This window comes from Ictidomys tridecemlineatus, chromosome 2 (genome assembly GCF_052094955.1).
Source record: "Ictidomys tridecemlineatus isolate mIctTri1 chromosome 2, mIctTri1.hap1, whole genome shotgun sequence".
Taxonomy (NCBI): Eukaryota; Metazoa; Chordata; class Mammalia; order Rodentia; family Sciuridae; genus Ictidomys; species Ictidomys tridecemlineatus.
The window spans coordinates 216663930-216808108 of record NC_135478.1 but is presented as its reverse complement, the minus strand read 5'-3'; the positions used below and the strand labels follow the sequence as shown (position 1 = coordinate 216808108).

General features: G+C 40.4%; 3 protein-coding genes, 1 non-coding gene and 1 pseudogene across 12 annotated transcripts; 2 read left to right on the top strand and 3 right to left on the bottom strand.

The window, feature by feature from the left end:
* Nucleotides 1-3387: 3387 nt before the first annotated feature.
* Klrg2 (killer cell lectin like receptor G2) lies at nucleotides 3388-19069 on the top strand. 3 transcript variants are annotated; one of them, XR_013435446.1, is made up of 6 exons: nucleotides 3388-4451; nucleotides 10412-10513; nucleotides 10871-11016; nucleotides 16664-16767; nucleotides 17562-17745; nucleotides 18595-19069. XR_013435446.1 is itself a non-coding variant. In XM_005332423.5 (6 exons), the coding sequence occupies exons 1-5, from the start codon at nucleotides 3662-3664 to the stop codon at nucleotides 17300-17302; spliced, it is 1263 nt and encodes a 420-aa protein (XP_005332480.2). In that variant the 5' UTR covers nucleotides 3390-3661; the 3' UTR covers nucleotides 17303-17339; nucleotides 17562-19069. The 3 variants fall into 3 exon arrangements, 2 of the variants coding, with proteins under 2 accessions (XP_077896750.1, XP_005332480.2); XM_005332423.5 differs by adding an exon at nucleotides 17182-17339 and having other exon boundaries at nucleotides 3390-4451; nucleotides 17562-19069; XM_078040624.1 differs by having other exon boundaries at nucleotides 17562-19069.
* A 21311-nt stretch (nucleotides 19070-40380) lies between these two features.
* Nucleotides 40381-111703, bottom strand: Luc7l2 (LUC7 like 2, pre-mRNA splicing factor). 7 transcript variants are annotated; one of them, XM_040291360.2, is made up of 15 exons: nucleotides 111223-111359; nucleotides 108307-108390; nucleotides 105408-105507; nucleotides 102303-102427; nucleotides 100456-100532; nucleotides 97658-97728; nucleotides 95988-96082; nucleotides 70966-71064; nucleotides 67977-68087; nucleotides 63315-63458; nucleotides 55010-55186; nucleotides 53134-53225; nucleotides 50393-50422; nucleotides 45088-45279; nucleotides 40381-41399 (listed from the first exon to the last, which is right to left on the bottom strand). In XM_040291360.2, exons 6-15 carry the CDS (start codon nucleotides 97713-97715, stop codon nucleotides 41222-41224), a joined length of 1176 nt encoding a protein of 391 aa, XP_040147294.1. In that variant the 5' UTR covers nucleotides 97716-97728; nucleotides 100456-100532; nucleotides 102303-102427; nucleotides 105408-105507; nucleotides 108307-108390; nucleotides 111223-111359; the 3' UTR covers nucleotides 40381-41221. The 7 variants fall into 7 exon arrangements, with proteins under 7 accessions (XP_040147294.1, XP_013217034.1, XP_040147293.1 ...); XM_013361580.4 differs by lacking the exons at nucleotides 97658-97728; nucleotides 100456-100532; nucleotides 102303-102427; XM_040291359.2 differs by lacking the exons at nucleotides 100456-100532; nucleotides 102303-102427; nucleotides 105408-105507; nucleotides 108307-108390 and having other exon boundaries at nucleotides 111223-111703.
* A 15378-nt stretch (nucleotides 111704-127081) lies between these two features.
* Fmc1 (formation of mitochondrial complex V assembly factor 1) lies at nucleotides 127082-132471 on the bottom strand. The gene is made up of 2 exons (XM_078040623.1): nucleotides 132214-132471; nucleotides 127082-127375 (listed from the first exon to the last, which is right to left on the bottom strand). Exons 1-2 carry the CDS (start codon nucleotides 132349-132351, stop codon nucleotides 127172-127174), a joined length of 342 nt encoding a protein of 113 aa, XP_077896749.1. The 5' UTR covers nucleotides 132352-132471; the 3' UTR covers nucleotides 127082-127171.
* A 524-nt stretch (nucleotides 132472-132995) lies between these two features.
* Trnar-ccu (transfer RNA arginine (anticodon CCU)) lies at nucleotides 132996-133068 on the bottom strand. Its single transcript has one exon. It is a non-coding gene; the product is annotated as a tRNA-Arg (tRNA).
* Nucleotides 133069-139195: 6127 nt separating this feature from the next.
* LOC101977202 (thyroid receptor-interacting protein 11 pseudogene) lies at nucleotides 139196-143968 on the top strand (annotated as a pseudogene).
* The last annotated feature ends 211 nt before the right edge of the window (nucleotides 143969-144179 follow it).

The following is a 144179-nucleotide window of genomic DNA, read 5'->3' as shown; positions in this document are numbered from 1 at the left end:
ATGTAGCTCAGTGGTAGTGTTCTCCTAGCATGTGTGCATGCTTGAGGCCTCAGGTTATATGCTCAGTATTGCAAACACACACACACACACACACACACACACACACACACACACACACACCTTAAGCATGTTTAATGATGATGGGAATGAACCAGGAAAAAGGGAGAGAGAAAAGATAGATGGTGATGGTTGGGTGTGGTGAGGCAAGAGGATGTAAGTTTGAGGCCAACCTTAGCGACTCAGCAAGACCCGGTCTCAAAATAAAAAGGGCTGGTGAGGTAGCTCAGTAGCAAAGCAGTCCTGGTTCAATCCCTAGTGCTGAAAAGGAAGGAAGGAAGGAAGGAAGGAAGGAAGGAAGGAAGGAAGGAAGGAAGGAAGGAAGGAAGGAAGGAAAAGAGAAAGGAGAGGTGCTGAGGGCCATTGCCAAGTAGGAATGATGCATCAAAATTTCCTTGCCAGCGTACCCCATGTTGCTTAGAGGAAGGACTCGTGGAAATGGACTTGCCTTGGACATTCGCTGTGACATATTGCATGTATGTTTGAGAAAGGTGACCCTGCTCAAGGACCAGGGTGGATCCAGGTTTAGGGTGTATCCTGCAGGTTTTAGGAAGTATCCTGCTCCTTGGGTTTAGGGCGTTCCCAGTTTAGGACAATCTGGGTTTAGGGCAGTTCCAGGTTTAAGGTTATTCCTGCTGGGAATAGGGCGTTCCTGCTGCCTGAGTTCCCGTTGAGCTCTCCTGGGATTCAGAAAGTATTTGGGATTCAAAGCCTGGTGGAGTACATGAATTTGGTAGGCAGAACTTGGATTTCCCCAGAACGTGTTTGTAGAGGGCCGGTGTGAGTTCGGGAATAAAGAATTGCTGTTTGAATCTACAAAGCTGTGAGTGGCTCGTGATCTTGTGCCCAGCCAGACTGCGGCAGAGAGCAGAGCAGAGGAGAGAAGGAAGGGAAAGGAAAGGAAAGACATGGCACAAGCTCCCAAGAAGGTGCAATGGCTGTCTATCACATGCCAGGCACAGAATAGGTGCTCAATAAATATTTGTGAAATAGAGGCATAACTGCGGGCTGGCCGAGGAACAGGCAGAGGAACTGGCCAGAGCCTCATACTGAGTCCACTCAGTATGGCTGCCAGCTTTATGGCCACTCCCTGACCTCTCAGGACCACGACTGACACTCCACAGGCACTGCCCACAGTTCAAATTCAGGACAGAATTTAAGATGCTCCTGGGGACCTCTGAGTCAGAAGCTGAGCTCTGGTTGGCTGTGGCCAGGGGAATCAGGTCTTGGGGCATCTTCCATGGGATCATGGGAGCATGCAAGAAAGGGACACAGACTGTACTTTTCACACTGACTCACTGACTCAGAATACCTGGGAGCTAAGTCCTTGACTTTACAGATTGATACTCATCATCTCAAGAGGATATTTCAGTACAAAATCACAGTCGGGATGTTTATCTGTCAGCCCTGGAAGGCACCCAAATGAACAAGTGGTTAACTCTCAAACTTGACGGTAGTTTTTGCTAAGGTGAAATAGAAGGAAGGGTAGAGACCTTTTCTTTATGTTGCATGGACTTTATATGGTTTTTTTAAATATTTTTTTTTAGTTATAGGTGGACACAATATCTTTATTTTATTTTATTTATTTATTTTTAATTTTTAATATTTATTTTTTCAGTTTTCCGCGGACACAACATCTTTGTTATGTGGTGCTGAGGATCGAACCCCGCACACATGCCAGGCAAGCACGCTACCGCTTGAGCCACATCCCCAGCCCTCTTTATTTTATTTTTATATGGTGCTGGGGATCGAACCCAGTGCTAGCGCTCTACTCTGAGCCACAACTCCAGCCCCTTGTTTTGATTAGTTTTTGTTTTTATAATACACTTTATTTATTTTTTATAATAAACTTTATTTTTTATAATAAACCATAAATAACTTATAGTATACAATCTTCTTAAAAACTAAATTTTAACTTAAGAATATCCAAAAATATTTTCCTTTTGGAGAAAGTGGAAACATTATCAGTGAGTTTCTAGTCTCCTCCCCTACCCTCCCCAGTCCCCAAACAATCTACAATAAAATCCACTATTTATCAGTTTGGTATGAAGCATTCCACACTTTTTTAAATGCATATATGTAATATCCACATCAAATACACAGTCTAGGCATTTAAAGGACTTAAATATGTTTTCATATGGCACTTGTGCTAGACTTCTCTCCATTATTTTTCTCATGGAGCCTACATCCTTAAGAGTAGCTTTTTTTGAAATATATTTTTAGTTGTAGTTGGACACATATCTTTATTTTATTTATTTATTTTTATGTGGTGCTGAGGATCGAACCCAGGGCCCCACATGTGCTAGGCGAGCACTCTACCTCTAAATCTCAGCCCCAGTTTCCCTGAAGAGTAGTTTTAACTCCTCCCTTTTTTTTTTTTTTTGTACAGGGACTGTATCACTAAGCTACGTGCCCAGCAATTGTTTTCCAGGTACTGGCAATTTAACTGAGCCGCGTGGGGGGTGGGGGCCCTTAACCAACTGAGCCACATCCCCAGCCCTTTTTATATTTTATTTAGAGACAGGGTCTCACTAAATTGCTTAGGACCTCGCTATATTGCTGAAGCTGGCTTTGAATTCCGATCCTCCTGCCTCAGCCTCCTGAGTCACTGGGATTAAAGGCCTGAGCCAAGGGCACAGGGCACTTTAACACTACTCCCTTAAATTCTACTCCCCTTCCCTCAAAGTCTCTAGAACAGAGACTCAACACTTGGAACATATTTATACTGAAAACTACCCCTTGTTTATCTGAAATTCAAACTTAACTGAGTGGCCTGTATTTTATCTGCTAACCTTGAGACTTGGACTTTTGTTAAAAATACCAGAGGTCTCATCAGCAGGCATGATTCAGTAGGTCTGGAAGCCGCCAAGCCCAAACTCTGGTTTCTGTTTGTGGTGCTGGGAATCAAACCATGGGCCTCGCAGAGGCTAGGCAAGTGCCTCCAAGCCTGTATTTTTAAAACCTGATTCTGATCAATCTGCCCCACCAAGCTGGTGGGTGCTGTTCGTGCTTGGCCAAGCCTCTAGAGCTGCTGTGTCCCCACTGCAGCCCGAGGGAATGCACTCAAGGGTGGTGCCCTTTCCTCCCCTACATTGTGGGGACAACGAGTGGCTTTCTGCCACTCTTCCGCAGGCCGCCCATTTTCCCCTGGACTCACGGATTTTTCTGAGTTCTCAGGATCCAGATGGGCTAATCATTCCCCGCCCAAGCTGTAACTTTCAAAATCCTACGGGGGCAGAGGGCGGGAGGGGGAAATGGGTGGAGCAAGAGACAAAGAAAGGGGAGGAATCCGGCGGGGCGCAGGGTGCCTCCCAGACGCCTCAGGCTCTCTCTTCTGCTTTTCTCCAGAGAAAGACCCACTCGGCCCCGCGGCCCCGCCCGGCCGCTCCCGCCGGTGACCTAAACTGCTAAGGCGGGGCGCTGTCGTGCAGGAGCGCGGCCAACAGAACTCAATCTCAGCCAATCACAGCGAGGTCCTTAGAGAGGGGCGTGGCTCGACAACTTCAGCTCCCGACTGGGCCAATCCCGACCCCGGAGGCCAAAGCTGTTTCTACCTGGGCCCAGGTGCGGTCCGCTCTGCATCTCCCGGTGGCTCGAGTGCAGGATGGAGTGTACGCAGGAGGCCTCGGGAGGAGGCCAAGCCGAGGCTGGCTTCCCAAAGGAGCCCTTGGAAAGCCAGATCCCCGGGCCAGCCCAGCCGCACGTCCCCGCGGAGGCGCAACAGCCTGAGAGTCCCGAAAGCAGCCCGAGCCTGGCGCGGGTCGTGAAGGAGGCAGCGGGCGCGGGCCCGGACCTTCCAGATGAGAAGAAGCTGCCTCCCCCTCGCCCCGGGCTCCTGAGGGTACCGCCACTCAGCCTGGGTTACGGAGCCTTCCGCCGCCTGGGGTCAGCCAGCCGCGAGCCGCCGTCGCCTGGCCCCTCCTCTGCCGAAGAGCCCCGGGATGGCGAAGCAATTGGATGCGAGTTGGTGCCCTGGTCCACCCCTGGTGAGCAAGCGCCCGGCCCTTGGGCGCCCATGGAACTGCAGGTGGACGTGCGCGTCAAGCCCGTGGGCGCGGCCACCGGCAGTCGCGCGCCCTCGCCTGCGCCCTCCACGCGCTTCCTCACCGTGCCAGTACCCGAGTCCCCGGCCTTCTCCCGCCACTCCTGCACCCTGCAGCGAGCTCCGTCTCCGGGCGTCACGTTAGGCCGCTGCTCGCCGCTGGCTGCTACCCAGACCGAACGTGACCACCACGTGGAGCGCCAGGACAGCCAGGCCGAAGGGCGCCCGGGCTCTCCAACGTGTCGCTGCCGCTGCCGCTGCCAGGAGCAAGGACTGGGAAAGGAGGACGCGGCGCTGCTGCAGCGTGCTGGGATGGACGGTAAAAAACTACCCCGGGCGATCACACTCATAGGTAAGTGCTCACTGGCGCCAGGAGTCGGCGCTGCCGGGTCAGGGTAGGTGAGGCGCGCGCCCACGAGAACAGTGCAGTGGAGGGACTGGTGCACCCGAAGGCTGTCCTGATGCCGCGACCCCATCTGGTCCCTCTGCCTTCGAGTTAATAAATTTTGGTCTACCTAAATGTAATTCAAAGTGTTTGCGATAAAAGAATAAAACCACTACCCCTCCCCACCCACAAAGAACTTTCGCATTCCTTCTGAGTGTGCACATCATCTTCCAGGAGAGGTATAAAGAATTCCGGATGAGGGGAAGTGATGCAGGATCACGTGGCGGTGGTGGCCAGGGCAGGAGCACAGGCTCCAGCCGGGCCAGAGCCCATAACCCTGCCATAGACGGACCTTTCCAAGGCTCGGGCTCCTTCCTCTCCGTTATATTGCGGAGCGTGGGCCTCCACTTATCCATTCAGCACGTACTAAGTGGAGACCACGGGTATATGCTAGGGTATATGCCTGTGTGTTTTTGTTTATGGAGGTGTGGAGCGCTTGGCACAAAAATGGGGACAGCCCAGAAATGATGTAAACAACCCTGGATAAGGAACTGGTCGGGAGTGGTTGGTGAACTTGGCCGCGCCAAGCTTGCTTAAGTAGTTATCTTGAGGACTTGAGATGGGAAGGGCTCCTTCTAGGGCCAGATCTGCAGGAACAGAAGCCAGGAGGGGTTAGAGCCCTGCCCAGCAGGCAACCTGCCTGAAGCGCCAGAGATGTGATATGGAAAGGTAGGAGGAGGCAGGAGATGTGATATGGAAAGATAGGTGGAGTCAGGCACCAAATCCCAAGGGGTTCCCCGGTCTCAGACATGAGAAGGGTTCCAGACTTGGTTCACTCGGGAACTTTTGCAGCCTTTGGTCTGAGCACATTTTCTACATGATGGACTGTTGGTTTTCTGTTACTATTGTAACACATTTCCACACACTTAGTGACTTTAAATGATGCATACTTATCTGCATACACTTGTACCTGGGAAGTCAGGTGCAGTCAAGATGCTGGCAGTGGCGTGTTGGCCATGTTCCTTTCTGGGGGCTCCAGGGAAGATTTCCTTTCCTTGCTTTTTACAGTTTCTAGGGGCCAGCGTGTCCTTAGCTCATGGCCCTCTCGGTATTCAAATTCAGCAGTGTTAGGCCGAATCCTTCTCCGCTTGCCACCTCTCTGACTCTCACATTCCTCTGCCTCCCTCTTCATGTATAAGGACCCTGGTGATCACATTGGGCTCACCCAGATGATCCAACACAATCTCCCTTTCTCAAGGTTGGCTGATAAGCGACCTTGATTTCCCATTGTCGTGTAACCCTACGTATTCACAGGTTCAAGGGACTAGGACATGGACATCTTTGGGAAGACAGTGTTGTGTCTACAATGATATCAGTCTATACTTTCTTTCAGATTCTTAAAAAAAAAAAGCCATGACTAGGAAGGGTAGCCTGAGGGAAGAGCCAGTGAGGCAAGGTGACATGGTCTTGTTTTTTGTTCTAGAAAAAGGGCTCTGACAGGGTTAGGGATGTACAAGGCCCTGGGTTCCATACCCAGTTATCCACACCCCTCCCAACACACACACACACAGAGAGAGAGAGAGAGAGAGAGAGAGAGAGAGAAAGTGAGCTCTGATAGCATTATGGAGGAAGGCTGGGGCAGGGATGAGATTGGGTGGGGTGCTTAGAAGGCATTAGCAGTGGTTCAACTGGAGATGATGAGGCTTGATCTATGGCAGAGGCAAGAGGGAGAGCTCATGAGGCAGAATTCATGGGCTGGATCCATGATCAGATGAAGGTAAGCTTACCAGGTGAGTGGAGATGTCACCCCTGTTTCTGACTTGGGTAACTGGGTAATGGATTGTGAATCCTTCCACAGTGGAGAACACCAGAAGAGGTGTTGCTGGAGAAATAAATGAGAAAATGGCTTCGGGACCTCCCAATAGAGGTGTCATTTAAAGGAAGAGGAAAAGGAGCTAGCCACAGAGACAGGGGCATGGGGAGCTATAGAAGGGAAATCAGGAGACAGAAAAGGGGGAGTTTACGGAAAGTGTGGCCAAAGTTACCACAAACAGTGATCACTTCATGTCACCAGAGGGATACAAAGCAGAGTGGGTGGCAGGCTCAGATGCCAGGCTGAACCTATTGCCAGGTGGATGCCATCCTTGGTGCTTTGGTTTTGTTTTCTGGGAAATGGGGAGTTAAAGAACTGAGGCTTGGTGTGCAGGATTCTTCTCGGATGAGGAGCTCTGCTGAGTGGTCTCTGCCTGTGGGACCAGGCTGGTCACCTCAACAAGAAGGGAAAACGAAGATGACTTACCCAAGCCAGCATGATGATGCTCCAACCCAGCTGCTGCTCATTTCCTCGTGAACTTAGAGGAAAGAGTCACCCTTGAGAGCGTCGGGATGTCACTACTTGGTCTCATCCCTCGCTTATATGGGCAGGTGTCCCCAAAGAACTGTGCAGGTGTAAGCAGAGGCACCACACACAGAGTGTTCTGATTGGCGGCTCCCAGCCTGCAGGCATCGGGCAGGAGAGAGGAGAGTTTGCAAAGCTTAAAAGTGAAGAAAGAGGGCTGGGGCTGGGGCTCAGTGGCAGAGCGCTTGCCTAACACCTGTGAGGCACTGGGCTGGATTCTCAGCACTGCTTATAAATAAATGAATATAATAAAGGTTCATCAACATCTAAAAAAATATTTTTTAAAAAAAGTGAAAAAAGAGCTAGATTTTCAGATGAAGAATATTCTTCCTTCTTGGTTTGGAGTCACCTTCTATGATCCGGGAGGCCAGCTTAGGTGTCCCTGTCACATATTCTCATTGTCCTTGCGCTTCCCAACAGCAGCATTCTTCACTCAGCTTAAGGTTGTCTCCTTGTCAATGTCCCCGCCGCGCTGCGGGGGCAGGGAAGGTGGCAGACACCCTGGATCCCAACTCCTGGCACCGGGGTCTGCTCCGAGCCTCAGTCCATGGTGGAACTTCTTAGTCCCTAGCTCTCTGGAGAAAGAGGAGAGGGAGTTTGATCTCAGTGGTTGTCGTGGGTTGGCACACCAAGGTTTGGAGGAGGACGTAAGGGCCCCCTCTCAAGAGTCCCCGTCCAGGCAGAGGGCAAACATTCAGAGAGCAAAAGCACAAGGCAGCCTGGAGGAGCCTCGAGGGGTAGGGACTGTCAGCAGAGGCAGCAGGGATGAGGGGTCTTCTAGAGAAGAGAGCAGCACAGGAACTCAGTAGTGATGGAGGTAGGAAGCAAGAACTTGCTCCGTCTTCAGTGCCTGGAGGAAAGCGAGACAGGAGGACACTGATGTCCCCAGGTGGAGAGAGGCAGAAGTTTACCCAGTGTCCATGACACAAAAGCAGGCAGCTCACTGGCATGAGCCCCTGGGGCCCCTTAGTATTTGGAAGTTTGTATAATTTTTTAAAGATGGCCCCCAGCTGGGCCTGGTGGCTCACGCCTGTAATCCCAGTGACTTGTGAGGCTGATACAGGAAGATCGAGAGTTCGAGACCAGCCTTAGCAACTTAGCAAGACCCTGTGTCAAAATAAAAAAATAAAAAGGGCTGGAGATATGGCTCAGTGGTCAAGCACCCCTGGGTTCAATCCCCAGTACCAAAAAAAGAAGAAAAAAGCAACGAAGATGGCCCCAAACTGAATAAACTTGAAGTTCCATAAGACCCGGATCCCCCAGTCTCGGTATTTTACTAGGTGGAAGTGCTTGTTGTAGTCAAAACATAGGAGATGCAGGTAGGAACAGTGGGAAAGGATGCAGAGGTGTTAGTTAGTTCTGAATTGACAAGGAAATCAAGATCGACTGGAAACTAGAGAATGGCCTGAGGGAAGGTGTCAGAGAGCAAGAGGTACACATGGCTACAGTCATATTATTACTATCCTGTCATAGGAATGTCCCTTGGCCATCGGGAAGTGTTGGCTGGAAGCAAACAATTAGATTTAAAGCCAAGAAGTTCCAGGATTAGAGGGGAAAAAAAAAAACAGTTCAAGAGCTTTTATCTTCTGTGTTTTCAGTTTTTTTGCAAATAGGGTAATTTTTGTTCCTTTGTGATTAAGAGTTTCTTTCTGAAGAGGGCGGGACTACCCTTTGGCTCTGCAGGGGGCAGCTTGGAATGAAGTGGGTCCTCCTTCCTGGTGTGGGAGGCTGAATTTCTTTACCTCTTTGTTTCTTACAAAGGTCAGAGCTAAATGTAGTGTTCAGCCACAATAATTATTACCTAGGTGATGGGTAGATTTATTTTCCTTGTCTTCTCCAAGCTTTTTAGTTCTGCTTTTATCATTTTAAGACTCCCTTTTTGTATGTAGCTTTTATACCAAGCATTTCCAGATTCTTCCTTGTTTAGGTAAGAGCTTTATTGAGATATAATTCATATGCCATAAAATTCACCAATCTGAAGTTCAATAGTTTGTAGTATATTCTCAAAATTGTGCAACTATCACCACTGTCGATTTTAGAACATTTTCATCATCCCCCAAAAAACTGTACCCTTCAGCCATCACCCCATACACCAGCCACCAATCTTTTTATCTGTTCCTTCTGTCTGGAACATATCAATGGACTCATAGTATGTATTATTTGGTATCTGGATTATTTCCCTTAATGTTTTCAAGGTTGATCCATGTTGTAGCTAGTATCAGTTCTTCATTTCTTTTTAGGGCTGAATAATATTCTATGATATGGCATACCATGTCTTTTTTATCCATTGATATATTGATGGAAATGTGGGTTAAATCCCTTAAAGAAGCAAATTGTATGTGTAGCTTTTTGTTTTTAGTTTTAAATGTAGGACTAAAGGTGTGGCTCAGTGGTAGAGTGCATATTTAGCATGCTTAAGGCTCTGGGTTCAATTTCCAGGATAAAAAAGGGAAAAAATCCCTTGGGTGCAGTGGTGCACGCCTATAATCCCAGTGGCTGTAGAGGCTGAGGTAGGAGGATCTCAGATTCAAAGCCATCCTCAGCAATTTAATGTGACCCTGTCTCACAATAAAAGGGCTGAGGGTGTAGCTCAGTGGTTAAGCTCCCCCTGGGTTCAATCTCCAGTACAAAAAAAAAACGAGGTTGCAGGTGGATGTTAAATTTTCACATATCAACATAATACACTTCCTTTTCTGATTTTTGAAGCAGGTATTTTTCCCAAAGCCAATGAAACCAGGGATTTCAAAGTGCTTCTGTCTGTAAAGATGAATAATGATTTATTAAATATCTTGGAAACGTGTCCATCTCTGTGTAGGTATGTGTACATGTGGGTATGAAACTTGCTAATACACATGTGGTGTTGTTCTGATGCAGTTGGTCTTTTCACAATGGTAAAATACCACTGCAGAATCACCTCCGCTCTTTCCAGGCTTTGGGAAGTGTGATGGTTTGAGTGACTCCTGGGGCCCTTGCAGCAGAGGCTCTGGGAGGAGAGACTGCTCTTCTTGCTTGACGTCAAGCTGTGTCCTCAGAGAGATCAAATTCAGGAATGCTCAGTTGGGGTGTGAACCTCCAGATCCGGGGCTGTGATGAAGTGTTTGCAATCATGCCTCTTTTCTTGTACTCTGCAAATTCCCTGCGCTGGCTTCCCCAGTTACTCCTTTAACTGGGCGAGGCCTGGCACTGGGAAGCATGCCGTTCCTCTGCTGCTCCGTGCCCTTGCCTGCTCTCCCCACCTGGTGTGCCCTCCATTCCTGCAGCCCTGCCCCACACTCTGATCCGCTTGTCCTGGAGCCGCAGGCCTATGTGCTGAGACCATAGGATTTGGGTGAACTCTCAGCGGGCAGTGTCCCCTGGGTGCCTGTTAGGCCCACTAGGTGTAGGGCTTTGCATCTTTCTCCCAAGTGACCTAGCTTGAATTTGGGCCCAGGAGGCCATGACACTGGTGTAAGGAGTTGGCAGGGTTCTGGGTGGGCCTTGGCTGGGTGGTCTCTTGTCACATCTCCCTTCTGCCTGTCCCCACCCCCAGGGCTGCCCATGTACATGAAGTCTCTGCGCTGGGCCCTGGCAGTCATGGCTGTGCTCCTGGCAGTCTCCACGGTGACCATTGTGGCCTTGGCCTCTAGAGCAGGTATGGTGTCCCTGTTCCTCTCTGCTCCGCCACCAGGGCCGCCTCCAGCCCTTATAAATAGGATGAGATGTCCCACGGGGCGGGGGGTGTAGCATGAAGACATGGGCTTGTTGAGCAGAGATAAGAAAAATATTCTGTCTTCTCACTGTACCCTGCTTGAGTCCTTGTACCTTGCTGAGTCCTGGGGAGACTGTGTGCCTTCTTGGTCCTGGCTCACCTCCCCTTGCCATCGCAGGGTTTACCAGCTCCAGCCCCTAGACTCTCCCCTCTGTCAAGGTCATGGCCAGGTCTTCTCAGTGTACACATTTTAATCCTTTATAGTTACCCCAGGACTCACCAGGGTCTCTGTGCTTGCAGGAGCCAGGTGCCGGCCATGCCCTCAGGACTGGATATGGTCCAGGGAGCACTGTTACTACCTCTCTTCAGAAGCACAGGACTGGGAGGCCAGCCAGGCGTTCTGCTTGGCCCACCATGCTACCCTGCCCCTGCTGAGCCACACCCAGGTGAGACAGGTGACCAGAAGAGGAATGTGCATGTCATCCAAGATCCCAGAATCCTAGCACTGGGAAGAATCTCTAGATGGGGTCCTTCTACATCCTAGAAGTCACCAAGAGCCACAGGAATAGGGTGACATGCAGGGGGACCAAACATCAGGTCTCCAAGGGCTTCATCTAGGAGCTGGGATATCCCCAACCACCCTGCCTGTCGGTCCCAAAGTTACCAGTGTGCTCGGGAGCCAGGCCTGGTGGTAGAGACGCACCTGTCCTCTCTGGGAGGTGGTATGGAAAATAAAGTGCAATTTAACAGGTGTACCAGTCAGGTATTGCTAGAATAGGGCTCAGTAACAAATCACCCCCAAACTCTTCAATTTCAACAACTTCTAACAACAAGCATTTATTTCTTTTTTAAATATTTTTTTTTTAGTTGTCGATGGATCTTTTTTATTTATTTATATGCAATGCTGAGAATCGAACCCAGTGCCTCACACATGCTAGGCAAGCGCTCTACCACTGAGCTACCACCCCAGCCCAGCATTTATTTCTGGATGGCTGGTCAGTGGATGGTCCTTCAAATGTTCCTGTTTTTATGGTGTTCTCTTCCTGTTTCATGGATGCAATATCTTGTCTTCTTGTGGATCTTTTTTTTTTTTTTTTTTTTTTTTTTTTGGTGCCAGGGCGCTTAACCACCGAGTCACATCCTCAGCGCTTTTTTATATTTTATTCAGAGACAGGGTCTTGCTGAGTTGTTTATGTCCTCGATTAGTTGCTGAGGCTGGGTTTGAACTCTGCCTCAGCCTCCCAAGTTGCCGGGATTACAGGCATGTACCACCGTGCCTGGTGTATTGTGGAACTTAATTGTAGTGTTTTTGAAATTTTTCTCTGCTCTCTGCATGGTCTGAATATGATAAATATGATATACACAGGAAAAAACTGAAAGGCAGATTGAAAAACATACTAATATTTTAATAGTGGTTACCAATGGGAGGCAAGATTATGACTGAATTTATTTTCTTCTTTAAAGCTTTGTTTTCTAACCAGGTGTGGTGGCACACTCTTGTTAATCCCAGTGACTGAAGAGGCTGAGGCAAGAGGATTGCAAGTTCTAGGTCAGCCTCAGCAATTTGGTGAGGCACTAAGCAACTTAGTGAAATGGGTCTCAAAGTAAAAAATAAAAGGGCTAGGGATGTGCTCAGTGGTAAAGTGTCCCCGGGTTCAATACCCAGTACACAAACAAAACAAAACCAAAAAACCCTATTTTCTAAGAATTCTGCAAATAAATCATGCTGGGATTGGAAGAAGATGCTAGAGGAATAGAAACCTACCAGGCCAAAGGGGCTCAGCATAGCAGTTTCTGCCCAGGACCTGGGCCAGGCCAACAGTTAGAGTTTAGGTAAAAACAGGCTGTGTAGAGAGACTGTCCCAGGCTTCTGCACCACATGCCCAGCACTGAGTGCTGCAGGTGCCACCAGGAAGCCAGTAAAGCAGCGCTCCTTCCCCACAGCCTCTCCCATCAGGGGGTTCTACCCAGAATGACCCTAGACCTTGGCTGAGCCTGTCCGCTCCCTGTTGCTGGTGCATCTGCAATGGGGGACATCCAAACAGAGCCTGAGATTAAAGTATACAGGATCAATCATTTGAAACACAAGTAAATATGCAGAAAACAGATAAACTCCTTCCCTGCAAAAAGACTGAAGCAAGATTCACGATCCAGGCAGTTAACAATCCATAACCTCCAGAGGTGTGTGGCAGGAACACAGCATAAGTGGGTACACAAACCAGGGACACAACAGGCTCTCAGGGGTCCCCACAGCTGCAGGCTAAACGGCTCATCTTCCCTAAGAACTGATTGTGCCCAGAGTTAGAAAAAAGGAGAAAATTCAGTGCTGCCTGGGCCATCATTCAGCCCACTCCCCTGTGGCTTGGCGGCAGGTGTTCTGCAGGGTGCAGGGAGGGAGGAGCAACGTTAACAGTGACACTGAATGGAAGCCACGTCTCGATTTTCAGAAAGATTAAACCGTGCATAGATACTCATCTTAGAATTAAGGAAATTCATCCAGGCGCGATGGTGCACACCAGTAATCCCCACAGCTTAGGACGCTGAGGCAGGAGGATCGAGAGTTCAAAGCCAGCCGCAGCACCAGCGAGGCACTAAGCAACTCAGTGAGACCCTGTCTCTAAATAAAAATATAAAATAGGGCTGGGGTGTGGCTCAGTGGTTGAGGGACCCTGAGTTCAATCCCTGGTACAAAAAAAAATTAAGAGAATTCAGTAGTCTGGAATATTTGAATCTTCTCTGTGCACACTATGTAGTGAGCTATAAAGACAGAATGTGAAGGGTGGCTGCCAGGAGCAGGGGAGAAAGCAGACAGAAACTCAGTGTTTCATGGGTACAGAGTTTCGCTTTAGGAAGGTAAGAAAGTTCTGGAGGTGAACAGTGGGGATGGCTGCACAGTCATGTGATTGCACTTAATGCCACTAGACTGTACATTTAAACAGGATTAAAATGGAGGCCAGGAGAGGGCCCCAGTGGTAGACTGTGTAGCATGCACATGCCCCTGAGTACAATCTCCAGCACCACACACACACACACACACACACACACAGGGTTAAAATGGTAACTTTCAAGCTGGCACGGTGGCACATGCCTGTAATCCCAGCATTTGGGAGGCCAAGACAGGAGGATCACGAGTTCAAAGCCAGTGAACTAAGCAACTCAGTGAGACCCTGTCTTTTAAATAAAATACAAAATAGGGCTGGCAGGTGGCTCAGTGTTAGAGTACCCCTGAATTAAATCCCGGGTACAAAAAAAAAATGGTAGCTTTCTTATTATGTGGCATATTTCATTACAAAAATTTAAAAAAGAAATATAAGAAAGCATTCCAAATGATTCATCTTCATTTTAGGATGTAAATCATCAGATTTCAAGTCCATTCTGCCCTTTACCACTTTACCCCTCTGTCCACATTCGTGGTAAAAATTGGAGAAGCTGCAGCCTAAGGCCTCGGAGGCCCAGGATCTGCCCGACCTTCGTGAGAGTGCACTTCTTTAAGCCATCAATCACTCACTGGTTCCTGGAATTTATTTTTAACTCCGGACAATTCCTTTCCTGCACCGTAATCTCTGCTAACAATGAAAACTGGACTCCCAACTGCAAGGAATAGAGTTGGAGTGGAGTGGGCGGGGACAGCTCCTGTCAACGGGAGGCAAAATGAGGAGGAGCAGGAGAACCAGATGGCTCTGGACTTGGACAAAAAAACAAGCCCGTATCCCACATGGGTGACCCTAAACTTCAAACCAGGTCACATTTGTTGGCAGTGAGGACAAGGTTTTACCCATCACCCCACAGGGACAGATTTCATGGCTGCAAGGGCATTTAATGAGTATGTACTATGTGCCATTAGATTTACATGTTCAGCCTCATAATGCGGCCTCCCCGGGTTCACAGAGGACCTTGCTGCTCCGAAAAGCTGAATGCCTTGACACATGACTTACAAGTCACGGGACTGCATTTGAGGTTGGGGTGTCCTGGCACCAGAGTTCTCCGCACAGTGATGGCCCCAGTCTGAGCGTGGGACAGGCATCAGACAAGCCCTGATGTGCCTTCCCAAAGGGACACTGTGGGTGGCTGAAGCTGGCGGATGTGTGACCAGACAGGGAGAAGCTTTGGGACTGCTTAGCCCCAGCTCACACCACAGTACCGTGGGGGCCCTTCTTACCCTCCCCAGGGTTCCCTCCCACAGCCAGCAGAGGAGCAGCCTGCCGCAGAGGAGTCCAGCAGAGGAGCAGCCTGCCGCTGGGTTTCACCTGGTCTGACCACTCGCTGCTCCTCGTGGTCACACGTGGTCTTTGGGGTTGAAGGTCAAGGTTAGAGCCTGGAAGCTGCTGTTGGCTCCTCTCCTGGCTGATAACCCGCTGGTGCTGGCCCTAGGGGGCAGAAGATGGCTCTGCACTGACCCCTGCGGGGCCCATAGTGGTCCAGCCTGAACCTGTGGCCTCTACTGATCGTTGGCAGTTTTGCTGAGCTGGCCTCCTGTGTGCTGGGTCTCAGGGTACGACAAGTCCCCCGCTCTCACCAAGCTCAAGTGAGCAAGCCCTTAGAAAGCAGCCTGGCAGCTCTGTGCTGTGAAGGTTATAGGAGGCCGTGGGAGGGAGGATCACCCAGTCACCTTGGAGGGATCAGCCTGGTGGCCCTGTAGGAAGTCATCTTGACCCTGAGACCTGAAGGGTAGGTGAGGCGCATCCAGAGTACAACTGTGGACAACTCGGGTGCTTAAATTAAGTTACACTAGGCCACTTCTAGTCTCTGTCAATGTGAATTTATGCCTCTTGACTTTGCCATCAGCGATATGTATTTGTTGGTACGATCTGATTTGTTTATTCATTCATTCATTGACTTACTTTGGGCACTGGGGATTGAACCCAGGAACATTTTACCACTGAGCAGCATCCTCAGCCCTTATTATTATTATTTTTTTTTATTTTGAGGCAGGGTCTTGCTAAGTTGCTGAGGCTGGCTTTGAACTTGCAATTCTACCTCAGCTTCCCGACTCACTGAGATGACAGATGGTGCGACGGCACCTGGCTACTTACTGTTTTTTTGCTTTGTTTTTTTAACAGTGCTAGAGATGGAAACCAGGGCCTCCCCACATGCTAGGGAAGTGCTCTGTGACTGAGCCACACCCTTGGTCCCTGCTTTCCACCCCCCCAACTAAGCATGATCTCATGTTATCAGTTTAGCATTGTAATTTTCCATCATGTTGATATCTCCTAATCTGCCTAGTTGTTTCCTGATTTCTGGGCACTTGAGTCGTTCTTTTTTTTCTTTTTGGTCTAAACAGCACTGTGTTGTCTTTGAATAAGATCTCTGTCTCCCTTTTTACTCTAACACACTGATTTTGTTTTTTGTCATTCTTTGGGTGACTATGTCATGCACACATTTTTTTATTGTTATAGTCATGCCACAGTTTTGATCCTTTTTTTTTTTTTTTTTTTTGCTTTCTGAAAATCTATTGCTGGGGATAGAACCCAGGGTGCCCTACCACTGAATTATATCCCCAGCCCTTTTTATTGTTTATTATGATCTTGCTAAATTGCTGAGGCTGGCCTCTAATTTGCAATCCTCCTGCTTCAGCCTCCCAAAGACCCTGGAATTACAGGCCTGAGCCACTGTGTCCAGCTGACTCAGCTTTTTCATTTCATGAGCTATACTGCTTTTCCCACGTGACTCCTTGGCCTTTGTACGCACCTTTGTGTTAAGTGACCACTACTGCCTTGAACCCGTGCAAGGTACTTGTAGCAATCTGCTCCCCGGCCTCCCCTCCTGCTTAGTCAATCGCCAGCCCGAGCCTCAGCCACGCCAGGCTTTTGCGGTTACCTGGACATGCTTCAGGGCCTCCCATCCTGAGCAGGTCCTCTCTGAGCAGTTTTGTGCCCATGCTCGTTGCCGAGTGGCGGCTGTGGTTCTCACCCCTTCGAGGGCTGTGACGGGATGGCCCTCATATCCAGCAACCCCAGGCATCCGGTTCCGCTCTGATCATTACCATAATCTCTGCAAGGGATTGACCTGGCTCTCCTGCAGAAGCCTCGGGGAAGCACCCTGGTAGGCCACGCCCACGTCCAAAGAAGAATGACAGTGTGCTTTCCTCCCCAGGACTTCCTGAGCCGATACCAAATCACCAAACGTTCCTGGGTGGGGGCCCGGCGAGGCCCCCAGGGCTGGCACTGGACTGATGGGGCCCCCTTGCCAACCCAGCTGTGAGTGACCGTGGGCTTCCTCCCCCTCTGCCGTTCGGGATCTTCCCATGCCCCAGCCTGCAGTGCCACTAGGGAGACCCCCCCTCATGCCCAGGACCCTGGCATCAGTTTCTTCCCCTTTTCTCCACCCCCCCTGTGGGTCCCCCAGCACATTCACCCAAGCAGGACCGTCGCTGCCATCTCACAGATAGGAGGTCTAGAGCCAGAGCCATTCAGTGTTCACCAGTGCCACACAGCTGACCAACAGGGGACATCCTTGTGTCCTTTCCAGACAGCCCCCTGCCTCTGTGCAGTGACCTGCACAGTATCTGGGTCCATGGAGGGACTGGGCACGCAGCTGGGTGGGCCCATGCCAGCCAGGAGGCCTGATGTCCTGAGCGTCCGTCTCCCGCTTTCTCCTCTCGCCCTTCCCAGACTTCCAGAGGAGGGTGAGGACAACCCAGATCTCAGTTGCGGGGTCCTGGAGGAAGGCCGGCTCCTGGCTTTAGACTGCAGCTCTCCCAGACCCTGGATCTGTGCCAAGGAGACCAAGTGATTTGGGTTTCACCTTGCCCAGCCTGTTGGGGGCCAAGGTGAGATGGGGGCAGCCTCTTCACCAGCCCCAGGGACTGGGACTTCCAGTGCACAGTGGCCCCATCTGAAGGGAAGATTTGCTTGGGCCTCAGGTCAAGTGCCAATTTTGGTCTCCGGCTTCTGGTGCTGATATGTTCCATCACCTGGGGACGGTTTCTAGCATGTCTGGGCCTCAGTTTACCCTTCATTAACATGGATTTTTCCCTTCTCTCCCTGACCAGTTTCATCATACCACCCACCCACTCTTCCAGACCCAGAGGAAGGAGCCAATCAACAACCACAGATGATTCCAGCCTGGGTTCCCTCTTGACCCCACTGACATGAGTCTTGCAAGTGTTGTGGCAAAGGGACTTTGGCATCATTGCTCAGGTTCCATTTCCAGGCAGCTGATGTACATTGACACAGGTGACCAGCCTGTGACAGTGCCATAGGAACACAAGTGGGCGGGCCTGGAGGAGGGCAGGGGAGCTTTCCTTCCCCACCCTGCAAGCTGGAGAGGCTGGTGGACAGTAAGCATCTGCTTGGAGGTCTAGCACGTGGGGCTGGCAGGGGCCCCCAGCTAGCCAGTGCCCCAGGTTGGGAGGAAGCTATGGGCCTCCTGGGTAAGTAAGGCCAAGAGAGCTCCCCAGCTTGGTAGGCGGATGTTGCTCCAGTGAGGAAAGAACACAGAGAAATGTGGGCCGGTTGGGGACAGCTCTTCCAAGCTGTAGGAGACAACCACCTTGAAGACATGTTAGGGTTCAGTGAAGGCCTTTGGGCCAGTGGGAGAGCGAGAGGCTGGGCTGGAAGAGTGTGTAGTCTTGCAAGTCTGTCTACACCTCCCCAAACCACTGGAGTCTTAGTGCCACGATGTGTGTGACATGATCATGCTGTGCAAACCAGCAGTTTCTGCTTGAAGTCAGACCACGCAGGCAGAAAAGCCTTTCTTGAGCATTTGAACCAGTAACTGCTATGGGCTGTCTGGGAGAAAGAGATGGACAGTCTTGAATGGGTGGAACCTCCCACCACTCTAGGGCAGTAACAACAAAAAGTGAGGTGGAAATTTCCCATTTGCTTGGGAAATTCTGGCAGCTCACTCAGTCAGAAAGAGGAAAGTTTAAAATAAAACTCAGTTCTGTGGACTCCAAAGGCCACACTCCTGCTTCTCCAACACACTATGGAGAAAACCAGGATGTCAGTGGCCACCAAGGGGAGGAGATCCTGAGCTATCTAACACTCAGGATCACCCACTGCTTCTGTTATTTTTTGCTATAGGTGGCATTGGCTCAAGCCCCTGGATGGCTAAAAGTTCCAAAGTAACCACTCACTTGGCTTAAAGCATTACGCTGCCTCCTAGCGGGAGTCTTGGCACTTCTGCATATGTACCTCCTCCACGCAGCTGCTTGGGCTTCCTCATGCAATGGCAGCTCTAAGAAGACCTGTTCCCCAAGATGAGACAGAATGAGCTAGATCTCCTGAGGGCAGCAGTGGAAGTTTCTCAGGGTCCCATGTGCCATATTTTATTGGCCTAAATAAGAAACAAGGCCAGCCAACTTCAAGCAGTAGAGAAATGGACTCCAACTCTTGAAGAACTTTTGGCCTTACCTACCATCCTCTGGTATAAAAACAGAGCCTTGACTTGCTTTTTATCAGAAAGAATTTCCTCGCCCAAGTGTGTGGTATTTTTTCAACCTGGGTCTGTCATGGTTTGTTCTGTGTCTTGCTCTAAAATAAAAACTGTTCTGTGGCACTTTTGAGTCCAACCAGATAATTATTAATGTGCAGCTTTGCTTACAGAAAAGAAAAACCCTTTAAATATAAATGTACACACATGACACACACATTACAAACCCAAGGCAAGCTTCATGCTTTACTGGAAAACAGAATTATTTCCATTAGAAAAAGTAAAGACATTGACCATGGTCACTACTGTTTAATATTGTCCCAAGGATAAAAGTCAAGGCAGTTAGAAGGTAGAATGAAATTTGAGCACCAATTGGAAAGCGTAAAGTGACCATTATTTGCAGATGGCATGATTATCTGGAAAACTCAACACTATCAGAAAATAAGGACCAACAAGAGAAATTAGGTAGTTGGGTCCAAAACTAATGCAAAGAAGTCTTGGTAGTTCGCCTCACCTGCTTTTTCTTGTATGAAGAGTATGTTACAAATATCCCTAATATATGGTGATAAAGCAAATCACAAGTTTCCCTGGTGAGGACTTTTCCAGGGGTGCATGAGAAGGGTCCAGGAACCTTGATTAGTAGTGATTACATGAGTACATACAGTTATCAAAACTCGTCAGACAATGAACTGGGGTTGCGGCTCAGTGGTAGATGCTTGCCTAGCATGTGTGAGGCACTAGGTTCAATTCTTAGCACCGCATATAAATAAATAAGGTCTATTGACAACTAAAAAATATTTTTAAAACAATCAGACTAAACTCAAAATGCATGTATTTTATATGTAATTTGTACTTAAAATAGGTTAAGTTTAAAGATATTGGTAATAGAACTTCACTATAATTGTTTTTTCATACTTTTATGTTTATTTTATACTTTAAAAAGTATAATTCTGAAAAAAAATTTTAAAAATATAATTCTGGCTGGATGCAGTGGTGCACACTTGTGATCCCAGCAGCTTGGGAGGCTGAGGTAGGAGGATAGTGGGTTCAAAGCCATCCTCAGCAACAGCAGGGTGGTAAGGAACTCAGTGAGACCCTGTCTCTAAATAAAATGCAAAATAGGGCTGAGGATGTGGCTCAGTGGTTGAGTGTCCCTGAGTTCAATCCCCAGCAGGCCTCCCCCAAACTATATATATATAAAATTCTGCACCAAGCATGGTATTGCTTACCTGTAATCCCAGCAACTCCAGAGGCTGAGGCAGGAGGATTACAAGTTTGAGGCCAGCCTCAAACTTGAGACCCTGTCTCAAAACTCAAAATTTTTAAAATGGAATACAGATGTAGTTCAGTGGTAAAGCACCCCTAGATTCAATCCTCAGGACCACTAAGTGAATGAATAAGTAAATAATTCTAAAAAGGAATCTATGGTGCTGAAAAGGTCAAAAAATCTATGGCAGTTGTGATGGATCTTTTTTTCTATGCATGTCTTCTATGTCTCCTACCTTTTCATTTCTTATACATTCTGAGTATTTTCCTCAGATTTATTTATATGTGGTGCTGAGAATCAAACCCAGTGCCTCACACATGCTAGGCAAGAGCTCTACCACTGAGCTACAACCCCAGCCCTAATTTTTTATTTTTAATTTTGAGACAGGGTCTCACTAAGTTGCTCAAGTCAGCCTTGAACTTGTGATCCTCCTGCTTCAGCCTCCCAAGTAGTTGGAATTACAGGCGTGCGCCACCACACTTGGCTGTGAGCTCAACTTTAGAGTGTTCTTACCATTCCATATGGATTTCTAGCCCAGTGGGTTATGAGAACACCCCTTCGGTGCAGGTTTGCATTGATTTATACTAAGGACTCCATGGATGTCAGCAAGTCCAGGGCAATTTTGATGTTAATTTCTCAGGTTGGAAGTTTTGGGACCATGAAGTTCATCCAAGTTCCAATCCCCTGCCAAAGGAGACCCCGCCCTGGGGCGTCATATCAGTGGAAACTCTTCTATCCAAGCAGGGGTCAAGAAGCTTCCTCGTGGGGGCTGGGGATGTGGCTCAAGCGGTAGCGTGCTCGCCTGGCATGCGTGTGGCCTGGGTTCGATCCTCAGCACCACATACCAACAAAGATGTTGTGCCTGCCGAAAACTAAAAAAAAAAAAAAAAAAATAAGCTTCCTCATCATCATCCTCGTGGCTGCCATTTTCTAGTCCCAACTTTCCCTGAGGAACACCCCTCAAAGTTCTGGGTTTAAATGGACTAATCTTGCATTGGCCTAAGACTACAGCTCCCCTAATTCACTAAAGCTAATGTTTCACCTGGTGAGGGTACAAAAGAAGAAAAAAAGAAACTATTTCCTGTGCTTCCTTTATCAGATATCTTTTCAGCATCTCTGAAAGTGATCGCGTCCTTTTTCTTTTTTGATCTTTTAATACAATGGATTATAATGAAAGAGTTCCTAAAATTAAATCTTCCTTTAATTTCTGGAATAAATCTCGCTTGATGATGCTATTTAATCTGCCAAAATTTCATGGTAAAGTTTTGCTGAAATATTTTAAATGTATTTGATCTTAAGTTTTCTCTTTCTAATGTTCCTCTGTTAAAGTTTGATTGTAATGTTATGCCAAATTCACTTGATAGAATCTAGGACTTCTTTTTTTTTTTCCTGAGATCTGGAGTGGTTTAAATGCCACTAGAGTTTGGCAGGTCAAGCAGGGAAACGTGTGTCCCCAGGGTTATGGCAAAGAACTGAGGACCAACTTGAAGAGCCTTGTGCTGACTGTAGACTATTCCTTTTTGAATTTTGCTGGTTGTCTCTCCCGGTGGAGATGACCCACATTCTCCCTTGAATGTATTATCTACTGTCTAAATAAACCTCTGTCTATGCCTTTAAAAAACGATTAATTAACTTTTGCTTTAAAAGAAAAAATCCTTTTCTCCTATCCTGGTCTGTTGTGATTTAGAGAGATGGATTCTCCAGGTGGACTCAATTGGATCATGATAAAGGGAAGCAGGTGGGTCAGAGATAAGAGGAGGACAATTGCTAGCACAAGCACAGAATGAAGGATACCTGAAGGTGTCATGCTTGTGACTTTGACAACAAAAGAAAGGGCCACCGCTAAGGAATACAGCTTCTAGAGGCTGGAGAGGATGAAAAACAGGTTCTTTGCTGCAGCCTTCACACAGTGCAGCCAAACCTTGATCATAACTTGGGAAAACTGACTTTGGACTTTCTGGTGTCCCCAACAGTAAATTGTGTGTGTGTGTGTGTGTGTGTGTGTGTGTGTGTGTTTTAAAGAGAGAGTGAGAGAGGGAGAGAGAGAGAATTTTTTAGTTTTAGGTGGACACAACATCTTTGTTTGTATGTGGTGCTGAGGATCGAACCCGGGCTGCACGCATGCCAAGCGAGCACGCTACCGCTTGAGCCACATCCCCAGCCCCGTGTATGTGTGTGTGTTTAAGCCACTACATTTACACTCTTTTGTTACAGCAGCAACAGGACACCGTTCAACTGAATCACAATTTTTAGAAGAATTTTTATAACTAGTTATCAACACAACTGGCTTCCTTTTTAATCCTACGTGATTTGCTTTATGCATTTTGAAGTATTGTTTTAAGAGGGAATCTACAGACTTCACCAGACGACTGCCAAATGGATTGGTGAACTAAAAAAAATATTTAGAACCTTTTTTTAATCTACATTTGTCCTCTTATGATTTGTTTTGCCCCATGGAACCCAAAGCTATAGTTACTGCATAGATGGGAGAGTTCCCACAAGGGACTGCCCCAAACTGCCCCCAGATGGGGCCTGCTGCGGTTCCAAAGCAGGAAGCCCTGCAGGCCAGGGCAGCTGGAGGGAGTATGTGTTGGGGGAGGTCAGCATGAGAAGGGCGTCCTACCTACATATGCATTTCCCCTGGGGTAGGGGAGGGAGGGAGTTCCAGGAGGCCGTAAGACACTGGGCTCAGGGTCAGTTGGGTTTTTTTGGTGTTTAGACAACAACCTGAAGTCCCGTTACCAGTGCCTGGGAAATCCAAGGCCCAGGCTAGGGCTCAGGCCTGCAGGAGAGATGCAGCCAACCAGGTCACAGAGCTGTCAAGGCGCTCCACGTGTTTTGGGTTAGGACACAGAAAATGAGGACAGGGGAACTGGAGGAAGGCCCACAGTCCACCCCTCTGACTGGCTCTTATGACCTCATACTCCCACTGAGGTGGCCATACCAGGGCTTAGGCGGCCAGGCCAAGATGGCGAGTGAGGAGGTCAGGGGCAGGGCCAGAACAGAGGAGCATGCAGAGGGTCTTCTGATGACATCCACTTCCTGCTTGACATTTCTGTACTCGCGCTCCTAAGTGGGGAATCCAGTAGAAAAACTAAACCAGACACATGGACACAGGGGGCACCCGTCAATAACAGTGAGGAGAACGTGGACAGGGGCGGAGACAGGAAAGGAGGAAATTCCAGCGATCATGAAAAGAACAGGCCCAAACTCCCCCACGGATTCCCGGCTCTGGGGCCTCTCCTCTTCAGAGAAGCCTATCTCTGTACCTCTAACTCTTCAATAAATCTACTTCTTGCTTGCTATATCTGTGTCCTGTTCAATTTTTATTTTATCTGTGGTGCTGGGGGTTGAACCCATGGCTGTGCGCCTGCGAGGCAAGCACTCCACCAACTGAGCTATATCCCCAGCCTCTCCTTTCTTCAATTCTTTGCTGATCAGAGACCAGGAACCCGGCACCCCTAGACAGTAACATCACCCCAGCCACGATGTTTCCTCAACCTCTGGAAAGGGCGGACTTGCAGCGGTCTGAAACCCTAACTTGATGGAACCCTGCAAGGAAAGCCACTGCCCTGTGAGCATGTGCACGTGATAAGACCCCAAAGGACGCTGGGGTGCGTAGCTCAGAGGAGGAGTGCAGCGCTCGAGGCACTGGGTTGTTTCCAGCGCCAAAAACCCAAACAAATTAATTAAAATAAAAACAGAGCCGCAATTCCTACAAGGCCTACTAGTAGAACTTTCCACCAAGGACCCCTCCCCAACCATGATTTTACTGTAGGCCACAGGCGTCGTGGCCCATGTGATCGGTGAGATGTAAATGCTCCTACAAATGAAGGAGGGGTTGACTGACTGTCGCTTCTTTGGGATACACCCACCTTGCAGGCCTCAGAGGGTGTCTCGGTGTCTCTTGCTCGGCTGTCACCTCTGCCCAGCTCCTTCGTGGTGGCTTTTCCTGTGTTCAAGGCTCCAAACTGCACTCCACTGGGTCAAAGGTGCAGAGGCGAATATTCGAGAGGCTTCTGCCTTCTATGTGATGTCAATAGAGCCTTCTGGACGCCCAAGGACTCGGTGAGTGACCCCTCTAAGACAGCCCTACTCCCTCACACCCCTTGATGGCTCACTGAGGGCCACAGGGGTGGCTCCGAGATCCTGTGGTGCCCCTTGGGGAAGCACCATCCAAGCCACCCAAGGGGAAGCCAGGCCCAAGTAGCCCACACAGTCAGTGGGTTACAGTTGGGACAACCTAACACATCCCTGGCCTGCAAGCCCAGTGTGACAAACCCATAATGTGCCCTGGTCTTGGCCTTGGGCAGCTGGAAGGGTGCCTAGGTCTCTTGGTGTCTCTTTAGTGTGGATATGTTATTCCCAACGCCTCTGCAGGCAGGAGAGAGTGGACCACTCCAAGTCATTCCACTTGCTAGTATGACCCCCCATTGGCCTAATGTGACATTCTTTATTTTTAGGTAGTAATGGGAGTTAAACCTAGGGTACTTCTCCACTGAGCTACACCCCAGTCTTTTTCTTTTTTTTTCTTTTTCGAGACAGGAACCTGCTAAATTACTGAGGCTGGTCTCAAACTCCCGATCTGCCTGCATCAGCCTCTCAAGTCACTAGGATCACAGGTGTGCACCACCATGTTCAGTGGATATGATACGCTTCAGAAATGTTCTGGCTTTGTGGCTATCTCCCGGAAGGACATTTTTTTTTTTTTTGTACCTAGGATTAAACCCAGGGGCACTTAACCACTGAGTCACATCCCCAGCCTTTGTTTGTATTTTATTTACAGACAAGGTCTCTCTGAGTTGCTTAGGGCATTGCAAAGTTGCTGAGGCTGGCTTTGAATTCATGATCTTCCTGCCTCAGCCTCCCGAGCTCCACAGCTGTGCACACCGTGCCTGGCCTTGCAGGACATGATCAGGGAAAACAGCATCGCATCCACAGCTGCTCAGTGTCACATCCCAATCACGCAGATTTGTGTGTGTGAGGTCACAGGTGTCTGAGGTGCCTGCTCCCATGGGCTGTTCCCTTTCCCAGGTTTGCACAAGATCCAGTTGTTGCCGTGGAGTCCCTCTTTGGCTGCTGAAGGGCATAAGAGCACTCCACTCACTCACCAGTGAGTAGCCCAGCCTACGGGTTTGTGTGCTGGGCCCAGGCCAGGTGGACATTCTCCAGGGACAGCCACGCACTCCCAGGATGACACAGCCAGCCCAGAAGGAGGCAGCCCAAGCTCACAGTGGAGAGACAAAGTGAAACACATTGGGAGGGCGGGGGTGTGGCTCGGCAGGCACTTGCTTGGCAGGAACAAGGTCCCAGTTTAACCCCAAACTTTGCACAAATGAATGAAGAAAAAAGAAAGAAAAGAAACACATTGGGGCTAATATACACGCTCTATGGTGTTACCCGATCCTAGCCCCCAGCACTTCTGTATGACCTCAGCGGTCCTGGGAATCTTCCAGGGAGGCTACACAGGCCTTTCCCCACAGTGTGGGAGGGGTTGTAGATGCCACCATTGGTAGTGCTGGTGAGATCTACCCTTCTAGTGCCATGGCAGTGCCCAATAGTCTGGGGGCACTGCCTGCTCCAGGTCCTTCCTTGGAAAAAAGAGTGGCGGCCAGGTGCAGAGCCCTGGTGGTCCCCAATCTGAGGGGAGGGAGGATGCCAACCCAGCCCAACAGAATCCCTTTCAGCGTGCCTGTCCAAACACCGTGGGACAAAGGGAACACCAAATCAGGGTGCTCTCTATGGAACTGAGTCCAGGCTTAAGGCCATGTCTGATGGTTTGCACAGTCACATGGCCTGCAAGGCTCTTTTTGCCTCTACCAGATGGTCATAGGCTGACTTTGCTCCCATAAAGAGGATCCTCATTCAAGGATCTGCGGCATCCATTAAAACCACAGCCCAGGCTAGGGGCAGAGCTCAGTAGTAGAGCATGTACTTGGCCTACCTGGGGCTCTGGGTTGGATCCTCAGCAAGAAAAACAAAACAAAACAAAACACAACTCAATTTCAAAGTGAGGGGAGTCCTGTCAAAATTTAACTTGGCTGGGTGCAGTGGTGCACGCCTGTAATCCCAGGGGCTCAGGAGGCTGAGGCAGGAGGATCGCGAGCTCAAAGCTAGCCTTAGCAATTTTGCAAGGCCTTAAGCAACTTAGCGAGACTCTCTCAAAAAATAAAAGAGGCTGGGGATGTAGCTCAGTGATAAAGTACCCCTGGATTCAATCCTTAGTGCAATATATATATATATATATATATATATATATATATATATATATATATATATATATTAATTTGTTCCTTAAGAGGCCATGTTTCAAGAAGTCCTTCTCCACGTGGGTTGTAGGGCAAATGACATTGCCATGAATTCCCTCTTTTTCTGCCTGGTCTTGGATTAGGGAGGCCGTGCGACATGGTCCTTGATCCCTGGGACTGGCTCTGGATGGTCAAGCCCTGGCTTTCAGACAGCAGAAGCTTGCCCGAGTCCCCCAGTGTCTGTGCCCGTGAGTGCATATCCTCAGCCCCCCCCACCCCTCCTCGTTGCAATAAAAACACTTCACCATGGGTCAATAGCCCGCCTCTCTGTCTCCAGTGTTTTCAGCAATTGTTGAGGCTAAGCCTGGCAACAGATAGGGCAATGTTGTGTTGCCCTGTTATTTCTTGTTTTGATACTGTAAGCTACATCCCAGAAATTGCTGAGGGTCTCACTGATTTGCTAAAGTCAGCCTTGAACTTGGAATCTTCCTGCCCCAGCCTCCTGAGTCACTGGGATGACAGGCACGTGCCACTGTGCCAGGCTGGATCTGATCTCTTCTATACAATTTATATTGTTTTTGCTTTATGAGTTTATCTTAAAGACTTAATACTGGAATTTAATCCATTTTTACTTAAGGATAAGAGGAAATGTCTGGTTATAGCTCTGACTACACATTTTATATTCTAAATACTCTGCTAGTTGGTCTATGTTTGCCTTGAGGGCATGTCTTCTAGTTTGGGAGCTTATGTCACTGTAGTAGAGATCCCTTTTATATTGTAGTAGAATCTGCTCACGCTGCTCTAACAAAATGCCACAGATGGGGTGGCTGAAACAACAAAAATGTACTTTCTCACAATTCCAGAGGCTGGGAGTTCAAGATAAGGATGCCATTATGATCGGTTCCTGGTGAGGGCTCTCTTTTGAGATTACTGTCCTCTTGCTCTGTCCTCACATGGAGAAAGCAAGCTTCACGGTACCTCTCCTTATTAGGGCACCAATCCCACCATGAGAGCCCACCATCATGACCTAAATACCTGCAGGGGTACCATCTTCAAAAACCATCCCCTGGGTGGGTGGGTAGGAATTCAACAGATGACTTTTGGGGAGAACCCAATTCCGTCCATAGCACACTTATTTACATGCTACAGAGAGAACATTCTGAATTTTCTTTTTGTAGTTGTACATAGACAGGATGCCTTTCTTTCTTTTATTTTTATGTGATAACTGAGGATCGAACCCAGTGCCTCACATGTGCTCTGCCACTGAGCTACAGCCCCAGGCCTGAATTTTCTATACTAAGCAGTATCTTTTAGCTCCTTCTCATGAACTACCGTAGTCGGCTTCCGGAGAGCTGCCTGCCTGGAGGTTCCTGGAGGGTGACTTGTTCCTGGGGACCCGGTGCCCTGCACTTCTTTCCCCTTATGTCCTTTGAAATAAACTGGGAAATGTTCAGTGTTCTGGGAGCCGCTGGCCAATTCATGAAACCCGAGGAGGGGGTGTGGGAACCCCGCTTTGCAGCCAGTTGCAAGCGGGGGTGAAGCTACCTGGGGCTTGCCCCTGGCACCCAAGGTGGACAGCCTGTGGGACTGAGGCCTCAAGCTGGGGCTGTGACACTTCCTCCAGGCAGAGGGTGTCAGGGCTGAACTGGATTCGCGTCCACTGCAGGACTGCTTGCTTCTTGTGGGGAGAGGACCCCACACCTTTTGGTGACACAAGTCGCCTGTATAGATGGTGGTGTGGGAGCAGAGGGGGAGGGCTGTTCTTACCCCCCACAGCGCCTCTTCAGGATGTTGATCCTGGTCATTTTAGAAATTTCTCTTGGCTGCTTCTTTTTTTCCAATATTATCCCCATTACTTCAGGTTTTCCCTCCAGGATTAGTAATTACATGGGCGCAGCACTTATGGAATACTTCTTGTCACTTGTGTCTATTTGTTTTAAACTTTTCCTTGCAATTACCATATCTGTCACTTTCCTCCACCTTGACGGTTTTGCTTTTCTCTTGCCTTCTTTTTTTGATTTTAGAATTACTTGTTTTCAGTTGAGCTGCATCTAGAGGACTTGCATGTCTGTGATGGTTTTTTTCCATCTCTCATTTCTCTCCTTAGCTCTGCAATCTCACGCCCTTCCTTCCTTCCTTCTCCCCGCCCCCCTTTCTTCCCCTAGTGCTGGGGACAGAACCAAGTGTCTCATCCATTCTGGGCAAGTGCTCTACACCCCAATCCTTACCCCAATCGTTTCACATCTGATAGGCACTTAATATATTTTCTTTTAAAGTTAACTTACTTTTTTATTGATGTATAGTTTCCATACCATTTATACATGTTATAAATACACAGCTCAATGAATTTTCATCAACATAAGCAGCCACCAAATCAAGAAATACAACTAACTCATGCCCTGGAAGCTTCCTCTCCTGCAGGCTCTGGCTCATGGCTTACCTCGAGGATAACTGCTGTTCTGGATTCCAGCGCTGCACACTAGTTCCGCCCACGCTTTGTGTGTGTGTTGCTGGGGTTTGAAGTCAGGTCCTTACACATGTGCGGCAAGCAGCCTCCCACTGAGCGGCATCCCCAGCCCTTTTTGTTTTATTTACCTGTTGTAGTGTTGGTGGACATTGGGTGTGTTTCTAGTTATGTAATGAGCATGTCTTTTGGTGGACACATCTATGCACTTGAATTGGTATATAGGAGTGGCCCACGGGATACATGTGGATTAGGCTCTCCTCCCCTCTCTGATCTGGACGCCTAGGAGCAGGACATGAACGTTCCAGCTTCCCCCCATCCCATCCTTACTCACTCACAGTATTTTTTCCTTTTAGCCTTTCTTGTGGGTGTGGTGTGATTTGCATTTTCCTAATGATGGGTGAGACTGCTTTTTACACCCTTTTCCATAAGGGTTGATTGTTCAGTAAGTGCTGTGCCCCCACAGCCATGTTGGTAAAACCTCCCATCTCTTTCTCAACCTTTTACTAAAGGCATATACTTTATCAATCTGCTTTTTCCATTTTCTTTCACCTTTTAATTGCAGTTGCATACATTCTGTCTCTTTTCCAATTATTTCTGTTATTATTCCATTTATTTTGCAGTGGTGGGCTGCTCTACCAATGAGCTGTGCCCCAGCACTCCACTTGTGATCTTTGAATGAAGCAATTCTAGAACCACCTGTGTGCGAGACGTTGATGGTTACAAAGGGTCTGGGCTGCGTTGCAGGCAGCAGATATTGCTAAGACACCAAGATTGGTGGAAGCAAAGTCCTCTGGTTTCACTTCTGCACTGTCAATTGAGATCATGAGGAGCAGGCTTGTGGTGCACAGTGGCCCTCCACCCCGGCCAACCTCACCAACAGACTGCTTCCTGCACAGAGGGCTTGCCCGAGACCTCCCCCTTTCAGCCTCAGGCCTTTGCTCATCCAACTGCCCACCGGAGACTCCTCTGAGATCTGCAGCCATCTTTCCATGCCCCTATTTAATATGCACATCTTTCCGCACCCTCTCCTCATGCTTCCGTGGTTAGGAGTTGCAGATGTCTCCTAGTTTCATCGGTGCTACAGTCTGAGTTTCTGTTTTCCCTGCTGCTTGTGGGTAGATCTGGAGAGCAGCGGCAGAGGAGGCTGCATTTTCCATTTTTCTGGCATTTCAAAACCGGAAGTCACCTACTGTGTGCTTCAACCAGTCCACAGGCATTAGCTTAGGGAGCAGCAAGCCAGGGACAGCTCTGATCAACATAAAAATACAGAGATGTCAATATCCTTAGAAACAATCTGCACAGCATGGTTTACAGATAGCTAGATGAGAGAGTCCTTTTTTTTCTTTTTTTAAACCACTGCGTTTTTTTTTTTAAAAATCTTTATAATAATTTTTATGTGCTGTAGAGGATCGAACCCAGCGCCCCACGCATGCCAGGCGAGCGCGCTACCACTTGAGCCACGTCCTCAGCCCCAAAGAGAGTCCTTAATAAAGACAGCATTTATGACAGAGCCTGCTCTTGTGTGTTGAACTGGATCCCCTCTCAAAATGTTGAAGTCCCAACTCCAGTGCCTGTCATATGCCCTCATTTGGAAATAAGGTATTTGCAGATGATCAAATTAAAATGAGGTCATTTGCGTGGGTCTTGATCCAATACGACTAATGTTCTTATAAAAAGAAATTTGGAATATCAGCCCCAATATCCTGAAGATGGATGAATAAGCTGGTTCTGAACAATGGTCTCTTTTCTCTCAGATATCCTTTCTTACTTCGAAGGGTTTTAAGGAGTACTTGAGCCCTGTCAAGTCAAGCTTGACCAGCAGTGGGCAATTTCTGCTTTGGAGAGAGGCTGGCTCTGACCCCTGGGGTATTTCCCCACTCAATACAATTGAAGCCGTGGGACTCCAAGGACACCTAGAAATAGATGGGCATCCAGTAGCAATGCTTGGCCTTTCCAGCTGAGAAGATCATCCATACAGGAACATCAAAGCTACACTTCTGGCAGCTTGGGTGTGTTCCATGTAAGGTGTTTAAACATTAGCATACTCAATCCCCACAATGACCTATTAATGGTCAGTTTGGACTCCTTGAGTTTTGAGTTCAAATCCAAGGAGCCTAAGCAGAAAGGAGAAGTGACTATAGTGATGATTTCTCTTCTTGTGTGTCATTCTTTTTCTTTTTTAAAAAATTGTATTGAGAAATGAACGCAGGGGTGCTTCACCACTGAGCCACATACCCAGCCCATTTTATTTTTTGACAGGGCCTTGCTGAGTTACTGAGGGACTTACTTGCTAAATTGCTGAGACTTGAATTTGAAATCCTCATGAGTCGCTGGGATTACAGGTGTGTGCCACCATGCCCAGCAGTTCTTTCGACTGGTGGCCCACTTTATCTGCACCTCAGTAATGTGGTGGTCACCTGTCCATCAAGAAGCTCCTAACTTACTGGTCCTCAACTCAAAGAGAACAGCTAATCTGAGCTGGAAACTTCTAGTCACAAGCTGGGATTCAGATCAACTTAAGTAGTCTAGGATACCAATTCTGGACCACGGAACTGAGTGACCAAAAGTGAAATCACACTGTTATTAAAAGGAAAGCTTGCACATTGCACTATAATATGACTGCAGGGGTCAGTTTCCTGAAAAGGACAGTAGGTAAAAGGAAGAGAAAGCAATGGCATCTTCCATGCTTGTGTTCCTACCTGTAGACCTCAGGTGAGATTCAAGGAAGAGAAACAGTATGCAGGGTACAACAGGGGTTAAAAGTGCAGACGCTGGAAGATAGTGGATGGACACTGCACAGAAAACACACATACACACACACACACACACACACAAATTATGAATGGATAACCCTGTGGTACGACCCTTGGAATGGATTCCACTTGGATATAAAAAGCAGTGAGAATTGTGCAACCTTAGATTAGGTAGAGAGACGTGATGGGAGGAGAGGGGAGGGGGCGGGGGGGTAGAAAGGATAGTACAATGAAACAGACATTATTATTACTGTGTGTATATATGTGACTGCATGACCAATGTGATTCTGCAACCTGTACACTCAGAAAAATGAGAAATTATATCCCATCTGATTCAAATGTATGGTATGTCAAGGTCATTGTACTGTCATGTGTAACTAATTAAAACAAATAAACAAAAAATAAATGTAAAAAAAAACAATTAACTACTGATACGCAACATAGATTAATTTCATAAACATCACATTGGAGGAAGAAAGCCAGATGTAAGAGTGCAGTTTTGTTTGTTTGTATGCTTGTTTTGGTACCAGGGATTGAACCCAGGGGCCCTTAAACCCTGGGCCACATCCCCATTCCTTCTTTGTATTTTATTTAGAGACAGGATCTCACTTGAGTTGCTTAGGGCCTTGCTAAGTTGCTGAGGCTGGCTTTGAACTCGTGATTCTCCTGCCTCCCAAGCCACTGGGGTTACGGATGTACGACCCGGCGATCTAGGAGTACATTTATTCAGGGGAAAGGAAGGGATTACTAGGGATTGAACTCAGGGACACTCGACCACTGAGCCACATCCCCAGCCCTATTTTGTGTTTTATTTAGAGACAGGATTCCACCGAGTTGCTTAGTGCCTCACCACTGCTGAAGCTGGCTTTGAAGCCACCATCCTGTCTCAGCCTCCAGAGCCACTGGGGTTCAAGTCTTGTGCCACCACGCCTGGCTCAGGAGTGTGTTTTGATAATTCCATTTATATAATGTTCTAGAGAAGATAGAACCAGAGCACATGGGCAGATGCATGTTACTAGGAGTCAGAGGTCTGAGGAGAGGGTTGTGGGGAGAACTTTTGGGGAGATGGGACTAATCTTTATCACAATTACAGTGGGGTCACACAATGGGATACATTTGTCAAAACACTGGGCATCGCAGAATTGGTAAATTTTATTGTATGCCAACTCCATCTCAAAAAAGCAGTTGCTTTTTACTTTTGAAAGAAACAGGCATTTTTAGGCATCTATATTACGTTTTACTTTGAATAAACTCAGTAAAAACAGAATTGCTGGCACTAGTTCATCAGAACCAGATTAAAATCCCCCAGCGCAATCAAGATTCCCTGAGTGGCTTTTTGACGTCTTTAAACTTCAACAACCTTACCTGTGAACCTGGGGATGTTAGCACATCCAGCTCCTGCTTGTCCTTGTGATGGGTGGAGATGAGGGGACCAGTTCCTCAATGTGGAGTCTGTGATTGGTCTGGCTTTAGTCTTAACACTGCCCACATCACACAGCTAATAAGTGGCAGATTTGGTGCTCAAATTGAGTCTGTCAGCCCTCAAATGCTAGCTCCTGGTCACTGATATTCTGCTTTTATAAAGCAGATTTATATTTGCTTTTATTTAAAAAAATAAAAAAAGCAGAAGCAGGCTGCCAAGTCTCTTTCTCTTTTAATATCAGGGATTAAACCCTGGGCACTCTATCCCTGAGCCACATTCCGAACCTTTTCTATTTTTTATTTTGAGATGGGGTCTTACTACTTGCTAGGGCCTCACTAACTTGCTGAGGCTGGCCTTAAACTTGTGATCCTTCTTCCTCAGCCTCCTGAGCCACAGCAGTCCGTTTTAAAAGAAAAACATAAGCAACAAGAACAGCCCAGAAGCCCACATGAAATCCAAGGGGCTCTGAGATGAAGGGCAAGCACACTCTAAGGTAAATTCTCAAATTTCTCAAAATTCTGCAAAACAGAAGTTGGCTTGTTTCACTTAACACAATGTTCTCAAGTTCCATCCATTTTCCTGCAAATGACATAATTTTATTATTCTTTATGGCTGAATAACACTCTCTTGTGTACATATAGCACATTTCCTTTATCAATTCAATGATGGACACCGAGGCTGGTTCCATGGTTTGGTTACTGTGAATGGTGCTGCTATCAACATGGGTATGCATTCATCACTACAGTATGACTTCATCGTTTGGGATAAATGCTAAGTGGTATAGCTGGGTGGGAGAAGTTACACAGCAGGTTGGCCTACATGGAGTTTCTCCAAGTAGCTTTTCTGGTCTCTTCCCATAGGCACTTCCCACATCTAATGTTGCCATCGCCCGGGCTTTCTTAACAGAGGTTTTTTTAAAAAAATATTTTAGTTGTACACAGTATCTTTGTTTTTTTTTACTTATTTATTTTTATGTGGTGCTGAGGATCAAACCTCATACATGCTAGGTGAGCACTCTTCCGCTGAGCCACAACCCCAGCCCCAGAGCTTTTTTTTTAAATCAATGGACATCATTTATTTACTCATTCATTTATGTATTTATTTGCAGTGCTGCAGTTCGAACCCAGGGCCTCATACATGCTAGGCTACCACTCAGCCACAACCCCAGCTCTTCATAGAGCTCTGGAGGCCAGCCTGACTCAAACTGGCTCAGCAGCTCACAAAGAAACCCAGATAGTAACTCTGGACATGTGCCTTGAAGAAGTCACCTGGGTTGAGCTCATGTAGTTCACTGTCCCCTAAACCCTATGTTCTGACTCAACAGATCAGGGTGACAAAGGAGACTGAAAATCGGGTTTTTACCATCTCCAAGCCTGATGATCTTTTTCTTTTGGGGAGGCAGTACCTGGGATGGAATCTAGGGCCTCATAGGGAAGAAGCAAGTGCTCTATCACTACACACCCCAGTCCCAGAAACCACACTTTGAGAAATGATCTAAAAGGTCCCATATTGTCAGCCAGTGTATGTGTGCACACCTATATATGTATTAAATCAACTTTATTGAGGCATAATTTGCACATTTCAGTAACGTCTTTTGACACCATATAACCTTTGCCAATCAAGAGGGTTTTTTTGTACTGGAGATTGAACCTAGAGGCTTTTTACCACTGAACTACATCATCACCAACCCTTTTTTGAGACAGGGTCTTATTAATTGCCAATGCTAACCGTGAACTGATAATACAGAGTTGCTGGTACTTCAGGTGTGTGCCACTGCGCCCAGCAAGATATGGAAGATCTCTAATGCCCTAAGAAGTTTTCTAAGTCCTATAGCAGTTAATTCTTCGGCCTCACTGACCTTCAGCCCCAGGCAAATCGACTTTCTGTCTCTATAAACTAGCTTTGCCTGTCTAGAATTTCACATGAATAGAATCATACAATAAGCAGTCTTTGGTGTTTGGCTCCGTCAGTTCAGCATGTTTTAAAGATCTACTCATGTTGCTGTGGAATCAATGCCTTCCCCTTCAAAAGGATACAATTTGTTTATCTACTATAATTGTTGGATGTTTTGGTTATTTCCTGTTTGGGGCGAATACAGTTACTTTGAACAAATATAAGCCTTTGTGTGAACAGAGGTTTTCATGTTCCTTGGGCACCTAGGAATAGGATTTCTGGGCAGTATGTAGTATACTTAATTTACCAGAAACTGCTTTCTGAAGTAGCTGAATCATTTCTCAATCCCCTCAGCAAAATAGGAGTCCGGTTGCTCCACATCTTCATCAACACTCAATGCTGTCAATCTACTTTGGGCCATTCCAGTGGATGTGCAGTGGTATCTCACTGTAGGTTTTTTTGTGTGGTGCGGGACTGAACCCAGGGCCTTTCACATCCACTACTAGGGAAGCACTCTACCACTGAGCCACGTCCCCAGCCCTTCTCATTGTAGTCTTAATTTACATTTTCATGATGACTTATGTTGAACATTTTGTTTTTTTAATGTGCTCCCTGGTTGTTCATACATTTTCTTTTTGTGATTCTGATACAGAATGTTCAGAAACCATGTTCTGAGAAAACTTGCCTAAAACATCCACATCTATTCCTGCCAGGACAAAGCACTTTACAGGATGATTTAAATGGAAAATCTTAAAGAGTTCCTCTCAATTTTGTAAAAAACTTCAAAATACAGAAAAGTTTGGGGAAAAAACAAATTCCCACAGGCTCTCTACCCAGATCTAAATATTGTTAATGTTCTGCTGCTTGCTCTTTGTGTGACTGTGAATATAAAATTGAACCATTTGAAAATAAGTTGCAGACATCAAGACATGTCATCCCTATTTTAGCAAGCCTCCCCTAACACTTCTTTGATGTAACTGCAATTCTACCATAATACTTAATAAAAATTAATAAGCTCATATTCTGTCTATAACCTGAGTCCTGCAGTTTTTCCACGACCTTTTAAAACAGACCCAATCAGATTTCAAGAACTGTTACTGGTTATCTCTCCCAGAATTTTGACTTTTTGAAGAGACCAGGCTGATTGTCTTCACAGAATGACACATTCTGGATTTATTTCATTCATTTGTAAATTGAAGTTTAGATTCAATATAAACATTTTTTTGATAGGAATACTTTCTGGGGAAATAATTCTTTTTTAGCAAGCTAAAAATTATTAACTCAAACATACCTACCAATTTGGATAACTATGGGCTTTTCATTTCTCATTCTCAGCTTGAGAGAGAATGTAAAAGTCAAGTCAAACTCTAACAAAGGGTTTTGGACATGGGATAGTACATTCTGCTTCATTCATATTGGCCCTTTTCCCCCATCTGGACATTTCTGATGCTCCCTTCTGGCCTCTCCCAGCTGGCCTGTCATTATCCTATACCTGGGGCTCAGAATCAAAAAGATACTAATTATCATGACTTCTCATTAGCTCAGCTTTGTCCTTAGTAAAACCATCATACCTGTAAACAACAGACTACTGCTTCCTCTACTAACCAAAAGTTGTGCCAATCAAATGAAATCAACTAGATGAGGACACATTTGAAATGATGAAGCATTTCATCCACTCATTCCACATCTATTGAGCGTCCACTGTTGTGTGGGTGTCCTGCCAGGCAGAGATGTAGAAAAAGGCTGCCTGAGGTTTCTAGGAAAGAAATCTTGCTGTGGATGGAGGTGGCATATGCAGCTTGATCACATTAGCCAACAGAAGTCCCTTGATTATTTTAAGCCTATATGGGTTAGATTTTCTGTTAGATAGCCAGGAGTGCACTGTATTTGGGACCCAGTCTCCTCAAGAGAGTTAGAGCAAATTCTGGTGCTGGCGCCACCTCCTGGAGCTCTGTTAGTTCTGGTGCCTCAATGTGTTGTTTATAATCTAAATCCTATTGTGCTGGTAATTAGCTTGACTGATCCCCAAACATGCTTGCAATCCCCAAACCTCTAACAGATATTTCTCTCTAACTGGTGAAAACATAAGTGCACCTCAGAGATCAGAAACATCTCCTGGAAATCTCAGTTTTCCCAAGACCCTGCCACCTATGATTCCTCTGGTAGACCACTATCCTTCCCCATTCCCTGTGTTGGCCTCTGCCCACAAAACCCTGTTCTGTGGGGCATCTCCACTTTCCTAATTCCCAAAGCAGGAATTAATTCTGAAATACGAACAGGCAAAGAAAATGAAAAATTTTGAAAAAGTGCTATTTTATATTGCCTTATCTATACCTAAGAAAACTTTACTGATCAAAAGTTAAAGTATAGGAGCTAGGACTGAAAGCTTGCCTGTAGAGCACTTGCCTAGCACTTGTGAGGCACTGGGTTCGATTCTCAGCACTGCATATAAATAAATGAATAAAATAAAGGCCCATCTGTCTAAAGCTTAGTGGTACAGTGCTCGCCTAGCATGTGTGAGGCACTGGGTTTGATCCTTAGCATCACATAAAAATACGAATAAAGGCATTTTGTCCATCTACAATTACAAAAAAAAAAAAAAAAAAAGTTGAGGTATAATAAAATCATGATGCACACTGCTTTTGCTTTTTCAGACCAAAATAAATATCTATCTTGGGGCTGGGGCTATAGCTCAATGGTAGAGTGCTTGCCTTGCATGCATGTGGCACTGGGTTCGATCCTCAGCACACATAAAAATAAATAAATAAAATATTGTGTCCATCTACAACTAAAAAAAATTTTTTAAAATATACATGTTTTTCAAAACATTTAAGTCAGGACAGCATGACTTAAATGGAGGAGGCTCCAGGCTGTGACAGTCATTACCCTTGAGATGGGAGAATGGCCTAGGGTCAGGGGAGGCACTCAAGAAACTCAGGGAAACAGGAGACTACCAGATGAAGAGACCTGTTTCAATGGTTTACAACTAGTACAGTCATAACTCAATGGAATGTCCAGTTGAGAGAATGTGTATTTTTTTTAAACTGTGCTATATTTTCTTAGGCTTTCGATTAAAAAAAAAAAAAAACCCTTTAAACATTTCTTATTCTAGTAGTAATTATATTTAGTACTAATTTGAAAAAAAATTACATGTTATAGATGACCCATTACCTAAAAACTACTTTGAAAGGAGAACTTACTGCAAGGCAAAAGTTATTTGTCTAATGCATGCTTGGCTTTGTGTAGCTCAATAGGCCAACCTTGAAAACTATTATTATTTTAAATACTCAACTTGGAGAGAGAAAGGAACTTGAAAAAGATGTTACCTTTGGTTAAAGGCTTGAGAAAGGTAAAACAAACACCTCAGAAAAAAGCAAATCCACTTAACAATGGAGGCCTTTTGATTTTATTTCAGTTGATGCTGTCGGCACAGATCAAAAGAGCTCTGTGGGAATATAACACAGCAGTGAAATGAAGGGACCCGCTGAAGGTAAAAACACTTGGCATGTTTTTACTCCTATAGGATCAAAGGTTTTTGTCAAATAGGACTTCATTTAACTTTTCTGTTTCAGCCACCAGCTACCACAGAAGTAGCAAATAGTGTGTGTAGGTGGGAAGAGATACTGAGTTTAGGGTTCTTCTAATTCAGAGTGACTGACCTGTCTCAAGGATGTTTACTTAAAATGTATACTGGTCATCTAAAAGCCGAAAAGGATTTTTTAAACTGGATCATCTGTATGAAGAACCGTGCAGTTGAAGTGATCCACGGTGGAGGCGTAACACTGGCGATCAATAGCTGTTTGTTGTAGGGCCTGTACTACCCCCCTCTCCCCAAATCACAAATATAGTAACAGCTGCTAATAGAGACATGTGTTACTTCTCCAACTATTTGATTCCTTCTGTACAATTAGGATGCAAAACATTTTTAAAAGTATGATTTCAGAGTTCAATACCTAACCCCAGATACATCATCAACTCTAACAGGTCAGGTCCCAGACATTTCCTTGCACTACCAGTTAATCCCTCTGATCTTACATTCATACCCAAGACACTAAATTCAAAGACATCGTAAGGATTTAGGAGAATACCACAAGCCACTGGGAACAAAGCAGACACAAACCAGTTATTTGTCTAATGCATGCTTGGCTTTAGACAAGCAACCTAAAGTAGAAAGCGGGAAAATGAGCCATGGACATACATAGGTTTATACAGGCTAAACTCTGTATAACCAAACGTGTAAAACTAAACAAAGAAACCTCAAGCATCACTAGGTAAACTGGAAACATTGATGTCTCCCCTTTTTTTTTCCTTATTTTTTTTTAAGATGTTGATAGACCTTTATTTTATCCATTTATTTATATAATAATATAAATAAGCAGTGCTGAGAATCAAACCCAGTGCCTCACACATGCTAGGCAAGTGCTCTACCACTGAGCCAACCACAGGCCCATTGACGTCCCTTTTTGACATAAAAATATTATTACTTAGAATGGCATTAGTTTCCTGTTCTCTCGTATTCACAGAGGCCCATATTCCTGTCATGTCAAATGTAACGAGCTTTACACAGAAACAGCTCTTGAAAGGTTATCTTAATTATATTCACAGACACTAATTTTGGTTAATGTATTTTTTTCCTTATACTTTGTCTTAAAAGTTATTTCTTGCCTTTTTTTTTAAACTTATTTTTTATGTGGTGCTGAGGATCAAACCCAGCGTTCATCATGCAATCATTCCAAGTTGAGGCAGCAAGCAATTTTAGTGAGACCTTGTCTCAAAATATGTATAATATGTTTAAGAGGTAGGGATGTACTCGTTGGAAGTGCTGTGCCGGTACACTGTCCATTGGCAGTGCTGGAGACCGAACCCAGGGCCTCACACAAGGCAAGCACTCTCCCACCGAGCTACATCCCTACCTCTTTAAAATATATACATTATTTTGAGACAAGGTCTAACTAAATTGCCTATGCTGCCTCAAACTTGGAATGGTCCTGCCTCAGTCTCTTGAGTAGCTGGGTTTAAGGCATGCACCACCACACCTGGCGGTATATAGCTCTTTAATGCAGAAACTGATGGTTTCATTATGTTGGTTACATACTGGTTTTATTCAGGTTTGTTGAATAAGAAAAACAAACAAACAAACAAACAAAAAAAAAACCAAGAAATTCCCCCATTATTTCTGCAGGTTCAGTCCTTCTCTACAGCAGCTGTTACAAACAGCCCTGAAGTAGTAGAGTACAGTCAACAAGGGTGTAGGCAGAACTGTTCACAGTTCCTCTGTAATCTTTGCAAATTCATATTCACTTCCTTTGGTGCCTTGCACAGTAAGGCCCTGTTAACCATGTGACAGAATAGAGGAAATACCCACAGGAAATAGTTCTAGTAACAATTTACTAGACAAGTTACAGTTTAATGATGGTGGTGGTGATTGTTTCTTTCATTTTATTATTAATATTTTTTACAATAAGGGTGTAGCCTTTATACTCCACACACACAAAATAAAACAAGTGCTTATTACGAAAGAGTCCCTGCCCCCACCCCCCCAGAACATCCTGAACATAGCAATTTGATGGAACAGAAAAATCAAGACAAGTCTGATTTCAAAACTTCAATAAAAAAGCAAAAGTATATAATGCAACAGCTGTTCAACTTCCAACTCTAAATAGGCACCATCCAACAAACCCCAGTATTTTAATTTCTCCAGCACACATTCCAGTATAAATGCTCTGAACTGTAATTAGCTAGTAATTAATGGGAGTAGAACCTTAGAACAGAAGTTATATTGCTTCCCTGACCCTTTCTCTTATAGTTGGAGGGTACAGGTATTAAGGGATACAAAAGTCAGAGACAGAAGAATTAAAAAGAAAAATTCCCAAAGCTGCTGCTTGGAGTAGAAAGGAAGACAGCGGCTTACAAATGTTCAAAAAATCCCAAGGCAAGTAACACAATTCATTCACTATCACTCCTACTTGAAAGAATAAAGAGATCAATGTCGGATTATAAAAAACTGCACTCTCAGAACTGTATTACAGGTTCACCAGAAACTATGGATGTAGTTTTAGGCTTTCTCAAGGAAAACAGGTTCAGTTCAGATCAAGTTAGATACTGTACATCTAGCCTGGCTGGATCAGTGTCTGGAACTGCTCACTGTCACCCTGAACAGCTGTAAACTAAACAATAGTGTGTAACTCCGTAGGAAGCTTAAGGATTGAAGATATATACACAGCTAATTAGATCTCCCCTGCTTCGCGCTCTTCAGAGCTCCTCCTGTCTTCTGATCTGCCATTAGCACTCTCATAGGACCGCTTCTTATCTTTTCGATCTCGGTCACGAGGTGATCTGTCTCTTGAACTCCTGTCTCTGTCACGTGATGCTAAGTCTTGGTCTCTGAATCTTTCTTTTGAGGATCTGAAAAATATTAATTTGAGGAGCAAAATATGTTGGGAAACCCAAAATCCAAATTAAAGAATAGGATAAATAGAAAGCTGAAGAAATATATTAGAATATATCCAAGACAGAGGAGTCAGTTTACTGACAGAAAAGAGCACTATTAGGGTCATAGATAAGGGCTCTAAAACAAGACAGGTAGCAACAAAAGCTAGGGTCAAAAAAGCATAAGCTAAAATGTCAAGATATTCTCAGTATCTTGGAGACAACCATAAAACATCTCCAATTCATAAAAAGTATTTAATATAAAAATAATACATTGATAATAGCTTTAAAAAGTAAAAGGTATTACCAAATTTTTAAAAAATATATAAGAACATGATTCCAAACTGGATGGAAATCAGTAACTTGGTATGGGGTCAGCAAATCTTTTGTTTGTTTGCTTATCTGGCCAGACAGTAAGTATCTGAGGTGTTGCAGGTGACACACAGTATTTATGGTGGTAGAATTCTTTTCTTTACATCTACCTTTCAAGAATGTAAAACCATCCATAGCTTGCTGGCTATACAAAAACAGGATATAGGCCTTGTGTGGCCTGTAGGGAACAGTCTGCCAACACCAACAAGACTCAACACTCAATAATATGGCTTGTAAATAACCATTTTGTTAACTTAAAAATTTGCTTTGTTCCTCCTGAGTTAGATCATTAAAACTAGACTGGAAGACAAAAAAAAGATGATCGCACTATAATAAAGTTTCTTATTACCTTCTGCTTTCCCATCCCCATCCTCAGTAAGAAAGATATGTCACAAATAAGTTCATATCAGAGATTTAGAAGGAAAACGAAAAAAATATTATGGGATTAGAATAGTCTTCTATATTCTCAACATCTAAATGAATCAGTAACAAATATCACTTATTTGGTTCTTTACAGGTGATGCAGAACTTTTACATAATTACCTCACCTAATCCGTGTTCAAAATTAGGTTCTGGAGGCACCGGCAAGACCTGGATAATACTTTTCTCGTGTGCTGGCATTTGAATCCAGGCCCTTGAGTATACTTAGCATGTGTCTGCCAAGCTAAACCCCCAGCCCTGAGTAAGGAGACTTTCAGAAAGACATAAGGCAGGGAAAAAAAAATACTATTATACTCCATTTTATACATACAATTAAGAAGGGTTAAACTAAAAGGTTCAAATATTCTATCATATCAACATTGAACATTCTACTTAAGGTTTTAGTAAGCTTAATTTCAAAATGATATGTTAAAAAAGAATTAGAGTGCAAGACTAGTGACTGCAAATTTAAACTAGTCTTATCCATAGCCTTTATGGGAATGAAATATGAGGAGATATGATTGAAATGATACATAAGAATAAAGACATTACCTACTGGTAAATCCCAGAGGTCAGTGATAATAACTGAAGGTGAGCATCAACTAACACTTTCTGAGAGATCACAATGTTCCACACAGGAGCAATTTCCATACACTACTTTATTCATACTACCAATAATCCTAACAAAGCAAATAAATATGTACTATCTCTACTTAAGAAATGGGGAAAGACAGAAGGGATAATGAAGATATTGGGCAAAGCCCCAGACCCGAGTCTGTCTCTGAAGTCTGCACTATTCATTTCTACAAAGAGCAAGAGCAGAAAGCTACAAACAGTCCTCACTGACCCACGGGAAATGTTGCCAGGGAAAGATCACAAAGACAATCTACATATATCAGAGACCAGTGCTTCACAGCTTCACAGCAGGGCAAGGAAACAGCACAACGTCAAAGACTTTGAAAGGGAACTTTTACCTTCAAAAATTAAATCCACACTGGTAGCAATAACTTGATCTTGTGTGTAATAACAAATAAGTTTTAAGGGCAATTATCTGCTAATTTTTGGTTTAAAACAATAACTTTTAAAGAGTAACTTGAATTCAAAGATGAGAAGTTCTCTTGAGAAAAGCAAAACTTTTAATAGTTTTACAAAAATAAGCCTCTTTATGAACATGCTGAAAATCTTAGATGTGAAGGGGTATCATGTAGTATGGGGGAAATTTCCTATACAACTTCACAAATGCAGGAAGCATCAGGGACTAAGATGACACAATCTCAGAGAAGGAGACTTCACACCCAGCCCTCCCATCTCCACCACCAATAAGGACATTTAAGAGTTCACAAACACCAGAAACAATGACAGTTGAGCAGGTCAACACAAGAAATTATCTAGATCTTCAACTGCTTAGCTGCATAATTCTCAAAATTTCTGTGTGCAGGTTAAGACTCATGGAGAATTTTTTTAAAAGGCCTATTTCTAGACACTCCACTGACGGTGGCCTCCAAGATATCCAGTTTCAAAAGTGTATGAGAAGTGGCCTTATTATAAGTAACTTTCCTACCTGATTAAATTACATCTACTTTATTCAAGTTTGATTACCTGAAGCTGTTTTTTTTTTTTTTATTACTTTGGCATTTTCCTCATCTAAACTTAGATGACTCACCCTATAATATCAAGGTTATTAGCACTATCTGTTGTCAAGGATGGCAGTCCTGTGTTGTCATACAGAGAACTTCTTAGAGCAACTTAAACATGGTTGCTCAACTATGTTATATTATTTTTTTTACTAAGCATAATATAGTAGAAAGTATATAATAATTCTTAATAAAGTCACCTTAAGGATTACTTAGAACAAGGTCAGAAATATCATAAAAATATTGACTGAGAGCCTATTAATCACTCAAGCTTGTAAATGATCTCAAGGAATTAGGGTAGCTGAGACTCAAAATAAAGAAAATATTTTTAACAGCTTTCCATGGATTTAATGAAAAGGATTCCATAGAAAATGTGAGATTAGTAAGTATACTAGAAACACAAAAAAATATTTATCCTGTATATACTTAAGAATGGTTTTTAAGGAAGGAGAAAAGTTAAAAAAAAAAAAAAAAAGAGCAATTTTCAGTATGGTTTACATTCCATACAAATTATCTGGGTTGAGGGCTACCATGTGACCTGAGGTTTTGAGAGTTTAGTCTATATAGATTGTGAATGCTAAACTCCTCTACCACATTCTAAGCCACTGTTCTCACTAAATATTCAGGTCCTTAAACATACCTTAAATATGCCTGCCCTCCTTGCACCTTTTTAAGTAGTTTTTGTTATACCAAGAAGTTGTGTAGCTTCCTTAAAATTCTGAATTTGCCCTGCACCAAGCAACAGTGTATACAACAATGCATTACCTGTACTTCAGATTAAACAAGAATATACTAGAATGTGTCTGCTCTGAAAAAGCGCACCAGCTCAAATAAGTTTGGAAAATAGTAAGTCAAACAAAGCTAAACAACTCTTTTAATGAAAGGACTTCTCAGAGTCCCTAATTTGTTAATACATACTGAAAAAACTGAAGAGTATTAGTATCTAAAAATTATTTGCCTGTAAAATACGTTTTTTTCAAGACATACTAAGCAGAGAAAAGCAGTAACCTCTGCACATATCAGTTTCAATTTCTTCCTCTGGCTCATATGTAATTTATTCTTTCTGAACTACCCATATAATCAGGAAAAAAAATGTATACACCCACACACAAATGTGTACATATCACCAGGTGCAAGTTTTCAAACCAATAATCTAAACTCTAAACATAAGTAACATAAGTAAACAAAAGGCTAAACCATCAAGGTAGCTCCATATCCTCTGATTGGCACATCAGTACCTCCTCTTGGATCGCTCTCTGCTCCTATCTCTAGAACTGTGACGACTTCTCTGGTGACTACGGCTCCGGCTGCGGCTGCTGGAGCGGGATCTGTGGCGATGGCGTTTCTCCCGAGACTTGGATCGAGTCCTCCTCTTGCGTTCTCGAGACATAGAGCGAGACCGGTGTCTGCGATGCTCTCTGGACCTGGATCTACAAAAAGATTTTATTTCATTTTATTATAATTTTGTAAGCAATACATTTATTATTTACTAATGCCTGTTCTTTAAAGAGAAATTATTCCTTAGTAGCCTGTCTTACTGCCAATTTTATTCCAAATCAACTCAATTTATACTAAAATAAATTGCTATATGTTAACACCTGCAAACAAGAAAATACCAATTCTGAGAGGTCAATCAGTATTGTGTAAATTTACTTCAGGAATATAACAAATGAGAGCAACAATCTTCACAACTACTACATGCTAGGAATTATAATGTCTAAATGCTTTAGGAACTTAATTGCATTTAGACTAAGAATTTTTGAAATATATTAGAAATTAAATATGTACCTGATGGACATGGACAGAAGGAAGGAAGGAGAAGCATGAGAAAGAATACTATTTGGGATAAATTATCCTCTCTGAATTGAAAAGGCTATATGACCACAGATGTAAGTTTTAAATACCCACAGTATAATAGATCTCAGTGTAATTAAAACAGTGAGGTAGTTCTCTACTCAAGTAGCACATAACTGGAGAGGGGGAAAAAAATTATGCAAAAAAATCACTTTTGAGAACTTTACCTAAGCTGGGGTGGGGGGTTACTAATAAGTATATAAGAGTAGAGACGGAAAAACACTTCTGTACTCTCAACCAGATCACTTGCGTGGAAGGGTAGAGGTGACATGCAGAGAACAGAAATATTTGAGGGAAACAAAGAGGAGAGAAAGGTGTACTGTTTGATTTAAAAAGTTGCTTTCAGGGGGCTGGGATTGTGGCTCAGTGGTAGAGCGCTTGCCTAGCACGTGCAAGACCCTGGGTTCGATCCTCAGCACCACATAAAAATAAATAAGTAGGGGCTGGGGATGTGGCTCAAGCGGTAGCTCGCTGGCCTGGCATGCGTGCGGCCCGGGTTTGATCCTCAGCACCACATACAAACAAAGATGTTGTGTCTGCCAAATACTAAAAAAATAAATATTAAAATTCTCTCTCTCCCTCTCTCTTTAAATAAATAAGTAAGTAAGTAAGTAAGTAAACATTGTGTCCAGTTACAACTAAAAAATAAATATTAAAAGAAAAACTTTAAAAAAAATTGCTTTCAGATGGCGCGGTGGCGCATGCCTATAATCCCAGTGGCTTTGAAGGCTGAGACAGGAGGATACAGAAATCAAAGCCAGCCTCAGCAATGGCAAGGTGCTAAGCAACTTAGTGTTACCCTGTCTCTAAATAAAATACAAAATAGGGATAGGGATGTTGCTCAGGGGTTGAGTGCACAAATTAAAAAAAAAAAATGCTTTCAGAGTGATGAAGTTGTTCTAAACTAGTATGTGGTGATAGTTGCATAGCTTTAAATTTATTAAAAATCACTGACATGCAAATTTAAACTAGGTAAATCTTATGGTATAGAATGTAAATGATAAAGTGGTTTAAATTTTTAAAGTGCGTTGAGAATGTGATATTTTCTCATAACTTGATATAGTACATTCAAAAACAAATTATTCAGATATAGTTTACACTAAGTTCATTTTCAAATGATTATTTTATATAAGAAATGAAGTTGAAAAGCTTTCAATTTCTGTCAGCGTTATAATCAAAGAAAGGTAAGTAATGTGGACCTAACATCACAGCCAAACAGAGTATTTCCACAACTGAAGAGTGCATTCCAAAAAGGAGCAGAGGAAAAGAAATGTAAAATTCACTAAATAAAAATTTTATCAAGTAACATTTTGTTTAACTACTCATTTGGATCTATTATGAATCCTTTCTTCCAATGCACATTTTTATTCAATTTTAAAATAAGTACAAGCCAGGAATGGCAACACACACCTATAATCATAGCTATTAAGAAGGCCGAGACAGGTGAATTCCAAGTTTGAGGACAGCCTGGCAATTTTTTTTTTTTTTTAAATGAGAGAGGAGAGAGGAGAGGAGAGAGGAGAGAGGAGAGAGGAGAGAGGAGAGAGGGGGGGGAGAGAGAGAGAGAGAGAGAGAGAGAGAGAGAGAGAGAGAGAGAATTTTTAATATATTTTTTTTTTTTTTTAGTTTTCGGCGGACACAACATCTTTGTTGGTATGTGGTGCTGAGGATCGAACCCGGGCCGCACGCATGCCAGGCGAGCGTGCTACCGCTTGAGCCACATGCCCAGCCCCAGCCTGGCAATTTAAGTAGACCCTGTCTCAAAAAAAAAAAAAAAAAAAAAAAAAAGTAAAAAGAGGAGCTGGGCGTGGTGGCATATGTCTGTAAATCAAGCAACTTGGGAGACTGAGGCAGGAGGCCCACAACTTTAATATCAGTCTCTGCATCTTGGGCATTCAGCGATTTTAATAAAACCCTGTCTCAAAAAATAACGAGTTTGGGAATGTAGCTCAATGGTAAAGCACTCCTGGGATCAACCCCCAGAACTCCCCCCCCCCCCAAAAAAAAAGGAAGGAAAGAAGGGAGGGAGGTTAGGAGAGACGGATAGATGGGGGGGGGAGAAGGAGCGAGGGAGAGAAGAAGGGTCAAAAAGGTCTGAGGACAAGGCTCAGCAGTAGAGCATCCTGGGGTTCAACAGGTATTGCAAAACAAACACACACACCACAAAAAAAAAAAAAAAAAAAGAAAGAAAGAAAACAAAAACCATGTCCTTGGCCCCTTGGCCTCTAAAAGCTAATACTCTTTTAGTTCTATACAGATCTCTGTCTAGTATAAACAGAGTAGGGTAAAGGTGGGTAGAGAAATGGGGAAGTAATATTTTATAAAGAATATGCAGATGGACCTGGCCTCGGTGGGGCATGCCTGTAATCCCAGAGGCTCTGGAGGCTGAGACAGGAGGATCTTGAGTTCAAAGTCAGCCTTGGCAAAAGTGAGGTGCTAAGCAACTAAGTGAGACCCTATCTCTAAATAAAATACAAAATAGGTCTAAGGATGTGGCTCAGCGGTCAAGTGCCCCTGAGTTTAATTCTGGGTACCAACCCCCCCCCCAAAAAAAAAACCAAAAGGAAAAAAAAGAATATGCAGATGGGCTGGGGTATTCTCACTGGCCTGGAATGTGAGAATCCCTGGTTTAGATCTCCAGTACCATTAAAAAAAAAAAAAAAAAAAAAGAATAGGGAGAGGCTTTTCTGATAGGATAGCATTTTAAGGAAGACTAAAAGAAGAGAATAAGTACATTAGTCATTTCAGAGAAGAGCATACAGATGCAACGGTCCTGAGGTGGCAGAAGGCTTGGCATACTGAAGGAACCAGAGGAACATATTTTGCTGGAATTAAGTAAGGTAGGGGTAACCTCAAGGTCTTACAAGCAGGATGACTTTACCATTAAAACCAGGACACTATGAATGGTCAATTATATAGAATAAAGTGGGGGTTATTAATAAAATATCCAACGGAACTATCAGAGGGTAGACTGGCATTTATGGTCGCCCTACTTAACGACTGTAATAAAGACTTTGACTTCTATGAAAGAGATGGAAAACCTTTAGATGATCTAATGCCATCTATCTATTCACTTACCTACCTACCCGGCTACCAACCAACCAACCAACCAAACAACCAAGCCCTCTACAGAGGGCTTCCTTCCCAGCCCTCAATTTGGCAGATTTCTATTTTTTATTTATTTTGGGGGGTATCAGGGAGCCACATCCCCAGCCCTATTTTCTATTTTATTTAGAGACAAGGTCTCACTGAGTTGTTTAGTGCCTCGCTTTTGCTGAGGCTGGCTTTGAACTTGCAATACCTCTGCCTCAAACTCCCAAGCCGCTGGGACTATAGGCATGGGTCACCACGCCCAGCAAATGGTTCCTTTATTAATGTCTGAGTTTTTGTATAATTTTTGGTTTGTCTGTTTTGGGTTTCTCCCTCAACCCCAATATATACTACGCCTAGTAATTTACCACACTGACTACTCAGTTACATCCTTGGCCCCAACCTGTCCCTTTTTGAGACAAAAAGGCCCAGGCCCAGCTGACCTTGAATTTGTGATCCTTACACCTCAGCCTACCAAGTAGCTGAGATTATAGAGGTATGGACAACTGTGCCTGGATTGTTTTTAGGGTTTTAAGCAAAAATATCACTGAAAGATTCTAAAATATACTAAGGGGTAACTAATAGAAACATAAGATTTTTATTTCATAACAACAAATGTTCTACTTTTTAGGACTAAGTTCTTAGAAATAAGTTACTCTCTGGAGTTTAAGACTTTGCAGGTTTCAAAAAGGTGATGTAATATGAATATAACCAGTGTAACTCAACATCATGTACAACCACAAGAATGGGAAGTTATACTCCATGTATATATGATATGTCAAAATACACTCTATGGTCATATACAACTAAAAAGAATAAACAAAAATTGTTTTAAAAGGTGATGTAATCACAAGAGAAATGGTAGAATCTGGAAAAGAATGAAAAAGGACATTCTAGGTGGGAATGGACTTATAAAGAAAGGCTCAAAACAAAATGAGCACAGCAAGAAAAGAACCAAGAAAGAAGAAGTAAAACACATTTCTCTACCTTTCTCAGAAAATTGTTCGATTAATTAGAAAAAGACTTTTAAAAATACCCCAAATATTACCACTAAAAATCAAAGGAAGTATTATCTGTCCCTTCCCCTCCTTATATCTGTTAGTGTGCCTCTGAAATTTTTTTGTACTCACAATACAAAGGGAAAAACAGTAGACTCACAAAAGGCAAAAGTGAGGCAGACTAAATAGCTTAGTTTTCCTTACCTACTGAGGATCTCATTCAAAAATTTATCTAACTAATCAACGTATTTCTATTTTCCACAGGTACAACAACCTCTTAGAATGCTGTTCCTTAAATGTACCACACAAACTGACTTTTAAAAAGTTACCATATTTACTTAGCATGAAAAAGATTTTAAAGAATTATTTTGACATCTTTCCCTTGTAATTCCAGAGTACTGTATATAATTTTACTCTGATAAACTTTGTGATTCAAGAATATCTTTTGATCAGTTTCTCCTAAAATGACAATGTTCAAAACTGAACCAAAACAAAGAAACAGTAATAATTTATTAATTCTCATTAACTTTTATAAGACAGTTAATTTATTTTCACTTGTTGAAAAACACAACTTCACTACCTATCTTATATAAATACCTACCTTTTAGGATTCTTGCTATGTGATCGGGACCTAAAAAGAGAATATCTATTTTTAGAAAAGTGACTATAAATTAAAAACATCAAAGTGTATATTTAGCACACATTCCCCCCCCCCCAAAATGTACCACCAATTACAGACTTCCCCATCTTGCCATATGAGATCCCTTAACTGGATACCTGCTCTTAAATAAAAAATAATATGTTCCTGGAAACTAACACAATAGTATATCACACTCTTACTGCTTCAGAAACCATTTGCTAGCCTAGAAAAAATATGTTATTTATACTTCTGTCACTTGTTTTTCCCTTCTGGGAAAAGAATAAAATTTCTATGATTTGGAATGCATATATTTGGGGGCTACAAACTCATACTATAATCCCTATAATACCCAGCTCAACTTTACATATCTTCACATGACCCAGCATACTGTTAACACACAATGAGTAATCAACCACGTGTGTGTGTGTGTGTGTGCGCGTTTTGTGGTATTAAGGATTGAATCCTTGGCCTCACACATGCTAGGAAGGCACTCAACCAATTTGCAACATCCCCAACTTATTAACTTTTTTAATTTTTGAGATATGATCTCAGTAAGTTGCCCAGGCTGGCATCAAACTTGCAATCCTTCTGCCTTAGCCTCCCAAAAGTTACTGGAATTACATGTGTGTACCACTGTCCAGCAGACATGAGTTTTAATTCTGGCTCTACCACTCATCATCTGTGAGTGGGTCACATATATCCTCCCTTAGCTTATTAGTCTGACAGTGACAAAGAAGGATACAAAAAAAAAATTTTTTTTCATTGGGGTATGTGTATATGAGGATTAGGCAAACTAATTAAGGCAAATTTCTTGGTAAGTCAATTTCTGCAAGCCTCCCTTTTAATTTTTTGCAGTGCTGAGAATCAGACCCAGGACCCTGGGCATTGCTACACAGGCGCTCTACCTCTGAGCCATAGCCCTGGCCCCAGTATAGTGAATTTCTTAGTACAATGCCTGGCATACAGTAAGGACCCAGTAAGTGATTAAGGATTGTTTTTCAGTTGTCCTTTTTAGCACCATAGTCAGAATCCCTTCTCATATAATCTTTTTAAAAATATTTTTTTTAGTTGTAGTTGGGACAATACCTTTATTTTATTTATTTATTTTTATGTGGTGCTGAGATTGAATCCAGCACCTTGCATGTGGTAGACGAGTGCTCTACCACTGAGCCACAACCCCAGCCCCTCCTATAATTTTTATACTAGCATTTAATTACACCACTTCTCTCAAGGTCATAGAGGAAAAATTTGCACATTTCTGAAAGAGGTGTACTTTTTATTTGCACTGGGAATTGAACCCAGGGGTACCTTACCATTGAGCTACATACCCAACCCTTTTTATTTTTTATTTTGAGACAGGGTCTTGCTAAGTTGCTTAGGGTCTCACTAAGTTGATGAGGCTAGCCTCAAACTTGCAATCTTCCTGAGTCACTGGGATCACAGGTGTCACCGCACCCAGCTAAAAGAGGAACACAGTTGGTGATTTTCTTTCTCATTATCTACAAATGTGAAAGCATATTCTTGCAAAAAATGTTTGTTCTCATTTGATTATCATCTCAGTTGAATCTTAAATTCAGAATTCCAATGTTAAATAAAATGCTATTTATTCTATCCTAAATATTACAATACTTAGTAATATCCCTGTAAGAACTTAATGTACACCAAAGAACAAACAGATAAAGGTCTGAGGTAAAATTTATGGTAAATGAAAAAAATATATATATTCATAGCTAGCTCTGTGTATACAGAGAGAAATGGGAAAAACTGACAGCATTTCCCCTAAAGAAACAATATCCACACAGCTTTGTTCCATTTTGTTCTTAAAGTGCAAAAGGATTACCAGTTAAAAGTCAACACAAATAAAGTTTAAAATTTCTTTAATAGGCTCAAAGCTTAGAAGTAGTTAGCATGATCTACTCACATATTGTAAAGGGTTTTAATGAAGTTAGGCACATCTACTAACTCTGAGAGGTGTTAAAATTTTAGAGATACCATACACATTATGATTAAGGAAACATCACCTATTAGAACCGTAAGTTAATCACTTATAGCATGCCTGTCCATCATAAATTCATCTTAAAAAACTATGAACACAACTCACAAAGAACGTTGCCACAATGATGCTATGCAGTTTTAGTTGCCAATGGGTAAAAGTGACTCATATAATTCTATGCCAACCTAGTACAAATCTAGTGCAATATGAAAAACCAAAAAGCTAGAATACGGTTTTGTTATAAATCTTATAAGACCTAAAGACAAAAAAGCATTTTCTATTCACTCTTCTACACATTCTATAAATTGCATTTAGTTTAATGGCTAAGGCTTAATACAGATTGAGCATCCCTAATCTGAAATTCACAACTTTTTCAGCACAGATATGATGCTCACCAAGTTTAAAATTTGGGAGCATTTCAGGTCCAGAATTAGGGATGTTCAACTAGTAAGGTTTTTGCAGACACTTCAAAATCAAATAAAACCTCCCAAATCTGACACACTTCCTCCCAAGCACTTTGGAGAAAGGATACTCAGCCTGTATGTCTGTATAAAAACTGCCTTTCATGGTAATATTTTTAAAAAGTAAAAGCAATTTTCCAATGCTCCAGAAGAGACTTAATGTCATCTAAAATCATGTATCAGTCACATTTCTTTTTAGAACCAGGAAACTTAACTTCAAATATTTGGGACTATTTATCATGCCATACCTTCTCAGCTTCTCCCTTTCTTCCCTCTCCCTTTCTTCTCTTCGTTTCAGGCGCTCCTGGTTTCTTTTCTCCTGCTTCTCAGCTACAACTCTCTTAAAAACAATAAATAAGAAGTTTATTTACTAGGTCAATTATTAATTATCTTTACCTTAAACTTTACCATTTCTGGTTCCCAACATAGTATTATTAACTTCAAGATCTGTTGGGGAAAAAAAAATTCAATCTGACCCTGTCGGATGTAACTATTAAGCTCACACCCTACTTTCTATAAACTTCCTCCCTTTTATGGAAAATGTGCAATATCTCAAACTTTTCCATGATTTTTACATGATATTTCAAAATTACTTCAATAAGACTTTTCTGAATGTTTCCCAGCATTATTTTTTATATATACTTATCATGAACATCAACCATCACAAATATCCATTCCTTATCATTTCCAATGAGGCAATGGTACCATTTCAATGCTGCTGCCTTTAAAGATATGAGTAAAGTGATACAGGATTCTGTTGCTAAGTCTGTTTCTGCAAAGAATCCCAAGTATGCAGTGTTATAAACAGAGCCCATCAACTCTCTGTTAAAATAAAACCCATTTTGACAGTTTTTAGAAATTGTGAGATTTATTCCAGCTACTCAAAAAAATGAAGAGGGGATAAATACATACTGAAAATATGGTTATGTCCTTATTTTTTTTCCCCTTCTCTCTGGTACTGGGGATTGAACACAGAGGTGCTTTACCACTGAGCTACATCCCCAGCCAATTTTATTTATTTTGAGACAGAATTTTGCTAAATTGCTGAGGGTCTAAGTTGTGAAGGTTGGCCTTGAACTTGCAATCTTCCTGCCTCAGCCTTTCCAGTCACTAGGTTTATAGATGTGCACTACCACACCTGATTTCCCTGGGTGTTTTCTGACTCCTCATTATTGTAAAAGTCAAGCCATGAATCTTGGGATCAATTCCAGTGATATAATTACATGGAAAGTGACTCTCCATTGTTGTCAATATTTGGGCCAGTCTTCAACTTGTGACAAAAGGCTACAATACCCTATTCTTTAAAAATAAGCCACATCAGATAGCTGAAAGGCAACTCTGAAAAGTAACTCTGCCTCTCTGCCTTTTACCACTTCAAAATACCTCACTTTTTTTGTGTATATATATTTGCTTATTCCCTCAAAAGCACTAGGGAGATAAGAATTATGCTGCCTTTTTACAATAACACATATTAATTAATAGTGAGTGTCCTCCTTTCATAGGCTGTTCTAATTCCTTCCTGAAACGGAGGAAGGTAGACAAAACTAGAGGTTCTATTTTTTTTAAAAAAACATTTTTTTTTTTTTTTTTTTTTTAGTTTTAGGTGGACACAATACCTTTACTTTGTTTTTATGTGGTGCTGAGAATCGAACCTAATGCCTCACACATGCTAGGCGAGCGCGCTACCACTGGAGCCACATCCCCAGCCCCAAACTAGAGGTTCTATAGGCTTATATTTAGTAAAGAACTCCAAAATATTTCAACACATACTGGGCTCATTTTCTCCATTCTCCTATAACTATTATTGATTTTACTGAAAAGGATAACACCTTACATTTTAGGGTAAGGTGTTATTTTGTAGAAAAGGGTCAGTTTAGAAACCAATTTAAATGACTAATTCAACACAAAATGATACCTCCCAGAATAACAGAATAATACTGAAAAGCCTTTTTCTCAGATATCATCCATTAAACCTGCCTGAATCTCCATTTATAATTCTACACTATTCAGTGTGAACTGTTGACATAAATCACAACTGAGAATACTATTCCAAAGACAACTAATAGTAGATCAAAAAATAAATAGCAAAATAGGACAGTCAGTGATATTAATTTACCAAAGTACCTTTAATTCTTCAAGCTTCTCTCTTATTTCAATAAATCCCAGGTGGAGTTTACCCCCAAAATGATCGGCCAGTCGTCTGTCATTATCATGAAGACCTAAGTAGGCAGAGCAGACTTCACAGACCCGAAGTTTCTGCTGTTGGAAACTGGAAGCTGGCATAGAATTCCGATAAACTTCCTAAACAAAAGTGAGGGATAAAACAAAAATAAAAACATAAATTTCATTAAAAGTCAAACAAAAGGCCATAGAACATTCTGGGGTCTCCAATGCCTTGCCAGATGTATCTTCACCAACAGCTGCCTACCACCCTCTCCTCATACCTCAGGGAGGGGCCTGAAGACCAAGAAAGGATTTTCAGAGCAAAGCAACCAGCTGAAATTGAATCAGTCTACACTGGCTCCATGAGAGTAAGACTCTACCTACACTGCATAGGAGAGGGAAGCCTTGGAGAGCACAGCTGCTGGATAATTGCCCTTGCTCTGAATCCCCCCACCACTTTTTTTTTTAATCTGCCTTTTAAAAAATCTTAGGACATCAGTATTATTACACAATGTGTGAGAAACAGAAATTTATTAAGAACCATCTCTACTCTCCTAGAAGTATGAAGAAAGGACAGAGAACAGCAGGGCAGGAGAAAGTGTCCCAGGGAAAAGAGCCTCTGATGTCTCTTGCAGGTGGAGACAGGAGACTCCTGGTAGAATCAAGCTCCTGGCCAGAATCCGTGCAGAAAGCCCGAGCCAGACTGCATGCATACCACATGCACGTCACAGTGATGCCCACACCAGGATCCACAGATCTCAGGGTCTTCTCACTGTCCACTGATTTGTCTGTCTCTGTATTTTCATTGGAGTCACACTGCTTCTAAATCTAGCACGTTTCTGCCCTTTTTCTCTGAATGCCAGCTCACAAAACCAAGGCATGCAACAACATAGTTGTTGAACGTAAATGGCTATCCTCCTAGTAACCCCCTTCTAGCCCTTGCTATTGTCATGGACTGCCCTATAGAGATACCTTGGGAGGATGTGCTGTTGTCTGCCATGGCCCAACTACTGTGGATAGGAGATTATGCTGGGAGTGGAGGTCCTCAGGAAACAGACAGATAGAAGGCACACTGGCACATCCACTACCTTTCTGCCCTGACTTATTGCTTGGCCATCTCAGGTAGCTGATGCTCAAAGGGATAGAGGGAGGGTAGAAAGGGCAGGCTCACTGGCACTCCTTTAAGTGAACACTGAAAGGATATATAGGACCTGGCAAGGCCTAACTCCCCAACACATAGGCTTCACCTGGAATGTGTAAGCATGCCCGTGGATTATCTAGTGCTGGGGTACCAGGTATGTAGCCACTGCCTCATTGTATTTAGATTTGCCAGGGACAACCAGGTATTACAGGGCTCAAAACCCTCGTTAAGCATGATTGCCATAATTGTTGGGTCCAGGCTTAACAGAATAGCTGAGTAAATATTCCTCACCCTGGCTCTATCATGGGTGGCTCATTATTTGCTCTACTGTGGGCCTCTGCGTGGGGTCCACCATCAGTATTTGACTGGTCAGCATTCCATGCTTCCTTGGAAATGTGCAGGGGATTGTCATATCTTGCCTGCATGAACTTCTTCAGTTGCTTAGTGGTGTTTGCCATAAATCAGTGACACCCAGGCTCTAGACATCCACCATGGGGCCCTCATATTCTTTCCACTGGATGACTTCAGGGGTAAGGTAGAGGAGAGTGCCCTCAAACTCATTCAGCTTCTGCCCAGCCATTAATCCAGTGCTCTGGCTGAAGTGGACGAGTTTGAAATTGCCTCCAGCAATCTCTAGGATGTTCTCTATCTTAAGGTGTAGGTGCACAATGCCCTTCTTGTGGCAATAGCTCAGGACATATATGATCTGCCTGCATAGTCTTCAGGTCTCTTCCTCCAACATACCACCAGATCCAAAAGGCAGTGCCATAGCTGTTCCCCCATGTGCATGCTCCATGATAATGTAAGCTACCCTGCCTAATGCCCCTTAGGATCTGATTATGTCCATGAAGTTGGTCTTGTAGCACCTGGGCCCTTGAAGCACTACACTGTTCTGAATACTTTTCCTACCTATCACTGGAATACCAAATAAGGACACCAGATTAAAAGCAAACAAACAAAAAAACAAAATAAACCCAAGTTTAAAATACATATCGAAACACCACAACCATCAACCACACTATCTAGAAGTCCCACAGCTCACCACCACCAAAAGTTTTCTGTACTTAGAGACAAAAACAGCCAGTCTTATCCAGCCAGTGTTTGAAATTTCCTCACAATGGCTCCTTACGAGGTGACAGCAGGAAACGGCTCAGTTACTCCAGTGCCCATCTCAGTTTTTGGCCTCTAGGATCTTTCTGACTTTCATGATAAGAATAAAAAAGGACCAGGCTGATATGGTGACCCATGCCTGTAATCCCAGCAATCCCAGGAGGGTGAGGCAGGAGGGTCACAAAAGTTCAAAACCAGGCTCAGCAATTTAGTGAGGCCCTAAGCAACTCAGTGAGACCTGGTCTCCAAATAAAAAATAAAAAGGGCTGTGGACGTGGCTCAGTGGTTAAGCACCCTTGGGTTTAAACACTGGTATAACAAAACAAAATAATAAGAAATTGACTTAAGAAGCCTTTTGCTTCTGTGGGTTATGGAGACTGATATTTACTTGCTTAGAAATTAAAATTTGTAGAATTAAAAAAAAAAAGGTCAAACAAGGGGGCTAGGAATGTGGTTCAGTAGTAGAATGTTTGTGTACATGCACAAATCTCTGAGACTGACCCCTTGCCAAAAAAAAAGGCATGGAAGAAAATATAAAAAAGCATGGCTATTTTGTTATGAAAAGTATACATTCTCCTTTGTCCTCCTGTCCACTACATCCTATCCTAGACTACTTCCCTAGAGGTCAAAAGTCACAGGTCCACACACCTTTTGCCAAGAAACTACCTTAATAGTTCTACTATGATACAGAATACAACAGTCTGAAAAGGGTTTATCAATGTTCTTTTCTATAGTTTTTGTTAAAAACATGATGTGGTCAGTCTCTAAACTGCATACCAATGAAGGGTCAAGCAAACAGAAGCCAAGTATAATTGTAAAGGAGTACATGTTTTCCACATTGTTAGACTTCCTTCTCAAAGATTGTTTTCCCCTCCTCGGAAATGTGGATATGCATACACATGGTAAGTCTCCCCACTAAAAGGAATACAGTTCTACTAAGATAAGAGATAAAATGTGTCCCGAGATTAACTCACACATTTTCATTTGTATGAATTAATTCATTAAACAGTAAAAAATGGTGAGTTTCCCTATATATTGTCCTCTTTTTTCTTTACTAACAGGACTCTGACTTTTATTTGAGGTAGCAACAGACCCAGCTAAAAATATGACATTTTCCAAGCTTCCACAGAACTTTGGCTAAGATACTAGTGGAAACTGTCAGGCAGAATATATAGGAAAGTTCTTCAAAAGAGGATAAATAAATTCAGATAAAAACCCACCACTGACTGATGTAACCCTGCAGATAAAAATGAATGAGAAAGTGTATTTATACAGCCTTAAAAGTGTCAATACCAAGGTATTTACTGAAACGCAGTAACTTCCCAGAAAAAAAAATATGTACCATCACCAAAAATGGGGAAAACCACTAACAAATGTTTCAAAAGTATACATCCCTATAGTGATATTCCTATAAAAATCTAATCATGAGAGGCTCGACATGTAGTTCAATGGTAGAGCACTTGCTCAGTATGTGCAAGACCCTCTTTTCAATCCTTAGTATATGAAGGGAAAAAAAAGAAAGGAAGGAGAAAGAACAAAACAAGAAAAGCAAGAAAGGGAAGAAAAGAGAAAAAGAAATCTAACTATGAGTAAATGTTAAGACAAACTCTAACTAAAGGACATTTTACAAAATAACTGATGAATACTTATCAAAACTATGAAGATTGTATTCTTCAAAGACAGACTAGAACAGTTCCAGATTAAAGGAGACTAAAGAGGCCTAACTAAATGACACATACAATCTTGGACTGGATCTTGGAGAGGAAAAATTTTCTTTCTTTAAGAATAAAGAATGTGGGCTGGGGTTGTGGCTAGGCGGTAGAGCGCTCACCTCGAGTGTGCGAGACCCTGGGTTCGATCCTCAGCACCACATAAAAAATAAATAAGTGAAATAAAGGTATTGTGTCCAACTACAACTAAAAAATAAATATTAAAAAAGAATAAAAAATATTATTGGGACAATTGATGATATGTGAACAAAGTCTTTAACAGCCTTGTATAAATACTAATTCTTGATTTTCATAATTGTGCTGTGCTTATATAATAAAACATCCTTATTTTAAACACAAAGTATTTGGGTTAAAGAAGCATCTGTTTTCAGAGTCTCTTTATCATTAGGCAATATTTGCAGCCCTTCTTTTAAAAAATGATTTTATTATGAGACAGGGTCTCACCAAGATGTCCAAACTAGCCTTGAACTTGTAATCCTCCTGCCTCAGCCTACAGAGAGCTGAGATTATAGGTGTTAGCCATTGACCTGACAAGAGGCATCTTAACTGTAACAAATAGACATAGTTTAGCCACATACAGGGAAAAAAATAATATAGTAAATGTTACTTTAAATGGGGTAAAGGATAGAGGAGAAAGTCTTTGTACTATTTTTTACTTTTGTGAAAATAAATCAAAATAAAAATTTTTAAATTAAAACATACATGTACAGATACATGAAGGCATGTCAACTCCATTTTAATGCTTTGATTTTTTTACTTCCTTCACTTAAGGCTGTAGTTTAGACCAATACTGCCACAAATTGATAAGCATCCAGATGAGTCCACACAGAAAGGATGGCTAAACATAGAACTAGAAATAGTCTGTATGTTGGATGGCATTATGGAGTCAAATTATGTTTCCCTAATCCTAAAATATTAGCTGAGAAAATTTGTAGCTTTTAAGCCACAAATTAGTTTTTTTATTATATAGAGCTGAGCACAATCTATAATAGAAAAGTAAAATTTTTAAAGTGTTATTCTTAGTAAAAAAAACTGATAATAATATATGCCTAAGAGGCTAAGCTACTATGTAATATTAGTAAACCTCTGAGTACACATATATTAAGATTCATAGAGCCAGGTGCAGTGGTGCACGCCTGTAATTCTAGTGGCTTGGGAGGCTGAGGCAGGAGGATTGTAAATTCAAAGGCAACCTCAGCAACAGCGAGGTGCTTAGCAGCTCAGTGAGACCTTGTTTTTAAATAAAATACAAAATAGGGCTGGGGATGTGGCTCAGTGGCTGAGTGCCCCGGAGTTCAATTCTCAGTACCAAAGAGGGGAAAAAAAATTCATGAAACTGGCAATTATATTGAAGGAAAAGAAATAATGCTCACTAGCTTGATTATCTTACGAGTCATCATGGAAATTAACTATAATTTAGCTATAGCCATAAAGTACTTTTCATTTAAAAATTACTGTTTATTTTCTGGATTGACAAAATTGCACTTACAGAAACCCTAAATATTTAGACACTGAAATTATCAAGAATGGCTACATGGTATATCTTTTTCTATCTTTCTATTATTATTGGCCATTTAAATTTAACGTAATTGTTGGTATACTGGGTTTAAATTTACCATCTTGCAATTTATTTTCTACTTGTCCTTTACATTATTTATTCCTTTGCTCCTGCTTCTTTTAGAGTATTTTTTTAGAATTCCATTTTATTACTACTATTATCTATAGCTCTTTTTTCTACCTCTAATATTGTCTGTAGGGCTTATGGTATACAATTAACAGAAACTTAATTTACAAGAAAGCCTAGGTAGTTATATAAATATTAGATAAAATAGAACTGAAATCAAGGGACATTCCCAAGGATAAGGGGGGATATTTGGAAATAATTAATGGGTCCATTCATCAAAAAGGCATAATCCTAATAAAAGAGCTTCAAAACAGATGATGAAAGCAAATGACAAAAGGGAAAAACACAGATATACATCCACAATTACTATAGCTTGAAATTTATCCACTCCCCTCTCAATAAACAGCAAAATAGAAAATCAATAGGAAAAGCTGGGCACATAGTGGCACGCACCTATAATCCCAGCTATGCGGGAGGATATCAAGTTTGAGGCCAGCCTGGGTTACTTGGTGAGATCTCTCCTCAGAATAAAAAATAAAAAGGGCTGGGGATGTAGCCCTGTAGTGTTCTACCCAGTGCTCTCCCACTGGGCTAAATCCCATAACCACCACCCCCGTCCCCACCCAAAAAAAACCTTTCACAAATAAAACTCCAGTCCTAGATGGTTTATGGTAAATTCTACCCCAAGAAATAATACCAATTCTAGAAAAAAACATTTTCAGAAAGAGAAAACACTTTCCAACTCGTTTTATAAATTGATATTACCCTGATACCAAACCAAAGACAAAGTTTTTACATCAATAAGTGATTAAGAATTAAGACTGATTAGAGGGGCCAGGGATGTGGCTCAGTATTAGAGAGCTTGCATAAGGCCCTAGGTTTAATCCCCAGTACAACACAAAACAAAACAAAAACAAAAAAAGACTTAAGACTGGTTGGGAAATAAGATACTGGGCATAAGTCTTTCTTCAACTCTCTCCTTTCTGTGGAAAACATCTAACATGTATTAGTTTCTTCCCTTCCTTTAAGTAATATTTTTATTATAATCACATAATATCATAAGGAATATTGAACAATATTTTCTTGATGTTCAGGATCATCATTGTAACGATAGCATTATAGGAGAACTATGAGGAGCAGTCACCATAGTTTTTCCTTTTCTCCTCCCTCCCTCAATTCTTGCCTTTCTGCTCTGCTGACCAGCAATATTAAGGGAGGTTAAGGAAAGATGATAAAGGAGATAAAGATGATAAAGCTGTGATAAGAACTTCTCAGTGTTAGAACTGAGATAATGATCCATCAGACCACAACTTGACCAAGTCCGCTTAACAATGCATAACTTCTTCCCCAATGCCCCATTCTCCTTCTATTTAAACCTTCAGGTCATGTCAGCATCTGGAAAACATGCCTAAAAACATGTCTTCCCAGTGTGGCTACACTAAAAGTTATTTTCCTGCTTTTTTGCAATTACCCTTTGGGTTTGATATTTGGGCTGAGTGGCCAGCCCTGGATTTTGTACCTGACCTGGGACTCCTATAATACTTTTAGTTCATATTTTGTGGGAAATCAAAAAAATCACTGTGAAATTTAAAAAGAAAAAAAAAAGAAGAAAGAAAACTTCCCAAGAGCTAGGGATATGGCTCAGTGGTTGTCTGCCTAGCATGTGTGAGGCCTGGGTTCCATCCCAGCACCACAAAAATTTTTTAAATTAATAAATAAAATGGCTTACCTATATTCTGCCTTTCCTCTCCAGTCTGAAGATCATCAATGATACCAGAAAAGAAGGAAAGAAGGAAAAAGAACAGGCACCCTAAAGCAGTTTGAGTGATAGGGCTTTCCTTTTCATTTTTGATCTGGTCACAAAAGACCCTGTCCTCTTTAACAATTAAACCTCACTGGTGAGAAGTTTAAGGAAAAAAAAAAAAAAAAGATTAGGGTTGGGGAAAGATGCATGGGGTTGAGAAAAAAAACACTGAAAGTAGGTAATCATAAGTCAGACTACCTATAGAAGCCATTCAGATTACTGTAAAGCAAACCAGATGTGATCAGTTAGGAACAGTGGACACAGGTAAAAGAGTACAGTATAATCCCTACCAAAGACATTTGATTTCCTAAAATCTATCAGATGTTCCAATCAAAACAGAACTTTACAGGATATCAGATTTAGACCTGTGCTGAGAAAGAAGAATGCGGTTGGGGATGCAGCTCAATACCAAGACACCTGCCTTATGAAGCCTGGAGGTTCCATCCCAATCCCAAACACCAACAAGAACTTAAGAAAAAAGAATGAGAGAAGGCCCCAAGGCATTAGCACATTAGACTAAGGTGGGAAGAGAATCAAGAATACTATAGCATGGGAGTGAATGAGGGATAGGTTGTCACAGTAACCAAGAATCTGCAGAGTATGCATGTGTCTGTGTCTATAACTGTTGAGTATATGTGACTAGATAGTTTAATACACCTACAAGTTACAAATTTCAATAGATCCATGGCTCCAACTTCCCTAAAACTACTAATTTTGACATAAAACCCAACAGCATAGCACAGACCACTTAAATATTTTCAAATTGGCTTAAATTCCCTTTTAAAACTTTGTAAAAATTTCTAGTCAAATATACCACATGAACAGACACTAAGGTTATACTACTATTAAGAACTTACCTCTGCTTCTCTTTTCTTTGCCCGTGCTTTCTCTACTTCATCCATTACTTTCTGGGATTCTTCCACATTCCCTTCAGCTCCTAGTTGTTCCACCTTGGCTAATAATTTACCAATTTCTTCATTTAATTCATGAACACGTTCTGCCTAGAAACAAACAGAAAAGAAAATCATGAAAAAATAACAGAATATTAAACTTCAAAGTATTTCAGAAATGCTCAGAAAATATTTGTTATCTAAGAAAATATGATCACATCCACTGGGACACTAGGATATTCTGAGGCTGCCTGCCTACACCTCAGTGAAGGTCAAAGATACTAGCAAGCAACAGAACTGCTACTTTGTAGCCTGTGCTTAGGTATACTCAAGTGTAAAACACCTTTCCTCCCATGATCATGCTGCACTTCTCTATGTTCCCAAATCATCTCTTGCTATTTCCTCTCCTCATAATATAAACTATATTATCTTTAGTTTTCCAGACTTACCCTGTTTCTGCTTGTTTTTGCACAGACTGTTCCTCTTCCTGGTATGTCCCCTTACCTGTCTAATGAATATCTACTCATTCAACAAGATCTGATTCCAAGAGTGTTTTCTGTGAAGCATTTCTGAAAAATCATCACATGCCAGCCCCACTGAAACATGTAAGCACAAATGACCATATTCTCCTTTGTGTCATTTTTCACAATTACTTTTATACATAGCATATAACTTAAAGATAGCTGTCTGAATTTCCCATCTTTGTATCTCTAATGTCCAAGAAATATAAGTTCAAATATGAATTAAAGAAATGAACTAGTGGATGCTCTGTAAAGCTAGAGGTGAACATACTTTAAAAGTCCCATATCTGAATTGCTGCTAAACCAATTACTGAATGTGAAATTGTAACCAGTTAGATACACCTGAATCCATTTCCTCATCTGAGAGGAATAATACCTGTCCCATGAAGTTGTGAAAAACTAAAAAAATGCTTTGTATATATACTGCACAGCAGTATTATTTTCGTAACACTTGCATGTCACCCTCCCTCCATGAGTCCATGTTTTCCATTGTTATTCATTTTTGACTTAGGTTTGATATATTCTTCTCATCATCATCCTGGGAAACTAGTTCCCTCATATTGTTTTAATGGCACATGATAGTCTTTACTTTGAATCAAAATAAGTATTCAGTCTCTATGTGGCCAACCATATTAGCAAATAAGGTTTTTATGTGATATGAACATCCAGTCTCAACAAACTAGATGGTCAATAATCTTTACATCTCAAAGTTCCTTCAACCCAAGATGTTCCTTCTCTCAAAGACATTCCCAACTCTGTTATCACTATTTTTCCTCTTTATCAAAGTAGTACTTTCCTTTAAAAATCTTTCACTGTTTAACTGCATTAATGCCCAGAGCTTCACCCTCTCCAGTACCCCTGCCTTCTGCCACGTTAACTAAGTACCATTGTCTTCTGACTCAACTTGGCCATGCAATTGCTTCAGTTAAAGGAAGGACAGTTAATATGACCCAAGGAAGTCCTGAAAAACACTTCTATGACTAGGTGTAATGTTTCTGCACATCTTTCACCATTATGAAAATATGGCCAGGCTAGCCTTCTGAGGATGGCTCAGTAGTCTCCAGCTGACTATAAAACATGTGACAGGAAAAATAGTCAAGTTTAATCTACATAATTGACAACACACTAATGAACTAAATAAATACTGACTTGTCTAAGTCATTGAATTTTGAGGTGGTTTTGTTTTAGAGCACTTTTGTAGTATACAATGCTGTGTAACTAATACACCTTAGGCTCTACATAGCACTTGTCAAACTCTTTTAACCATGAAATACTATATCCCTTATAATTCAGAATGACTTTTTTTTTGGGGGGGGGGGTACTAGGGATTGAACTCAGGGACACTGGACCACTGAGCCACATCCCCAGCCCTGTTTTGTATTTTATTTAAAGACAGGGTCTCACTGAGTTGCTTAGCACCTTGCAGTTGCTGGGGCTGGCTTTGAACTCACTATTCTCCTGTCTCAACTTCCAGAGCTGCTGGGATTACAAGTACATGCAACACTCCTGGTTCACAATGGCCACCTTAATAGTTCCTTATCTTTAGAGAACTCTGCTTAAAAGGCCAGTTGAAAGTAAACCTTTTTTCAAACAAGGGAATCTATTTCCCTTTGCACATACTATCCAAACACCATATATGAATCCTGTCATATGAACTTTACCTTAGGAACACTCTTGAACTGCATTTTGGCAAAAGGCAATGGATTATACAGAATGGTACAAAATTTATGTTGTAAAATATTAAGTTATCAAATCAACCAAATGCAATAAATAGGACCTTGTTTGGATTCTGATTATTACAAACTGACTCACAGGAAAAAAGAAGCATATTTGGATATCAGATAGGATTAAAGGCTTAATGAATGTGATGTTGTAGTTGTTTTATAAACAGACAAAATGATACGACACCTAGAATTTACAACAATGAAACAATAACAGAAAACCAATCGCTTTGAAACTCAGTGATGGATTCACTGGGTATCATTATCCTTTCTACCTACTTGTTGTGTTTTTTTTTTTTTTTTTTTAATATTTATGTTTTATTTCTCGACGGACACAACACCTTTGTTTGTATGAACATCTTTGTTTGTATGTGGTGCTGAGGATCGAACCCCGGGCCGCACACATGCCAGGCGAGCATGCTACAGCTTGAGCCACGTCCCCAGCCCTTGTTGTGTGTTTTTAAAGTAATGATTCAATACTGTCATGTATAACTAAAAAGAACAATAATAAAAAGTAACAAGTTAGGCAAAACATGAAGAACACTCAAAACACAACATTAAAAAAACTAGCAATTGGGCTGGGGTTGTTGCTCAATGGAAGAGCACATGTAAGACACTGGGTTTGATTCTCAACACCACATATAAATAGATAAAATAAAAAATAAAGGTTCATCGACAACTAAGGGGAAAAAAAACCCCTAGCAATCCTATTAGAAAATGGGCAAAAGAATAAAACAACACATTTACTGAATGAAGAGTGCATGCAGATGGCAAGCATACACCTGAAAAAAAAAAAAAAAAAACTCATCATTAGTCATTAGGTAAATGCAAATTGAAACCACAAAAAACCACTACATTACTCTCATAACAGATAAAATGAAATATGATGACATCATCAAATGCTGGAATAGATGTAAAGAAACTACAGCATTCACACTTGGTGGCAGAAAAGTAAAATTGTACACTCACTCTAAAACAAATTTGGCAGTTTTTTTCAAAAACTAAACATGGGCCAGGCACTGTGGTACATGCCAATAATCCCAGCAGCTCAGAAGGCTGAGGCAGGAGGATTTTGAGTTCAAAGCCAGCCTCAGCAAAAGTGAGGTGCTGAGCAACTCAGTGAGATACTTACTATCTCTAAATAACATACAAAAATAAGACTGAGAGGTCAAGTGCCCCTGAGTTTAATCCCCCCCTGTAAACAAAACAAAAAACTAAACATGGACTTACATTATGACCCAGTAATTGCATTCTTAGGTAATTTATTCCAAGTAAATGAAAACTTGTGTCTACACAAATATCTATATGCAGATGGGTACTTCAGATCTGCTAGTATTAGCCAGTAAGTGAAAACAACCTTAACGTTCCTCAATGTGTGAATGACTCAACCGTGGAATTCTTTTTTTCAAAAATAAAAAGAAATGAACTACTGATGTACAAAATGTGCATGAACTGCAAGGAAGTTGTGGTTAGTGAAAAAAACCAATCTCAAAAAAGATACCTACTGCACAATTTCATTCATTTAATATTCATGAAATAACTAATTATAGAGATGAAGAATAGTTTAGTGATTGCTAAGTGTTATGGATTGGAGGGATATGGGTGTGTTATACAGAGAATTATAAAGAAATGTTTGGAGTTTTTTGGGGGTAGGGAGGTAATGGGGAAACAAACCCATGGGCACTTAACCATTGAAACACATACCCAGCCTTTTTTAATGTTTTATTTTGAAACAAAGTCTCACTAAGTTGCTTAGGGCCTAGCTAAGTTGTTGAGACTGGCTTTGAACTTATGATCTTCCTGCCTTGGCCTCAAGAGTTGCTAGGATGGGGCTGGGGATGTGGCTCAAGCGGTAGCGTGCTCGCCTGGCATATGCGCGGCCAGGGTTCGATCCTCAGCATCACATACAAAGATGTTTTCCGTCAAAAACTAAAAAATAAATATTAAAAAATTCTCTCTCACTCTCACTCTTTAAGAAAAAAAAAAAAAAAGAGTTGCTAGGATTACATGGGAGCACCACCGTGCCCAATTATAAGGAAGTCTTATAGTGATGTTAATATAGTTAAGTATCTTAGTTGTGATAATGGATGCACAAGTTTATATATCATAAAACTGCAAAGCTATATATACACACATGCATACAGGAAAACATGTGAAAGTGGTTAAATATGATTGAAATGTAAGAATTGAACCAAGGTCCATTTCTTTGATATACTATAATTGTGTAAGATGTTCAGACTGGGGGAGGCAAGAGAAAAAATACATTGAATTCCTTGTGTATGTCTTTGCAATCTCGACAAATTTAATTATTTTAAAATACAAAGGTAAAACAAATGAGTAGTGGGTTGAAACTACACTTTGTACTAATGAAAGGATTGAAATCTTACCTTTGCTGCCACTTCAGCACTAATCTCTTCTTGAGTTTCTGCTAATCTTTTTTTAGCCACTTCTGTTCTTCTATCGCAATCTGCAATGAATGACTGCAGGTGATCCATGGCCTAAAATGTTTAATTAAAAAATAATTACTATCAGAAAGTTAATTTTATTCAGAAATACCTTTATTTAAAAACTATACTTTGTTTTTAAAATGTTAATAAGTGGAAACTACGGAAGTCTTAAAAAATAATAAAAGCAGTTTCAATTGTAAATCCCAAATATTATTTGTCTTCCACCAAACTGGCAAAGAATAAACATAAATAATTCCAGAAAGATGGGGCTGGGGTTGAAGTTCAGTATCACAGCGCTCGCATTGCTTGTGTGAGGCACTGGGTTCGATCCTCAGCACCACACAAAAAATAAATAAATAAAATAAAGGTATTGAGTCCATCTACAATTAGAAATATTTAAATAATAATAATTATTATTGCAGGAAAGATAATGCTATTAAAAAAACCTCCACTTTCATACTCTATTGAAGAAAGCACAAACCAATGCAGCCTTTATAAAAAGGCACTGTGATTTTTTTTACTGAAAACCCTTTAAGGGGCTGGGGCTTTGGCTCAATGGAAGCATACTTGCCCAGCATGTGTGAGGGACTGGGTTCGATTCTCAGCACCAGAATTGAACAAGAAGTTGTGGTTAGTAAAACTTCCACATTTTTAAAATAAAAATAAATAAAATAAAGGTTTGTCAACAACTGTGTGTGTGTGTATGTATGTATATATGTATGTATGTATGTATGTGTGTGTATATATATCTTTAAAGAAAGAAAACCCTTTAAGGGTCCAGGGGAAAGATGAAGGGAAGAAAGGGGGAAATACTGGGGACTGACATTGGCCAAATTATATGGTTATATTCTGTGCATGTGCAAATATGGTAACAAAGAATCCCATTGGAATGTACAGCTATAATGCACCAATAAAAAAAAAATAGGGGAAAAAAAACTTTAAAATATCCCCTTAGTAGTTTTACTTCCAAAATTTTAATCTAAGAAATTAACAAAAATATGTAGAGATAAATATTCAAACACATTCTTTACATTGTTAGAGCATTAAAAAGCTATAAATATTCTAAATTTGATCTTCCTTCATTAAAAAAGTTTTTATAGGATACTTAAAGACATACAACACTTCAAGATTTACTTACAAATAAAAGGCAAGTTACTAACATAATATGCAATAAGATCCCACATTTATGAAACAAAGCAGCATAGAAAAAATTGAAAGATAACCACATATAAAATGAGTTGTAACATTGTTAAAATGTTAACAATAATAATTTCTCAATATTTCATGATTTTTGCTTGTTTTCTGTTTTTTTTTTTTTTTTAACTCCCACAATGAAAATGTTACAATCAGGAAAAAAAAAAAAAAAAACCTTTTCAAAAAATGAACCATTGGAAAATTTTAAAATGTCATTCTGCACATACTGGAATCCCCAAAATAGTCTGAGAACCCAAGAATTTCTTCAAAGTGAACAGGGACAAAAATGAAATTCTTCTTCAAAGAAATAAGGATGATTTCAAAAGTTTCTTCTAACTGGGATGATACAGAGATAGCTATTTAATTCTTTTAATGTCAACTTTATCTTTTAAATGGTAATGAAAATCTATGTGAATTTTCTTATGACAAGATAAAAGTAATTCGGGCACTGTGACACACGCCTGTAATCCCAGTGAGTCAGAAGGCTTAGGCAGGAGCATCCCAAGTTCAAAGCCAGCCTCAGCAAAAAGGTGCTGAACAACTCAGTGAGACTCTGTCTCTAAAAGAGCTGGGGATGTAACTCAGTGGTCGAGTGCTCCTGAATTCAATCCCTGGTACCCAGTGCCCAATTAGAAAAAAAAAAAAAAAAAAAAAAGAGGGTAGATCCCAAAGCAGAAAAGAAAGAAAGACCAACCAACAAATAAGTGTTGGGTCAATTAAACAGTTACTAGGAGCTAAACATACTAAGTAGAATAAATTCAAGATGGAGCAAGGGTTTAAGTGTATAAAATGAAGTAAAAGAGTACTAGGAAAAAAAGGGCTCTTTTCACCTCAGAATAGGTAAGGCCTTTCAAATTCATCTAATAGTATTTTTGAAAACTGATAAATTAGACAACTAAAAAATATGCAGAACCAAAAACCACCAAAGAAATGTAAAATAGAAAAAAATACTTGGAATACGTATGTGAGAAAAAAGACTAATTTTCATAAAATGCAAACATAACAAATCAATGAGAAATGGCCAACATTCAAGATTAGCTAATTAAAAAAAAAAAAAAGTTGTATACTGTTAGTTCACTAAAAAAGGAAATACAAAGCAGGGCGTAGTCCCAGTAACTAGGTAGGCTAAAAGCAGAGGATTCACAAGTTAGAGGTCAGCCTCTACAACTTAGCAAGATCCTGTCTCAAAATAAAAAATGGCCTGGGGATGTAGGTCAGAGGTAAAGTACACTGGGTTCCAGCCCCAGTAAAAAAAGGAACCATAAAATGAGCTCATCAATATGCTTTATTTAATGCTAAGTGATATGTCTCACAAAAATGCAAAAAAAAAATTTTTAGTTTCCCTATTTTTAGACAAGTAATTCTCATATAAAAGTAACATTACAGGCTAAGAAGATAGCTCAGTGTAGAGCAAGTGCCTAGCATACAGTGACTCCCTGAGTTGGAGCCCCTGCTCTGCATATTAAATACATAAATAAATAGATAAAGCGAGAAACAATACGCAAGTTACATCTGGAACCCATTCACATACCTATTTCTTCTATTAGTTTTACACTAAAATACTGTCTTTATAACATCATATATATGTGTGTATATGTGTATATGTGTGTATAAAATGCAAAATGGATATGATATAAAAATAATTAGCTGAGTTTATCTTATTAACAATAATGATTCATATTCAAGATATTTTGCTGCAAAAGACAATATAATCCATTAAAGCAAAATCACATACATCAAGTTCAAAGAAAAAGTCCTGTTCTTTGGATGCAATTTCATAATCTGCTCTTAAAGCCAGGTCATGGACTTTCAGACATTCTCCAAGATCCATTCTCTAGGGGAGAGAAAAAAAGAGAATATTGAAATAGAAAACATTTTTTCACAAATTCACTACAATTCTCTTCTGAATATATATTAAGCCATACATATGCTTCGTTACTTATGGACCTTCAAATTACAACATTTCACAGACAAGTATAAAACTTGGTATTACAAAGAAACTGCAATGGGCTGTGGTTGTGGCTCAGTGGTAGAGCACATGTAAGGCCCTGGGTTCGATCCTCAGCACCATGTAAATTTAAATAAATAAAATCAAGGCATTCTGTCCAACTAAAAATAAGAAAACATTTTGGAAGGAAGGAAAGAACGAACGAACGAACGAACTGCACCAATTCTGGCTACAAATGAAAGAGTGAACGTTTTTAAACTTATGAACATATCTGTAAGAAAAAGCTTTTCAGAATCTTAAAGTTTCAAGCTCCTATATTATAGCATATTTCATTTATTCCCATAACAGAAAGATATTCAAAGTTAATTTAAAACAAAACTGAAAGATTATGTAAACCAAACTGCTGAATTAGGGTCAATTTTTTTTTTTTTTAAATGTGGTGCTGAGGATCGAACCCAGTGCCTTACATGTGCTAGGCAAGTGCTTTACAACTGAGCCACAGTCCCAGCCTGGGGGGGTCAATGTTCTTTGAAGAGCATTCTGTTTGTCAAATAAAAATTCCTTAAAAAAAAAAAAAAAAAGAGACTGACCCTAGGTTCAATCTTCAGTACAGCCCCTCCCCCCGCCCCCAATACACACACAGAGACTGTTAACCTTCTTACAGATACCAGACAAAACTCCATGTAAACTCATGAAGACATAATTCATTAGTAAGACCCAGTGTAAGTGCACAAGTATCTATCAGGGAAATAAAATAGTCTTATTGACCTAGAATCCTCCTGTGTAAATTTCCAATTTTCATTATTTAAAACCAGAGGCTTTTCTCTTACCAGAGACAAAATCAATAAAAATCTATCCATTCTTACATGTATGTAGACAGCTGATAAGAACTTTGATAAAATCCTTTTGGGGGAAAAAATGGGTAAAATGCAAAGATAAATACATCTGTGATTAATGGGTGATCAAAGCAAAGCAAGTGCCAGGTGCAGTGGTGCACGCCTATAATCCCGGCCGCTTGGGAGGTTGAGACAGGAGGATCCCAAATTCAAAGACAGTTTTAGCAACTTAGCAAGAGCCTGTGTCCAAATAAAAAAAAATTTTAAAAAGGACTGGGATGTGACATAGTGGTTAAGCACTCCTAGGTTCAATCCCCAGTGTGTATACACACACACATAAAAGCAAGAGATTTTTTTCCAATTGGAGGTATGTAACCCCCACCTTCAGAAATGTCTCAGTCTCTGGACTGTTAATTAAAAAAAACTTCAAGGAGCCAGCTCGGTGGTGCATGCCTGTAATCCCAGCGGCTCAGGAGTCTGAAGCAGGAGGATCAAGAGTTCAAAGCCAGCCTCAGAAAAAGCAGGACCCTAAGCAACTCAGCGAGACCATCTCTAAATAAAGATACAAAATAGGGCTGAGATGTGCCCCGAGTTCAATCCCTGGTACCCATCCCACCAAAAACAAACAAACAAACAAACAAAGAATTACACTGTGAATAGACACATAGGTTTTAAAACAGTAATATTCACACCTTTTGATAAGTTTTATAGAAATATAACATGTATAGAAAAGTATACAAATCACTGAGGCAAAAGGATCACAATTTCAAGGCCAGCCTCATTGACACTAGTAAGATCCTGTCTCAAAAAAAAAAAAAAAGAAGAAGAAAGGGCTGGGTAGAGTAACCCTGACCTCAGTCCCCAGTATTGCAAAAAATTAATACATTATTGAAATACTCAAGATTTTATTATAAAACAGGCTCTGTGTTATATGATTTTTTTGCCCAACTCGAGGCAGATATTAAGTATTCTAAGCATGTTTAAGTGGGCTTGGCTAAGCAGAAAAGTTCCGTGGTTTAGGTGTGCTAAGTGCATTTTTAACTTCTGATTACTTTTTTCTTCTTGGGAGGGTGTGGGGAGTGTGGGAGGTGTCGGGGTTACCGGTGATTGAACTGGGACACTCAACCACTGATTCAGATCCCCAAACCTGTTTTGAATTTTTATTTAGAGACAAGGTCTCACTGAGTTGCCTTTTTTAAAAGTTGTTGATGGACCTTTATATATACTTGTATTTATATGTGGTACTGAGAATCAAACCCAGTGCCTCATACATGCTAGGCAAGTGCTCTACCACTGAGCCACAACCCCAGCCCATGAATAATAAATTATTTTTAAGCAATACCAACACAATTTTTAAAAAAGAAACTTCATAATGATTTTACCCCACTTTTTTTGCAAAAATAAATGGCCCCAAATCTGTGATAATTGTGCAATAAATGAAATTTAGTAAAGAGTGAAAGCAAATTGACTTAGAAAACCAAAAAGAATTTCAAATTTTACAAAATATTTAGAAGGCAAATAAATCTTTTTAATTATTCTTTTTGTACATGACAGAATAATGTATTTTGACATATTCTATGTACATGGAGTATAACTTGCCATTCTTGTGGTTGAACATGATATGGAGTTATACTGGTTGTGTATTCATATATAAACATAGGAAAGTATGTCTGATACATCTACTATGTTTCCCATTCCCCAGCCTCCTGGACCCTTCCCTTCATTCCAATTTGTGTGCCCCTTTATTGTGTGTTAGCATCCACATATCAGAGAAAACATTCATAGAAGGCAAATAAACCTTTTAAATCTTTTTAAAAGAAATATGGGTAATATCAATCATCGGAAGTTTCTGGTAACAGGTATCTATAGCATACAGGCTTGAGCCTTAGCTTTACAAATGGTATCTAGAAATGACACTGCCTACTTAACATTTTTGCCAAAAATCTGGACATGTGTAAAACAGAGGACGTGATCAATTTTGTGCAATATTCCAACTAAAAAAGACAGTGAATTCACTGGATCAAAATTCAAAATAGGCCAATTAAATTTAAATTAAATAAGTTAAATTCATATATTTCTATGACAAAGAGAAAAATTCACAAGTAACTAGATATGAATAGAGTATTAGACAAAAATAACTAGTTAAAAAGTATGGCATGACTGAAATAAACCAATGTGAACTAAAACTAATTTTGAAAGGATATAGTGTGAGTCAAATGAGAAATCTCTACTGAAGGCTCGTTTTAAAAAAAAAAACCCTGCCAGGCATGTTGATGCACACCTGTAATCTCAGCAGCTCAGGAGCTGAGGCAGGAGAATGTCAAGTTCAAAGCCAGCCTCAGCAAAAGTGAAGTGCTAAGCAACTCAGGGAAACCCCGTCTCTAAATAAAATACAAAATAGGGACGGGGATGTGGCTCAGTGATGGAGTGCCCCCAAGTTCAATTCCAGTACTCCCCCTCATCCCCACACCCCCACAAAAACCAAACAAAACAAGGCTGGGTGCTGAGAGCCATAGCCAAGTAGGAATGAAGCATGGCATTTTTGGTTGAAAGGTGACGCCAGCAGAACATTGAGATGATAATGATTATATTAAGATGTGCATTCAATTGTAGATTAGACCCCTGCGGTCCACCTTGGCCTGCTAATCTTTGAGGTCCTGTCTCAGGATCCCATCTATCAGCTGCGGGGGTTGGGGGCCCCATAGGATATGCTGTCTCTATAGGTGGAGCAGTTGGTTGGACACTTACGCCCTCTGGTGATAGAAAGGTGTTAGTAGCAGCCTCCTGTTGTAGCTTTTTCCCTAACAGCTCCTTTTCCTTTAAATTTTCTTCCTCTGTCTGACTAGACCTTCTCTTTTGCTTGATCTAATAAAATGTCTTTCTCCATGGTCTGAACCTCTAACAATTTACTTAACACTCTTTTGGTTTGTTTTTTACTAATTTGTAATCTACTATAAAGATAACGCAACCCAACAAGATAACACAAAAGAAAACCGAAACAGAATGAAACAAAAACGGAACAAAAAATCATTGTATCAATTTTCCTATTTTCTTGAAATGTATTTTCATGGCCTATCTCTATCGCTTTCTCAGGGCCGAACAACTTCAAACCTTGAGCCAACCATTTTTCCCATTTTGCCTGAGAAAGTTCTAGGGATAGGCAGCTTGAAACAAAAACAAAATAAATCAAAACAAGAACACATTGTTTTTTGAAATGGTCACCCATTCTCTCGCTCTCAGGGGAGAGCAATTTCACTTACCCCCAAGATTCAGGCGTTCCCTGTACGGGCCACCAAATGCCACAGTCTGGCTGGGCACAAAATCACGAGCCACTCAAGCAGGAACAAACTTTATTTCCAAAACTCCTGCGAACACCAAGCACACACCAAGCACACACCGCACCAGAAATTCCTCCTAGCACACTTCCCCAACCAACGGGAACTCTCCAGGAGTCCCATGAGAGCTCCAAAGTAGCAGGCCCCAGGGGTCTTATTATCTCCAATTGAATGCACATCTTAACATAATCATTATCATCTCAACGGCTTGCTGGTGTCACCTTTCAACCAAAAATGCCATGCGTCATTCCTACTTGGTATGGCTCTCAGCAGCTGGGAATGTGGCTCAGTGGTTGAGTACCCCCAAGTTCATTTCCAGGTACCCACACACAAAGAAGCAAACTCTTACCTTCCAAAAATTATTATGTACACTAATGTACTTCAAAAGGGATATGAATAGATTGACCAAATGTCTCAAAACCAAGCCATGCAGAAAAGCCAGGAAAAAGAAGCAATTAGAGAAGAGAAAAATCAAAATGTGAAGGTAATCATCAATCAATGGAAGAATTTCTGATTAAGAAGCAAAAATGTTTTATTATGGTCCAAAGGGACTATAGAGAGGTTTTTTTAAAAAAAACTCTTGGTGTTAAAGACGGAACAAGCCTGCAGTTTTGAAATAATTTTTCTAGTACAATTGAGGAAAAAACTCAACCAGGTAGCATTTAATCTTTCCCCCAACTCTAGAATTTTATTTTATTTTATTTTATTTTTTTAAAGAGAGAGTGAGACAGGAGAGAGAATTTTTCAATATTTATTTTTTAGTTCTCGGCGGACACAACATCTTTGTTGGTATGTGGTGCTGAGGATCGAACCCGGGCCACACGCATGCCAGGCGAGCGCGCTACTGCTTGAGCCACATCCCGAGCCCCTAGAATTTTATGACTACTTTTAAAAAACTGTTTTTATGTAAAACCTTATTACACTCCTCAATTCTTTTTTTTTTCAATATTTTTTTAGTTGGAGATGGACACAATACCTTTATTTTATTTTTTTATGTGGCGCTAAAGATCAAACCCAGTGTCTTCCACATGCAAGGCTAGCACTCTACCACTAAGCTACAACCCTAGCCTTACACTCAGTTCTTAATTACATAAGAATTATAAAGATGGTGAAGCACGCCTGTAATCCCAACAGCTCAGGAGGCTGAGGCAGGAGGATCACAAGTTCAAAGCCAGCCTTAGCAATGGCAAGACACTAAGCAACTCAACAAGACCCTGTCTCTAAATAAAATACAAAATAGGGCTGGTGATGTGGCTCAGTGCCCTTGAATTCAATCACTGGTACCTAAGGAGGGGTGACTGGGACAAGAAGTAATAAAGACTTCTCATGACAATTACAAAAGCCTTCATCATAAAATGCTATACTGAACATGCAGAAAATTTTCCAGGCCCCAATGTCTACAATTTAACATACTGAGGACTTTCCCAGTGACAATAAGCAGCAACTGAAGTGGCCAGTGGATATGTAGAAATTAAAATTAACAATATTACTAAGAAAAAGTTATTTAAAAAAAAAAAAAAAAACCTCCCAGGGCCTGGGGTGTAGCTCAGTGGTAGAGCGCCGGCTTAGCATGTGTAAGGCATTGGTTTGATCCTCAGTACCACATAAAAATAAACTAAAGGTATTATGTCCATCTACTAAAAATAAATAAATAAACAAGATCTCAGAAAACAAAATAGAAATTAAAGATCTAATGGCAAAAGAAAGTTGTCAACGTTTGTTATATAAGTCAGCAGTTTAAATTAATTTCTCCAACAATGCCCTTTACATGTTACATATTTTCACAAGCTATAGTTATTCACAGGATACTGTATCACATTTCATAAAACAAAAAAGATGTCACAGTCAGATGTGGTTCTCAACCTGTACCTGGAAAGCATTCACCTCACATTGATGGTTTTTAGAAACAGCCCAAGCCCTATCACTTAAAGACTGAATTGCAAAACCCAACCAGGTGTTTATAGTGTGTGGTGCTGACAACCATTCACTGATCTACTTTCATTCCCATCCCCTGCACAGGAAAAACGACCTGCCTGAGGGTAATATCAGTACACCCGGTTAGACCAATTCTTCATCTAACATTTCTTCCACTTTGCCAAGCAGGCTCCAATATTTTAGTACTAAATTGTTTTAAGTATTTTTCAATAATATTCATCTCCCATGCCATAAGAAAAAGATCTGCACAACAGACATCCAAAGCTCCCTTTTACCAATTATCTTTATCCCCTGACTCTATTTCTCAATTTGTTCTCAAGAAAAAAACGTAATAACAACTTTTGCCTGTGTTTAAAACACCTCTGTTTTTAATGTTAGATTCTACAACACACAACCAACCAAAAGAACAAAAGCAATTATGTCATTCAAAAACAAAACAAATTAAAAAAACATAATTATTTCCACTGTAGTAGGCTAAAATTTTGATGAAAGTAGAGGGGAGGGGTCTGCCTTAGAGAAAGGTATAGGCATGGAAAAAATTATTATTAACTCACTGGAATGTGAGCTCCACAAAAAGGATTCTTATCTGCCTTATCTACTATGTACCTTTAACCAGGCACAGAAATCCTATAAAAATATCTGCTGGGGCTGGGGATATAGCTCAGTTGGTAAAGTGCTTGTCTGACACGCACGAGGCCCTGGGTTCAATCCCCAACACCACAAAAAAAAAAAAAAAACCCTGCTGAATGAATCAGCCTAGTAAGAGGACAGAGAATCTGACAGAGGGCCACAGGCTTACTAACAAGTGAAGATGGTGAAGAAACATCCTAGGACAAAACTGGCCTGAGCTTCAGGTGGGAAAGGAGGGTATCTTAGCCTCCTTGGACTCCTTTCCTTAAGTGTTTAGAACTAGTCCTCTCTGTTTTCTCTGCATTCCTCTCTTCTAAGAGGTGGATTATTTGGGCTTATTACTAACTTTAGCCAACTGATCTTGCAACTTTTTAGTCTAGTCTGGCTATCCACAGTAGCTTGGGGGCCTAAACTCTAGGAACAACAATCTACTAAAGAAGACTTTTTGGTCTGGAATATCTTCTGTGCTTAACTCATCTCTTCAGAGGAGTTTAAAATTCTAAAAACAAAGAAGCCCCAAGAACCCTCTACAACTATCTGCCACTATAAAAGTGAGTACAAGGAAAAGTATGCTTTGAACATTCTTCATGATCCCAGTCATCTAATTAAAATAGTCACCACAGAGGGAACCTTGATAGAACCCCTCCAAGATCAACTACACCAATCCTTCAGAGCCTCTGCTTCTCTGTCAGATCAATCCTGACTGCATCAGTAACAATGCAACATGCTTCCAAAACCAAGGTCTCAGACATTTGCTGCTTCTACTGCATCTGATTCTCTTTTCTTAAATACTGAAAAACAAGTTTAACAAGTTTTGTGGATTTTAAATATCTATGACAAAAACCGTAAGATTTTTAATTTTAAAAATTTGAACAATTCACTTTTTAAAATATTTTTAGTTGCAGTTGGAAACAATTCCTTTATTATATTTACTCATTTTTATGTGGTGCTGAGGATTGAACTCAGGGCCTTGCATGCTATGCTAGCGTTCTATTGCTAAGCCGCAATCCCAGCCGAGACACTTTTAATTAGATTATTTCCAAAAGTTTATTCTTGGTATGTATGTTATGTATGCATTCATTTATTTTGGTAGTGTCCGGGACTGAATCCAGGGGCACTCCCACCACTAAGCTACAAGCCCAGCCCTGTTTTTACTGTGTGACATGATCTTACCAAATTGCCGAGGCTGGCCTCCAACTTGCAATCCTCCTGCCTCAGCACCCCCAGACCCTAGTCACTAGAATAATAGGTGTGTACCACTGCACCTGGCTCTATTCTTAGTATTTTAATCAACAGACTTTGTGTTAAATTGTAAATGGTAAAAATTATGCTTATTTTTAACTGAATTCAGTTCTTTATTTGGCCTTCTCCATTTCAAATCCATTCCTCCGGCTGGGGATGTGGCTCAAGCGGTAGCTCGCTCGCCTGGCATGCGTGCAACCCGGGTTCGATCCTCAGCACCACATACCAACAAAGATGTTGTGTCCACCAAAAAACTAAAAAAAAATAAATATTAAAATTCTCGGGGCTGGGGATGTGGCTCAAGCGGTAGCACGCTCGCCTGGTATGCGTGCGGCCCGGGTTCGATCCTCAGCACCACATACCAACAAAAATGTTGTGTCCGCCGAGAACTAAAAAATAAATATTAAAAATTCTCTCTCTCTCTTTATAAAAAAAAAAAACTCTCTCTCTCTTCTCTCTCACTCTCTCTTTAAAAAGAAAAAAAAAGAAGCTTGTCTGTGAATAGCAGGGAGAGAAATGGCTAAAGGGTGAAGAGAACGTTTTAAAAAAAAATAAAATAAAAAAAAAAATAAAATCCATTCCTCCTTTCTCAGCAAACAATCAAGAGCATGAAGAAGAGGTTTTGGACAAATAACTCTACTTCATCCTAGTAACTTCTCTTAAAACCCCTGCATTCTATCCTGCTTTCTGTTTAAAATTAAGTTGATTATTTTAAGTGTTATTTTTATCTTTTTTGGGGGGGGATGAGGTACTGAGGATTGAACTCAGGGGCACTCAGCCACTGAGCCACATTCCCAGCCCTATCTTGTATTTTGTTTAGAGACAGGGTCTCACGGAGTTCAGCTTTTGCTGAGGCTGGCTTTGAACTCGTGATCCTCCTGCCTCAGCCTACCGAGCCGCTGGGGTTACAGGCATGCACCACCATTATCTTTTTAATTTCTGAAAGTGAGTTTTATCTCTTCAAATGTACTCTAAGTTTCATGGGGGGAAAAATGGTCTTTTTTTCTTTTTTCTTTTCTATTTATCTCTACTGCATAGCAGACCAGGTTTTGCACAGCCCATGTTGCCTACACCATGACTATTAAATGAACTTGACTGGACTACAGAATTTTAAGAATTTAAGGAAACAATGAAAGAGTACACAAAGGCAAACAGACAACAAAGTTTAACAATTTTTTTTTTTTAGTTGTTGATAGACCTTTATTTATTTATACACAGTGCTGAGAATCAAACCCAGTGCCTCACACATGCCAGGCAAGTGCACTACCTCTGAGCCATAGCCTCAACCCCAACAATGTTGTTTTTGATTTACAAAAGAGAAACATTATGAGCCTCTCAAATTTGAGTTTGACTTCATGGAATACAATGATACATTATGTGACATTAGAAAAAAGATATTCCAGCAGATAATGTAAGCTACTATGGAGACTGAGTCAGGAAGAATCACAAGTTTGAGACCAGCCATAGCTACTTAACAAGACCCTGTCTCAAAATAAAAAATTAAAAGGGCTGGAATATAGCTCAGTGATAAAGTGCCCCTAGTTTAATCCTCAACACCAAAAAGAGAGAGCTATATTCTTGTTAAGGTGGCAAAGACATATAATAAAATGGCATTTTTGTGATTCCGAAATACACACTGCCCCAAGGTTGGTTTGTTTGAACTTTTGGGTACTGGTTGAATTATATGCAATGACGGATGATATATCAATCTTAAAATGGATTGGGGGGGGCAGGGATCAATGAAACTTTTTAATTTTAGAGGAAAACAATTTAATTGAAATAGAAGCATGTGAAAATTACACACAAAAACCAATAAATAAAAATGATATTAGAGCAGAGCAAATCAAAACACTGGTTTATACATTTGAGAGGACTACCAAGTGTAAATTAATGGCAGTAGTCCGTTAATGAACAGATCAGTGATATAAACTAGATAGGTAGCAGTTGCAAGTAATTGTAAAAACATTTGCTTTCTCATCAAGAGCATGAAGGAGAGAGACTACAGAATGGGAGAAAATTTGCCACCAGCACCTCAGATAAGGCATTGACTTTCAGGATAAACAAAGAACTCAAAAAGCTTAACACCAAAACCAAACAAAAATCAACAAAAATAACCCAATCAAAAAAACAGGCAAAGGAACTAAAAAAGACAATTCTCAAAAGAAATAGAGTCGGAGCTGGGGATTGAACTCAGGGGGCAAGACATTAAAACACTAGCTATAAAGTACTCTGTTGGTGGAGTGCTTGCCTCACTTTGCCTTGCTTGCACAAGGCCCTGGGTTCAATTTCCAGCCCAACCAAAAAAAAGAAAGAAATCATATACAAATATATGAAAAAAAATATTCAATATCTCTAGTAATTAGAAAAATGCAAATTAAAACTGACATTTCACTTCAATCTGACCAGAATGGCAATTCTCAAGAATAAAAATGACAATAAATGTTAGCAAGGATATGGGGGAAAAGGTATACTCATACACTGTTGGTGAGACTGCAAATTAATGCAATCTTCCAGGAAAGCAGTGTAGATATTCCTCAAAAAACTAAGAATGGAACCACCATTTGACCCAGTTATCCCATTCCTCCATATATACCCAAAGGAATTAAAATCAGCATATTATAGTGACACAGCCACATCAATGTTTATAGCAGCACGATTTGCAATAGCTAAGCTATGGAGCCAACCTAGATGCCCACCAACAGACAAATGGATAAAGAAACTGTGGTACATATACACAATGGAATATTACTCAACCACAAATAAGAATTACTTCACGATATTCACCAGCAAATAAAATGGATCTGGAGACTATCATGCTAAGTGAAATGGGCCAATCCCAAAACCCCAAAGTTCATGTTTTCTCTGATATGTAGATGTTAACCCACAATAAAGGGTGGGTAAGAGGGTGAACAAAAGTTCACTGGTTTAGACAAAGGGGAATGAAGGGAAGGGAGGGGAGAAAGGAACAGGAAAGAATGGAATGAATCTGACATAACTTTCCTGTGTACATATATAAATGCACCACAGTGAATTTCACCATTGTGTCCATGCACAAGACAGATCCTAATTAAAATAAGATATATTCCATGCTTGTATAAATATATCAAAATAGATTCTACTGACATGTATAACTAAAGAGAAAAAAATTGCTTTGCTATATTACATATGCTCATTTGTATGAGATAGATCCTGAGCAGAGTTAAAAAACAATAGGAACATAAAAATGTTGCTACCAAGGAATTTACATTCTCAATGAAGAAAGAAGAAGACATTAAGGCACTAGCTATAAATGTACACAAAGAAGTACAAAAGGATTTTACTGCCATATTGTATACAAAAAAACAGAAATAAAATTTATTAATGTATTAATAGTCACTGGTTAAAATAATATGCAGAGGCCTGGAGCTCAGCGGTAGCACACTTGTCTGGCATGTGTAAGGCACTGGGTTCAATTCTCAGCACCATACATAAATAAATAAAAGTCTATCAACAACTAAAAATAATTTAAAAATAATAATTATAATATGCAGGAAGACCATATTATAAAATATCAGGTAGGCATTTTTTTAAATGTTGGCAACTGACATGGAAATCTCTAAATGACATTACAAGTGAAAAAAAATGCCATTTGTTAAAACACACTTGTGAATGCACAGAAGGGAATGCAAAATAGGTACACTAAATTGTTTGTAAGTCTAGGACTGGGAACAGGAATGAGGTACAACAGGAAACATTCATATTTTATACTTTATCCTCTTGTACTTGAGAACCTCTTGTACTTGAGTACCATATGGTAAGGAATGAAATACAGAAGGGGCACTGGATCAAGTCAGAAAACCAGCTTTTACCTCTTTCACACCCTGATAGGTAATACTATACTTACTCACCCACTCATTCTGAACTTCTTTTCTCAAGTACTTCAAGATTGCTGTATGGATACAATGTTTATGCACTTTGTCAAATACTTACTTTTGCTGATTGACTATGCTGAGAGAGAAGCTTGATGAGGAAAGTCAGTCTTTCTTGATCACTGTTACATCCCCAAGACCCATAAAAGAGCTAACCCACCACACAAGGCACTCCATATTTTGCTATATAATATCATAGATGCACTATGTTAAGAACATATTTTATATATGTGTATAAAGAATTGTAATGCAAAAAGTACTTGTATATGGCATAATTTGGCATGAACATGCTTTATATACAGAGTTACAAAAACTTGTGCTGTAAATGGGTGATAATGAGTGTAATGCATTCCATATTGTCATGTATGCAAAAAACAAATAAATGATTTTTTAAAAAAGTGCATATTTTCTTGGCTCATAACTTTACATACTTCCTAATACTTCCATTGTAAAGGAATTTATAACAGGGGGCTACTAATTTTTTTTTTTTTTAAAGAGAGAGTGAGAGAGGAGAGAGAGAGAGAATTTTTAATATTTATTTTTTAGTTCTCGGCGGACACAACATCCTTGTTGGTATGTGGTGCTGAGGATCGAACCCGGGCCACACACATGCCAGGCAAGCACGCTACCGCTTGAGCCACATCCCCAGCCCCAAGGGGGGGGGGCTACTAATTTTGCATCCATGTATATGGAAGTTTTCTAGGAAAAGTAAAGATGATTTACATAGAAAAAGACAGGAAATAACCCTGAGCAAATGTTTTAAGGAAAATATTATTTTTCCTATCTGGAGGATGAACAGCAGTAATTTATATGAAACCAGATGGTTACTAATAGAGATAAGGGATAATAATGTCAAAAAACAAGATATAGGATTATTCTGGCTTATAGGCCATCTGTTTGCAACCTCTGACGATATTAGTAAAGAATCAGAAAATGAGCCAATGATAAAATTTACTCTGTAAGCAAATAAGTAAAAATGCTTAACTATTGGAAAAAATATGACGTAATAAAATCTGTTTTAGAAGCATTCACACTACTAGATGGGTTGACGAGAACAAAGAGACCAAGGGCAAGAACGCATATTACCATCACCCAGGAATAATGCCACTGGATCAAATTAGAAGAGGAAAAAGAAAAAGAGGTGATGGAGCTAAACTATAGTGCCAAAGAAAAACAAAAGAATTTTAAAGATGAGAGAGATCTCTGAAATCATCAGTTCCAATGCTACCTTCCTAGAGATATTGAAAATGAAGGCTCAGAGAGGTCATGTAACTATTGATAACAAATTATAAATATGATCAGATTCTTAGTGTAACTCAACATTCTCTCAATAATAGTGACAATCAACGATTTTTAACTAAGAAGAAATGAAGTATGGAGAGGAAAGGGGGATGTTTTTTTCAAGGTTTCAAGTATGAAAACAATGTTGCCACTAAAGAGAACTAACTGAAGCAAATGGGAGGATTAATTTGTGAAGGAAAATGTCTTGTTTTGGACATGCTGACTTTGACAAAATTGCAAGAAATCAAAGTAGCAGTGTCTGGTATAAGTACAGATATGTCCACATTCACTATAGGCAATCTTTATCCAAATGTTTTCCAAGCAGAAAGTTTTATATTTTTCTCCTTGAGTTATAGCATGCATTTGTCTAAGATACTCTCATTTAAAAAATTACATAAAATGGGCTGGGGATGTGGCTTAAGTGGTAGCGCGCTCGCCTAGCATGCATGAGGCACTGGGTTCGATTCTCAGCACCACATAAAAATAAAGATCTGTGTCCACCTAAAAAAACTAAAAAATAAATATTTTTTTAAAAATTACATAAAAACATGGAACCTGGGCTGGGGATGAGGCTCAGTGGTACAGTGTTTGCCTAGCAAGCATAAGCTTTGATCCACAGCACCATAAAATAAAACATGGAGTCTGATATCCATAGGTCAATTCATCAACAGCTGAAATACTGAAAGTACCTGGAAGGCACAGCAGTACCCACAAGGTCAAAGTAGATTATACTAGAAGGCAAGGAAGAATGCTTATGAATATTGGCATAAACTCCTATAACATGTAACTTAAGCTGGGCAGTGGCATACCGGTCGTTCCTATTAGTCAGGAGGCTAAGGCTGGAGGAACACAAATTCCAAGTCAGCCTAGGCTTAGTTTTTTTTTTTTTGCAGGGTAGGGTTCTGGGGATTGAACTCAGGGGCACTTGGCCACTGAGCCACATCCCCAGCCCTATTTTATATTTTATTTAGAGACAGGGTCTCACTGAGTTGCTTAGCACCTTGCTTTTGCTGAGGCTGGCTTTGAACTCTTGATCCTCTTGCCTAAGCCTCCCTAGTAGCTGGGATTACAGGCATGCACCACTGTGCCCAGACCAACTTAGTTTATCTTAACATGTGAATCCATCCATCTACTACTTGCTGTCTATGTATCCATCTTTTTTTCTTGGTACTGGGGTTGAACCCAGGGGCATTCTGCCACTGAGCTATATCCCCCACCCTTTTTACTTTTTCTTTTGAGACAGGATCTCATTAAGTTGCCCGGATTGGCCATGAACTTGCAATCTTTCTCACTCAATCTCCCCAGAAGCAGAAGGATTACAAATTTGAGGATAGCCTTGGCAACTTAGTGAGACACTATCTCAAAATAAAAAATAAAAAGAGCTGGAGATGTGGGCTGGGGCTGTAGCTCAGTGGTAGAGCACTATATTTTCAAGAATATAGCTGGAAAGACTTTGAAATCCATTTCTGACCCGGGACTAGAATAAAATAACTAGAAAAAAATACATAAGAGGAATCGCCCCACAAAGATTATATTATCACCAGGAAGAGTAACATACATCTCTAATCCCAGCCACTCAGGAGGCTGAAGCAGAAGGACCACACTTTGAGGCCAGCATGGGCAACTCAGAAAGAACCTAACACACAATGAAAATGGCTGGGGCCATGCTCGGTGGCACACGCCATCAAACCCACGATCTCACCTATGCTAGGCAAGTGCTCTACCACTGAACCACAACCCCAGCCCCACATTATTTCTTACACTGGGTGGTGTGGCTCCTCCATTTGAATTTACATTCCCACCTCTGAAGCAGAAACCATGTCTACTTTAATATCCCTACACCTAGCATAACCCATGGCACATAGTAAGTACTCAGTAAGTACTTGTTAATGAATGAATGCTGATCTTAGCAATCAATACAACTCTCAGATGAAAAAAACAAATCACTTCTTTAAGGAAAACTTTTAAGTTTTACATTTAATATTACTAATTTTTTAAAGTCATTCTTTGTGTGTGTGACCAGGCACAAGCAAGGCACTCTACTACTGAGCCATATTCCCTGATCTTTTTATATTTTTGCTGGTCTCAAACTGCCTTAGCCTACAGTGTAGCTGGGAATACAAGTGTGCTCCATGGCACCCTGCTCACATTGAGGATTTTTATTTTGGGGTATTTTTTGGTATCTGGAATTGAACTCAGGGGAGCTTAACCATTGAGCCATATCCCCTTCCCTTTTTGTACTTAAAAACAGGGTCTCACTAACTCGAGAGGGGCCTAAGTTGTTGAGGCTGTCTTTGAATTTGCGATACTCCTATCTCAGTCTCCCAAGCCACTGATGACAGGTGTGTACCACCACAACTGGCTCACATTGGTTTTTATTTGCTGATGATTTAAAAAATAACATTTCTGAGCAAGATTCAGGGAGCAGGGTTTGGTGGCCATGTGTGTATCCCCAGCTACCTGGCAGGCAAAGGCAAGAAAATCACAAGTTTGAGGTCAGCCTCAGCAACTTAATGAGATCCTGTCTCAAAATTAAATATAAAAAGGACTGAGGACATACCTCAGTGGTAAAACACTCAGGAGTTCACAACCTAATACTGCAAAAGTATTTTTTTCTAAAAACAGTAGTGAATTCTCCTTAACTTTCTCCATTCAGCATTCATTGATCTGATACTTCTCACCCCTTTCTATTTCTTCCTCTGCTTAACTCCAATAAATTTCATCATTCCAATACCATTACAGTAAGAGGGAAAAATTTAACACATCTAAGAAATTTTACAGATTATATTATTTGAATATATACCTTTATTTTTTATTCTATGAAAGAAAAAAGCTTAAAGGATAACACATTTCCAAAATGTTTTAATTCTGTATGTCAGAGCAAAACACTAAATCCTTTTAAAAGGTTCCTTAATGAGTAAGGATCGTCAAACTAAAAAGGATTTTACTAAGTCATCTGGTTTTGCTTCCTGCACTCATTACATTTCACAAAATATTCCTAAAGATGGAGAATTTGTAAATGTGCTTGGTGTTTGTGGTTAACTACCTGTAAACAACTTTTTTTTTGTCCCAAGATCTTGTTTATTACCATGTGTTTGCTCTGTGTTCAGGATCCTATATCTTCCAAATGACACATTTATAACTCCATCCTCCCTTTTTAATAAATTACCTCAGAGAACACATTAGTTTCCACAGACTTGTTAAAGGGCAATTTATAAAACTGGAAAAATCTCTTAAAAAAGATCTAGAGAGCACAAGCCCTCTAATCCCATCTACTCAGGAGCCTAAGGCAGGAGGATGACTAGCTCAAAGCCAGCCTGGTCAATTTAGTGAGACTGACTCAAAAATAAAACAAAACTAGGGGTTCAGGGAAAACTGAAGAATAGTTCCTATTTTTAGTTAATAAGCATTTATTGAGAATCGCTGTTTAGAATAAACATGATCATGAAATAGATTAAATAAATACAAGACTATGAATATCAATGTGCTTCAACAAGTCTTCAACAAGACTTCCAGACCTCCTGCTTTGTTCGGAGTAATTGGTCACTGCTACCACGTATCAACAACCAATCTAAATAATAGGTCAAAGATTTCAGATTTTCAAAAGAAAGAGAACAAAAGTGATTATAAATTAAATATGGTTGGGGCTGGGGTTGTGGCTCAGCAGTAGAGCACTCGCCTAGCACATGCAAGGCCCTGGGTTCAATCCTCAGCACTACATAAAAATAAATAAATAAAAGTATTGTGTCCAACTACAACTAAAAAATCAATATTTCAAAAAAAATTAAATAAGGTAGACCATAAGTAAAGTGTTTAATGAAGATGTATAATGAATACATGGAAGTTCATTATACAACTGTCTACTTTTATGTTTGAAAAAATAAACATTTTTCTGAGATTGGGGATTAAACTCTGAAGTGCTTTACCACCGAGACACATTCCCAGTCCTCTTTACTTAACTTTTTTCATTTTAAGACAAATTCTCACTAAACTGCTAAGGAGGGTTTCAAACTTAAAATCCTCCTCAGCTTCCCGAGTAGCTGGGATTTTTTTATAGGTATGTGCCACCATGTCCAGGTAAAAATTTTTATTAAATGAGTTAAAAATGATTCCTCTCTGATTGAGTTCATAATATAGAATAAGAATTTTAAAATAGCTAATTGTGATTCAATTTGGGAGAAAAGACATTAACACTACCATTAATTCACTTAACAGACAGACCTGCTGACCAAACTCAACCACAAAGACTAAATCAAAACAAAATTATGTGCCTGTGGGTCACTTCCGTAAGCCTGAAGTATATTATTTTAACTATATAAAATGAATGATATAAGATTATTCAGAATGACAGAAAAGGGTTAGTTGGGAGGGCATAGAAATAGCCGCATTCGGGGCTGGGATTGTGGCTCAGCGGTAGAGCACGGGTGGGACCTGGGTTCGATCTTCAGCACCACATAAAAATAAAAAGGCACTGTGTTGTGTCCATCTACACCTAAAAAATTTAAAAAAAAAAGAAATAGCTGGATGCAGTGGCACATATCTATAATCCCAAGGACTCAAGAGGCTGAAGCAGGAGGATTACAAATTTGAGGATAGCCTTGATTACTTAATGAGACACTGTCTCAAAATAAAAAATAAAAAGAGCTGAGGATGTGGGCTGGGGCTGCAGCTGCAGCTCAGTGGTAGAGCACTTGCTAGCACATACGAGGCACTGGTTTGATCCTCAGCACCATATAAAAAAATAAATAAAGGTACTGTGTCCATTACAACTAAAAATTTAAATTAAAAAAAAAAAACAAGAGCTGGGGATGAAACTCAGTGGTAAAAGTGTGCAAGTTCAATCTCTAGTATCCAAAAAAAAAAAAAACAACCACACAAAACAATAAAGGATATACTACTTCAGGTTGAATAGTTCATAGTATTCATGTGCCTATTTGCTAAAAGCACTCTAAATTACTCAGGACTTGGTTTTAAAAGTTTAATAGTAAAGCCTGAATTATTCATTGGGAAGCTTTTAATGTACTTCTAACTTCCTAGACACCAAAAGCATTTTTGGTTGGGCAGTCTCTAAAACTACTTGTTGAAGGGGCAGGGTGCAGTGTTGCATGCCTATAATCCCAGAGGCTTGGGAGGCTAAGATAGGAGGATCCGGAGTTCAAAGCCAGCCTCAGAAAAAGTCAAGTGCTAAATAACTCAGTGAGACTCTGTCTCTAAATAAAATACAAAATAGGGCTGGGATTGTGGCTCAGTGGCCGAGTGCTCCTGGGTTCAATCCCTGGTACCCCAAAAATGAATAAATAAAAAATAAGGACAGTTGTTAAAGAAGGCATATTTTTGTAACAGATTAGAAAAAAAATTAAACACAACAAATCTGCTTAAGAGGACACAATATACTTCAAAGTCAAATGTGGCAAGACCTGGGTTGTTACCTATAAGTAATTTCTAAAAAAATGGTTATAATACAAATTAAAAAAAAAAATCAAGCCAAAAATCTTGGTTAATGCCAAGAAATCTGTTAAGTAATATCAAGGTATCCCGAAACAATTATTTTGGGGGAAGAATTATTTAAGTCTAGAGAATCTATAAGTTAATTTCTCATATTTGCACTATTGGACTGGCTCTAGCTCAGAGGTTCCTTCGACACAGAACTTACAACCACATTTGCATGTATAATCACTACTGTTATATTTTTTAAATACATTTTTAGATGGTGAAAGACCTTTATTTTATTCATTTATTTATATGTGGTGCTGAGAACTGAACCCAATGCCTCACAAGCACTCTACCACTGAGCCATAACCCCAGCCTTACAATCCCTGCTCTTTTAAGACAGTTCTCTCTAAATTGCTGAGGCTGGCTTCAAACTTGCAACCCTTCTACTTCAGCCTCACCTTCCAGAGCTGCTGGAACTATAGGCGTGTGCCACCAAACCCAACAGATCTACTTCTTAATATTTGCTCTCCATCTGTATATTTTCACAGCTCTTTTACATACTTATTACCCAACAGACAGCAGTTTTAAAATTCAGAGTTGTATGTACCAAACAACTTGTAGACCATGCATTACAGGAAAGTTACAGGAACAATAAAAGGAGTTTCAATTAATACAAGCCACACTCTGGATAAAACCCAGAACCTACTGAGGCACCATAAAACCAATTCAGAACTTTGATAACAATTACTCACAAATTTAATCACCTGAAAAATACAGATAAAATTTTAATGATGACATTGAAATGTCAAAGTCCCTAATGCTGTGCCTAAGTATTTTCTAATCAGTTCTTTTAAAACTCCCCTATTGTTGAGCAGCAGAATCTCTAAAACAAAACTACATGGAAACACCTATATTTAAAATATGTGAAATTCTAGTTAAATAGGAGAAACTGGCCTAATCTCCAACTTCTCAGTTGCATGAAAAAAAAAATTTAAGTATGTAGATTTAAGTAAATCTAAAATACCTTTGGGTATAAAATACTGTGATTTTTCTGACTATGACATTTGACCTCAACAGCTCAGGAAGACTGAGGCAGGAAGATCATAAGTTCAAAGCCAGCCTCAGCAAAAAGTAAAGGGCTAAGCAACTCAGTGAGACCCTGTCTCTAAATAAAAATACAAAATAAGGCTGGTGATATGACTCAGTGGTCAAGTGCCCCTGAGTTCAATCCTTGGTATCAAAAAGAGAGGGGGGGAAGGGAGGGGGGAGGGAGGGGGAGGGAGGAAGGGAGGGAGAGGGAGGGGGAGGGGGAGGGAGGAAGGGGGGGAGGGGGAGGGAGGAAGGGAGGGAGAGGGAGGGAGATATTTGACAATTCAATTTATTTGAGCCTTAATTTCTGCTGATTCTGAACCAGATACTGCTGGAAGTGGAAGATCCAAGAAATAAAGTTAAGAAAGCTAACAAATATCCTTTTGTTATAAAAACAAAGAAAAGGGTCAAGTGCAGTGGCTCACTCCTATAATCCCAGTGACTTGGAGGCTAAAGCAGGAGGACCACAAATTTGAGGATAACCTTACCAACCTTAGTAAGACTCAGTCTCAAAAAGAAGACTGGGGATGTAGCACAATGGTGAAACACCAGCCAGGCGTGGTGGCGCATACCTAAGATAGGAGGATCTCAAGTTCAAAGCCAGCCTCAGCAAAAAGCAAGGTACAACTCAACTCAGTGAGACCCTGTCTCTAAATAAAATAGGCCTGGGGATGTTGCTCAGTGGTCGAGTGCCCCTGAGTTCAATCCAACCCTTGATACCACATAAAAAAGGTAAAACATCACTTTACAATGGTAACATGGTTAAAAATAAACAAAACAAAAAAAGAGAGAGAAGAAAAAGCATTATATAATCAACAATTAGAATTCTTTTCAATTAAATTTCTTTCATTCTTCATCTAACATGTGAAAAGAAAATAAATAAGGCTTCGGATGTAGCTGAGTGGTAGAACACCTGCCTAGCGCATACAAGGACTTGGTTTGATTCCCAGCACTGAAGGAAAAAAAAAAAAAAAAAGGAAAGTGGTATCTTCAAAGAATTGTGAACTACTAGACTGTGTCACCAAAAAGCATTTTCCTATAGGATTTCGGTGCTAAAGAAAGAATAGCTCCGCAATTATAAGCCATTAATACAGAAGATGAAAAGTTAATAACAGCCCCTTTTAGTAATAAGGTCACAAAGAATCACACCATCAGTGATTTTCAAATTCTTACGGACACCACGCTAAAACTCCGAAGTCTCATAAAAATTCTTTAGCTCATCCTCAAAACTCTCTTCCTGAGAAAGTCACACCTACTTAATTCCAACCTTATATAAGACAATCTCTTTCTATCAGGCTAGCAAGAGTTTTCCTTCACAGTTTACTATGCAGGTGCCTTTAAAGTGCTTTTCTTCTTCTTTTTGGCAGTGCTGGGCTTGAACCCAGGGCCTCATGAATGGTAGGCAAGTGCCTTACAATTCGGCTGCACCCTACCTATAAAAGCTTTTCTTAACTGCTTATCATATAATACAAAGCACTTCAGTTTTAAGCCTCATCTCCATGTTCTATGCCATAGAAAAATGTTTCCAATTAAGACGGTGGTTTCTTTTTTTTTTTTCTTTTTTTTTAAATCATGGAGTTTAAGATCCATGTTTCAGAGACAGTAAAAATCTTTTTAAAAAATTGTATACTTTATAATTCATCAGTAATTTTTTTTATACTAGGGATTAAACCCAGGAGCACTTAAAACCACTAAGCTACATCCCCAGTCCTTTTTGTATTTTATTTAGAAACAGGATCTCACTGAGTTGCTTAGGACCTCGATAAATTGCTGAGACTGGCTTTGAAGTCGTGATCCTCCTGCCTCAGCCTTCCAAACCAAGGGATACAGGCATGTACCACCATGCCCGGCCATCAGTAAGTTTTATAAAAAGGAAAGTCCGAGAATAAGCATTTATTATCTTTATTTACATGATGAATGATTAATGATTAAGAATTCCCAACAAAACAGAAAACATTCGGGAGGAAACTCAGATCAGAAAACTTAAGTTTGAAGAAAAGGGACAAATGCCACCAGTTATTAAAGCTGAGTGGTAAGTATTAGGTCCATGGGTGCTCATTATACTATTCTATCTGCCTTATGTTTGAAATATCTCAATAATAAAAACACTGCAAATGTTAAAAAAATAAAAAAATTAGGGTTTGATTCCAGTTCCACTTTACATCAACAGACTTGAGTGATTTTAAGTTATTTAATTACCATTAAGGCTAATTTCTCATCTGTAAACTGCAGATAATATATGTCACAGAAATCATTGCAGCTTAATAGTAGTATCTTACCTATCATGCAGGACTCCCTGGGTTCACACACAAAAGAGGCACATAACTGCATTATGTACATTTTGAGATGTAAAGCATAACAAAAAAATTTTTTTTATCATTACTATAAGTCCAAATCTTGCTATGGTTGACTTTATTTTTTTTTTTTTTTTATTTTTTTAAGAGAGAGAGAGACAGAATTTTTAATATTTATTTTTTAGTTTTCGGCGGACACAACATCTTTATTTGTATGTGGTGCTGAGGATCGAACCAGGGCCGCACGCATGCCAGGCGAGCGCGCTACTGCCTGAGCCACATCCCCAGCCCCTATAGTTGACTTTAGAATATTAGGGAAAAGGGAAAAAACCTAAATTCTGACATTTTGTTAATCTCATTCTTTAAATTATCTGAAGAGATAATTTAGCCATTAAATAAAATTACTTTAATTGTTAAATTTTATAAAACAATAAGTATGAAGAATCTCAGAATATACAGATAATTATAATTATAGATTTCAAATGTATTACAACATAGTAGAAAATACTTTAATTTTGGAAACTTGAGTAGATAGAAACTTTTCTGCCATTATTATCTGCCATAGTTCTTATACACATGCTCAGAAATCAGATTTCTTCTCTGTAGTATTCTACTTAAAAACATTTTAGGCTCATAGTTTCAACTGTCTTCCCAATTAGGAAATGACAGAAGTGTTTCTTTTGCATATGTCTTTATCTTTTCTGTTTGAAGAATGTCCTTAATTTAAATCTTCCTCTGAAAGAAGAAACCACTCATTTAGACATCTTTAGCTAGGGGAATTCACTGCTTCTGAAAAGGTAAGCTGGAAATCTTTTCTTCATTTGACTCATTTCTGGCAAATGAGAAATAAAGCCAGTTTGAGCTCCCCACTACCACTGAGTGCATCTGTAAAAGGAAGCAACTCAATATCATTTCAACCAAATCCAAAAGTTAGGCAATCAATTCCTGTTCCATTTTAAAAGATCCATCATTATGTGTTTTATCTTCTGAATTTAAATGATGATACTCTTTGCTGGGCAAGAAGGTGCAGACCTATAATCCCAGTGGCTCGAGAGGCTGAAGCAAGAGGATTGCAAGTTCAAACCCAGCCTCAGCAACTTAAGCAAGGCCCTAAACAACTCAGCAAGACTGAGTCAAAATACACACACACACAAAAAAAGGAAGGGATGGAGCTGGGGTTGTGGCTCAAGTGGTAAAGTACTTGCTTAGCACCTGTGAGGCACTGGGTTCAATCCTCAACACCACATAAAAATAAAATAAAGATATACTTAAAAAATAAATATTAAAAAAAAAAAAAAAAAGGAAGGGATGGGGATGTGACCCAGAATAAGTGCCCCTGGGTTCAATCCCTGGTACCAAAAAAAAAAAGATGAAAATCTTTAAGACCAATCATTGAATCTAAACTGAGCTTTCTATTAGGAGTCAGCAATACAGATGAATTTTAAGTGACAACGCTACTCTCAAGTTAACTGTATGAAATGTAAGTATTTACTAATGTTTTTCTTACTGACTCCACAATATACATGGGCACAAATATTATTTTTCATTACTATTGATCGAACCTATACATACACAAACCAAGCACTCTACTGAGCTGCATCCCCAGTCATTTCTTAATTTCGTTTTCAGACATGGTCTTCCTAAGTTGCCTAGGATGGCCTTGAACTTGGGATCCTCCCGCTTTAACTTTCCAAGTAGCTGAGATTACAGGCATTCACCATAACACTCAGCTATAAATCTACACAAATCTTAACAAAAAATGTATACCACTCTGGGTAAAAATCTATTCTGTTTGCCAGGCATGACAGCGCATGCTTATATGACTCAAGAGGCTGAGGCAGGAAGATTCTAAGTTAAGAGACCAGCCTCAGCAACTTAGCAAGGCCCTAAGTAACTTAGCAAAACCCTGTCTCAAAAAAAAAAAAAAAAAAGGCTGGAGTTGTGGTTCAGTGATTAAGTGTTCCCTGCCTCACCTGAAAAAATCTATAGGGCTGGAGCTGTTGCTCCGTGGTGCAGCACTCTCCTGGCACGTGTGAGGCACTGGGTTTGATCCTCACACCACATAAAAATAAAACAAAGGTATTGTGTCCACCTACAACTAAAAACAAAAATTAAAAAAAAAAAAATCATCTATAGTGCTGGATACAGTGGTGCACACCTGTAATCCCCACAACTCAGGAGGCTGAGACAGGAGAAATGAAGTTCAAAGCCACCCTCAGCAAAGGCAATGTGCTAAGCAATTCAGTGAGATCCTTTCTCTAAATAAAAATACAAAATAGGGTTGGGGATGTGGTTCAGTAGCCAAGTGCACCTGAGTTCAATCCCTGGCACCAAAAAAAAAAAAAAAAAAAAAATCATCTATAGTATTTCTGAACTAAAAGTACAAATGCTGTATTATGCAAACTACCTCTACTTTCTAATTAAGTGCTTTTAAAGAACTGTTCTGAAGAATGAAAAAACTTGTAAATATCAACCTCTGTGAGCAAAACTATTATTAAAGATATAAATTATCAATCCGAGGGGCTAGGGTTGTGGCTCAGTGGTAGAGTGCTCGCCTAGCATGTGTGAGGCCCTGGGTTTGACCCTCAGCCCATATAAATAAATAAAATAAAGATATTGTGTCCAACTACAACTAAAAAATAAACATTTAAAAAATATATATATTAAATTATCAATCCGAATAGACAATATAAGGAATGTAAATTCCTCTAATGACACTGTGAAACAATTATTGCCTAATAATCTGACAAAAAAAAAAATGAGGGCTTTATCAAGTAGTCTGTTTTTGTAGCACACCAATTATCAAATGATAGATTTAATACGTACAGTTCCAGAAAGGACATCATGGGGGCAACAGTTGAGAAGATGACTCTTGCATACTCTGTCATCACTGAATTTGATTCGTTGACGAGTAGTATCTCCTGTAATATAGAAAAGTTAATAACATTCAAGGTTAGACAACTAGAAAGTATTTATTTTCTCAGAGCCCTGGTATCACTAACTTTGTATGTGTGGCTCTATTCACACACATTTATAAATCAGCTCAAGAGGGATTAGTTTTTTTTTTACATAACATCCTACAGAAAAACTATTTTAGACAACATGCAGTTGCGATATGTGTACTGCACATGTAATTCAAATAGTCAAAGTGGGAAAGCAATGCATTCTGTTAAACAGAGGACTTCAGAAAAGCATAGGATTTTAGAGCAGGAATGGACCTTAAAGATTATCAAGTCCAACTCCTTCATATTGCAGGTGAGGAAACTGAGGCTCCAAGAGGTTAAGCAACTTGCAACAGACCCACTAAGAGATTTTCTACTGGTATACAATGTTCCCTTCTTGACAGTAAGCACTGATTTATTTTGTAATTATTTATATTAATTGAAAAACATAAAAAGTAATCTTGCAAACATTGCATACACACTGCGAATCCCCACTGAACCCCAGACGCCATTTCTTCCACTATTTTGTTCCAGTTGAAGTGTCTCCCTTTTGCTGCCGGGAGGAGTTAGAGAGGGTAGAATAACGCGTTTAAGAGCGTACAAACCTGGAAGAAGGACTTACACACCAGTCAAACAAAGGCACATTGCCTAACTGAAATGTTAACTTTAATGCCTCCAAAGGTTCCATACCTCCAAGTTTTATGTAGTCTGTGCTATATATTGCCAAACTGGGTACATTTAAATTCATTCTGTCTTCATATAAAACAATACACCTCCTAATCAACAGAAGCATCCAACCTGCTTATGGCTATCAACTCAAAACTTTATAGAATCTAAAAAAAGAAAAGTAACTAGCTCTAATAACAAAATACAGATGTTACTTTTTTTTGGCTTAGAATCTCTTTGGAAAAATAAAAGAAAAATTCATAAGATGTTTCCTCTTTCTATGTAGAATGATAAGCCCTAAGAAATGTAGGTGTTTTATTTTAGCCTTAAATTGATATCATCATTGATAAATGAAAACCTACTGGTGAATTACTGAAGCAAAAATTGTTAGTACTAAAAGAGACTGTAAATACCTAGGTAGTTCACATGATGCCTGGAGTACTTCATACACTTTCATCTAGGAAGTGATTCAATCATTTAAATTAATTTCTGTATTTTCACATGTGAAGTAACAGGGTTCAAACTTTATCCCTTCAAATGGTCTTATATTGAAGAGCATAACTTAAATTCAATACTATGGGGTAAGATTTTGTTTAAATTGTTTTAATGTGGTTAAAAAGATTTAAAGATCATTCTAATTTGCAACCAGGGTATATACATTTTTAATAATAATTTATAGTTAAAATAGTAGCTTCAGAGCAGTTCAACAGTAGGTTTTCTAAAGGCTAATTTCTAGTAGGTTATTTCTGACACAATTTGGAATAATCCATTTAGTGTTCACGCCTGCTACTATAATAAAGGTTATTTTGATGGTCCGTTTTTCCTTTTAAACACAACTGCTTTTGTTCCACATTCATTAACACATCTGAAAAGTTAGTGATAACTCACGGCTCGGCGATTGCGGGGCCTTTCTGACACTCCCTTGCAGATTGAAGTAGGCAGGCATAGATACATTGAACCTTTACAAATGAAACAAGGGGCCAGATTGTTCAGTTTGTATAGAATAGACTCTGCCAGCAATTTCAATACAGCATCTAGAAGTACATGTTGACTGTAGAGATTCTTGTATATGAAAACAAAAGTGAACAAAATCAGGGTGTTTTATACTTTTGTGTTTTTTTGTTTGTTTGATTTTTAATAATAATACTGACTTCACAAGTGTGGAAGAATATAACTGGCTGTAAGTAAAAGTCCAAGGCTGCACATTGGAAGTGGCCTTTGGGCCAACTGGGTTTTTTTTTTTTTTTTTTTTTTAAATGTGTCTCTAAAAAGTATATTTTATCAAGATTGGCGAGTGTCTGCTTAAAGCTCATGTTGGAAGGACACAAAGATAAACTCACACTAGAATGTAAATCTGTAAATAGAGGCTTTTTCCTCCCTGGCTTTTAAGAAAAACAAACTGTTTTAAATCTATACCCTAATTACGTTAATGATTTTAAAGTTGATGAATTTTTTTAAAGGAGGGGAACCCCAACCCTTACATATCTAGGGGTCTCCCTGCTACAAGTATCTAAGCTTTTTGGCAATACAACAGCAATGTCATTTCAGTACTATGTTCAATTTTATGGCTCAAGGGTATAAGCTAGGCCTAGAATAAAATTAACATTCACCAAAGTATTACTAATCAAACATTTCTTCTAGCACAGTGACTGTTTTTGCATAAGAAATCACATTAAATCTAATAATAAGATATATGTTCCCTAAAGATACTCTAGCAGATAAAATATCAACAATTCCAAATACGAATATAGCAAGTGGTAGCCCTGATGAGCTTAAAAAAAAAAAATCAATCTTTTTAAATGCCAAAAAGCATTTTAAAATAAATCCTCACTGCAAATGAATGGGTGCTCCACAATCATTTGATAGCAAATGATGTGTTGTAGCAAACACAACAGATACAGTTATCAAATATTAGTCATTATAGAAATCTCTAAAATAAAAAAATCATAAAACTCCTAATAAATCGAAATACAGAAATACCAAAAACAACTAGCAAGTAAGAATCTGTTTACTGATATTTTAAAAGTTCTGTTTAAAGGACTTTTAAGGCTAAGATTTTTTAAACAATTTGGCTACATAACCATGCTGCATTTAACAATTTATTTGGGCTTATGCAATGGAAGCATAATTTAACGAAATCAACAAAGAATTTTTAAAATAAAAATACTGGTAATTTTGATTTCTGTCATAGTATCTGGCCCAAACCATGTTTTTCAAAAAGAAAACTAGGTAAAAACAGCGCCCATTAAAAAATAATAATAATAATTTAAAAAAGGACAAACATGAACCAAATCTCCTTATAACATAAGAAAATAATTTTATAAGTTTGATGTACTTCATCTTTCAGTTTTCTGGGCATATAGTCATATGAAAATAATCTAAATTGTGTAAGCCAATTTTCCCAATAATTTTCCTCTCATAGATTAAAAAATAATACATAAATGGGAATAAAGTGCCTTGGCACACTGATATTAGATCCAAATCACAGAATCAATCTAAGTGACTCTAGGCCTCCATGCTAGACAAGAGCTTAAGACAAACAGCTAAGACAAGCACCCTACCCATCATTTTGCTAGAGAATAGGACATATAAGTAACAATAACACAGGTAGCTTGGTTCAAGTGCCAAATGGGTGTTTCCAAAAGGTGAGATACCTTTAAAAAATTTTAAGACTAGAATGAGCAGCAAAGACATAATAAGGTTGAAAAGGCTTCATGCATTAAGTAGAAGCCAATATTTGAAAGATGAACAGGACTTAGAGCAAAAGAAAGAAGAAAGAGCATTCCACACTGGACTAATATTTTTGACAAAGCTTACAGAGGCATGAAGGTTTGGTGAATAGCAAGTAAACAAAATTGGTGTTGGCAAAGAGCTTCATGTAGGGAAATAGCAAAGTCAGGGCCAGAACAACATTTTGGGGGTAAAATTTGATGCCCTCTAATTTTTTTTTAATAATGGAGCAAAAATTAGGTCAAGTTATTTGAGTCAACAAGACTGTCTATAAGCACATGGAGGTCTTTTCTGCCCTATAACCACCACAATAATTCAGTAGGCTTTGTATATAACTACAATGCCAAGTTTTTCAAATTATAAATTTGATTTAGAACTTTGGCACGTGAACAGTTTTCCATTCGAAACACCGAAAGTCCTATTAATACTTCCTACCACGAAACTATCTTCAAAATTACAATTCACTTATTTCCCTTTTACTAACCCCTTCATGGGTGTCATAAACTATAATCCTGATTTGAGATCACCCAAGTCATAGGTAACTAGAATGCATATTGGTCGTCTCCAGGTCCTTCACTAATGTAACAGAGACCAAGGTGGACTGAAGCAGTTGATTTCACTCAGGGAATACAGACTGGCCACTCTAGATAGAGAGCACCTGTCCAAACTATACTCAAAATCCTCTATCTGGAGGTCAAAATAACCACATTATAATTCCCAACACTGCCTTTTATGGTCCTGCCTTTTCTGAAAATGACTTATATTTAAGTTTTAGTAGGAATACCTACTTAAACCTCAGCCTATGTGATGTCTCACATTGTACACGGTGCATGCTATTATCCCAATACCCACCCCTTCCCCACCAGTCCCACCCACCTTTTCCCTCCCAAACAATAAACCAAATCAACTTTCATAGATTTATGTGCTATTTTAAAAACATCAAAATTTTACTTTACCCATTCTGTCCGATGCTCCCTGTATTTTTTTAAGCTGTGAGTGGATGACCATGCTATGTGATCAACAACTGTGAAGGCTAAGCAAAAGTGAACTGAGTTTAGTATAATTTCAAAAGAACCTTAAAGTTTGTAATATTTGACATATTTAATGGTATGCAGACTCCTATCTTACTGCATATTATCAGGCATTAATGGCAAGCAATTTATAAAAGCAATCCTTTTTTTTTTGGTACAGAATTTAGCTTAGAGCTCAGCTTAGGGAAAAAAAAGAGGGAAGAGAAAAGGCAACAGCACACAAAGTAACAGATGCATCCCCGCGTCTATAAATGGGGGCAGGAAGGGAGAAGCCCTCCCACATTTTCTAGTGTGGCAACCAAAGCCCTCCCACAGATAGACTTGTCATATGTCACCACTGGCTTGGGACAGGCCAGGTCCCTTCTCTCTGACATAAGATCCATAACCCTCAGTGACAGGAAAGCTAGAGCTAGAAAGAGAAGTGATAAAATTGAAAATTTAAAGCTACTTTGTTTCCCCAACTCTTTGAATCCCCAAATCTCTTCTCTCTCACTACCATTTCATTTCATCCAATATAATCTGCAGAGTCCACATGATCATATGGAAACTACATAGAGACCAATGGCCAGTTTCTAGTCTACTCCAGGGCAGAAGTGACCCTAAGAAGTACACAAGTAAACTCTGTGTCTTCTTGTGGAGCCAAGGTAAATGCAGGCGACTACTGCTGCATGGTGACTACTATACTAAGGAACCAATTTCATTACTTTTGCACTCTCCTCATACTTTCTCACCAACTCTAACTTTTCCCACCTACCTTTGTTGTTCCTTTAGAATTCACTTACACAAATCCTTTTATTAAAATTAACTTTGTTTCCTTGTTAAAAAATATACTCAGTTACACCCACTGCATATTTAAGCAGTTCTAAGTATAGGACTCAATATATATAAAAGAACTCGTTGCTGTATCTTAACATAATATAATCACAGATGCTTTGAAAACATTTAACATGGCTTGATATGTTATACTTTTCAGACATATATTCATTATATAAGAAAAGAAAAAAGTTTTAACAGTCTGCCTTCCAACTATAATATCATTTCTTTTTGAACTTATAAAGTTGTACTGAGTAGCAGTAGCAGCTTTCCTTTCCTCCAGAAAATTTCAAACCCAAGGGGTACTACTATAAGCTTAGAAAGACAATCCCTCTTAATCCTTTGATTCACGATTTGTAATTACAAATAGGTACTAACATTATCCCACCTTAATCCCCATGATAAGTTCAAAAAATTTTAATGTCCACTTAAAAAAAAAAATTCCAAAACAAGTTCATTCTTGATGGATACGGTTAAAGACTAACATTTTGAAATCTAGCCCACCCATCTATGAAAATTTAATTCATGTAACAACATTTATAAAAGAATGAGACTGGGAAACAGTCTTGGTAGGAGAAAAAGGATCTTTAAGAACTAACAGAATGGTAATGACAGAAACGTGAGAATAGAAATATTAATATAGCTATATTCCAAGATATAATTTCATCCCAGCCCCAAATCTGTCTTCTGTCATTATACAAGGAAAATCTTGGCAGCTAGCAGAGATCAATGTCTTCATACTGGAGGTGGAGAAAGAGTTAAGAGCAAGAGTTGCTTTAGGAAGGCTAACAGCATATTTCTATTCTTAGATATGAGAGACACTATAAAAACCTAAAAAGTTGCTTTTCAGCAACTTTAGGAATTAAGTTATAATTAAGTTATAAAAGTAGATTATACAAAATTTTAAATATATGTAATAAAAAGTTGCAGCCTGCTAAGTTTTATATTTTGATACTTACTTACAGAGCTGCAATTCTGATACAGTAACACTCGCACTCTGGATATCGGGTGCCTTCTATCATCCAGAATTTTCTATACACAAAATTAGAAGTAATGAAAGCTATCTTTGGCTACGAAGAAACAGCTGAAAAGAATCAAAGAAAAAGTGATTGGCTGGCTTATCTATTAAAAAAAGACAAGTCCTCATTGGTTGGTTACAGCTATAAAAACCAACAGAAGCATCCCCAAATCTAAAACCAACAAAGAAATAAGAGAAAAGAAATGTAAATATCAAAAAGACATAGATAACAGACAACCTAATGATAAAGGAAGTCAAAATGAAAAACAGATGGCCATGAAGGAGACGTGAACCTTAAAACTAGAAAAACAACACAGCAGAAATACTGTGTCGCACTGGATACACACCAATTTCACAACAAGTATTTCCTCTGGAAAGGAATGAGACCATAAAGGGGAACATAAGGGACTTCATTTGTAATGCTTTATTCACTTTTTAAAATCTAACAGAAATAGTCAAAGCAAAATCTGTTTATTCATGTAGGTATTTGTCATTTACACTTTGTAAAGTACTTTTTTCAAAATCAGATACCTATAACCAATATCACAGAATGTGTCATCTGAAAATAATCATAACTGTTTATGTGTAAATCTCCTCATTAGATTTTTGTGCCCTCTAGGATTATTTTATTACAAACCAAAAAGGAAATAGAAGCAAATACATCCATAATTCCTAAAGAAAAGGAAAGAGATGACTAAAATAACTCAGCAACTTGGGTATACTAAGGGAAGTGTCCACTGCTATTAATAATTACTCTAATCCTAAGTACTACAATCAATATATAAAATACCACCATGGAAAAGTACTCACTCTAATACCATGAGGAAAATTAAAGTATAACACAGAAATTTCTCACAATACTAATTAATACATGATTTGTAGACTCTGAGATGAATCAACTATTTTGTCCTGCACTGTTCCCCATGTCCTTAATGCAGTTCCTACTCTAGGGTTCTTTTCATACTCCCATGTGGAACTGTCTGGTAAAATCCTCCAGACCTGGTGACAGAATGAGTGACTCCCATGGACCAAAACACTAAAAGAGAGGTGAGAAATTAAGCTAAATGAGGTAATTTCACCCTGGAGGTCAAGAAGGACCTCTGGGACTGGGGATATAGCTCAGTTGATAGAGCACTTGCCTCACATGCACAAGGCCCTGGGCCCAATCCCCAACACCACAAAAGAAAAAAGAAGGACCTCTTCTCTAGAGTCTCCTAGATCTCTCTTTATCTCATAGGTTTGTATTTCCAGCCAATCATTTCTATTTATGGGATCAACAGCTCAACAGTTTCCTCTCTCACAAATAACTAGAAAGATTATTTTGTGTTTTATGAACAAGTTCATCCACATTATAAATATCATGATTAAGTCTGGAAACACGTTTCTATTTGGCAACAGTATTTAATAAACCTCATAAATTATTTTTTTCTTCCTTTTTCTTTTTTGCAATACTGAGTACTTTGCCACCAAGCTATACCCGTAATTATTTATTTATTCAAGTGGGGGTGGGCACTGAGGATTGAACTCAGGGGCACTCAACCACTGAGCCACATCCCCAGCCCCTTTTCGTATTTTATTTAGAGACAGGATCTCCCTGAGTTGCTCAGCACCTTGCTGTTGCTGAGGCTAACTTTGATCTTGGGATCCTCCTGCCTCAGCCTCCTCCTCCTAAATCACTGGGATTATAGGTGTGCACCACCTCTCCCACCAATTATCCCTTCTGGAGACAGGGTCTTGCTAAATTGCAGAGACTTGCATCTCCTGCCTTAGCTTCCTGAGTCTGTGGGATTACAGGCATGTACCACCCTGTCCAGCAAAAAATTCTAATTTTTAGCCCAGGAAACACTTAAATGATAATAGAGTCTACCTATATGTCTATAACATACCATTTGTTTTCACTGTAAATTGTTTTTAGGGTAGTTTTTAAACTTCATTATAAATTAACTTGAAATTTTAGAGAGTGAGTTGCAAAGAAAGAACATTAAATAAATAGAAAACAATACAAAATAGTAAGAGTGATGCATAACCAACATTTGGGAAATATTTACCTAGAACAGGGCTTCTCAAACTTTTAATATGCATTAGAACCACTTAGGCTTCTCTCTTTCTCTTTCCCTCCCTCCCTCCCTCCCTCCCTCTCTCTCTTTCCTGGATACTGGGGATTGAGCTGGGAGCATTCTACCACTGAACTACATCCCCAATCCTTTTTAATTTTTTGAAACAGGGTCTTGTTAAATTGTTGAGTCTCAAACTTGTGATCTTCTTGCCTCCGTATCCAGAATTTCTGAGTCAGTGTGTAGGCCCCCAAATTTGAATTTCGAATAACTTCATAAGTTATGTTAAGGGATCTAGTCTGGGGACTACAGTAACCAAAAACAGTGACTAAAAAGTTTTATTATAGCTTTAACCATTATAGCAGTGGTACACTCCTATAATCCCAGCTGCTCAGGAGGCTGAGGCAGGAAGATGTCAAATTCAAGGTCAACCTCAGCCATTTAGTGAGGCCCTAAACTTCCTTAAGGAAGCCCTGCCTCAAAATAAAAAATAGTCTTAAAAAAAAGAGCTGGGAATATGGCCCAGTGGTTACATGCCCTGGGTTCAATTCCTGGTACCACCCAAAAAAAAAAAAAAAAAAAAAAAAAAAAAAAGCTTTATTATAAAAGACCAGATAGTAAATATTCTAGGCTTGCCTGCCATATGACTACTGCCAATTATTCAACTGGATTGCTGTAAAGCAAAGCTGTCATAGGTTATATGTATATGAATGGGCATGAACTGTGTTGCAATAAAACTTTATTTACAAACAGCAGGGAGTCATAGAATCAGCCCCTTATCTAAAACATACTCTCAAGCACTGAAAAGGGTATATAGTGTAAACTATCCTTAGGGTAGAATACATATAGAACTAGGTATGCAATATAAACTATCCAATAAATATCTGACTTCTTCTAATGGAAAGCAAAGCCTTGCAAAATTTAACTCTAAAAGAGAAAATAAGTGTGCAGAAATCTGAGGTCTCAAGAAAATAAAAAGCAAAACGATTTACCATATTCAGAAGGCATGACAAAAGATTCAGCAAGGGCAGCTGGTTAATTCTTTTCACGTTGAATCAAATAGGTCAAACATCAGTTGTACATGGTTCACAACTAAATTAGAACATATGGATCAATATTGAGTGAGTGTTTTTTAGAAAAGTTTTAAAAATTCCTTTCTCTGACCAATGTTAAATAGCATACTATAACATTTATTCAGATGACTAAACTACATATTCCTTTCTGATGTCTTTGACCTTTCAAAGTCATATTCAGTTAAAACATTCTGTAGACCATTTCAGAGTTCTTATAAACTACTTTTCTCTATATCCTCAATCTTTTAAAATTCATCTATTTGGCCATGCCTTCTAATTTCTGCCCTAACAGCTTCTAATACATGAGAATTTAAACCAAAATCAATTTTCTGCAGGTGCTGAAGCTACAAGATTTCTGTAAGTTTATTCTTTTTTATTCCCTAATTCCATTACCAACAAGATGTTTCAACTTCCTTCATCTTCTCAGTCTACAATTTCTTAGTAAACTGATTTAAGTTGGATAGAACTATTTATATTTCTTCAAGAAATATTAATATAGCATTCGGCTTTAAGGATTCAGTCCATTCCAAGCACCCTTCTGGAATCCCATTCTTGAGAAGCATCTGGCTCACTATCTAGTCTTGCTCAGACTTACTGTTCCTCACTTTCAAGATACCTATCTTTTCAATCCCTCTGCTTGACTGAACCTTTTGCAACTTGAAGCTTCACTGACTAAACGCTGACTCAATAAACCTGACCTTGACCCATGTCACCTACTTGCCTTTGAATTCCCTGTCTTGAACTTGCAGTTCACTGCTCTTTTCTTCACGACATCACATCTAAACTAGATCAAAGCATTTACTTCCTGCTTATAGCTTACACAAAGATAAATATTTTGTTTCAATTTATTTTTTTACCTGAAATAATGACTCAAAATATAGGCTTACTAGAGAACTAAACAACTGTAGAAAATCCAAGGATAACACAGGGTTCTATGAGGTAATATTTCTACTGTTTTCTGGGCTGCTCTATAGATAAAAATATTAGAGTTCAAAATTCAAAGTGAGGGGAAAAATTTAACTGACTCACTATACAGGTGCTAAAAGAGCTTTAATGTTATGGATATACCTGGAACCATGAAGTCAAAGTTATAGAAATTCAGAGACACTACTATTTAGCCTTAGGTTTGCTAAACATTTGTTTTCTGAGGGGATACATGGGTTGAACTCAGAGCCACTCGACCACTGAGCCACATCCCCAGCCCTATTTTATTTAAAGACAGGGTCTCTCTGAGTTGCTTAGTGCCTCACTTTTGCTGGGGCTGGCTTTGAACTCCTGATCCTTCTGCCTCAGCCCCCTGAGCTGCTAGGATTACAGGCATGCGCCACTGGGCTCCACTGCCAAAGGTTTTATGTTAAATAATTTACAAGATCTAGGATAACATGTACCCATTATGTAAAAAATATGTGCTTGTACATTAAAGGCTACGCCTCCTTCACTTAAAATGAATGATCCAAGTGGAATAAAAGAATGACTTATAGCTGACCAAGAAATAAATATGGCTCATTACATTAATGAAGGAAAATTAAGAGAAAAATGTATTCAATGTTCATGACAAGTCAAGAAACACAGGTTAAAGATGATTTTATAAAGAAGAAAATCCACTGGAAAAAACACTACTTCAATCTCTGATTTACTGATTTTGCAGAAAGGCAGTCATGTTATATTGTCCTACAGATGATAAAGTTAGATATAACTAAACATGTTAGAAGTAGGTAAATTACTTCCTGAATTCTATCTTCCTGGGTATCCCCTAAGATGAGTATCTTATCAATTTCATATTGTATAAACTATAACATAAATATAACTAGTGAAGACTATCACAATTAATATCCTCTATTAACCAAGGAAAGTATCATACAGTTTAGTAAGATTAACACCAAAAATAGCTAAAATTATCTGAAAGCTTTAACTTGCCAAATGCAATCAATCCCTAGTCATGGACAACACATGATGCCAAAGAAGTCTATTAAAGTCTACGTACTCAATCTACAGGTTATTTTGAGGGCATACTTTCACTCCTGGTCTGTTTGAAGAGATGAACTCTGCTCCCATTTAATGCAACTAAGAGATCTGGAACCCTCAGAACAAATTATCCTCTGTAACCTATCTAATTTCTAAATTTAGGATGTAATCTAAATTTACACTCTCACACCCTGTTTAATTCCTATTACCTGCATCTTCTCAGATCTTTCAGTGATCAGAACCAGAAATGTATTATAATCAAACTATATGTTAGCAAAAGGGCTGTTGCTAAGGGATCCCTTACAAGTGATTCAATCCAGTAAAAATTACCATGGTAAAAATTCTGTACGAGGGCACAGGGTTTCTCCAACTGTTACGCAGACAATTCTCAAACTGTTTCTTGGGTTTTCCTATGTGGCTCCTCCCTGCTACCAAATGGAATATCTGTCTCCTTCCTATTAATGCTAATAACTAAAACAGAAAGGTATTCACAAAATATATTGACTCTTAAACCTGGGATGAAAAAATATACTAATAATTAATATCTACTTATGGTCCTCCCTTCTTAAAAACTTTAATAAATGTATTTACTTTTCTGAGGTTAACAGGAAAATATTTGGTTTCCCATAGAGCAAATTACAGATTTAACTTGAGGCAAAAAAGGTTTAAGTGACTTACCCAAGGTTACAATTAGAGACCAGGTCTCCTGAGTCTCAGCTCAGTGCTCTTTTTCTTAGCCCATGATGCCTTATCAGAAAAATCCAAATACAGTCAGACCCCCAGTTACATGGGTATGAGTTACACTGATTCACATATACAAACTTTATATAGTGTGACCAATGTTTCAACTCACGCGGTACCCTGCTTCCATTTATGCAGTATGCCAGGCATCGGCACGATTTTCAGTGGCACACAGGCGGTTGCCACCACCAGGGCCCTAGGCAAAATTGCAAAGAAGGCAAAGTTTGTCTTTGGCCCTCCCACCTCCATTATGCATTCCTCTCCCACCTCCTGGTCATCCCCCTGCCCAGCCTCCCAGCACCATCATGCTGCCCACTAATTGTTCAAAGCCCCCCACTTCCACACTCACCCAGGACTGTCCTTTCTTGAAGTGCCCAGTGATCCAAAAATTACCTCTCCATTTCCCTGACACCAAAATTCCTATTCCTGAGGATTCCAGTGAAGTTTAGGTAATCTAAATGATTAATTCATTTAAGTAATTCAAGATAAGGTACATTTATAAGGTACAGACTTAAATCTCCAAGGAATTTTAAAAGGGATTAAAAACTCTGTTGGGAAGGGGAGAGGGAAGAAATATTTTGGAAGGGAAACTAACATTTTTCCAGAGCTCCAGGACTCCTGTGCCACTTCAGCTGTTTTCATGGATGGGACACTGAAGATTGAGGGGGATCATGGCTACCTGAGCCTCACTAACCAAAAAAGAAAATGGCTGCTTCATAGTCAGTCTCTGGGGTTTAAAAAAAAAAATAGGACCAAGCTGCCTTAAATGCCCTCCTACCTATCTTTTCCATCTCTTTCCCACCTCCTGGATCCCCATTTCCACTTCCAAATATACCCAACATAATTCCCCAGAAACAGTTTGTGTGTCTAATACACGACTTCTCATTATATGGTTTCAAATTACATGATGTTATTCAGTGATGTCTCCATGTTCCCCTATCCCTGGATAACTTGCAGTTGACTGCTAAAAAAAATAATCTAATTATTTAAATATCCTGAATTATATCAAATGTGTAAAATTCACTAAATATCTAGTTAGAAGGAAAATAATTTCTGATTATATCAAATACATAAAAGAATTTGGATATATTAAAAAAATTATTTTCCTTGAAAGTGGTATATTTCTTACTTCTGACCCAATATAGCAGTGAAAGTCCTGTTATTTCAGTTAAATATTATTGTGGACTCGTAGACATAAATTCATTCATAAATCCTCTAAGTCTGGAGGCAAAAACAAAACAAAAAAAGTCCAGTGACAGACACATAATATAAATTTATTTGTATACAAAGCAGAATGGATTTTAAGAAATCCAGTTTTCTGCTGGGATTACACATCCAATAACATGCACATATGTATGTGTTACTCTAACTCTGCAATACTAGATGAGCTGCCTAGTTCAGAAATTTCTCAGGTGATGGTTACCTTGATCCAACTATTATCTTGCCAGTAATATCAGAAAATCTAATCTATGCAGAAAATACCAAAATGGTATCTGTCAGGGATTAAAAGGATCACATAAAGTAAGTCTTGTGACTTTATTAAAAAGATTGTGTTAGTTAAGATCCTAGATGAAGCCCCTTCCCAATACCCTCTCTCATGCTAGAAAAAGAGAAATGTTAAAGACATGCTGCAGTTATAACCATTCTTATCTACGCATGGAAAATGATAACAGTTAAGTTTCTCCAATGGCATTTTTATTTAACATTAATTTTCAAGAGTTTACTACACAAATAAACCTATTTTCTTCCCAATCTTTCCCTTCTCTCTATACAACCACAGTTTGTCATCTATACCTGTTTATCCTAATGTTCTATGAAGAAAAGTTCCCAGTGTGGGTTTTTATTAACGCTGAAAAGCCATTCTAAATATGCATTGCTAAAAATATTTTAATGCAATGAAAATTTTTTTTCCTACTCACATATTTTGCTGCAAATCACTCAAGTAAATCATAAGAGCAACTATCATAAACTAAATTCAAGGGCCTTTTCTCCTAAGTCAAGCAACGTGAATAACTTCTCAAGAAAAAAGCATTTAAATGGCTAAGAAACTATTTGCCAAAACAATCAACATATAAAAACAAGGATTTTCGGTTTTTAAGAAAGTACTCAACTAGACTTTTCCTCCACGTTGTCGTGAATTTAAGCTGAATTTGAAAGAGTATATTACTAATTATTATCAACAAAAAAGCAACAGATTTCTTCGTTTTACTTAGAAATTCGCTATGACAAAAGATAATTCAGCACGTAGTTGCTCTCTGTACGGATTCTAACCTAAGTGCCTAAAAATCTCTTTGTTTCCCTCGATTCTGCTTCCCTGGGCATCAAATTTCCAAAATGGTCCTATTTGGGGCGCATGCAAGATTTGTCAATATTTACTGAACAAAGCCTCTATTAAATTGTCTAACAAAATGGAGGTCTCTCGGAAAAACAGGCCATAACATTTTTTCTTTTCACAAAATGGGGCCAAACACACCCACTTCAAGAAACCATGGTTTGGGTCAGATTTTCCATAAAAATGGTTGGTTCTGTGGGGATGGATGGTGCATCTCTGGGTCGGGGTAAGGTTTTCCTTCGCCCGGGGCGGGGGGAGGGGGCGGGTTGATTCTCTCTAGACTCTGGAGGACGGCGACAAGGGACGACCCAAGGCTCTGGGTTAAGGAACTAGATCGGGAGCGGGGGCTTTAGCCCGCAGGTACCTAATCAGCAACAAAACGGGCCGCCCGACTACGCAAGAGAGACGTGGGCTCTCCCATCCCAGCCAAGTCAACATTAAAAGCACAAACTCTCCTTTCTGCCCCCAGGCCCCGCCTAGTCCCATTGGCAGCAATTCCCGCCAATCCGCATGGTCACCGCCCCCCAAGCCCGCCTGCCAAGCCCTGATTGGATGGGAAGGGAGCCGGGGACCTCGTGTTACCAATCTGGGAGCCCCTTACTCAGCCACACGCGCGCGCCCAGGTGCGCCCTCGGACCCCTTCCCGTCGTCGGCCCCATCCCCTCCCCCACCCCCAGGGCTCTGGCAGACACTTACCGTCCCTGGAGGTGCCCATCAACTGGTCCAGCATCGCGCGCATCTGGGCCTGCGCCGACATGGCGGCGGCGTAGCGGACGGACGGGCGGGGGTGGGGCGCAGACAGGCCCTTTCGGGCGGGGGATGAGGGGAAGGGGTGGGGGAGGTGCGATGCTGTCTTGGTGGCCGCCGCAGCCGCCGCCTCGAGGCGTGCGGAAGGAAAGCCGGAGGGGTCGCGGGAGAGTCCGGGCTGCGCTCCTCACGACGACGTGTACGTGGAAGACAGCAGCTCCCGAAAGAGACCCTCGTGCCCTCACTCTCCGTCCGGTTCCAGGAACAGACGCGACACGGGCTAAGCAAGCTCTCGCCTCCAACACCGCCACCCGCCAGAAGCCGTCAAACCCCCCCTCCAAGCTGTGACGCCGCTCGCCGCCACCGTCGTCGCAACGGGAGCGCGCACGTTCCTCGCGCTGAGTCGTTTCCCGCGGGGCTCCACCAACTGGCGTCCAACTGTCTTCGCTCCGCCCGCCCGGCCCGGGGCGAGGGTTCCACCCTAACGGCTCGCGGGCGCGTGCACGAGCACTGCCCCCTCCCCTCCCTCTAGATCTCGCGAGACTCTGGTACTTTAACCGACTCTCCAGCCGGATCTGCCCCGAGGCGCCAAACCCGGACCTCTCAGCTGCAGTGAGACTAGGGCCGTGCTGGCGGGCCAGACCCCAATTAGCAAAATGTGCCAGAGGTTAGCCCGACGAAGTAAGTAGAGACCGTGCCCACCAGTTTGACAGAGACTCCCTGTCCTAACAGCTAGCGTGGGCGTGTTCCTGATGAATAATCCCAGTTCCAGGGCCCAGCCCGAACCGAGTGGACGCGGCCTTTCTTCCACGGGACTGCAGACACTGGGTCACTGTCCCACATCTGTGCCCCCCAGCTGGGACATGTCAGGTTCAGGAAAGTACCCTGAAGTCAGTACCCCGGGAAACCGGCTCTCCTACCCAGTCGGATCAAGCGGGCAACTCTTAGGCTATATTTGAAGCTATAAAAATTAACCTGTGTCCTGAGAATTTATGAGGAGGCGATCTTACAGAACCGGCGAGTCAGCGACTGTGACCACGGGAAAACCGGGGCTCCACGGTTTCCTGTTGCCCTGCTCTGACCTTTTACTTTTTTTTCCTTGTACCTGCGATTGACCCCAAGGGTGTTTAAGCAGTGAGCCACATCCCTAGCCCATTTTTATTTTAAGACAGGCTCTCGCTAGGTTGCTTACATTCTCGCTAAATTGGTGAGGCTGGCTTCCAACCTGCGATCCTCCTGCCTCAGCCTCCCGAACCGCTGGGAATACAGGCATCACCACCACGCCCGGCTCAGCAAATGATTTCTTAATCTTGCATGTCGAATGGATATAACTACACAACTCTTGCGATATTGTTCTGAGAACAAAATGAGCCAACGGGAAATACCTAAACTAGACCTTTTGCCTGGTGTTTTTAAAACCTTTGGTAAAATTCTTTGAGACATTAATATCGTTTCCCTATAATTGTACATGCATCGCCTTGGGACGTATAATTTCTGGTTAATGCATTATCAATTAAAAAATAACATGAAATAGCAAGCACAGTCCCAAGATCCCTTTAATTGTATAATGGGCCAATAAAAGTTTTAGAGTTATCTTTAGTAATTGACAAAAAATTTCTCTCTGGTTAGAAAACTTCAAATTCTAAACCAATCCAAATACTAGAACTGTCATCCTTTGAAAAGTGATTTACAACAGTAGAAAAATGTACAAATTAATGTCCTAGAGGGATGCACTATTAAACATTACCGTGAGAAACACTAGTATTGAGAAAGTGCACCAAAATGTTGAGCCGCCCATGATGGTACATGCTTGTAATACCAGTGACTGAAGAGGCTGTGGCAAGAGGTTGGCAAGTTTGTGGGCAGCCTCGGCAATTTAGCAAGACCTTGTCTCACTAGCTCAGTGGTAAAGTGCCTCTGCATTCAATTCCCAGTACCAAAAATAAAAAGAATAATTTATTTTATTTTGCCATACTAGGGATTGAACCCAAGGGCACTTATCCACTGAGCCACATCCCCAGCCCTTTTTCTTTCTTTTGAATCGGTCTCAGTGAGTTGCGGAGGGCCTTGCTAAGACAGTGATGCTTGCCTCGAATTTCTGATCTTCTTGCTTCCGCCACTCTAGCTTTCAGGGGGAGTAGAGACATTGTATTATGGCATCCAGCTCTTTTTACTTTATTTTTTTTTTGCGGGGAGACACAGGGTCTCCCTGATTTGCCTAGGCTAGCCTTGAACTTGTAATCTTCCTGCCTTACCCTCCAGTGTAGCTGGGATTAAAGCCTTGGGCCACCATGCCCATCTTGAAAAATTATGTTTCAGTGAATAAATTTTATTTATCTACTTTCTATCTTTTTGATTACATTTTACATTAACCTTCTTGGCTTACATTTTAGATGTATTTAGTATAAACAGCATAGTTGGGTTTTTAAAATACTTTGGCATTTACTGTCTTTATTTTTGTTAGGAATAGAATCCAGGGCATTGTGCATGCTACCAAGCACTACAACTGAGTTCCATCCCCAGCTCACACACTTTTAATTGAAGCAAACTGAAGCATTTAATCATTTATATTCACGTTTTACTCATATTTTGCTGGACACAGTGGCAAATGCAACTCTGGAGGCTGAGACAGGAGAATTGCAAGTTCCACACCAGCCTCAGCAAATTAGTGAGGCCCTATCAGAAAAGGCTAGGGATGTATCAGGTGTGGTGGGGCATGACTGTAATCCCAATGTCTCAGGAGACTGAGGCAGGAAAATCAAGAGTTCAGACCCATCCTCAACAACTTTTTGAGGCCCTGAGCAACTGAGACCCTGTCTCTAATAAAATATACAAAGGGCTGGGATGTAGCTCAGTGGATAAGTGCGCCTAGTAAAATCCCCAGTTACCATCTTCCCATATGGTAGCTAGTGGCCAAGTGTAATAGTGGAAACCTAAAATCTCAGCAATTTGGGAGGCTGAGGCAGAGGATTACTAAAACCAGCCTCAGCAACTTAGTGAGATCCTATGCCACTTAGTGAGAACCTGTCTCACAAAATAAGAAGTAGGGATGTGGCTTAGTGACAAAACATCCACTGAACATATTCATTCAGTTTATTTGTGATAAGGAACTACAGAAGTTGGTAGTAGCTGAAAAAACAGTTAAAATAAGCCAAACTCAGTGTCACCCCTATAATCCCAGCTATGTCAGAGGTTGAAACACAACGATTCCCAGTTCCAGGCAAGCCTAGGCAACTCGTGTCTCAAACATAAAAACCAGGCATGGTGGCATATGCTCAGGGAGCCTGAGGCAGGAGGATCGTAAGTTCAAAGCCAGCCTCAGCAAAAACGAGGCACTAAGCAACTCAGGGAGACCTTGTCTCTAAATAAAATACAAAATAGGGCTGGGGATGTGACTCAGTTGTCCAGTGCCCCTGAGTTCAATCCCTATACCAAAATAAATAAATATACAAGTGAACGTAAAAAAAATAAAAGACTGGGGATGTAGCTCAGTGGTAAAGCCCTACTGGTTCAATCCCCTATGCCACCAAGATACATTTTTAAAATTTTAATTAAAAAACCATTTGAGACAAAGACAGAATCGTTATCTTTTAAAGGAAGAGCCTTGAGCATGTGAAAATCCAGCAAGGGAGATGTTGATGTTGGCGGGGGGGGGGGGGGGGGGTGTAAAAGAAACAGCAATGTAAAGGAATATGATAAAGCCTGTTTCATATCCAAAACCAGAGGAAGGCATTGTCCTGCCAAAACCTCAGCCTTCCCTAGTCCCAGGACCCAGACAGTATAGAAAGTTCACTGCTAATACAGTCTGTGTTCCAAAATCAATTCTTTCTAACACTTAGTTGAGCTATTCTCCGCCTGCCCCATACTAGGGATTTAACCCAGGGGTACTTTCTCATTAGGTATCCCCAGTCTTTTTTTATTTTTTATTTTGAGATAGGGTCTCACAAATTTGCTCAAGCTGGCATCAAATATATGATCCTCTAACCTCAGCCTCCTTTGTTGCTAGGATTATAGGCATGCCCTGGGTTCAATCTTCACACACCAAAAAGAGTGGGGGAAAGAAAAGCTGTTTGTTTTTTTTTTTTTAATTTTACTCTTTTTTTTTTTTAATATTTCTTAGGTGTAGATGGACACAACACAATGCCTTTATTTTCATTGGGTGCTGAGAATCGAACCCGGGTCCTGCCCATGCTAGCCACCTCCCAGCCCTTTAAAAAAGCTGTTTTATTATACTGTGTTTGGACAGAAATGGCCTGAGCAAATTATTTAATCCATAACATTTGATATGTCTGTGCCGAAAACTTTCAGTCCTCCTGCTAAAACCCCCCAAGTAGCTGGTGTTACTGGCACATGCCACCATGTCCAGTTCAAACCCCCTTATATATATTTCTTTTAAAATTTTTTTGTTTTAGTTATACATGACAGTAGAATGCAGTTATGCACTTTGATATGTCATAGTTAGATAGGATATAATTTCTCCTTTTTCTGAGTGTACATTATTGCAGAATCATATTGGCCATGCAGTCACATATATACATATAGTAATAATGTCTGTTTCATCCTACTATCTTTCCTGTCCCCACATCTCCTCCCCTCATCTCCCATCACTTCCCTCCACCAAATCTAAGGTAACACTATTCTTCCCTAGTGCCCCCACCATCTAATAGCATCCACATATTAGAGAAAACATTTGGCCTTTGGTTTTGTGGATTAACTTATTTCACTTAGCATGATATTCTCCAACTCCAACCATTTACTTGCATATGCCAAAATTTTACTCTTCTTTAAAGCTGAGTAATATTCCATTGAGTATATATACCACATTTTCTTTATCCATTCATCCATTGAGGGACACCTACGTTGGTCCCACAATCTAGCTATTGTGAATTGTGCTGCTATAAACATTAGTGTGGCTGTATCATTATAGTATGCTGATTTTAAGTCCTTTGGGTAAAAACCAAGGAGTGGGATAGCTGGGTCAAATGGTGGTTCCATTCCCAGTTTTCTGAGAAATCTCCATACTGCTTTCCATAGTGGTTGCACCAGTTTGTAGCCACCAGCAATGTATGAGTGGACCTTTTTCACCACATCCTCACCAACATTGATTGTTAACCTGTATTCTTGATCATTTCCATTCTAACAGGAGTGAGATGAAAAATCTTTGTGTAGTTTTGATTTTCATTTCTCTAATTGATAGAGATGTTCAACACTTTTTCATTTTTTGTTGATCAGTTGTATTTTTCTGTGAAGTGTCTGTTCAGTTCCTTAGCCCATTTATTGATCGGGTTATTTATTTATTTATTTATTTATTTATTTATTTATTTATTTGGTGTTAAGTTTTTTCAGTTCTTTACATATCCTAGAGATTAATGCTTTAGCAGAGGTGCATGTGGTAAAGATTTTCTTCCAATCTGTAAGCTCTCTCCTCACGTTATTTTTTTCTTTGCTGAGAAGAAGCTTTTTAATTTGAATTCATCCCATTTATTGATTCTTGGTTTTACTTCTTGCACTTTAGGAGTCTTGTTAAGGAAGTCAGATCCTAGGCCAACGTGGTGAAGATTTGGGCCTATTTTTTTCTTCTGTTAGGCACAGAATCTGTTCTAGTGCCTAAGTCTTTGATCCACTTTGAGTTGATTTTTGTGCAGGATGAGAGATAGTTTTAATTTCATTTTGCTACACATGGATTTCCAGTTTTGCCAGCACCATTTGTTGAATAGGCTATCTTTTCTCTAGTGAATGTTTTTGGCACCCTTGTCTAATATGAGAAAACTGTATTTATATATGGGTTTGTCTCTGTGTCCTCTATTCTGTACCATTGGTCTACAAGTCTACTTGGTGCCAATACCCTGCTGTTTTTGTTACTATAGCTCTGTAGTATAGTTTAAAATCTGGTATTGTGATGCCTCCTGCTTCACTTTTCTTACTAAGGATTGCTTTAGCTATTCTGGATCTCTTATTTTTCCAAAGAAATTTCATGATTGCTTTTTCTATTTCTATGAAGAATATTCGTCATTGGGATTTTAATAGGAATTGCACTAAATCTGTATATAACACTATTGTTACCATGGCCATTTGGATAATATTAATTATACCTATCCAGGAACATGGGAGATCTTTCCATGTTCTGAGGTTTTCTTCAATTTATTTCTTTAGTGTTCTGTAGTTTTCATTGTAGAGGTATTTCACCTCTTTTGTTAGATTGATTCCCAGGTATTTTATTTGTTTGTTTGTTTTTAGGCCATTGGGAATGGAGTAGTTTTCCTAATTTATCTTTCAGTGGATTCATCACTGATGTATTGGAATGCATTTGATTTATGGGTGTTGATTTTATATCCTGCTACTTTGCTGAATTCATTTATTAGTCCTAGAAGTTTTATGGTGGACTTGTTTGGCTTCTAGGTATAGAATTATGTGATCAACAAACAGTAGTAGTTTTGAGTTCTTCTTTACCTATTGGTATCCCTTTAATTTATTTCTGTTGTCTAATTGCTCTAGTTAGAATTTCAAGGATGATGTTGAAGTGGTGAAAGAGAACATCCTTGCTTTTTCCAGTTTTTAGCAGGAATGCTTTCAATTTTCCTCCATTTAGAATGATGCTGGCCTTGGGTTTAGCATATATAGCTTTTCCAATGTTGAGGTGTTCCTACTATCCATAGTTTTTCTAGTGTTTTCAACATGAAAGGTGTGCTGTATTTTGTCAAATGTTTCTATATCTATTGAGATGATCATATGATTTTTGTTTTTAAGTCTATTAATATGATGAATAATGTTTATTGATTTCCGTATGTTGAACCAACCCTGTATCCCTGGGATGAATCCCACTAGATCATGGTGCACTATCTTTTTAATATGTTTTTGAATGTGATTTGCCAGAATTTTATTGAGAATTTTTGCATCTGTGTTCATCATGGATATTGGTCTAAAGTTTTCTTTCCTTTGTCTGGTTTTGGTATCAGGGTGATATTAGCCTCAGAGAATGAGTTTGAAAGGGTTTCCTCCTTTTCTATTTGATGGAATACTTTGAGGAGTATTGGTGTTAATTTCTTTTTGAAAGTCTTGTAGAACTTGTCTAAGAATCCATCTGGTCCCGGGCTTTTCTTCACTGGTAGGCTTTTTTTTTTTTTTAAGTTGTATACAATACCTTTATTTTATTTTCTCTTTTATGTGGTGCTGAGGATCAAACCCAGGGCCTTGCACATACTAGGCAAGCGCTCTATTGCTGAGCCTCAACCCCAGCCCAGTTGGTAGGCTTTTGATGGCATTTCCTATTTTATCACTTGAAATTGATCTGTTTAAACTATGTATGACCTCCTCATTCAGTTTGGGTAGGTCATATGTCTCTAGATATTTGTCAATGTCCCTGATATTTTCTATTTTATTAGAGTACACATTTTTTATTATCTCTGTATTTCATATGTGTCCGTTGTGATAGTTCCTCCTTCATTTTGTATTTTAGTAATTTGAGTTTTTTTCTTTTTCTCTTCATTAGCATAGTCAGGAGTTTTATCTATTTTATTTACTTTTTCAGAACCAACTTTTTGTTTTGTCAATTTTTCAATTGTTTCTTTTGTTTCAATTTCATTAATTTTAGCACTGATTTTAATTATTACCTGTCTTCTACTGCTATTGGTGTTGATTTATTCTTTTTTTCCCCTCCCTAGGGCTTTGAGATGTAGTGTTAGGTCATTTATTTGTTGACTTTTTATTCTTTTAATGAATGCACTCAATGCAATAAACTTTCCTCTTAGTACTGCCTTTATAGTGTTGTATCAGTGTTCACATTTACCTCTCAGAATTTTTTAATTTCATCCTTGATTTCTTCTTCTACTATCCATTCATCATTCAATTGTGTATTATTTAGTCTCCATTTGTTACAGTAGCTTCTATTTTTTTATTTTATCATTGATTTCTAATTTCATTTCATTGTGGTCTGACAGAATGCAGGGTATTATCTCTGTTTCTTTGTATTTACAAAGAGTGCTTTGTGCCGGGGATGTGGCTCAGTGGTAGAGCACTTGCCTAGCATGGGTGAGGCACTGTGTTTGATCCTCAGCACCCTATAAAAATTAAAAAATAAAATAAAGATATTGTCCCTTTATAACTAAATAATAAAAATAAATAAGACAAATAGTTTTTTAAAAAGATACTGGGCTGGGGTTGTGGCTCAGGGGTAGAGTGCTTGTCTAGCATGAGTGAGGCCCTGGGTTTGATCCTCAGCACCGCATAAAAAAATAAATAAATAAAATAAAGGTATTGTGTCCAACTACAACTAAAAATTGAATATTTTTTAAAAAGTTAAAAAAAGATATGGTCTATTTTAGAGAAAAGCCATGTGCTACTGAGAAGGAAGTATATTTGCTTATTGATGGATGAAATATTCTATATATGTTGTTAAGCCTAAATTATTGTTTTATTTAGTTCTGTAGTTTCCTTATTTAGTTTTTGTTTGGAAGATCTTTTCAGTAGTCAGAGAGATGTGTTAAAGTCACCCAGTATTATTGTATTGTGGTCTATTTGACTCTTGAAATTGAGAAGGGTTTGTTTGATGTACACAAACGTGCCATTGTTTGGGGCATAAATATTTATAATTGTTATGTCCTAATTATATATACTTCCCTTAAGAAGCATGAAATGTCTTTCTTTGTCTCTTCTGATTAACTTTGGTTTGAAGTATACTTTATCTGAAATGGGAATGGAAACTCCTACTTGTTTACGCAATCCATATGAGTGATAAGTTCTTTCCCATCCTTTCCCCTTCAGCTGTGAATATCTTTGCCCATGAGGTGAGTCTCTTGAAGACAGCATATTGTTGGGTCTTGCTTTCTAATCCAGTCTGCAAGTTTGTATCTTTTTTTTTTTTTAAGAGTGAGAGAATTTTTTTAATATTTATTCTTTAGTTTTCAGCGGACACAACATCTTAGTTTGTATGTGGTGCTGAGGATCGAACCTGGGCCGCACGCATGCCAGCCGAGCGCACTACCACTTGAGCCACATCCCCAGCCCCAGTCTGTATCTTTTGATTAATGAGTTTAGGCCATTCACATTCAAGATTATTATTGAGATATGATTTGTATTCCCTGTCATTTTTATTTATTTCTGGTTTTTGATTTGTCTCAATTTCTCATTTGGTGGAATGTCCCTTTAATGTACATCTCCTGTTGCTGATTTTCACTTTCTTTTTTCACTTCATCCTCATGAAATATTTTTGTTGAGAATGCTCTATAGTGTAGGCTTTCTAGTTGTTAATCCTTTTAATTTTTATCATGGAATGTTTTAATTTCACCTTCAAATCTGAAATAATTTTGCTGGATATAAAATTTTTGGTTGGAGACTGGGGTTGTGGCGTAATGGTACAGCACTTGCTCAGCACATGCGAGGCCCTGGGTTCGATCCTCAGCACTGTATGTAAATAAATAAATAAAGATATTGTGTCCAACTACAAATAAAAAATAAATATTAAAAAAATTATTGGTTGGCATCCATTTTCTTTCAGAGCTTGAAATATATTATTCCAGGACCTCCTATCTTTGAGGGTCTAAGTTGAGAAATCATTTGAAATCCAAATTGGTTTCCCCCTATATGTAATTTGATTTTTTTCTCTCACATTCTTTAAGAATTTATCTTTATTCTGTGTGTTATTCATTATCATTATAATGTGTCTTGGTGTGAGTCTGCTGTATTTTTGTACATTTGAGGTCCTATAAGCCTCTTGTATTTAATTTTGCATTCCATTCTTTAGGTTTGGGAAATTTTCTGCTATTATATCATTGAAAAGATTATGCATTTTTTGGTTTGTATCTCTGCTCCTTCATCTATTCTGATAACTCTTAAATTTGGTCTTTTCATGTTATCCCATAATTCTTAGATATTCTGTTTATGATTTCTTAACAGCTTCTCTGCATGTTCAACTCTACTTTCAAGATTATATATTTTGTCTTCATTGTATGAGATTCTGTCTTCCAAGTGATCTAGTCTGTTGGTAATGCTTTCTATTAAATTTATAGTTTGATTTACTGATTACTTCATTTAGATGATTTCTGCTTGGTTTTTCCACAATCTCTTTATTGAAGTGGTCTTTCACTTCCTGTATTTTTTCTTTGATTCCACTCCTTATACTATACTTCACATATCAATTTAACTGTATACAATCTGAACTCCTTCTTGGACATTTCTTCTGCTGTGTTATCAGTGACTTCTGTTGAAATATCTTGGTTGGTTGGAGTGCTTCATTCCCTTGTTTTTTCATGTTATTAGTGTGTTTTCCCATCTAAAATTTTGGATCTAAGGCAGGATAAATTCTGCCCTGTTTACCTATAGTGTCCTTGAAGGTTTTCAGCGCTTCACCTTTACTGGTGAGAACAATATCAACAGCACCCACTGTACACAATACACAGCCTAAAGCCTAATAGCTCCCACTAAGTCTACTGCTTTTTCGAATTAATGCTTTCTCACATTAAACCAAAATTATGAGTTCCATAACTATCTATAGTATAAAAAGAATATTTATTAAAATGATTTACAATTTCAAATGTGGATGAGAGAACAGAGGTAGTGTAGTATGCAATATTTGCGAGAGAGAGGAAGAGAGAAGCTAGAAGTAAAAATTCACAGTAAGAGTGGAAGAGAAGTCGACAGAGATTGGTTGTTGGTTGGAGAAAAGTTGGAAAGAAAATAGACGAGTGTGGAAGAATACGAACAAAGAAAAAAATTAAAGACATAAGAATACAACAAAAATGCAAAACACCATTCATATATTATGATTCTGTATACAGTGATGCATAAAAACATCCTGTTCCAGGACTGGGGTTATGGCTCAGTGGCAGAGTGCCTGCTTCACACATGTGAGGTACCAGATTAAAAGAAAATAATCAAGGGTTGGGGTTGTGGCTCAGTGGTAGAGTGTTTGCCTAGCATATATGAGGCACTGGGTTTGATTCTCAGTATCACATATAAATAAAATAAAGATCCATTGACAACTAAAAAATATTTTTCAAAATTCTGTTCCAAATATGGTAGGGAGATAAGTGAATCAAAAAATAAAATAAATCTTGCTGGAAAGTCAAAATGTCTCTGACAGCATTCAAAAGTTTCTCAGTCTTGTCTCTGACGTCTCTCGGAATCACCAAACCCGATCAGTCCTCGCAAACCCAGTCTCTATCCCATTGATCTGAGCTTCAGATACCTCAGGCTCAGCCATGCTGCAGTCCCAAGATCTCAATGCTGCTCTTACTTGTAGAGAGACCACCAGGGTATATACTCATGCAAAGCAGCAACCCCAAGATGCAGCAGCATAAGTGCCACCAGCACTCTCAGTAGGAAGACCCCAGGTTCCTCCAGACCCACGGGTACCCCTACACTGGACCTGTAGGTTCTAGCTGGAGTCCCCAGACAGAGGCTCATGTGCTGGTAAACTTGCTGGCAGCCAGGGCCCAGGCCCTGGCTGGTGTCCCAAAATAGGTGCAGCTAAGTACAACCAAACCTGGAGTCTCCCCCAAAGCAGTCCTCTAGGCTATGGTAGCAGCTGTAGTGGTGGTGGTTGTTGGCAGCAGGCAGCAGGTCAGTAGTAGTGGCTGCAGTGGCAGCTACAACTGCAGCTGTGGGGGAGTGTCACCAGGCAGTGTCTGGGGGTCATCAGCAGTGTCAGCTTCAGTTGCATTCAGGGCAGCGGTTTCTTCTGTGGCAGCAGTACCCAGAAGACCTCCAGGTGACCTTAGGCTGGCAATAGCAGAATCAGAGGCAGCAGCAATGGCAGTAGTGGTGCAGGCAATGGTTGATTGACAGGAGATTTCTGGTTCAGTGGCAGCAACCACGGAGATAGGGTCGGAATTCACATCCAAGGTAACCAAGACTGTGCTCAGAGAAGAGACCTCCAGGAACCTTAGTGGCATCTGAGTCAGTGGCATCTCCCCATTATATATTTTTCTTACCATTAGGCAATTATGCCTCAAATCTTTTTTTTAAATGTAATTTATTGTATGTACAGTATTATAACATAGGAAATCAAACATCATCTTATCCTAATCCTTTTTTAAAAAATTTTTAAGTTTATGGACCTTTATTTATTATTTATAAGTATTTTTTTAGTTTTCGGTGGACACAACATTTTTTTTCTGTGGCAGCAGTACCCAGAAAGAAGACCTCCAGGTGACCTTAGGTGACTCTTTATTTTTTATTTTTATGTGGTGCTGAGGATCAAACCCAGCACCCCGCACATGCCAGGTGAGCATGTTACCGATTGAGCCACATCCCCAGCCCTGAACCTTAATTTATTTATATGCGGTGCTGAGAATGGAACCCAGTGCCTCACACGTGCTAGGCAAGCGTTGTACCCCTGGGCTACAACCCCAACCCTCCTAATCCTTTTGTTCTCTTCAATCTTAATCCAAATAAAATACCTTCAGATAATATTAATAACAAACCTATTTCTTTGATCCAGCCAATTGAAGGAATGTGTGACCTCTTGGTACTATTATTTTAATGTTAATCTCTTAATTTCTTCAAAAAAAAGGAGGGTTTTTGTTATTGTTTTTGTGTGTTACCAAGGATTAAACCCAGGGGTGCTAAACCACTGAGCCACATCCCATCCCTTTTTATTTTTTGAGAAAGGATCTCAGTAAATTGCTTAGGATCTCAGTTGCTGAGGCTGGCTTTGAACCCAGATTCCTCTTGCCTCTCAGCCCACTTTGTTTTTCTCACATGCCCAGTAGATAGAGTATTTTGAAACACTTTGATCAATTCTGTTGTTTAAATTGTACTCCTCTTATTGAGTGGAGCTAAGCTATATACTCAAAAACACTGATTTATTTATATGCTATGTAGGTTGATGTACTCTAGAGACTATAAAATGAATGAGACATAGTCTTAAAAAGATTATGTCCAGTTTCTTCTTTTACCAGGAAAAATTCACATATGCCATAAAAGAGGCATAAAGAACCCGTGCCAAATGCAGTGAGACATATCTATAATCCAAGCACTCAGGAGGCTGAGGAAGGAGGATCACATGTTCAGAGCCAGCATCAGCAACTTATTGAGGCCCTGTCTCAAGATTAAAAGGGGTGGGGACAGCTGGGTTGTAGCTCATTGGTAGAGCACTTGCCTAGCATGTGTGAGGCAGTAGGTTCAATCCTTAGCACTATAGTAAAAAAAACAAGTAAATAAAATAAAGGTCTTGTGTCCATCCACAACTAAAATTAATATTTTAAAAAGGAGGGGGTGGGGATATGTCTTAGTGGTAAGCCCCTCTGGTTTCATCCCCTGGTAGCAAAGAAAAATAATAAATAAAATAAAAAGGTGGCAGGCACAGTGGCTCAAGCCTGTAATACCACCAACTCATGAGGCTGAGACAGGAGGATCGCAAGTTAAAGGTCAGCCTCAGCAATTTACCAAGAAAAGGAAGGAGGGAAGGAAGGGAAAGAAGGGAGGAAAGAAAGGAAGGAAAGGAGAGAGGAAAAAAAGCTGGTAATGGAGCTCAGTAGTAAAACACCCTGGGTTTGATACCCAGGACTGAAACAACAAAATTGTCAACTGATAGAACAACTTTGTTTTGTTTTGGTGGTACTGGGAATCAAACACAGGGGCACTTTACCCCTAGGCTACATTCCCTTTTTTGGGGAGAGATAGCAGGAATTAACTCAGGGGCGCTCAACCACTGAGCCACATCCCCTATTACATTTTGTATTTTATTTAGACACAGTCTCACTGAGTTGCTTAGTGCCTTGCTGTTGCCTAGGCTGGCTTTGAACTCTAGATCCTCCTGCCTCAGCCTCCAAAGCCACTGGATTACAGGCGCGTACCACTGTGCCCAGGCCTCAGCCTTTTTTGTTTTTTAATTTGACATAGTCTCATTAAATTGCTGAGGCTGTCTTTGAATTTAAAATCCTCCTGCCTCAGCACTGGTACACCATGTGCTATTGTACCCAGTTCAGAATAACTTTAGAGAGAGAATTTTAATATTTATTTTTTTTTAGTTTTCGGCAGACACAACATCTTTGTATGTGATGCTGAGGATCTAACCTGGGCTGCACGCATGCCAGGCAAGCGCGCTACTGCTTGAGACACATCCCCAGCCCCAGAATAACTTTAATTGAGGAATTAAGAATATTCAAAGCAAAGGGACCATTTTAAAAATTCAGCCAAAAGATTATCATTGCCGGAATTATAGCAGAGGAAGAGGAGGTGATTGGAGCTATTTCAGAAGCACAATTGCTGGATGATGAATGCAGAAAGAAGAGGCATACCAAGTGAAGCCCAACTTTTTACTTAATTAGCCAAATACATAGTAGAACTATTCACCCAAATGGATCAAGAGGAAGAGCAATTTGAGGTGGAGAGTAGGAGGTATAAATGTTAATATGCTCACTCCTTTGCCTGGACTTTACTCTTCTGGACATCATACCTTGGGCTACTCTTGAGCTGTGGCTGTGTTCCTAAAGACCTAAAGACCAGTACTTCCAGGCCTAGGGAGAGGTAATAATAGCTGCTTCAACTACTGCCAGCTCCTAAGAGCTTCACCTTACTTTTTTCTACTGACCTACATCCCCAATCCTTTTTATTTTTTGAGACAGGGTCTAGCTAAATTGCCTAGGCTGACTTCAAATTTGTAATCCTTCTTCTTTAGCCTCCTAAATCATTGGATTACAGGTGTGTGACAGCACACCTACCTCAATTTTTCATTACTTAATTCAACTCACATCCCTTTAACTCTAAATAAACCTATTTGAGTGTACCATCTGTTTCCCGCTAGAACCCTATTACATCATATTTGTTACTTTTTAAAAATATATACGTAATTTTGTTTGTATAAGCATTGGAAATATGTGGGAAGATGCATATCAGACTGTTAGACTATTAGTAATGGTCACCATCTGGTAATGGGAATACAGAGGGAAGGACAAAGGGAAAAAATTGTGCTTTTATTTTGCTTAAGCCATCTGAATTCCTTAAAGTAACAGGCTTATATTACTTTTAGCTTTTTTTTTTTTTTTTTTGTGTGTGTGTGTGTGTGTGTGTGTGTATGTGTGTATTACTGGGAACCAAACTCAGGATCTCATGAATGCTAGGCAAATTGAGCTACATCGCCTGGCCCCCCACACCACCAGCATTTTTTTTTTTTTTTTTTTTGGCACTGGGGATTAGGGATTGAACCCAGAGGTGCTTAATCACTCAGCCAAATCCCCAGCGCCCCTGCCTTTTTTTTTTTAAGACTTTTTTTTTTTTTTTTTTTAATTTTAAGACAGGGTGTCACTAACTTGCTTAGGGCCTTGCTAAGTAGCTGAGACTGGCTTTGAACTTGGAATCCTCCTGTCTTAGCCTCCAGAGTAAATGCGACTGTAAGTATGCACCACTATTCCCAGAATCTTGTATTTTTTTTTTTTTAGTTGTTAATGGACCTTTATTTTTTTTATTTATATGCAATGCTGAGAATCAAACCCAGTGCCTCACACATTAAAGGCAAGCACTCTACCACTGAACTACAACCCCAGCCCCCTTGTATTACTTTTTAAATTAAAAAAAAAAAATTGGGGCTGGGATTGTGGCTCAGCGGTAGAGCGCTTGTCTAGCATGGGCAGGACCCGGGTTCGATCCTCAGCACCACATAAAAATAAAGGTATTGTGTTGTGTCCATCTACACCTAATAAAATAAATATTTAAAAAAAAAAAAAGGAAAAACTTTTAAAAGTAGATCAAGAACATCAATTCAGGTGGTGATACCTAGAATAAGAAGTCCAATAAATTCGCTGACAGTAAAGATGAAACCTCCAGTTTATTCCCCTAATTAATCAGTCAACAAAATTGCAGAGAAAAATCCTAACTTTAAAAAAAAATTTAATGATAAATACATATTATAGAAATGATTAAATTCTCATATGAAGATAGCATCCAAGGAATTTCTCCATGTTCATGGCTCCCAGCCCTTCCCTCCAGGTTGATGGGGCAACTGGAGACCCACCAAACCAGCAGACTCCTCCACTGAGCGCTCACCCCTGCCATGAAATTCCTGATGAAGGGCCACATGTTCTCGGATGCTGCGCAGAAGGCAGAGATAGGTGGCAGCTTGGAAATGAAGCTCATGCTGGGCTCTGCACAACTTCTCACTGGTGACCTAGAGAAGCAGAAAGATTAGAGTTAACACCCCTGCAACAGATACAGGTCTACAGAGAAAGATTTAATAAAAAAGCTTTCTTATTCTTATTTTGGGTACTAGGGATTTAACCCAGGGGTACTTTACCACTGAACTACACCCCAGCCTTTTTTATTTTTTATCGAGACAGGGTTCCACTAAATTGCTGAGGCTGACCTCCAATTTGTGATCCTCCTACTTCAGCCTCCCAAATCACTGGTATTACAGGCTACACCACTATACAGATTTACAAATATGCATGTTTCTATTTTTTTTTTTTAAGAGTGGGAGAGAGAATTTTTTTAATATTTATTTTTTAGTTCTCGGCAGACACAACATCTTTGTATGTGGTGCTGAGGATTGAACTCAGGCCGCACGCATGCCAGGCGAGCCCACTACCGCTTGAGCCACATCCCCAGCCCTTCTTTTTTTTTTTTTTTAATGTTTGTTTTTTAGTTATAGTTGGACACAATACCTTTATTTTATTATTTATTTTTATGTGGTGCTGGGGATAGAACCCAGGTCCTTGCCCGTGCTAGGAAGCACTCTACAGCTGAGCCACAACCCTAGCCCTGCACATCTCTATTATCTCTATGCAATTTGCTCTCTAAAGAAAGTCTGTTTAAGCCAAGCACGGTGATGGCACACATCTGTAATCCCAGGGGCTCTGGAGGCTGAGACAGTTGGATCGCAAATTCAGGCCAGCTTGGGCAATTCTGAAGGACTCTATCTTAAAATAAAAAGGGCTAGGGATATGGCTTAATGATAGAAGGTCTCTGGGTTCAATCCAATACAAAAAAAAGCATATATGTATAATTAAAATATTTATAGGAGCACTCGCAATAATTGGGTTCTTTTTTTATTAGCATATTATAATAGTGGGATGTTGTTACATATTTGTATATGTAGACAATATAATGGTATAATTTGGTCAATTTCATTGCCCTGTACTTCCCCTTTTCCTCCCCTCCTTCCCCCATTCCCTTCCCTCTATTCTGTTGCTCTCCCTTCTATTTTCATGAGATCCTCCAATATCACCTTTTTTCTTTACTTTCTTTCTTTCTAGCTTCCACATATGAGATAAAATATATGACCTTTGACTTCAAGTTTGGTTTTGGCTTCTTTTGCTTAATATAATGCTCTTAAGTTCCATCCATTTTCCTACAAATGACATAACTATACTCATTTATTAGGAAAGTTGACCTCCATTTGATCAAAAGTTTTGTTTATTTAATGCTGGGAATTGCATCCAGTGCCCTATACATGCTAATAAGCATGTGCTAACCCACTGAGCCACACCAGCCTCAGCCTTAACAAGACTGTTTGAGTTTTCTTTTGTTTTGGGTACTGGGGATTAAACCCAGGACACTTTACCACTGAACCATATCCCTACCCAGTCCTTTTTATTTTTCTTTTTAAACTTATTATTTTTATTTGGTACCCAGGATTGAAGACAGGGGCACTTAACCACTGCACCACACCCCCAGCCCTTTTTTGTATTTAGAGAAAGGGTTTCAAGGAGTTGCTGAATTCGCAATCATCCTGCCTCAGCCTCCTGAGCCACTGGGATTACAGGCGTGTGCCACCACACCCAGCTTATTTTTTTGAGATTGGGGGTGTGTGGGGTGTGTGTGTGTCACTAAATTGCTTAGGGCATTACTAAATTGTTGAGGCCGGCTTTGAACTTGTGATCCTCCTGTGTCAGCCTCCTCAGTTGCTGGGATTACAGGCATGTACCACCAAAGCCAGCTTTTTTTTAAATGGGGAGGGGGGAGTTGGGGGTGGAGAGAGCCTATGTTGCCCAGGCTGGTATTGTATTCCTGGGATCAAGCAATCCTCCCTGCCCCCATCCCCAACAGATGGGACTATAGGCATGTATAGTACATCCAGCAAACAGAATTCTTGAGGTGTTTAATTGAATATTTCTAAATTTTAATACTGGAAGCCATAAGTTTCAACTCCTTCATTTTACAAATGAGGAAACTAAACTCCAGTTGTTAGTTAATGGCAGAGATTAGAACTACAATCAGGTTATTGATCGTTAATGCCACCTAAGAAATATAATATTGAATTTTCTCCCCTTCAAACAAAGTGCTGTTGCATTTTGTTTCTGTATTTATGGTATATACCTTTCATTTCAAAATTAAAGACTTATTTTGTCTGAAAAATAATGACCTTATCCTCAATATTACAAAATTATAGTTTTATATACAAAAGTAATATGCATGTGTTTATGGTACTTAAACTTGCTCTCATGGGGATGTGGCTCAGTGGTAAAGCCCTTCTGGGTTCAATATCCAGCACAAAAACAAAACAAAAATTTCCTCTTACAACTTATCCATTTGAAAAATCTGGGCTCTAGTGACTTTTAAGAAGCTGAATACTTCCTGGAAGTGGTGTGGCACGCCGCTAAGGCAAGAGTATTGCAAATTCAAAGCCAGCCTCAGCAATTTAGCAAGGCCTTAAGCAACCTAGCAAGACCATGTTTCAAAAATTTTTTAAAAGGGGGTGGGGGTTGGGGCTGGGCTTAGTGGTTAAATCCCTGGTACCAAAAAAAAAAAAAAAAAAGCAAGCTGGAAACTTCATATCCATTCCAAAGTCTCAGTGAAATGTAGTATGTTGTCCTCTGTTTATATATTTTGTGTTTTAAGGTTATGAGAATGGGGCAGAAATAGTGGGGATGTGCACATAAATGGGGATGTGTGGATTAGTCCCTGGGCACCATTTTCTGCATAATCCCATTTCTTTCTCTAAATATCTAGGATTAGAATCTGAAAACTAAACTATATGCTACCATACATGTGCAAATGGCAGTCATTAGTTACATCAAATTTAAATTAACTTTTGTTGAATTCAAACTTAGCAACTGTCTCAGCCTCCTGAGTTGCTAGGACTACAGGTATACACCTCTACATCTAGCTAAACTTTCTATTTTTATGTTTTGTTTTGCATGTTGTTGGATATTAAATCTACGGTCTCAGGCATACTAGGCAAACACTCTACCACTGAGATATAACAACCCCAGCTCTAGAATTTCAGGCATGAATTTCAAATGTCTTTTAGAGCAATTTTAGAGCCACTATCAAACTTCATTCAGGAGCAATAATGTTACCTCCATAAGATACAACAATAATCATGTCACCTCTTAATCTTAGCATGTCCTTCCCTTATACCTACAATAAAATTAGCCTTTTCATTTTGCAATACTAGGGATTGAACCCAGGTGCACTCCACCATCAACTTACATCCCCAATCCTTTTCACTTCTTATTTTGGAGTAACATCTCACTAAATTGCCCAGGCTGACCTTACATTTGTGATCCTCCTGCCTCAACCTCCTGAGTAGCTGGGATTACAGGTTTGTACCTCCAAGCCCAGCTATACCTATAATAAAATTTAAATTCCTACCTACCACCTACCTCATCTTCCACCACTACTGCACTCTAAGCTTCAACCATTCTCAATTTCAATTATGTTAGGCTTCTTGGCTTTAAAATATGCAGTTTCTTTACTTGTATCATCACTCTCCCTGATCCCCATTTAATTGCTAATTCCTTCAGGCCCATACTTACTGTGCTCCTGAAAAGTCTTCCCTAACTACCCTTTCTTCCCAATTATTTACCCCCTTAACACTTAGAAGTGTTTCACTGGATGGCTCCTTAGGTGGGATGTAAGTTTAAAATACAGGATTCCTGTACATCTTTTTTTTTTTTTTAACTTTTTTAGTTGTAGATGGACACAATACCTTTGCTTTATTATTTATGTGGTGCTGAGGATCCAACCCAGGGCCTCATGCACAAGAGGCAAGCGCTCAACCACTGAGCCACAACCCCAGCCCATGTACATGTTATTCTTGGCATTTGGCCCAAGTTCCTAACACCAGTATCTAACATTGACCTATTAAAAACTAGGTTAATTTTAATTTTAAGATCTTTTTTTGTAAATTTCATAGCTCATAAATTCAACAGTTAAAATAATTCTTCTCACATTGCTCAATGACAACAGGCTTCATTCCCTGAAGCACAAACGATTCTATAATGTTTTACTTCTGAGATTGGTTGCAACTTTTTTCCAAGTCAGATCCACAACTCCAAAGGTAGCAATCGGGAGTATTATTTTTGGGAACCAGCTAATCTAAATTCTAGTTGTTGTACTGATTCTTGCTCAAGTAAATGTCCCTGAGCCTCAGTTGCTTCGTTTTGAAAATGAGACCGTCTTCCACTCGCTTTAACCCAAGGGGGATACATGTTTACATTTATCTGCTTACAGAAGTTTTAATACAAAAGTATCTGGTCATGCAGCAAGCTCACGCTAAACTGACAGCACCGTTCCCAGGGGCATCATTTTCCTAAGGGGTGCAGGGGACACCACATAGGTAAAGTAAAACACTGTCGACCCTTCAGAAAGCTCCCAACATTCCCCGCCACACTGGTTTTCCTTTATGCCTCAAAGTTTGCTTCTCATAATGTCTACTGGGGGAAGGGTGGGGAGTGCCGGGAATACGCTGTGCCTCTAAGTGTGGGGACACAACACCAAGCCTTATCTTCAGGCCGGTCCCCATTTCCTGCGCTCCCCTTCTTCCGACTCTTCCCTCCCCAACAAGCAGCAGAAGCGGCCAATGAACTCCTCCCTCGCGGCTCCACCCCTGCCTGCGGAGGGCTGCGTCGCCGCCGGGGCTTAGGCCGGAGCTAGCGCAGGTCCTGGGCTTCTGTGGTGGGCCCCGGGCAGCAGGCCCTAAGACCAGGTGCTCCCGACACCCGCCCAGACCCGCCTTTTCCTCCCTTCCCGGGACGTGGTGCGCCCGGGACACGGTTTCCGTACCCGATGTGCACGGAAAGCCTTCACAAGGTACCGATAGGCCGCGGTGTCACGATAGGGTCGCCCGGTGGCCACGCTGAGGTAGCGCAACTCCCGCAGAAGGCCTCGCAAAGTGCGCGCCGGGGACCCTAAGGCCGCCATTTTTATGTCCTTTCCAGAGGTGGAGCCGAAAGGCGGCCTACGCAACTGCTAGCGCCCTCGCCCTCAGCTACCCCCACGAGACGCTTAGTGGTACGGTCGGACTCCGACTGCCGGCTCCCCCTGCCGACGGCCAGGGTGAAAGGTCTCACTTCCCTGTTCTGCGGAGCCATATTAATCGAACACCGAGCGGCGCCCTCACGAACCCAGAGAAGAGCAAGCGACCGCTGAGTCTAACTGGGTACCGGGTCCTCCAGAAACGCTGCGAAAGGCCGATCGAGGGTAAAAAGGTCCTTTCTTGCCTGCGTACTTAAAAAGACGTTTTTAGCTGACCAACGGCCGATTCTCAGAAGTGGGTTAGACGGGAGTGAATGAGAATTTGATACGGAACACGCTTTTAAGATTTTTTTTAACGCTATCTAGAAGGGGTATGGAAACTAAACCTATTCGGACCTCCCAAAAGCCTTAAGGGAGTTATTGCTCAGAGGAAGGAGGTGAAATATCCTCATTCTTGCAAACGGTAGCTAAACAGCTAGTAAAACCACACATACACTATTCCATTTTTCAAAAAAGTAAAATGAAAGTGACTTACTTACATATAATCGTTTCAGAAAAGAGAAAAAAGCATCCTAAAGTAAAAGCTCAAACACCCCAGATGGGACTCGAACCCACAATCCCTGGCTTAGGAGGCCAATGCCTTATCCATTAGGCCACTGGGGCTTCTGCAAGTGAGACGCTCAAACAACATGTTCAATTTTTTTTCTCCATGGTACGTCATCGTCCCTTAAGGTTATCTTTACCCTATCCTGAGAAGCCACACCTAGTATCAATGTGAGGGTCGAAGCATGCTGGGAGTTGTAGTTTAGAAAACAAAAGCCCAGTTACAGCTCAAAGGATTTACCCTCGAAACAGCAGTCTCGCGCCGAATGCTGAGCGGGCGCGCGCACGCACGCGTTTGCGTACGCGTTCGCAAAAGCAGTCGCCCCGCGCCTGCGCAAAAGTGGGCATGCAACGTCGCGGAGCCGGGCGCGCAGCACAAACTGATCCTTGAGACCCGCCCTCTGAGGCTTTTCTCCTTCGGGCTCTCACCGGAAGCAGCCTGGTCCTTTCCGGCGTGGTGGTTCTTTCAGGCATGGTTTTGCTCTAGCAGGCCGTTAGGCGGCGTCCTCAGCGGTCAGTTTCTGCTTCCGGTTGAAGAGCCGAGGCATTTCCGCAGAGCTGGGGACGTGTGGGAAACGTACGCCTTGTGTTTTATATTGGTGGGTCAGCGATAAACATGGGGTCGCGAGAAATTTGTAGTTAATCGATTAGGAATTAGAAGTATCTTGGAATAAACTGAGTCGTTTTCGGGTTCTGCCCTTAATTGTACAGTTTGGACAAGTCCCTTTTATTCTCGGCGACGCTTGCCTTTAAATTTCTCAGGGGCTTTCCATTGCCCCAAAGACAGCGCCAGTTTCCTGAAATTGACATACTGCACATCACCTACATCGGCCCTAGCTTGTTGCAGGCGCCATCTCCCATCGTTCGCCTCTTGTCAGCCTCTGCTGCAGGGATCTGAACTTCTCTCCCCCCACCTCCTTACAGCCACTGTGCCTGTACCGTTTGCGCCCTTGGGGTTTTGACTTACTCCAGTAGTCAAGGGTCGATTGATGCACTCCATCTCCTCTGGCCTCCCGTTTCCCTTGGTTCATTCCTTGTACTATTGTGGTTGTCACTTTCCCCCGTCTGACTGGGATATGCAGAGCTGCGGTGGCCCTCTGCCTAACAGAAGTCTGTTCCTGCAGGCCAGTTCTGGAAGGACAGTCAGCTCCTTAAGGGAGGCGCACCTTGTAGCCCTAATGGCTACAAGACATTAGCTGCTGAGCAGGGTGATGAACACAAATGGAACAGTAATGGTAGCTGGGTGAGTGAAGCCGACTTGGGAAACTGGTGAACTGCATGTCACCTCGCCTGCCGTGCAAGGGCAGCCACCGTTTACCTCCATGGGTTGTTGCGGTCTAGGAAGACACTAACTTTTTCGTCAAAAACGATAATTGTTTTTAGAATATTCTGTCTTTCCTTCTAAATAGGACTAATACCCTAAAAGTACAACATGCCGAACAAAACACTTAGCTCACAGACTCCTGGTTTGTAAAGAAAGAAGGAAGAGAAAAAAGGGGGTAAGATAAGAAGATAAAAGTAAAAATAGTTCCTGTGTCTAGATCTTGGGAAAAGAACTTGCTTTGGTAATCTTGCCTTTGGGAAGAATGTTAGGTGCAGGACAGGCTGAACTAAGTTGTCTGCAGGGCAGGCTGAACAAACGTTAGCTGCAGGATAACCCATGCACCCAAACCACCCTCTGTCTGGTCCTTTATCACCTGTTTGCGTCAAGTTTGAACACTCAACACCCCCCCCCAAGGCTGAACCCTTAATCCCCCTTGTGCCAACAAGGCAGCTTGCAGACCCAGAGACCCCATTAGATTTTGGCTATAAAAATTCCCTCCTTCCGGGCCACTCTCTCTTGCTCTCTCTGTCTCCCTCTCTTGCTTTTGTCTTCCCTTGCTCTCTCTTTCTTCTCTTGCTCTCTTTTTCTCCTCTTTTGCACTGCTGCAATAAAGATCTCTTGGTCCCGCCAAGTGTTGTGGTCACTTTCCTTTCAAAGAGAAACTCCTCAGAAGAAATATAAAGAGTGAACTCGTGGGCTGGGGATGTGGCTCAAGCGGTAGTGGGCTGTCCTGGCATTCGAGGGGCCCAGGTTGGATCCTCAGCACCACATACAAACAAAGATGTTGTGTCCGCCGAAAACTAAAAATAAACATTGACATTTTCTCTCTCTCTTAAAAAAAAAAAAAAAGAGTGAAATCGTTCGTATTGATTTAACATGTAACATGTGAGACCCTGTTAATAACCCAGTCTATAAGTCTGTGCTCTTCAGTGCCCTCAGGTGATTATCATTCCTAGTTGAATTAAGGAATGTTAAAGCACAATATTGGACACAATACCTTTAAACAGTTTTCAGAAGTTTGTTTTGCATTTTGGATGTTCCCCACTCTCCATTCATATACTGAGGGTTTCCTATCATTTGGGCTATGATCGGGCCTCTAATTAGTGTGGTCTTGGTGGACTTGTGATAGTGGTCTACTTTATGCTTTGAATATAACCCTTGCTGCTCTGCCACTGCAACTTATTTTTAAAATGGACATGTTTCTTCCTCTCTCTTTGCTCCTCTGCTCCTCTCTAATCTCAGGGGAAACAAGATTACCTTTCTTCCCCACTTTAGGCAGATTTATCTGTCCTTGAGTACACACCTACCATTGCAAGGAACTTATTCAGACATTGGGGATGGTATAAGAAGATATCAGAAGTGAGTATCTCCCAAATTAACAAATGGATTACAATTCAACAGAAACATGAGAAATATCGCATTTGAATTACCTCTTCAAAAGCTCTCTCTTCCTGTTGATGGGCAGGATCACAGCCTCTGGGACCAGAGTTCCCTGTGTTTCTCCTTTGATAGCAAAACAGTAAACCTTCATTTTCCTTTTTCTCAAAACCGTGTCCTCCTTATTGGATTGGCATAGGGGAAAAGGACCAAGTTTTGGCAACAGACTAGGCACAGGGGAAGAAGACACTATGCTTTTATATTGCTTTTGCTCTCTATGTAAATAAACCATTTGGGTCCAATGGAGTCATTCCCTCACCTTTTGTGGGGCAGGGTCATGGAGATCAGTGATAAAACTCAAAGAAACTTTATCACTGAGCTACATCCCTAGTCCTTTTTTTTTAATATTTATTTTTTAGTTGTAGTTGGACACAATACCTTTATTTTACTTATTTATTTATTTTATTTTATTTTTTTTATTGTTGGTTGTTCAAAACATTACATAGTTCTTGATATATCATATTTCACACTTTGATTCAAGTGGGTTATGAACTCCCATTTTTACCCCGTATACAGATTGCAGAATCACATCAGTTACACTTCCATTGATTTACATTGTTCCATAACTAGTGTCTGTTGTATTCTGCTGCCTTTCCTATCCTCTACTATCCCCCTCCCCTCCCTTCCCCTCTTCTCTTTCTACCCCCTCTACTGTAATTCATTTCTCCCCCTTGTATTATTTTTCCCTATCCCCTCACTTCCTCTTATATGTAATTATGTATAACCCTGAGGGTCTCCTTCCATTTCCATGCAATTTCCCTTCTCTCTCCCTTTCCCTCCCACCTCTCATCCTTGTTTAATGTTAATCTTCTTCTCATGCTCTTCTTCCTTACTCTGTTCTTAGTTACTCTCCTTATATCAAAGAAGACATTTGGCATTTGTTTTTTAGGGATTGGCTAGCTTCACTTAGCATAATCTGCTCTAATGCCATCCATTTCCCTCAAAATTCTATGATTTTGTCATTTTTTAATGCAGAGTAATACTCCATTGTGTATAAATGCCACATTTTTTTTATCCATTCGTCTATTGAAGGGCATCTAGGTTGCTTCCACAGTCTGAGCACATTTTGTCACATGTGCTCAAGAATGAAACAGGGTTTTCCCTCTGTGTCCCCCATAGTTTCCAGGAATATTCCAAACATATTTAGACGAAGAGAAATGCTTTTATTTGGATGGTCAGTTTTGAATACAGTAGGTAGGTATATCTCACAGCTAGAAATATAAAATGACAAACAGCCGTGTTCAGAATGAACCATGAATCTGAGTGATCAGAAATGCCTTTTAGCAGTAGGAGCAACAACCACTGTAACGAGATTGAAGCCAAATGTGATAGGTCTTACACTGAAAATGGATCATTATTTGTGATTCAAAACTTAAGCAAACACAAAACACCAAAGAGAAAGAGGCACCCTGCTATAATTTGGATCTGGAATGTTGCCCAAAGGTCACGTGTTGAAAGCTTGGACCCCAATGTAATGACATTCAGAATGGACTCTACAGAAAGGCGAATTGAATCCTGAGCTCTAACCTCAACTTTGAATCAATGCACTGATGGGTTCATTATTTGACAGGATTATTGGGAGTTGGTAAAACTGTATGTGTTAGGGACTAGTTGGAGGGTAGGTCATTGTAGTTGATTCCCTAGAAGGGTACATGGTATTCCTCAGTCCTTTCTTCCCCTCACCATCTTCCTGATCTCCAAGAGATGAGCAGCTCTGTTTTGAGGCCAGGCTCTCTGCCATGGTATTTTGCCTCACTTCAGGCCATAGCAACGGAGCCTGAAATTGAACCAAAATAAATATTTACTCATATAATTTTCTCAGGTATGTTGTCAAAGTGATGAAAGCCTACTAATGCACACATGCACACACACACACACACACACACACACACACACACACACACACGCATACACAGGGGGAATGGTCCAAAGGAAGAAAAGGACACTTGGTATTGTTGATGGCTTCTTCAACAGTAGACATAGCTTGGGGACAGAGTGGATTCTCCATTTCAGCAGATGCTATAAGGGGTTTAAAGTTTTATATTAGTATTTTATGGAAAGATTGAATAATACAGGCCTGATTTTTCTCTCAGATTTGGAGATGAATAAGAAGGACAAAGAAGATTTCCTTTTCTAGCACAAGACACAAATGTAGTCACTAGTTTCTGATAGCAATCTGAGGAATTCTGTCTCCTTGCTCTTTTCTTGATGGCAAGAGACTTTATGAGGTTTTTGATATAAACCTTAGAATCACTTTAACCATTAATTTTCCTCAAATTCTTCCTTGTTTTAAATTTTATTTTTCCCACCTTGAGTGTTTGGTCCCTAAACAGACATATAGAAAGAACAGCTCAAGGAAAAGAGTGTCCTGAATATATGCTTTGGGTAAGAGAGTTATGGGAGCAAATCCAAACCCCTTCTAAAGGGTAATGAGGAAAATAATTGTAGACAAAACCAAAAGCAAATATGAACAAAGTGACAGCAGGCTCTACTTGTTGACCACTTTCTCTGTGTCAGCCATAGGGTGAGAACTACACATTATGTTCTCATTTACGCTTCAACTCATGCCTGTGAGAGAAGTTTCATAAGTGTATCATGTCGATTCAGCTCCAAAATTGCTTTGGTCCCAATTTGTATGTCTGTTACAGCCCACGTGCTTCATCTCTTTGCTTTGTCCCCCAACTCTACAAAGCTGCCTCTTCATGAACTTGTTGGAATTTAAACACTTTGGAAAGCAGGGTCTTACCTTATCTCCTTCTGATCCTTAATTCTAGGGGTGGGATTCCAATTTAGGATTGTTACTGCATAGTAGAAAAGTTTTCAAGTTTTTATTTCACTCTGTATGGTTTAGACCTGGATTATATTTTGCACTGATAAACAACAACAGGTGAAGTGAACACCAAATTATTGGCTCAAAAACAAAGTTTCTTAAGTGAAATTTAAGTGGAATTTTTGCCCAATTAAATAAACTTAAATAAAAACTTACAAGGACCATATAATATTAAAATGAACTCAAAAACTTATAGATTAAGAGCAAAAATTTATTTTTGGAAAGGGTAAAAATTATTCTTTAGTGACATTTCATCAATATTATCATTTGAATTCTGAGAATGGTTAAGACTTTGTGGTGGTTAATTTTATATGTTAACTTCTCTGGGCTATGATGCCCAGATATTTGGCCAAATATGATTCTGGGTGCGTCTGTGCTGGTGTCATGGGGTGAGATTTACTATTGAATCGGGGACTTTTAGTTCAATAGATTGCACTCTGTAATGGAGCCAGACCTCACCTTGTCAACGGAATGCAACTGGCCTGAATGCAACAAAAAGTCCACCTCTCCCAGGCAAGAGGGAGCTCTCCAGTGAACCACCTTCGGATTGCCTCTACAACATTGATTCTTGGTGGTTCCCGAGCACACTGCCTTTGGACTCAGACTAGAACACTTTCCTGTATCTCTAGCTCCTCCCAGCCAGCCCTCCCCAATCCTGGGAGCAAATAGCTGACAGGAAAGTCCAGGGAAGAAGCAGAGGCCCCTGGGGGGTGGGGCATGAGGGGTGACTGTGCCACTGGCTGCCAGTCCCTGGTCAAAGACCATGACAGGCCTCTGCTTTTACCGGCAGAACAAGACGGTTGGTGTTGGCGGAGCCCCGCGATTCTCGGAATTCTGAGCTCTTGCTGGAGTCAACGTTTGAGGACGTTCTGGGGAGAGAAGTGGATGGTGCTGGACGCGGTTTTGGAGCTGGTCCGCTGGCTCACTAAAGTGGCGGCGATGTCGTCCTGGTTTGGAGGCCTGGGCTCAGGCTTGGGCAACTTCTTGGGTCAGGTGGGAAGCAGCTTGCCTTCCCTCACCGACCATGTATGCAACTTCACCAGGGGAATGCTTCTGGATGACATAGGAGACATAGCAGCAGGTTTACCTGATTGTCGGAGAAAGGAAATGGAAGCTAGTAATTCTCCACTAAGATCGGAGAATGAAAGACTTCAAAAGTATTGTACTGATCTGGAGGAAAAACATGAAGCATCAGAACTGCAAATAAATCCTCAGTGTCCAAGTTATGGAAATCAACTGCAACAGAAGGAGGTAGAGATCAGCCATCTGAAAGGTAGACAGATGGCACTGCAAGATCAAGTGTTCAACCTCCAGGAAGCTGCTCAATGGGTAGGTTCAGGAGCTTGTGGTGTACCAACAACCACTGCACTGGGTCCATTCGGTTCCCAGATCAGTAGTGATTTTTCAGCCTTTTCTGATGATGACAAGGACTTTAGTGACCTAATTTCGTCCCACCAAGAAATAAACAGATTGTCAATTGAAGTTTCGAGACTTGAATCTAAAGTTGGCCATTCGAGGCATGTTGCTGAGGCTCAGGGAACACAGAATTCTGACCCCAGTGAAATCTTCAAACTGCAAAATACTATCAAGACTCTTGAATGAAACCCAAGTCCAGACATAGATGATCATCAGCATGAAGTGTCAGTTTTGGAGCAGAGTGCTACTGTGGCAGAAAAGGGAACAATCCTTCCACAAAATTCTTCATCAATGGAAGAAGTGTTGAGGCTACAACGAGCACCCTGTCTGATGCTGAAAAGGAAATAATGAGACTAAATGATTTCAACCAGGACCAGAGCCTTGCTGAAGACAATCTGAAACTTAAAATGCATGTGGAAGCTTTAGAAAAAGAGAAGTCATCATTGAGTCAAGAAAAGGAGGAACTTCAGATAACACTGTCAAAATTGAGCTGTGACTCTCAAGTAATTAAAAACACAGCTTCAACAGACATGAATGTGAGTGTCCAATTACATGACTTAAAACTTCACTTGAAGGCAAAGGAGGAAGAACTGAATCAGAGTATCCATGAAAAGAAAATGCTGATAGCTGAGTTAGAAGAACTGGACCATCAGAATCAGGAAGCTACAAAGCACATGATTTTGATAAAAGATGAGCTATCAAAACAAGAAAAAGAAGGAGACCTTGTCATCCAGAAATTGAAACAAGATCTAGATGATGAAAAAAAGAGAGTTCATCAACTTGAGGATGATAAAATGAACCTATCCAAAGAGTTGCATGTGCAGAAGGAGAAGTTAGAGTGCACAGAGCCTCAGTGATTTGCATTTAACCAAGCAGAAGCTTGAAGATAAAGTAGAAGATTTAGTAGATCAGCTAAATAAGTCACAACAAAGTAGCTTAAACATCCAGCAGGAAAACCTTGAGCTTAAGGAACACATTAGAAAAACTGAAGGTGAGCTGTCTGGATGTCAGAGTAAGTTCCGAAGTTCTCTGAATGAAGACTCTAGCAGTAATGTGAAGGATGACTTGCTTCAAGAACGGGAAGCTGAAGTTAGCAACTTAAGGCAAAATCTTTCAGAAGTAGAAGAGCTCAATGAAAATTTAAAGAAAGTTGCTGTTGATCTCAAAAGGGAGAATGAAATGTTCATTTTAGCATGTAAAGATGTAAGACGTAAGTTGGAAGCATCTATTGCTGCTAACAATCAAGTGTCTCAAGAAAAAGACACTGTCAAGGAGACTCTAATAAGAGACAAAGAAGAGATAGAATCCGAACTGCAACAGGCAGAAAAAAGACTGTTGGAAGAAGCAAAGAATCACAGGCAGACTATTCAGGAACTCTCCAATGCATGTCATTTGAATACCTCTGCCTTTCAGCTAAAACCTGATTGTGTAGTTCAACTCAAGCAAGAGAAGGACTTTGAGATAGCAGGACTCAAAAAGAATATTGAACCAATGACTACTGATCCAAAAGAAACTGAGGAAATTTTGGAACCTCATGTCGAAGAACAGAAGCAATTGATACAACTTATAAAGGAGAAAGAAGTTTTTATTGAAAAACTCAAAGAAAAATGTTCAGAACTACAAAAGGATTTAGATGAGTGTTCTCAGGCCTTAAGAGAAAATGAAACTTTAAGGCAAACCATAGAAGAAAAGGACAGAAGTCTTGGCTCCATGACAGCAGAAAACAACCATCTGCAAGAAGAATTGGAGAGCCTTAAGGAACAGCAGAATCGAGCTGTACCTGTGGCTGAGCCTAAAACCCTTGATGGTATCCCAGAAGTAGAATCGGAGGTGTATCAACTGAAAATAGTCAAAAATCATCTGGAAAATGAAATTAAACACCATCAAAAGATAATTACAAATCAAAACAAGCGTAAAATGCGACTCCTTCAGTCTTTACAGGAGCAGAAGAAGGAAATGGATGACCTTAAACACCAACATGAGCAGCTGAATGCTGCGCATATCCAGTTAATTTTAGAAAAAGATGAGGAAATTAAGAACTTGCAGAAAACGATTGAACAAATAAAATCCCAGTTGCCTGGAGAAAGACTCGATGCTCAAACAGAGAATTCTGATATTTTTCAAGAAACAAATGTAAAAAGCCTCAATAGAGAAAGTGGAAGTGAACAATGTGACCTATGGAACGAAAAGAAGTTGTTGAAGCAAACAGTAATATATCTAAAGGGGAGAATATTGATTTTCGAAGTGGACTTTTCTAAATTAAAAGGGGAAAATGAAAAATTGAGAGTAGCATCCAAAGAAAAGGAAAGGGAGTATCAAGCACTACAAGAGACAAACTCAAAGTTCTCTGTGAGGCTGGGAGAAAAAGAATTGGAGTGTGAGTCAATGAAGGATAAAGCTCTTGCTTTTGAGCAACTGTTACAAGAAAAAAGTCAGCTTTCAAATGCAGTTGCATCAATGCAGGAGAAGACAGTTATATTTCAGCAAGAACGAGACCAAGTCATCGTAGCACTAAAACAAGTACAGATGGAAAACAGTACTCTCCAGCACGAGGTTCAACAGTTCCCTGACAAAGAACTACGCTTGAACCGGGAGCTAGAAAGGCTACGCAGCCATCTCTTGGAATCAGAAGAGTCTTATACCCAGGACATTTTGGCTGCAGAAGACCACGAGATTAAACTGAAAAAGGAAGTCACGCTTTTGGAGGAAAAGCTAGTGTCATCTTCTAAGGCAAGTCATCAAGCCAGCGTGCAGATAGAGTCACTGCAAGAACAGTTGAGGTTGGTCTCTCAACACAGGGATGAGAATGCACTGCAGCTTTCGCTCTCCCAGGCACGAGTAAGGCAGTATGCCCTGTCATCAACTAACCTGCAAAGGGTTCTAGAGCATTTCCAAGAAGAAGAAAAAGCAATGTATTCTGCTGAAATAGCAAAAGAAAAACAGTCGACAGCAGAATGGAAGAACAAGGCAGAAAAACTAGAAGGACAAGTATCATCATTGCAGGAACGTTTGGATGAAACAAATGCTATGTTGCATTCTGCTACCAGACTTACAGAAGAGTTAGATCGGAAGGAACAACAGATCCAAGAACTTAAAAGACAAAATGAGCTCGGAAAAGATATGTTGGACAAGGCACAAAAGAAATTGTCGACCTTGGCAAACAACCTAGAAGGAAAAGTGGACAAAGTCCTGATGAGAAACCTTTTTATTGGTCATTTCCATACACCAAAAGGTAAACGCCGAGAAGCCTTACAGTTAATGGGAAGCATCCTGGACATTCCAAAGGAGGAAATGGAGCAGTTGTTGAGTGAAGATTCCGGTGGTGTTACTAAGTGGATGACTAGTTGGCTTGGAGGGGCATCGAAAAGTGTTCCCAACATACCTTTGACACCAAATCAACAACCTGTGTTTAATAGTTCTTTTTCAGAACTCTTTGTCAAATTTCTGGAAATGGAATCTCATCCCTCTGTTCCACCATCCAAACTCTCTGCTCATGCCATGGACTGTCCAGACTCACCAGGAAGGAGAGAGCAAGGTGGAAATGTACCAGGAAGTGTTAAAGATGCGGCCAAATTCAGAGGTGGTCGAAGCACCAACGGGAATCCATTCTTGGTTCTCCGTTCGGCAGCTGTGCCTCTTAGTAACCTAGCTGGAGTTGGTCTTGGTGGACCTGGACATCCTCTTTTTAAACCCATCACAGATTTCATGCCCACCTTTACACCATTGCCAGTGTCCCCGGACAATAGCGCCACAGTTGTACTAGAGCACCTTCTAAAGCAAAGGCAATCTCATCCAGAGATGATTTAACACTCTAAAGAAGACTTTATAAACACTTTGTGCTTTTTTTACAGAGTGGCCTTTGGGAAAAGAACTCATGTATTTGTAGACAAAAAGAGAAAGGAAAAACGCTGGTATATATAGGTATATAGCTAATAGGTATTTTTATTGTTGTTGTGTGTTTTTTTGTTAAACAGTTTTTAAAAAATTGTTTTGTTTGCTGTAGCACTTTTTGTTTATAAAATTTTGTTCCACTGTAGCAGCTAATCATCACCAGTCTTCAATTCTGATGTACTTTTGTGAGCAACTGTACAGAGCAGCTTTAGTGAACCATTAGCTCCAACCTCTTTTTTTTAAAATGATTATATTTGATAAATTTAATGGCAT

Bases quoted from the DNA above. Each gene is read 5' to 3' on its own strand.
- Luc7l2 (XM_005332417.5), bottom strand. From the start codon at position 111,283: ATGTCGGCGCAGGCCCAGATGCGCGCGATGCTGGACCAGTTGATGGGC. The intron at 68,088-70,965 runs GTATGTGATTTT...TAAACATTTTAG, and splicing joins ACTTTTTCTTTGAACTTGAT to GCCATGGATCACCTGCAGTC. The intron at 55,187-63,314 runs GTAAGTTCTTAA...ACTTTTGTTTAG, and splicing joins CAAAGAAAAGAGAAGCAGAG to GAAGTTTATCGGAATTCTAT.
- Fmc1 (XM_078040623.1), bottom strand. From the start codon at position 132,351: ATGGCGGCCTTAGGGTCCCCGGCGCGCACTTTGCGAGGCCTTCTGCGG. The intron at 127,376-132,213 runs GTACGGAAACCG...CTGCTTCTCTAG, and splicing joins AGGCTTTCCGTGCACATCGG to GTCACCAGTGAGAAGTTGTG.
- Klrg2 (XM_005332423.5), top strand. From the start codon at position 3,662: ATGGAGTGTACGCAGGAGGCCTCGGGAGGAGGCCAAGCCGAGGCTGGC. The intron at 4,452-10,411 runs GTAAGTGCTCAC...CCCCACCCCCAG, and splicing joins CCGGGCGATCACACTCATAG to GGCTGCCCATGTACATGAAG. The intron at 16,768-17,181 runs GTGAGTGACCGT...CGCCCTTCCCAG, and splicing joins GCCCCCTTGCCAACCCAGCT to ACTTCCAGAGGAGGGTGAGG.